Source organism: Phyllobates terribilis, unplaced genomic scaffold, assembly GCF_046119375.1.
Source record: "Phyllobates terribilis strain yellow unplaced genomic scaffold, ASM4611937v1 Scaffold_1__5_contigs__length_1240528914, whole genome shotgun sequence".
NCBI lineage: Eukaryota > Metazoa > Chordata > Amphibia > Anura > Dendrobatidae > Phyllobates > Phyllobates terribilis.
Genome location: NW_027362761.1, coordinates 439,338,987 through 439,483,165, shown reverse-complemented (window position 1 = coordinate 439,483,165; position 144,179 = coordinate 439,338,987).

The following is a 144,179-nucleotide window of genomic DNA, read 5'->3' as shown; positions in this document are numbered from 1 at the left end:
TACCGCCTTGTGTCCCCCACTGAGGCCCGTACAGGTACTGCGATGTCCTATATGGGTAACTTGTAGCTCCAGTACCGACTGGGTGCCCTTTTTGGTGACTGTGGTGTGAACGTGGCGTTAGGCCAGGTCCCTCTGGATAAACGCAGATTAAGGAATACAGGTGGCGACTCCGCTCTGTCCGTATCCCCCTGGGATCCACTTAAGCCTCCAGACTTTTCTGACAGGAACGTGAAGTGCAAAGTCAGATAATCGGGGACCGGTACCCCCTCTTGCGGCAGGGTCTCTCTGGCAGGGCCAGAATAAGGGTTGCAGGTGGCGACTCCGCTCCGTCCGCACCCCCCTGAGATCCTTTTGCCTGTGGAGCTTTTCTCCTCTGCTCCCCTCCTGGGCCTTCTTGGTTGGACTCTGACCGGGGACAGAGCCGGCTATAACTCAACTCTGACCCAATCCCCCGTCTCGAGGCCTGAGACCGGGAACCGCAGACCCCTGAGCCGGCCGCAGCCTTGTGCTGTCACACCGTCCCAAAGACCCAAGACTAAAGACACGGTTATAAAAATGGCCTCTGATTATATATGATTCTATTAAGTGCTAAAGTAAAGTGCTTCCTCCACCCTCACTCACTACATGGTTCCCCCTGACTTTTGGTTACCCCCAACTCCTCTATTCTGGGTCGAGGCAGCACTATGGTGCTTTAGACCTCCCTGCAGAACAAGATTGGTGTAGTGTTGAGTGTGTGGTTGGGGTCCTGTGTGGTGCTCCATCCTTACCTCGGAGAGGAGATACCACACCTCGTTCTGAGATGCAGTACCCCTGTGGCGACTGAACCCTCAGGGGCGCCACAAATGTAACACCAAATGTGTAAAGAGGGTCCAATGCCCCTGCAATATCCAAGTCCAGTTCAATCTATTTTAGCTAGCACATATAAAGAACATCTATGCATAGGTATAAATAGCAATTGAAAAAAAGTGCATGTGACAGGGGGCAATGTAGAAAATTAATAATGCCAGCAAATCCAAAGTTCATATAAAAGCACAGGTCTAGTAGTTCAAAGCTCAAATAGTCTATAGTAGAAAAAGACCTGTACTGAAACACAGTCTACCTGTTAGTAGACAGCACAGAACCCACTTATACAATACAAGCAGAATGGTTGCTGATAGACCTGTGCATCATCAGTGGCTTCTGGTAGACCTGTACATGATCAAATGGATGAGGGAAGAGCCTGTTCTCCTGTTATGTATATGCTCCTGCCCCAGCATCAGCACATCAAACTCCATAAAACAGACACATTACCTTTGCAGATGATTTTTTTGTGTTTACCAGTGTAATCAGACCCAAATTTAAAATAATGCTTTGTAAAAATAATATCAAGAAGTCACATCAAAACTCCAATCTTCATATCAGATCCAGTGTTATCTTGGTATAATTTATTACGTATAACAGTAAATCCTTTATCATTTTGAACACAAGTATATCAACTTTTTAAATCTAAAGAACAAATCAAAGTGACTTCTGAGATATCCAGAGTATTAATACACTGCAAAAATCATTTGTAGCTAATGATAGGTGCATTTGTATCCTTATATCAATATAAGTCTTTGTCTAATGCCAAGATGTCTCATGTTCTATGGACTTTGATTAAAATTTGGGCAAACAAGTCCTTGTGAACTTAGGGTTAAAATATTGTTTCTTCAGTCTATATTTAATGCTATCGCCATTATTTTTTACTAGATGGATGGCATTGAATTGAAGTAAAAAGAATATTGCATAATTATTTACCTATCATTAGAATGAGGGACTGGAGATTTCCATTCCCAATCACAATCCACTGCTCTTCTTGGCACAATATATGCATCTGCATCATGTGCACATAAGTATTGGAAGACGACCACCATACCAACTACCACTGCATAAACTAAACTACTATCAGTTCCCAGTGGAGACGTGGCTGTGCTAATTTCATCTTATAATTTATTTATGTTAGTGAGCAAACCTTGATTGTGAGAAAAGTAAAATGCGATTCCGCAGCTGCCAATTCAGAGATGGAGACAAGGCCAGCAATATCCAACCACTCCACTGGCAGAACAGGCTACAATATATCAACATAATTCATTTCTGGCATTCAGAAAATATTTGGGAGCAGAGTTGTAAAGATTAATGTAGGATTTAGTTTGGAGTGGATATTTATTGTAAGAAACAAACATGATGTGAGTCATGTCTTAAAATCATTTCACTTTAAAGTAATTTTTCTTAAATGGTCACTGTGCTTTCAGACCACTAGATCTCATTTGATGTATTATGAGATGAACTTTAATATAAGTTGGTGTGCATGCAGCATGTAAGCGTGTGTTCACACTGGCCCCCAAACAGACAAAACCCAAGATAAAAACATAATAAGCAAATACCCCGCAGTAAATAGATAAATATCAATAGTGCATGAAAATAATATAGGATGCTTAATTAACATAATTTTGATTTTAAAAAAAAGTAAAAGCCACCCCACACGTCAAGGTGACCCTATTCGGGACAGTCCTAACCTCTATTATTAAAAGCTTACCATTTGTCAAGTGACGTACATTTGAATAAGTCCAATATGACTAACCAGATTAATTACAGGTTTTGGTATAAATTATATTACCACATGTCAAACAATTTACCAGTTGGTGCAGTAGATTCTAAGAAAACCAACAGATGCAGCATTGATGATCTACATGTTTTGAGTCTGTGTATTTGAATAATTAATTGAAAGGGGGTGTGTTCAAAATAATAGCAGTGCGGAGTTCAATTAGTGAGGTCAATCATTCTGTGAAGAAACAGCTGTGAATCAGGTGGCCCTTATTTAAGGATGAAGTAAGTATTTGTGTACATTTCTCCTTGAAAGCCTGATAAATATGGTTCGTTCGAGACATTGTTCAGAAGAAATGCGTACTTTGATTAAAAAGTTGATTGGAGAGGGTAAAAGTTATAAAGAAGTGCAATGATAGGCTGTTCAGCTAAAATGATCTGCAATGCTTTAAAATGGAAGACTACCATTCGAATGAGAAAAAAGGAAAGTATGATCCAGCATATCAGGCTAGTTTCTTAAAATAAAACATAGCTTTTATTGTGCTCATTAAAACATTGCTACACATCAATTGTCCATGTGGTGCACTACAAGGATCAGGACCTACGCGTTTCAACGTTTAAGTCTTAATCAGTTGTGTATTTACCATTCGAATGGATCGAATGATAGTCAGAATGGCAAAGGCTCAGCTAATGATCAGCTCCAGGAGATCAAAGACAGTCTTAAGTTACCTGTGAGTACTGTGACAGTTAGAAGACGTCTGTGTGAAGCAAATTTCTTAGCAAGAAGTCCCTGCAAAAAGTACGAAAAGTGGACAGTAGAAGATTGGAAATGGGTGATTTGGAGTAATGAGACGAAAGTCAATAGACTAGGCTCTGATGAGTGCAAATAGGTCTGGAAAAAACAAGGTAAAAAGGGGCTAACGGATTGAGAAATTGAAGGAACTGTCAAGTTCAGTGGAAGAAGCCTGATGATATGGGGTTGTTTCACAGCCAAAGCCATTGGATATTTCACCATGATCAATGGTGGTCTCAGTGCTGAGCTATATATTGAAAATCTTGGCATTCATATGACTCAAATAGATTCTTTATCAAATTTTAATAGGGGAAATGAAGTACAAAAAAAAAAGTAAAAACGTTTCGGTCACAGTTGACGTTCATTAGTGTACTAAAATAAAATACAAGTGTGAGGTCACAGTAAAAATAGTCATGTATCAAAGGGAAAATAACAATGACAATATCAGTAAACAACAGGAATCAACACATGTCAATGGGTACAAAGGGATGGGGACAAACATTGCCCCTCAACATGCTAACTGTTATATGTCCACATTTGAGGACAGGGTTGTCTACCCCAACCCTTTGTACAAATCACAATCCATTTTATGGAAACGTTATATAGATGATATATTCTGCATATGGGGGGGCACGCCCAAGACCCTTAATGAATTTTTTGCTACAATCAATGCCGCCTGGGATGGACTGCGAGTCACCATTTTCTTGAGCACAGACTCAATTCATTTCCTAGACACCATGAGCCTTAAAGATAAAGATGGCCAACTTTCCTCTGATCTTTATATTAAACCTACTGACCGAAACGGACTATTGCACTACAACAGCCTACATCCTAAATCCACTATCACCTCAGTCCCCAAGTCCCAATTCCATCGTGTCAGAGGCACTGGCAGTAATCCCTCCACCTGTGACATTAGACTCAAGGAGATGCAACAAAAATTTGAGGAAACGGGCTATCCTCTTGACTTGTTACAACAATCCATGCAATCTCCAATTTGTACATGCACCCCAACATCTAACCGGATCCCGTTTGTACATAAATACCATCCGACAGCATTCATACTCCATAAAAAAATCTGACAACACTGGAACATTCTTAAAAGCGCCTATCCATCTGTACCTGAATTAAATTATCCTTCCCTCCCATGTTTCAAAAGAGACCCTAATATTAAAGATCGTCTCATCCATGCCGATTTTGGCATGGCAAAAAGCTCGCCATGCCAGGGGTTTCTGGAGACACCAAAGACTGGTACGTTCCCTTGTCATCAGTGCTACCAATGTGGCAACATTCTCCGTGGGAGCACCATATATCATCCTCACTTGGGTAAACAATATCCCATCAAAGATTATCACATGATTAATTCCACTTTTGAAGTATGCCTCATCAAGTGCCCCTGTGGCCTTATTTATATAGGTAAAATGACCCAGCCCATTAGGGATCGTATTTCTAAGCACAAGTCCACCATACGCTAAAAGAATTTGCTGCTCCCATTACCATACCATTTTGCATCGGCCAATCATTCAGTGTTTCAATTGAAATTTCAGGTGATTGAGCATGTCCCTCCACCACGACGTGGAGCGGACTGCATTCGCATGCTCAAATACAGGGAGGCCTACTGGATACACAAATTGCAATCTTTAAGTCCTAGAGGTCTTAACAGGGAATTTGACCTCCTCTTGTACACTTGAACGGTTCATAGTTGTGATTACTACGACATTGTTCTACTTAAAGCCCCCTACATGTTTTGTAATAATCTCTTTGAGACTTGTTCCTGTGCCATCACTGTCTCAGCAATGTATATGACCCAATTATGCTAGTTTTTGACTCTGACCATAAGAATTTCCAGTGAATATGTTCGATTCCATTATGATGGTTCTCCCTGAAGATAACTTGATATAAGGAATAGTATTTGCATAAGTACTGATTGATCTATTCATATGTCTAACATATACCTTGTTATTTTCTAGAATCTGCCTTAACATCCACATTTCCCCTCCTGATTCCCATCCTACACCTCCGGACCATCCCTTACAACCTTGGTTCCACCCATTCTTGTCATCCCCAGTAATGGACGCTATCTGTAGCACTGTGGAACGCATAATATCGGTGGTGGAATGCACTCGGTGCGTCACCTCCGCCCATGTGATCCACCGACATCCAATAAGACCTGTCGACGTCATCGTGGCGTCATTTCCGGTCTTGCAGGTTAGGACCTGCAGGACCGGAAATGACACCACGATGACTGGAGCACATCCACGGCGTATGCATCACACTGACACCAATCCTGGGCTCCTAATTGCCTCTAGATTCTGCCCAGTCTCTATTTAAATGCCCTTCTAGCATTTCTCTCCTGACGCCAAAAGGAACAAACGGTGGATACCGTGCTCCCACTGCCAGGACTTCCTCCTCCACTTTCAGTTTGCACTAGGGGTATTTTTCCCCTGCTTCTACCATTCCTGCTATTAGACTGGTACTTCCATTAAATCTATATACTCACCTTCTTTATGTATCCAGAGCTACCGCTCCTTTGGACACCTGTCCATTACAGGCTCACCGGTTACAATTTACTGGTACGCTTTTCATCCTTTTTTCTTTTTCCTTCCCCTTTTTCCCTGTCCCCATCCCTTTGTACCCATTGACATGTGTTGATTCCTGTCGTTTACTGATATTGTCATTGTTATATTCACTTTGATACATGACTATTTTTACTGTGACCTCACACTTGTACCACCATTTATTTCTGTTTTGTTATTTTATTTTGGTACACTGATGAAGGTTAACTGTGACCGCAACATTTACTTTTATTTTTTGTACTTCATTTCCCCTATTAAAATTTGATAAAGAATCTATTTGAGTCATATGAGTGCCAAGTTTTTCAATATAGACTATTGGCTTTGGACCTTAATTGTGCACCAACCCACTCCAGGAGTGCGGTAGTTTTTTGTATACTCAGTGCTGAGCTATGTGTGAGTATCCAACAAGACAAGTTACTTTGCACACTCCAGTACTATGGGTATGAATAGGATGACATAGTGTTCCAGCAGGACAAAGACCAGAAGCATACATCGAGATTGGCGAAAAAATGGTTCAATGACAATGAAGTAGAGGTGCTGGATTAGCCTCCACAGTCCCCAGACCTCAACCCAATTGAACCCTTATGGGTAGAGTTGAAGAAAAAGCTGTATACATACCCAAGTGAGTCGACCAGTATGCACCAACTTTGGGAATGTGTAGAAGAGACCTGGGATCAGATTTTGGTCAAGACATAATTGAATCTGATCAAGAGCATGCCCAGAAGGATTCAGGTAGTGTTGAAAGACAAAAATGGATTTATAAAATATTTAAACAATAATAAAAATTTAAATTTAGATTTTTAGGAGCAAAACAGTAACAATGCAGTGACATGACAAGAATCTGCATAACTAATCATAGGCAAAATAGTAGCAAGTCAAATTTATGTATGAGATAGCCAAGATGATTGTCTATAAAATAATGGTAGTCTCATGTTCGAAGTAGTAGTGGATAGTGAGATATAGAGCTTGAAAGTCAAAAGTTCAAAACATTGTTACCCTTTTGCTCATCACTGTATATATAGCGCTGTCCTCAGTAGTGTAGCTACCAGGAGGGCAGAGGGTGAGGTCACCCCAGACCCCTGAATCAGAGAGGCCCACCCGAATCTTACACCACTCCAAACTGTATCTGTGTGGGCAGCACACCAATACAGTTAATCTTTACATTCTGAATGGCCCCACTATCTTTGCAACCCATATACTATACAATACCATCAATTTTTGTGTTCCAACAGTCTTAGAGGGATCTATCCACTGTGGGTTAGTGTCAGACCAATAGCGGTGGTTTTGTTTGCTAACTTCACCATTCACAGAAAAGTTTGCCTCATCACTGAACATAATGTTCTGTGTAAACTGAGGGTCCTGTTCCAATTTTTGTTTTGCCCATTCTGCAAATTCAGTGCGCCGATCTGGGTCATCCTAATATCCGCCGAAGGGATGTTTGACTGATGCCACTCTCCAGTGACATGCGGCGAGTTCTACGCTGTGGGCTCTTGCTGAATGAAGCTAGGACAGCCACTGATGTTTCTTCATTAATGACAGTTTTCTTGAGTCCACATTTTGGCAAATCCAACACTGAACCTGTTTCATGAAATTTGGCAAGCAGTTTGCTAACTGTAGCATGGGAGATGGGTGGTCTCGTAGGGTGTCTTGCATTGAAATCTGCTGAAATGACCCGGGTACTGCGTTCATCAAACATCAACACAATTTCTATCCGCTCCTCATGTGTTAACCTCTGCGACATGTCAATGGCTGTAAACAAAGAGAAACTTGTAAGTAACTCATGAAAGAATAAAGTTACGTTAAAACCAAGCACACCATTGTTTTTCTTATGAAATTCTCAATAAGTCTGATGTGTCACATGACCCTTTTCCCATTGAAAAAAATAAAGTTGGATCCAAAATGGCTGACTTCAAAATGGCCACCATGGTCACCACCCATCTGGAAAAGTTTTCCCCCTCCGATATACTAATATGCCACAAACAGGAAGTTGATATCACCAACCATTCCCATTTAATTTAGGTGTATCCATATAAATGGCCCACCCTGTAGTGTCCTCTCCAATTTACTGCCCATTTATCATACAACAGTATATCCACCTCCCAATCCAACCATAGATATCATCTAATCCTTTGTATTACTTGGATATTTGGGTTATTGTTGTGGATTTATCACTGCTAAAATCAGTAGAAATTACACCTGAATTACATTGTATGGCAGTAATGACATTGTGTCACCTTGTAAAAGGTTTCAGAGGTCAAGGTAGATAATTAAAGTCCATTTCATCTATATGCTAATGAATTGGATGCGTGGCCTGGTCTGGTCCCTTTAAATAACATCTGCTGCTCCTGTTGATGACACCACGGAATGTTGTGGTTTCTGGCTCCGCCCCCTTGCATTATGACATCACACACATTATATAAGGAGCTGCAGAGACAACATTCCATCTGAAAGTTGCAGTTATTGGAGAGAGAGGTAAGTCGGCTCTATGTCACCTCTTGTTGTGTCCTTCATTCTCTTCTTTCATCTATTTCTCATTTATTTTTTATTCATTAAGGATTCTTTATTCTATATAATACAACAGGTCCAAAATGAATACTGAGCCCCTCAAATTAGGTGACGTCCATGTTTTACAGCATTTCTTCCAATAGTAAAGACAGATACATCCCGTCACATCCTATATATCCAAGTGCAGAAATGACAGTGATTTACCGATTCTCCATCACATCTTATTGGTTTCTGACTTACTTGCTCATCACATCCATAGAATAGTTATAGAATAATTATAATTGAAAGAATCCCCTCAGCCATAACTGGAACACAACAACTTCTCAATTTTTGGGCCATGTATTGTTTTACAATCATTCAAATCTGGGAGATGAACGTTATATCCTGTAAAGCGAACACATGTAACCTGAAGATGCAGTAATTATGTAATTGTCTGGTGTTATTGAGACATATAGTGATATACAATCCAGATCAAAAATTTAAATCCAACCAATATTGGGAAATACCTGTACAACACCAATGTATATACATATTAACTCCATATATAGTGAAACTATTTAAATAGTTCCCCATATTGGTAGGATTCCTATTGTTTGATCTCTAGTGTATTGAGCAATGCACTTCAATGGAAGCTGGCAGTAACAGCCACCACTTGGAAGATCACAGAATGTTGGGGTTGTTGATTCCGCCCCCATTAGATACTTCATGTGATGTCACTGAATGTTATGGTTATTAGCTCTGCCCACATTAGCTCTTATTTTTCATGTCATGGAATGTTCTCGTTGCTGGTTTTGCCCCCATCATCTACTATTTGTAATGTTTTGGTTGTTGGTCCCTGATTTGGCACCCAGATAAGCCAAGCTGAAGGATGATGATAATGGACTTTATCTTGTTACCTCATGAACATTCTTGGCGTTGCCCCTCAGGAGGTGGCCAGTTGACATTTAGTTGTGTTCAACTATATAAAGTGTGCTGCTTATCTGATGGTTAGTGCTGCGCTCACTCATTACTAGTGATGGGCGAGCACTAAAATGCTCGGGTGCTCATTGCTTGAGCCAAGCACATTCGAATACTCGGTTGCTCGACTCGAGCAATGAGCCCAATGTAAGTCTATGGGAAATTCAAGCATTTTTCAGGCGGTTCCCTCCAGCGATCTGCAGAGGGCCTAAAAATTGCCCAAATCGAAGGTAACAGTGCTTAAATGGCATGGGAACAGCATGGGGAAGACCCCTGGAAGCATTTCTGACTCCCAAGTCACTGCTGCCAACAATGTTGTCAGAGGTACTACGCCACTTTTACGGACACACAATAAAACACAAAAACGAAACCAAAATGGATTTTCCTGGGAAATATGTTAAGGAACATCCTTTCCATGGTAATGACTTGTATATAAGGCAAAATAAATAACCAAAAACAAAAATACTCCTCCACATCTTGGTCTATGTTCACAAGTAGCGTTTTTGATGCGTTTTTGCACTTTTGCATTGCTTTCAACCGTGACAAATGCATTCACCGGGAAATGTCATTTTGACATTTTACAACCTTATCTGGCCATGTGGTGTGTGAGACATGATCAGACATATCCTGTTTCATTTATGAAGGAGGGACTCTGAAAGTCACAAAGCCTATTTTTATAGGGCCATCAGGCAGCCTTTACTACTTTTAAAGGGTCAGCAGTCGGCCCTCGCTATTCTTAAAGAGCCATCAGCCGGCTATGCTTTGTCATTCCCATTACTAAAGATTGGGTCTTCTATACTGTTATTGCATATGCAGTGAGTGGCAGGTCTGCCCAAAATTTGGATACACCCCAATACCCCTTTGAAAATTTGGATGCATCCCAATACCCCTTTGAAAATTTGGACGCACCCCAAAACCCCTTTGAAGTGACTTAGAGGATGTTCCCATAATTAGGAAGTGGGTCTCCCATACTGTTTGCCTATGCAGTGAATGCAAGGGTTGCCAAAAATTTGGAGGCACTCCAATGCCCCTTGGAAGAGACGTGGAGGTCAGAGGGCCTCCTGAAAACAATGTTCCCATTATTAGGAAGTGGGTCTCCCATTGTGTTTGTCTATGCAGTGAATTCAAGGGTTGCCAAAAATGGGCACTCGGCATGATGGGAGGAAGGAGGTTCAGGGTGAAGAATATGTGATCCAGACTGACGGCTACTGAGAATTGACCGTGTGGAAGACAGGGTGGTGGTGGTGGTGGCTAAGTGACTGGAAGCATTATCTGCTATCCAACCAATAACCTTTTCACACTGCTCTGTATTCAATAGTGGTGTTCTGCGGTCCCCTATTAATTGGGACAGGAAGGTCGAGCGAGAAGATGTGGGTGTTTGTTGTGGCACAATTTCAGATTGCCCACGACCTTGGCCTCTGCATGCACCATCACATCAACTTCCCCGTCCCTTGCCACGTGCCTTGCCCATCTTAAATAAAGGACAATATCTTCCATGCTCACCACAAATGGCTGAATTTGGAGCGAACTTATATGTGATCCGTGTGACGGACAAACCACAGTTTTAAATAGCTGGCCTGTAGGTGACTATTTTGAACAGCAAACTTGTGTCAATAGCTTCACTGACACACTGAAATTTTTTTAATGGAGGCCAGAAATGGCAGTATTTTCAGTGCAAATATATGTGATCTGTGCGACGGACAAATCACAGTTTTAAATAGCTGGACCTGGCTGTATTCTGCAATGCCAACAAGCAAATAGCGCAGAAAAACGGTGTTCTCTGGTTTGCATTTTAAGCAAATAATGAGGATTAAGATCCAAAATAAAATTATTCCTGGCCACTGAGACCTGGGCCTATTTCTAGAAATATTTAACAGCAGCAGCAGACAAAACTGGAATGGAGCCTCTGTGCTATATGCACTGCAGTCTGCTATATACACTGCCTGCCTGATATCTCTGCAGATGGATTAGTCCTCAGAAGGACTGTTTGTTGAGATGGATATGTGTCTCTAATATCGTTTTGTATACCTACACTAACTAGAAACAAGAAAATCTCTCCCTAGCTCAGCAGCACCTCTCCCTACACTGTCTGATTCTGGAGTGACTGTGACAAGCACGGCGGTGCCAGTTCTGATATAGACCTGATGATGCTGTGCAGCCATCCAATCACTATAATGCCACAACCACCATGGCTGCAGCATTACAATGAGTGGCAGGCAATCCCTGCATGTTGATTGGCGCTCTAAAGAGCACCATATATGCAGGGAGGGGACCCGAGCGCCCGCCGAGCAACCTGGAAATACTCGTCGAGTGCCGAGCATCTCGAGTAGTGAGATGCTCGAGCGAGCACCGAGCAGTAGCGAGCATGCTCGCTCATCACTACTCATTACATGTAAGTGCATTACTCTGTCTGGGTCTCCTACCACATCCAAAATATATTGAACCCCATATTAGAGCCACCACTCCTGAATTTGTCTCTTCCTATCCTACCCCTGATATATGGGGAGAGATATCTACTCCTGTGGGAGGGATAGTTTATAGTGGCGTGGATGGAGCACACTTGATCACTCCAAAAAATAAACCAGGAGGAGATAGACAGGATGACTGAGGCACAATTGTCACCTCAGGCCTCCACCTATCCTGGACAGGTTGGGAGTTAAACTAGCAAATAAACTAAATAAATATGCTAATATAATGAATGGAATAGTGAAACAATAAGTTCTATTCATACTCTTAATGAGGAGGCTGCTCAGGTTAGGAAGGTAGCCCTTCACAGAATTACCCTTAACTACCTGTTAGCAATTGAAGGTGGAACTTGTGCTGTTATAGCTGAGGAATTCTGCTTCTGGATTGAAGATGCACATGATTAAAATGAGAGAAACATGGACATGGTAAAAGAGCTGCAACAAAAAGCTAGAGACATACATCCAAGGAGGGATGGAATTCCTTCTCCTGGATGGAGTCTATCAGAGTTTGGTTAAACAATATACTCTTAACTTTGCTAAAGTCAATAGTGGTAGTGATAAGATTGATTGTATTCATCTTGATTGCCTGGAAATTATTAATGTGATGTGTTTCTCATTGCAGAAAATGAATTATACTTTGGAATCACTGTCGACACAGACAGAAGAGGACCAATAATATGTCCGCCCCTGATTTTAACCATAGGAAGGATGACACTACAGCTACAGAGGTGACCGTCTGATAGCCTAGCTCGACTACCCACCTCTCCTGAAGACCCTTTCAGCCTTTTGAGACTTGGGTGGAGGACATCATCTCTGAAAATAGGGTCCCAGAGCTGCACCCCAACAGTTTGAGCAGCACTCTCACTCTCCGGAGTGTTTCTTGTGGTGGGATGCAGGTCTGGACAACAGTCGTCTGTCGTCCTTCTATTAGATAGATAGGAATGAATGTATGTGTGTGTATGCTTTAATAAAGATTGAGGAATGCTTAGATGAAATGAGAACTATAAGGCAGCCAGGAATGGATGTCAGACATCCCATCATCTATGCAGGCTAGCTGTATACTTCGTGTAGTACGGGCTGTCAAAGGGGTCATTTCACAATAGGCAGGAACATAGGTAGCGCAGGTCTGGACCGCTGTCGTCATCCTATTAGGTAGATAGGAATGAATGTATGTGTGTCTATGCTTTAATACAGATTGAGTGAATGCTTAGATGAAATGACAACTATAAGGCAGCCAGGAATGGATGTCAGACATCCCATCATCTATGCAGACTAGCTGTATACTTTGTGTAGTACGGGCTGTCAAAGGGGTCATTTCACAATAGGCAGGAACATAGTTAGCTAGGTTACATAATGTGTAATAATGAAACTATCAAAGGGTGAGGTACTGTGGAAGAAATGACAATTCCATTGTCCTCCCTTTGATCTTAATATCTCTACATTTTGTATAATAATTAGAAAATGTTCAATAAAAACAATTTGAACAAGAAATAGAATATCTTTTCGTGACTCCTTCATGAACATTGTGTATACTAAATACTAAAATACTGTAAGAGCCGCCCCCGGCTGAGCCAAGCTGAAGGGGGAGAATGGACTTTATCTGGTCACTTCATGAACATTCTTGATGTTGTCCCTCAGGAGGGGCCAGTTGGCATTGTAGATGTGTATAACCTTATAAAATGTGCTGCTTATCTGATGGTTAGTGCTGCGCTCACTCATTACATGTAAGTGCATTACTCAGTCACTAAGCGCTCGCTCACACAGTTATCGATTCTCTCATGCGAGAGAATAGGGCCGATTATGCTGATGTCACTTGGAGCAAACTCTGTCAGAGTTTGAGCCAAGTGTAATCTTAGGCCACGTTCACACATACAGTATTTGGTCAGTATTTTACATTAGTATTTATAAGCCAAAACCAGGAGTGGAACAATCAGAGGAAAAGTATCATAGACACATGTGCACCACTTCTGCATTTTTCACCCACTCCTGGTTTTGGCTTACAAATGCTGATATAAAATACTGACCAAATACTGAACATGTGAACGTTGCCTTAGTGTGATCTAACTCTGTTGCATAAGAGAATCGTATCATAGGTGCGGAAAAGACAGAGAACTTTTTAGTTCTCCATCTTCTCTATTCTCTGTGTCCACGGTAATGGGACTGCACTTGGATGACATCCGAGTGCAGTCTGATATTTTACAAGCATGCTACAATTTTTTTTCTCATGCCGTATCTACATGAGAAAAAAATTGCAGATCTGCACTGCCCCGTATTATAACATTGGGCCTACTGCTACCTGATAAAACATCGGATAGCACTCAGCTATGTTATATTGTCCTGTGAGCGGGCCCTTATTGTAATAAACTAACTTTCTTTTCCCTTGCAACAGCTGTCATAACATTGGTTTATTATCCAAACATGACCCCCGTCTATTACTGAGAGCTGTAGAAGACCATGTACACTCCAGCAGTAATCACTTACATTTCCTTTGTGTAATATGATTAGAGTTGAGCCACCCCCCCGTAGTGTTCAGGTTCGGTTCGGTTCGTAGAACACCGGTATGTTCGCCGAACTGTTCGTCGAACACCGTTAAAACCAATGGCAGGCAAACAAAAACACATAGAAACACATAGAAAACACCTTCAAAGGTGTCCAAAAGCTGACAAACTGCTCAGAAGACACAACTAACACATGGAAAAGTGACAAGTACATATAGTCATGCGAAAAGAAAAAAGGTGGAGGAGTAAAAGGAGGGGGAGATACAGATATAGGCATGTCATGCCCTTCTAAAATCAAGAAAGGCTGGAGTAAAAATCTAAAATCAGCCTACCAACACCCAGACGTCGTGACAAGAAAATTAAAAAAAGAAATATCTTTAGGTAGAATGGCGGTTCCATGCAGAACACTTTCCTTACAAGACGTAGTGGTATCCCCGTTGGGAGTCGTGCCAAAAACGGAACCCAATTCATTCGGACTAATCCACCATTTGTCATATCCAAGGGGCAGGTCAGTAAACGACAACATCAACGTGGAACCTGGTACAGTAGTATATACTGTACATCCTTTGACAAGGCAATCAGGCGGGTCAAGAAGTTGGGAAGGGCCACCCTAATGGCCAAAACAGATGTTGAGGGGGCGCCTATTGGGCTGCTTCTGGGAAGGAGCATACTATATAGATCGCTGTTTGCCCATGGGGTGCTCCAGATCCTGCTCACTATTTGAGGCGTTTAGTTGCTTCCTCGAATGGGTTGTCATGGACGTTTCTAAGGGGGCACATATTATCCATTACCTCGACAACTTCTTATGCCTGGGCCCAAAAGATTCACCACAGTGTGAATACACGCGGCAGTCCACCTGTGAGAAGGAGAGAGCTGGAGGGAGAGCGGACACCACAGAGCCGAGGAGTTACATTGATGACATCTTAATAATCTGGACTGAGTCTGAACAAGAACTTCTAAATTTCCATGACGAATTCAATACATTTCATCCCACCATAAACTTGACATTGGACTACTCAAAAACGGAAATCAACTTCCTGGATATCACCATAAAAATTCAAAATGGTTCAATCCAGACCTCGGTGTATTGGAAACCTATTGACCATCCCACACACCTCAGACGGGGACAGCTGTCACCCAAAATACATTAAAAAGTCCATCGTCTACAGTCAGGCCCTTAGATATAATTGTATCTGTTCCAGCCCAAAGGACAGGGATAACCACTTAAACCATGTTAAAAAAGACAATTTTAAATCAAGGCTACCACCCCACCTCCTTTGATGATCATATCATTAGGGCCACAAGGATCCCTAGAAGTCAATTACTTCAATACGGAGAAAAAGAGGAAAATAATTGTCTTCCTCTGGTGGTGACCTACAACCCACAGCTTGAGGTACTAAGAAAAACTGCTAAAAAACATCATATCCTAGGGTTTGGAGCGGATGGATTCTGTTTCAGGACTCACCTGATTTTCATGACCTATTCTAATAGTTTCAACAGATGCTTGCGATTGGGTTCATAATTAGTCACAACGGCATAAGGACCCCCCCTCCCACTCTCCCTTGACCCTCTGTCTTTTCTTCTCTCTTTTCTCCCTCCTTTTCTTTTTTCTTTTTATATGGGCTTTTCAGATACAATATAGAAATTGCCTCAACATATGATCCTCTTATAGGCGGATATCTTATAAACATTATATTGTTCAATACACTATCATTTGAATTGTTATTTGAAAAAAGTGACACCATTTGAACTTTGGACATATTTTATATGTCTATTTTGTTATATTTTCTTCAAAGTCGAATACAAAACAATACATTTTTTCTTGATCTGCAAACTGTAAAATGTAGCATCGGCGTCTCTGCCCCGTTCTAGGCAGAGACGCCGTCCCTCTCACCTCCCCGCTCCTGGCGCGGCGTCCTCCAGCGCTTCTCTCCCCGCTGCTTCCGGCACGCGCTCCTTCCCCGGCAGTGTGCTTAGGGCGCGCGCGCGCGCGCTCCCCCTCTCTTAAAGGGACCGCGCGCGCCGTCCTAAGGAGTCCCCGGCCAATTGCCGGAGGACCTCCCATATAAAAGGCACCTCCTCCAAAATGGAGGTGCCCGAGCAATGTTGTAGCACTGTTCACTACTCTGCTTCAGCCCTCAGGTCCCGTTGTCAGTTACCTGCCAGATACCTGCCAGATTCCTGCCAGTCTGCTGTCTTATTCCTGCCTGATATCCTACTACCTGCCTGCTAGCCTGAGGTCCGACGGTCTGCCTTCCAACTCCTGTCAGTCTGTCTAAGGACCGGCTTGCCCGCTCACCTGGGAGCGCACATCTTCTACCTGCCTGCTTGCCTGAGGTCCGACGGTCTGCCTTCCAACTCCTGTCAGTCTGTCTAAGGACCAGTTTGCCCGCTCACCTGGGAGCGCTCATCTGCTGCCTGTCTGCTAGCCTACCTGGAGGCTCTGCCGTCACGTGCTGTGACCACCCGCCTGTCCAGAGACTCCTGCCCGCTCACCTGGGAGCGCTCATCTGCTACCTGTCTGTTGGTCTTCCTGGAGGCTCCGCCGTCACATGCTGTGACCACCCGTTTGTCCAGAGACTCTCGCCTGCTCATCTGGGAGCTCACGTCTATCATCAGCCGCCACAGGTCGTACCAATCCTTTACCCAGAGACTGCCCCGGTCACTTGCCGTGACCTCCTGCCCGTTCATCCAGAGACTGCCCCGGTCACTTGCCGTGACCTCCTGCCCGTTCATCCAGAGACTGCTCCGGTCACTTGCCGTGACCTCCTGCCCGTTCATCCAGAGACTGCCCCGGTCACTTGCCGTGACCTCCTGTCCGTTCATTCAGAGACTGTCCCGGTCACCTGCTGTGACTGCCTGCCCGTCTACCCGGGTCGCCACCCGCTCCCTTACAAGGACCGCCCCCTTGTATAGTAGCTCAGAGGTTCCGCCTCCCAGACCCGTTACATAAAATGATTCATAATTAATTCTTAATTGATGTTTAATTGATATTTAATAAAACAGATTGAATATAAAAACTTCATATCCTATACAAAAGTGATTGGCATAATTATAAAAGGAGAAGAAAAGGAAAAATGTGTTTGAAAGCACTCAGGATCACCAAAAATACAAATAAATAATAATATTGAAGTTTATTAAACAAAGAAAAAAACAAAACAATTAAAAACACTTAAAGGGAATCTGTCACCCCCTGGGACCTATCAGACCACTAATATGGGCATACAGGTGATAGAAATGTGAATCTATACTTACCTGTATGGCCCATATTGGCGGTCTTGTGGCTGTGAAATTGCTTTTTATTACTTGTGGGTTATGCTGTGTTTCTGTCCGGGGGACGGGAAGAAATCCCACCTACTTTTTTAATTAAAATATTTCTCCCCTCCCCTGCACGTCACAGAGCCCTGTGACGTGCAGTACCCATGGCCGGATCCTGCGCCTGCGCTCTTGACCTGTTATTTCCCTGCCGTCTGTGTACAAGTGTAGAGCAGGGATCTAGTGCGCAGGCGCCGGGAAGTCAGAGTGACTCGCCTGCGCACAAGTTCCCTGCTCTACACTTGTAGATCCGGCCATGGGAACTGTGACGGGCAGGGGAGGTGAGAAATATCTTAATTAAACTGTGACGGGCAGGGGAGGTGAGAAATATTTTAATTAAACAAGTAGGTGGGATTTCTTCCCGTCCCCCGGACGGGAGCACAGCGTAACCAACAAGTAATAAAAAGCAATTTCACAGCCGCAAGACTGCTAATATGGGACATACAGGTAAGTATAATACCTCATCTAATTGATACATATAAATATCAAACAACCTCCTCCTATGTATCAGGTGCCAAAATATCTAAAGCTACTCTGGACAAGCAGTTTGTGACGCCCTCCCTGAGCCGTTTGGGGGGTGTACTCAGACGGCGGGCCGGTTGTATGGTGTGGTGGGATGTCGTCGTGGCCGTGGCCCGATCCGTGCCCAGGGCTGTCACAATAAAAAGATGGGCTTTTGGATGAGTGGTTGTTCGACTACGCCACCTGTGGTTTCTGGTGAAGGCCACCAGCACTGCAACAGTCCTCTGAGGCTGATGTTCTGGCAGCTTGGTTGGTACTACTCCCCACAGGTGGAGCGGTGCCTCAGGGCAGCGTAAGAAGAGAGAGGGGGTATACAGAGTAGAGCGCTGGCGGGTGCAGAGCCGCGGAGGAATGAACAGTCAGAGGCAGTAATTGAAGTCATCCAAGTCTTTACTCACAGTTGTGCTTTCTCAGCTCAGAGCTTCTCTCTGCTGTCACACGGCGAGCTGCGGCCGCCAGGGTGGGGTTCAGCACACTCCGGGTAGTTCAGGTGCACTTGACAGGACCCCCGCTCTAGTGTGTTCCTCTCTCTGGTTGTACTTGTACCGCCTTGTGTCCCCCACTGAGACCCGTACAGGTACTGCGATGTCCTATATGGGTAACTTGTAGCTCCCGGACCGACTGGGTGCCCTTTTTGGTGACTGTGGTGTGAACGTGGCGTTAGGCAGGGTCCCTCTGGATAAACGCAGATTAAGGAATACAGGTGGCAACTCTGCTCCGTCCGTATCCCCCTGGGATCCACTTAAGCCTCCAGACTTTTCTGACAGGGACGTGAAGTGCAAAGTCAGATAATCGGGGACCGGTACCCCCTCTTGCGGCAGGGTCTCTCTGGCAGGGCCAGAAAAAGGGTTGCAGGTGGCAACTCCACTCCGTCCGCACCCCCCTGAGATCCTTTTGCCTGTGGAGCTTTTCTCCTCTGCTCCCCTCCTGGGCCTTCTTGGTTGGACTCTGACCGGGGACAGAGCCGGCTATAACTCAACTCTGCCCCAATCCCCCGTCTCGAGGCCTGAGACCGGGAACCGCAGACCCCTGAGCCGGCCGCAGCCTTGTGCTGTCAGACCGTCTCAAAGACTCACGACTAAAGACACGGTTATAAAAATGGCCTCTGATTATTTATGATTCTATTAAGTGCTACAGTAAAGTGCTTCCTCCACGCTCACTCACTACATGGTTCCCCCTGACTATTGGTTCCCCCCAACTCCTCTATTCGAGGTCGGGGCAGCACTATGGTGCTTTAGACCTCCCTGCAGAATGGGAGTGGTGTAGTGCTGAGTGTGTGGTTGGGGTCCTGTGTGGTGCTCCATCCTTACCTCGGAGAGGAGATACCACACCTCGTTCTGAGGTGCTGTACCCCTGTGGAGACTGAACCCTCAGGTTCGCGGGCTGCAATAGAGTAAAAGATTGGTACATTTCAGACATTCAAAAAATTTTAAATGCCTTGTAAACAATAAACAATCTTCCCTTTATGGGAGACTCAGATACTTTAACGTTACAGGATATATGGTATAAACATATTCAACATTAAAGAGACATTATGCATGTAGAAAAATATTAATGAAAAAGTGTTAGCTCAGCAGCATGAGGGACCTGTCCAAAACCCTCAATGTAAGCCCTGGGGTGGCTGCAGGGCATAAAGATCCCGAGTTGGACCTCCAGTAGAGCCACAACCAGACAGGTTTTGCTTCTGAGGTCAGAGGTAGAGATGATTTTGCATACAACCAATAGGGGGCACCTAAATAGGTGCAAACTATGTACAATGTTAGTCTGTCTACTGCTCAATGTCCGCAGGGACAAATGTTTGTTTCAGATAAACCGGGTGTAAAAAGGAACATGAAAACAAATAAAAGTTCACACAACAGGGAGGTGCATCCTCCGGGGCTGCTCAACAGTGGTATCCCCACTGGGGAAAAAGCTCGTGCTTGCCGACGGAGCCTGACCGGTCCTCTGCGACCAGGTGTGTGGATGCATCTTCTTTAAACACCCTGTGGACATCCAGGGCGTACCACCCACGCTCCCCGTGGTGGCGGGAGTAGGACACCAGACCACCCGGGTAGAGGTTCCGGCCAGGGTGGCCCTGCTGCAGCCGCGGCTCGACGTCCCGCCGGTTGACGAAGACGTCCCGGTTAAACTGTGGGCTACGGATGAAGCCCGATCCTGCCTCCTGGTGGAAGCGCTCGATAAGGCCTTCCTCCCGGGGGCTTGGACGGGTGGCCTCCGCCTGACGGGCCTTTGTTGTAGCAGCTTTGGCGCGCACCTCCAGGCGCTCACAGCGGATCCTCCTCTCTCGCCGCTCCTTCTCGAGCTGGAGGAGCTCCTTATGGCAGAACTCCTCCCACCTCCGCGCTTCAGACAGGGTCTCCCGGAGGAAGCCCATCAGGTCCCCCCCCTGGTTGTTCTAGGCAAACTCTTCTGCCGCCGGGCAGTTGACTGGAGGTGTGGGCAGCGACAATAACAGGGGGCATTGCGGGCCCTCTATTGGTGCGGACCGGTCCGGGTTGGGGCAGGTGTGCACCCAGGAGAGTGCAGGGTTCCCCGGATTGGGAGTCGGGAGGCATAGTAGGCCTCTCGAAGTGGCGGTGGCTTGGGCCTCGACCTCCAGAGCCATGAGTTGCACCCAAACGATGGCGCCCGGGGACAGGGGTGACGGCAGGAGATCTAGGAGGGCTTCGGTGCATCCCGCGCCCGGGATAGGGGTTTCGGCCTTACCCGCTCTTGGGCTGCACAGGGCCTCCTGGGCTTCCTCCGCCTGGGCTGGGGCCTCAGTAGTCAGGCGCGACGAGCTATGGCGGCGGGCCCTGATCTTGCGCAGTACCTCTTCTCTACATTCGGCAGCGGTCAGTTGTTGGGCCTCTTCGACCCTCCGGGTCAGATCCTGTGTTTCACCGCGGAGGAACTCGGCCTCCTCCACGGTCAGGTGTATTCCCTCCATAGTGAGGGAGGTGGCAGCTGGTGGGCCAGCGACGGAGGGCATCTCCTTCGCGGCGTCCATCTCTGCTGCAGGGTGCGGTCTCTCTAGACTTGTTGTGGATACACCCTGTCTCCTCCTCCTTTTGGGGCGGCTCCGGGGCGGCTGGCTGACGGGCACTCCTTGGGACGTCCCATCCATCTTGACGGACACTACTATGCGGACAAACTCTGATGCAAGGGGCGGTCTGTATTTTTGGCGCCATTGGAGAGCCAGGCCCACGATAGGAGGTCTTAGGTGGCTGTCGTTTTTGCACATAATGGCGTCCGTTGTTCTTGGGCGGACGCCACATTGTGTGTATAAAGACAGTCTTTTGTGAAACGAGCACAGTACCCAGCGGCAATGGGGATTAACTTCTTCCGTTGCTGCGGGCACGCAATCCTGTCGACTACGCCAAGTTTGTGATGCCCTCCCTGAGCCGTTTGGGGGGTGTACTCGGACGGCGGGCCGGTGGTATGGTGTGGCGGGATGTCGTCGTGGCCGTGGCCCAGTCCGTACCCAGGGCTGTCACAATAAAAAGATGGGCTATTGGATGAGTGGTTGTTCGACTACGCCACCTGTGGTTTCTGGTGAAGGCCACCAGCACTGCAACAGTCCTCTGAGGCTGATGTTCTGGCAGCTTGGTTGGTACTACTCCCCACAGGTGGAGCGGCGCCTCAGGGCAGCGGAAGAAGAGAGAGGGGGTATACAGAGTAGAGCGCTGGCGGGTGCAGAGCCGCGGAGGAAAGAACAGTCAGAGGCAGTAATTGAAGTCATCCAAATCTTTACTCACAGTTGTGCTTTCTCAGCTCAGAGCTTCTCTCTGCTGTCACACGGCGAGCTGCGGCCGCCAGGGTGGGGTTCAGCACACTCCGGGTAGTTCAGGTGCACTTGACAGGACCCTCGCTCTAGTGTGTTCCTCTCTCTGGTGGTACTTTTACCGCCTTGTGTCCCCCACTGAGTCCCGTACGGGTACTGTGATGTCCTATATGGGTAACTTGTAGCTCCCGGACCGACTGGGTGCCCTTTTTGGTGACTGTGGTGTGAACGTGGCGTTAGGCCGGGTCCCTCTGGATAAACGCAGATTAAGGAATACAGGTGGCGAATCTGCTCCGTCCGTATCCCCCTGGGATCCACTTAAGCCTCCAGACTTTTATGACAGGGACGTGAAGTGCAAAGTCAGATAATCGGGGACCGGTACCCCCTCTTGCGGCAGGGTCTCTCTGGCAGGGCCAGAATAAGGGTTGCAGGTGGCGACTCCGCTCCGTCCGCTCCCCCCAGAGATCCTTTTGCCTGTGGAGCTTTTCTCCTCTGCTCCCCTCCTGGGCCTTCTTGGTTGGACTCTGACCGAGGACAGAGCCGGCTATAACTCAACTCTGCCCCAATCCCCCGTCTCGAGGCCTGAGACCGGGAACCGCAGACCCCTGAGCCGGCCGCAGCCTTGTGCTGTCAGACCGTGTCAAAGACTCACGACTAAAGACACGGTTATAAAAATGGCCTCTGATTATTTATGATTCTATTAAGTGCTACAGTAAAGTGCTTCCTCCACGCTCACTCACTACATGGTTCCCCCTGACTATTGGTTCCCCCCAACTCCTCTATTCGAGGTCGGGGCAGCACTATGGTGCTTTAGACCTCCCTGCAGAATGGGAGTGGTGTAGTGCTGAGTGTGTGGTTGGGGTCCTGTGTGGTGCTCCATCCTTACCTCGGAGAGGAGATACCACACCTCGTTCTGAGGTGCTGTACCTCTGTGGCGACTGAACCCTCAGGTTCGCGGGCTGCAATAGAGTAAAAGATTGGTACATTTCAGACATTCAAAAAATTTTAAATGCTTTGTAAACAATAAACAATCTTCCCTTTATGGGAGGCTCAGATACTTTAACGTTACAGGATATATGGTATAAACATATTCAACATTAAAGAGACATTATGCATGTAGAAAAATATTAATGAAAAAGTGTTAGCTCAGCAGCATGAGGGACCTGTCCAAAACCCTCAATGTAAGCCCTGGGGTGGCTGCAGGGCATAAAGATCCCGAGTTGGACCTCCAGTAGAGCCACAACCAGACAGGTTTTGCTTCTGAGGTCAGAGGTAGAGATGATTTTGCATACAACCAATAGGGGGCACCTAAATAGGTGCAAACTATGTACAATGTTAGTCTGTCTACTGCTCAATGTCCGCAGGGACAAATGTTTGTTTCAGATAAACCGGGTGTAAAAAGGAACATGAAAACAAATAAAAGTTCACACAACAGGGAGGTGCATCCTCCGGGGCTGCTCAACAGTGGTATCCCCACTGGGGAAAAAGCTCGTGCTTGCCGACGGAGCCTGACCGGTCCTCTGCGACCAGGTGTGTGGATGCATCTTCTTTAAACACCCTGTGGACATCCAGGGCATACCACCCACGCTCCCCGTGGTGGCGGGAGTAGGACACCAGACCACCCGGGTAGAGGTACCGGCCAGGGTGGCCCTGCTGCAGCCGCGGCTCGACGTCCCGCCGGTTGACGAAGACGTCCCGGTTAAACTGTGGGCTACGGATGAAGCCCGATCCTGCCTCCTGGTGGAAGCGCACGATAAGGCCTTCCTCCCGGGGGCTTGGACGGGTGGCCTCCGCCTGACGGGCCTTTGTTGTAGCAGCTTTGGCGCGCACCTCCAGGCGCTCACAGCGGATCCTCCTCTCTCGCCGCTCCTTCTCGACCTGGAGGAGCTCCTTATGGCAGAACTCCTCCCACCTCCGCGCTTCAGACAGGGTCTCCCGGAGGAAGCCCATCAGGTCCCCCCCCTGGTTGTTCTAGGGAAACTCTTCTGCCGCCGGGCAGGCGACTGGAGGTGTGGGCAGCGACAATAACAGGGGGCATTGCGGGCCCTCTATTGGTGCGGACCGGTCCGGGTTGGGGCAGGTGTGCACCCAGGAGAGTGCAGGGTTCCCCGGATTGGGAGTCGGGAGGCATAGTAGGCCTCTGGAAGTGGCGGTGGCTTGGGCCTCGACCTCCAGAGCCATGAGTTGCACCCAAACGATGGCGCCCGGGGACAGGGGTGACGGCAGGAGATCTAGGAGGGCTTCGGTGCATCCCGCGCCCGGGATAGGGGTTTCGGCCTTACCCGCTCTTGGGCTGCACAGGGCCTCCTGGGCTTCCTCCGCCTGGGCTGGGGCCTCAGTAGTCAGGCGCGACGAGCTATGGCGGCGGGCCCTGATCTTGCGCAGTACCTCTTCTCTACATTCGGCAGCGGCCAGTTGTTGGGCCTCTTCGACCCTCCGGGTCAGATCCTGTGTTTCACCGCGGAGGAACTCGGCCTCCTCCACGGTCAGGTGTATTCCCTCCATAGTGAGGGAGGTGGCAGCTGGTGGGCCAGCGACGGAGGGCATCTCCTTCGCGGCGTCCATCTCTGCTGCAGGGTGCGGTCTCTCTAGACTTGTTGTGGATACACCCTGTCTCCTCCTCCTTTTGGGGCGGCTCCGGGGCGGCTGGCTGACGGGCACTCCTTGGGACGACCCATCCATCTTGACGGACACTACTATGCGGACAAACTCTGATGCAAGGGGCGGTCTGTATTTTTGGCGCCATTGGAGAGCCAGGCCCACGATAGGAGGTCTTAGGTGGCTGTCGTTTTTGCACATAATGGCGTCCGTTGTTCTTGGGCGGACGCCACATTGTGTGTATAAAGACAGTCTTTTGTGAAATGAGCACAGTACCCAGCGGCAATGGGGATTAACTTCTTCCGTTGCTGCGGGCACGCAATCCTGCCGACTACGCCAAGTTTGTGATGCCCTCCCTGAGCCGTTTGGGGGGTGTACTCGGACGGCGGGCCGGTGGTATGGTGTGGCGGGATGTCGTCGTGGCCGTGGCCCAGTCCGTACCCAGGGCTGTCACAATAAAAAGATGGGCTATTGGATGAGTGGTTGTTCGACTACGCCACCTGTGGTTTCTGGTGAAGGCCACCAGCACTGCAACAGTCCTCTGAGGCTGATGTTCTGGCAGCTTGGTTGGTACTACTCCCCACAGGTGGAGCGGCGCCTCAGGGCAGCGGAAGAAGAGAGAGGGGGTATACAGAGTAGAGCGCTGGCGGGTGCAGAGCCGCGGAGGAAAGAACAGTCAGAGGCAGTAATTGAAGTCATCCAAATCTTTACTCACAGTTGTGCTTTCTCAGCTCAGAGCTTCTCTCTGCTGTCACACGGCGAGCTGCGGCCGCCAGGGTGGGGTTCAGCACACTCCGGGTAGTTCAGGTGCACTTGACAGGACCCTCGCTCTAGTGTGTTCCTCTCTCTGGTGGTACTTTTACCGCCTTGTGTCCCCCACTGAGTCCCGTACGGGTACTGTGATGTCCTATATGGGTAACTTGTAGCTCCCGGACCGACTGGGTGCCCTTTTTGGTGACTGTGGTGTGAACGTGGCGTTAGGCCGGGTCCCTCTGGATAAACGCAGATTAAGGAATACAGGTGGCGAATCTGCTCCGTCCGTATCCCCCTGGGATCCACTTAAGCCTCCAGACTTTTATGACAGGGACGTGAAGTGCAAAGTCAGATAATCGGGGACCGGTACCCCCTCTTGCGGCAGGGTCTCTCTGGCAGGGCCAGAATAAGGGTTGCAGGTGGCGACTCCGCTCCATCCGCTCCCCCCAGAGATCCTTTTGCCTGTGGAGCTTTTCTCCTCTGCTCCCCTCCTGGGCCTTCTTGGTTGGACTCTGACCGAGGACAGAGCCGGCTATAACTCAACTCTGCCCCAATCCCCCGTCTCGAGGCCTGAGATCAGGAACCGCAGACCCCTGAGCCGGCCGCAGCCTTGTGCTGTCAGACCGTCCCAAAGACCCACGACTAAACACACAGTTATAAAAATGGCCTCTGATTATATATGATTCTATTAAGTGCTACAGTAAAGTGCTTCCTCCACGCTCACTCACTACATGGTTCCCCCTGACTTTTGGTTCCCCCCAACTCCTCTATTCCAGGTCGGGGCAGCACTACGGTGCTTTAGACACCCCTGCAGCACGGGAGTGGTGTAGTGTTGAGTGTGTGGTTGGGGTCCTGTGTGGTGCTCCATCCTTACCTCGGAGAGGAGATACCACACCTCGTTCTGAGGTGCTGTACCCCTGTGGCGACTGAACCCTCAGGGGCGCCACATTCCCCCCTGGTGAAACACAGCACGTCCGCGGGCTGCAATAGAGTAAAAGATTGGTACATTTCAAACATTCAAAAATTTTTAAATGCTTTGTAAACAATAAACAATCTTCCCTTTATGGGAGGCTCAGATACTTTAACGTTACAGGATATATGGTATAAACATATTCAACATTAAAGAGACATTATGCATGCAGAAAAATATTATAGAAAAAGTGTTAGCTCACCAGCATGAGGGACCTGTCCAAAACCCTCAACGTAAGCCCTGGGGTGGCTGCAGGGCATGAAGATCCCGAGTTGGACCTCCAGTAGAGCCACAACCAGACAGGTTTTGCTTCTGAGGTCAGAGGTAGAGATGATTTCGCATAAAACCAATAGGGGGCACCTAAATAGGTGCAAACTATGTACAATGTAAGTCTGTCTACTGCTCAATGTCCGCAGGGACAAATGTTTGTTTCAGATAAACCGGGTGTAAAGACGAGCATGAAAACAAATAAAAGTTCACACAACAGGGAGGTGTATCCTCCGGGGCTGCTCAACAGTGGGATCCCCACTGGGGAAAAGGCTCATGCTTGCCAACGGAGCCTGACCGGTCCTCTGTGACCAGGTGCGTGGGGGCATCTTCTTTAAACACCCTGTGGACATCCAGGGCATACCACCCACGCTCCCCGTGGTGGCGGGTGAAGGACACCATATCACCCGGGTAGAGATTCCGGCCAGGGTGGCCCTGCTCCAGATGCAGCTCGACGTCCCGCCGGTTGACGAAGACGTCCCAGTTAAACTGTGGGCTACGGATGAAGCCCAATCCTGCCTCCTGGTGGAAGCGCACGATAAGGCCTTCCTCCCGGCGGCTTGGACGGATGGCCTCCGCCTGATGGGCCTTTGTTTTAGCAGCTTTGGCTTGCACCTCCAGGCGCTCACAGCGGATCCTCCTCTCTCGCCGCTCCTTCTCGAGCTGGAGGAGCTCCTTACGGCAGAACTGCTCCCACCTCCTCGCTTCAGACAGGGTCTCCCGGCGGAAGCCCATCAGGTACCCCCCCCGGTTGTCCCAGGAAACTCTTCTGCCGCCAGGCAGGCGACCGGAGGTGCGGGCAGCGGCAATAACAGGGGGCGTTGCTGGCCCTCAATTGGTGCGGACCCGTCCGGGTTGGGGCAGGTGTGTACCCAGGAGAGTGCAGGGTTCTCCGGATTGGGAGTCGGGAGGCATAGTAGGCCTCCGGGAGAGGCGGTGGCTTCGGCCTCGACCTCCAGAGCCATGAGTTGCACCCAAACGATGGCGCCCGGGGACAGGGGTGACGGCAGGAGATCTAGGAGGGCTTCGGTGCATCCCGCGCCCGGGATAGGGGTTTCGGCCTTACCCGCTCTTGGGCTGCACAGGGCCTCCTGGGCTTCCTCCGCCTGGGCTGGGGCCTCAGTAGTCAGGCGCGACGAGCTTTGGTGGCGGGCCTTGATCTTGCGCAGCACCTCTTCCCTCCATTTGGCAGCGGCCAGTTGTTGGGTCTCTTCGACCCTCCGGGTCAGATCCTGCGTTTCACCGCGGAGGAACTCGGCCTCTTTCACGGTCAGGTGTATTCCCTCCATAGTGAGGGAGGTGGCAGCTGGTGGGCCAGCGACGGAGGGCATCTCCTTCGCGGCGTCCATCTCTGCTGCAGGGTGTGGTCTCTCTGGACTTGTTGTGGCTACACTCTGTCTCCTCCTCCTTTTGGGGCGGCTCCAGGGCGGCTGGCTGACGGGCACACCTTGGGACGTCCCATCCATCTTGACGGACACTACTATGCGGACAGTCTCTGATGCAAGGGGCGGTCTGTATTTTTGGCGCCATTGGGGAGCCAGGCCCACGATAGGAGGTCTTAGGTGGCTGTCGTTTTTGCACATAATGGCGTCCGTTGTTCTTGGGCGGACGCCACATTGAGTGTATAAAGACAGTCTTTTGTGAAACGCGCACAGTACCCGGCAGCAATGGGGATTAACTTCTTCCGTTGCTGCGGGCACGCAATCCTGCCGACTACGCCATGTTTGTGATGCCCTCCCTGAGCCGTTTGGGGGGTGTACTCGGATGGCGGGCCGGTGGTATGTTGTGGCGGGATGTCGTCGTGGCCGTGGCCCGGTCCGTGCCCAGGGCTGTCACAATAAAAAGATGGGCTTTTGGATGAGTGGTTGTTCGACTACGCCACCTGTGGTTTCTGGTGAAGGCCACCAGCACTGCAACAGTCCTCTGAGGCTGATGTTCTGGCAGCCTGGTTGGTACTACTCCCCACAGGTGGAGCGGCGCCTCAGGGCAGCGTAAGAAGAGAGAGGGGGTATACAGAGTAGAGCGCTGGCGGGTGCAGAGCCGCGGAGGAATGAACAGTCAGAGGCAGTAATTGAAGTCATCCAAGTCTTTACTCACAGTTCTGCTTTCTCAGCTCAGAGCTTCTCTCTGCTGTCACACGGCGAGCTGCGGCCGCCAGGGTGGGGTTCAGCACACTCCGGGTAGTTCAGGTGCACTTGACAGGACCCACGCTCTAGTGTGTTCCTCTCTTTGGTTGTACTTGTACAGCCTTGTGTCCCCCACTGAGTCCCGTACAGGTACTGCGATGTCCTATATGGGTAACTTGTAGATCCAGGACCGACTGGGTGCCCTTTTTGGTGACTGTGGTGTGAACGTGGCGTTAGGCCGGGTCCCTCTGGATAAACGCAGATTAAGGAATACAGGTGGCGACTCCGCTCTGTCCGTATCCCCCTGGGATCCACTTAAGCCTCCAGACTTTTCTGACAGGAACATGAAGTGCAAAGTCAGATAATCGGGGACCGGTACCCCCTCTTGCGGCAGGGTCTCTCTGGCAGGGCCAGAATAAGGGTTGCAGGTGGCGACTCCGCTCCATCCGCACCCCACTCAGATCCTTTTGCCTGTGGAGCTTTTCTCCTCTGCTCCCCTCCTGGGCCTTCTTGGTTGGACTCTGACCGGCGATAGAGCCGGCTATAACTCAACTCTGACCCAATCCCCCGTCTCGAGGCCTGAGACCGGGAACCGCAGACCCCTGAGCCGGCCGCAGCCTTGTGCTGTCAGACCGTCCCAAAGACCCAAGACTAAAGACACGGTTATAAAAATGGCCTCTGATTATATATGATTCTATTAAGTGCTAAAGTAAAGTGCTTCCTCCACCCTCACTCACTACATGGTTCCCCCTGACTTTTGGTTACCCCCAACTCCTCTATTCTGGGTCGAGGCAGCACTATGGTGCTTTAGACCCCCCTGCAGAACAAGATTGGTGTAGTGTTGAGTGTGTGGTTGGGGTCCTGGGTGGTGCTCCATCCTTACCTCGGAGAGGAGATACCACACCTCGTTCTGAGATGCAGTACCCCTGTGGCGACTGAACCCTCAGGGGCGCCACAAATGTAACACCAAATGTGTAAAGAGGGTCCAATGCCCCTGCAATATCCAAGTCCAGTTCAATCTATTTTAGCTAGCACATATAAAGAACATCTATGCATAGGTATAAATAGCAATTGAAAAAAAGTGCATGTGACAGGGGGCAATGTAGAAAATTAATAATGCCAGCAAATCCAAAGTTCATATAAAAGCACAGGTCTAGTAGTTCAAAGCTCAAATAGTCTATAGTAGAAAAAGACCTGTACTGAAACACAGTCTACCTGTTAGTAGACAGTACAGAACCCACGTATACAATACAAGCAGAATGGTTGCTGATAGACCTGTGCATCATCAGTGGCTTCTGGTAGACCTGTACATGATAAAATGGATGAGGGAAGAGCCTGTTCTCCTGTTATGTATATGCTCCTGCCCCAGCATCAGCACATCAAACTCCATAAAACAGACACATTACCTTTGCAGATGATTTTTTTGTGTTTACCAGTGTAATCAGACCCAAATTTAAAATAATGCTTTGTAAAAATAATATCAAGAAGTCACATCAAAACTCCAATCTTCATATCAGATCCAGTGTTATCTTGGTATAATTTATTACGTATAACAGTAAATCCTTTATCATTTTGAACACAAGTATATCAACTTTTTAAATCTAAAGAACAAATCAAAGTGACTTCTGAGATATCCAGAGTATTAATACACTGCAAAAATCATTTGTAGCTAATGATAGGTGCATTTGTATCCTTATATCAAGATAAGTCTTTGTCTAATGCCAAGATGTCTCATGTTCTATGGACTTTGATTAAAATTTGGGCAAACAAGTCCTTGTGAACTTAGGGTTAAAATATTGATTCTTCAGTCTATATTTAATGCTATCGCCATTATTTTTTACTAGATGGATGGCATTGAATTGAAGTAAAAAGAATATTGCATAATTATTAATTCTGATAATTCTATCATTAGAACGAGGGACTGGAGATTTCCATTCCCAATCACAATCCACTGCTCTTCTTGGCACAATATATGCATCTGCATCATGTGCACATAAGTATTGGAAGATGACCACTATACCAACTACCACTGCATAAACTAAACTACTATCAGTTCCCAGTGGAGACGTGGCTGTGCTAATTTCATCTTATAATTTATTTATGTTAGTGAACAAACCTTGATTGTGAGAAAAGTAAAATGCGATTCCGCAGCTGCCAATTCAGAGATGGAGACTGGGCCAGCAATATCCAATCACTCCACTGGCAGAACAGGCTACAATATATCAACATAATTCATTTCTGGCATTCAGAAAATATTTGGGAGCAGAATTGTAAAGATTAATGTAGGATTTAGTTTGGAGTGGATATTTATTGTAAGAAACAAACATGATGTGAGTCATGTCTTAAAATCATTTCACTTTAAAGTAATTTTTCTTAAATGGTCACTGTGCTTTCAGACCACTAGATCTCATTTGATGTATTATGGGCAAAAACCCAAAGAGATGAACTTTAATATAAGTTGGTGTGCATGCAGCATGTAAGCGTGTGTTCACACTGGCCACCAAACAGACAAAACCCAAGATAAAAACATAATAAGCAAATACCCCGCAGTAAATAGATAAATATCAATAGTGCATGAAAATAATATAGGATGCTTAATTAACATAATTTTGATTTAAAAAAAAAGTAAAAGCCACCCCACACGTCAAGGTGACCCTATTCGGGACAGTCCTAACCTCTATTATTAAAAGCTTACCATTTGTCAAGTGACGTACATTTGAATAAGTCCAATATGACTAACCAGATTAATTACAGGTTTTGGTATAAATTATATTACCACATGTCAAACAATTTACCAGTTGGTGCAGTAGATTCTAAGAAAACCAACAGATGCAACATTGATGATCTGCATATTTTGAGTCTGTGTATTTGAATAATTAATTGAAAGGCGGTGTGTTCAAAATAATAGCAGTGCGGAGTTCAATTAGTGAGGTCAATCATTCTGTGAAGAAACAGCTGTGAATCAGGTCGCCCTTATTTAAGGATGAAGTAAGTATTTGTGTACATTTCTCCTTGAAAGCCTGATAAATATGGTTCGTTCGAGACAGTGTTCAGAAGAAATGCGTACTTTGATTAAAAAGTTGATTGGAGAGGGTAAAAGTTATAAAGAAGTGCAGACAATGATAGGCTGTTCAGCTAAAATGATCTGCAATGCTTTAAAATGGAAGACTACCATTCGAATGAGAAAAAAGGAAAGGATGATCCAGCATATCAGGCTAGTTTCTTAAAATAAAACATAGCTTTTATTGTGCTCATTAAAACATTGCTACACATCAATTGTCCATGTGGTGCACTACAAGGATCAGGACCCAAGCGTTTCAACGTTTAAGTCTTAATCAGTTGTGCATTTACCATTCGAATGGGTCGAATGATAGTCAGAATGGCAAAGGCTCAACTAATGATCAGCTCCAGGAGATCAAAGACAGTCTTAAGTTACCTGTGAGTACTGTGACAGTTAGAAGACGCTAGTGTTGAGCCACCCCCGTAGTGTTCGGGTTCGGTTCGGTTCGTCGAACACCGGGATGTTCGAGGAACTGTTCGTCGAACTGTTCGTCGAACACCTTAGAACACCGTCGAACACCGTTAAAACCAATGGCAGGCAAACAAAAACACATAGAAACACATAGAAAACACCTGCAAAGGTGTCCAAAAGCTGACAAACTGCTCAGAAGACACTCTCTTTAAAAAAGCCGGCCGGCAAATTCAGCAGCGGCATACACCGGTACCCGACAATTTAGACAAGAAGGAATAGAGCATCACACATAGATTAGATAGATAGAAACATGTCAGTCACACATATAAGAAGCACAGTGACAGTGTTGGTTACTGCACTTGTCATTTAGTGTAAAGGATTTATTAAAAAAAATATTAGTGTTTTCATGCACCGTCTCTTTAAAAAAGCTGGCCGGCAATTCAGCATCTGTACCCGACAATTTAGAACAGAAAGAATAGAGCTTCACACATAGATTAGATAGATAGAAACATGTCAGTCACATATATAATAAGTACAGTGATAGTGTTGCTTACTGTACTTGTCATTTAGTGTAAAGGATTTATTTAAAAAAATAATAGTGTTTTCATGCACTGTCTCTTTAAAAAAGCCGGCCGGCAATTCAGCAGCGGTACCCGACAATTTAGAACAGAAAGATAGAGCATCACACATAGATTAGATAGATAGAAACATGTCAGTCACATATATATGAAGTACAGTGATAGTGTTGGTTACTGTACTTGTCATTTAGTATTAAAATAAAGGATTTATTATTAAAAAAATTGGCGTGGGGTTCCCCTTAATTTTAGGCTCTAGCGGAGGTTAAGCAGACGGCTGGGGCAGATGTTTGAAGCCTGGGAAGGGGGTAATACCCACGGAGCTTCCCAGGCTACTAATATCAGCCCCCAGCTGAATACATAGCCTTTACTAGCTATTAAAATGGGGGACCCCCCAAAAAAAATGACGTGGGGTCCCCCCTAATTTAATAGCTAGCAAAGGCTAGGCAGACAGCTGGGGGCTGATATTAATAGCCCAGGAAGGGAGCCATGAATATTGGCCCCCTCCCAGGCTAGAAACACCAGCCGTCAGCCGCCCCAGAAATGGCGCATTCATAGGATGCGCCAATTCTGGCACTTAGCCTCGCTCTTCCACGCTGCCCTGGTGCGGTGGCAGGGGGTAATAGGGTTGGGGTTGATGTCAGCTTATAATGCCAGGTGACATCAAGCCCAGGTTAGTAATGGAGAGGCGTCTATAAGACACCCCCATTACTAACCCCATAGTCAAAGTTAAAAAAAACACAAACACCCAGAATAAAGTCCTTTAATTGAAATAAAGACACAATCCTTTATTGTTCTAAATTAAACCATACTTACCATCACGCCCATTCCAGCTGAAGCCAACGATCTCCTGCAATAAAAGAAAAATAATAAAGCAACCTCATCCTTACCTTTCCATGGTTCCCACGACAGCTTCAGCTCTGCTACATCGAGATGACAGGCTGGACCGCAGCAGAACGCTGCCATCCAGCCTGTCATCCCGCAGACACTGAGAAGCGCAGGCTTGCTTGCGCTGCTCAGCGTCTCTCTGTGACGACATCCAGATGAGCCGAGTTCATGTCCAATGAACTCGGCTCACCTCATGCACGTCACTGACAGCGTGGGAAAATTCTCACGCTGAAGCGCTGATTGCAGGAGAATTTTCCCACGCTGTCAGTGACGTGCAGGAGGTGAGCTGAGTTCATTGGACATGAGCTCATCTCATGCACCTCACTGACAGCGTGGGAGAATTCTCCTGCACTCAGCACTTCAGCGTGAGAATTTTCCCACGCTGTCAGTGACGTGCATGAGGTGAGCCGAGTTCATTGGACATGACCTCGGCTCATCTGGATGCCGTCACAGCGAGACAGTGAGGAGCGCAAGCATGCCTGCGCTTCTCAGTGTCTGCGGGATGACAGACTGGATGGCAGCGTTCTGCTGCGGTCCAGCCAGTCATCTCGATGTAGCAGAGCTGAAGCTGTCGTGGGAACCATGGAAAGGTAAGGATGAGGTTGGTTTATTATTTTTCTTTTATTGCAGGAGATCGTTGGCTTCAGCTGGAATGGGTGTGATGGTAAGTATGGTTTAATTTAGAACAATAAAGAATTGTGTCTTTATTTCAATTAAAGGACTTTATTCTGGGTGTTGTGTTTTTTTTAAATACTTTACTAGAAATTCATGGCGGTCATGTCTAATACTGGCGTGACCCCATGAATTTTGGGCTTGGGGCCAGCTGATAATACCAAGCTGGCCCTAACCCCTTTATTACCCAGTGAGCCACCGCACCAGGGCCCTGGATGAGTTGGGTACAGCGCCAGAAGATGGCGCTTCTATGAACGCGCCATTTTCCGGGGTGGCTGCGGACTGCAATTTGTAGCGGGGGGGGGCCCAGAAAGCTTGGGCCTCCTTGCGCTGCAGATTCCAGCCCCCAGCTGCCTAGTTGTACCTGGCTGGACACAAAAATAGGGCGAAGCCCCACGTACTTTTTTTTTAATTATTTCATGAAATTCATGAAATAATTAAGAAAAAAAGGCCTTCCCTATATTGTTGTGTCCGGCCAGGTACAAATAGGCAGCTGGTGGTTGGGGGCAGCCCGTTCCTGCCTGCTGTACCTGGCTGGACACAAATATAGTGCGAAGCCCCACTTCAATTTTTTTTAATTTTTTCATGAAATTCATGAAATAATTAAGAAAAAAAGGGCTTCCCTATATTGTTGTGTCCGGCCAGGTACAAATAGGCAGCTGGTGGATGGGGGCAGCCCGTTCCTGCCTGCTGTACCTGGCTGGACACAAATATAGTGCGAAGCCCCACTTCAATTTTTTTAAATTATTTCAGGAAATTCATGAAATAATTTAAAAAAAATTGACGTGGGGCTTCGCACTATATTTGTGTCCAGCCAGGTACAGCAGGCAGGAACGGGCTGCCCCCAACCACCAGCTGCCTATTTGTACCTGGCCGGACACAACAATATAGGGAAGCCCTTTTTTTCTTAATTATTTCATGAAATAATTTAAAGAAAATTGACGTGGGGCTTCGCCCTGTTTTTGTGTCCAGCCAGGTACAACTAGGCAGCTGGGGGCTGGAATCCGCAGCGCAGGGAGGCCCAAGCTTTCTGGGCCACCCCCGCTGCAAATTGCAGTCCGCAGCCACCCCGGAAAATGGCGCGTTCATAGAAGCGCCATCTTCTGGCGCTGTACCCAACTCATCCAGGGCCCTGATGCGGTGGCTCACTGGGTAATAAAGGGGTTAGGGCCAGCTTGGCATTATCAGCTGGCCCTAAGCCCGAAATTCATGGGGTCACGCCAATATTAGACATGACCACCATGAATTTCTAGTAAAGTATTTAAAAAAAACACAACACCCAGAAAAAAGTCCTTTAATTGAAATAAACACACAATTCTTTATTGTTCTAAATTAAACCATACTTACCATCACGCCCATTCCAGCTGAAGCCAACGATCTCCTGCAATAAAAGTAAAATAATAAAGCAACATCATCCTTACCTTTCCATGGCTCCCACGACAGCTTCAGCTCTGCTACATCGAGATGACAGGCTGGACCGCAGCAGAACGCTGCCATCCAGCCTGTCATCCCGCAGACACTGAGAAGCGCAGGCTTGCTTGCGCTCCACAGTGTCTCTCTGTGAGGGCATCCAGATGAGCCGAGTTAATGTCCAATGAACTCGGCTCACCTCATGCACGTCACTGACAGCGTGGGAAAATTCTCCTGCACTCAGCGCTTCAGCGTGGGAGAATTCTCACACTGAAGCGCTGAGTGCAGGAGAATTCTCCCACGCTGTCAGTGACGTGCAGGAGGTGAGCTGAGTTCATTGGACATGAGCTCACCTTATGCACGTCACTGACAGCGTGGGAAAATTCTCCTGCACTCAGCGCTTCAGCGTGGGAGAATTCTCACGCTGAAGCGCTGAGTGCAGGAGAATTCTCCCACGCTGTCAGTGACGTGCAGGAGGTGAGCTGAGTTCATTGGACATGAGCTCACCTTATGCACGTCACTGACAGCGTGGGAGAATTCTCCTGCACTCACCGCTTCAGCGTGAGAATTTTCCCACGCTGTCAGTGACGTGCATGAGGTGAGCCGAGTTCATTGGACATGAACTCGGCTCATCTGGATGTCGTCACAGAGAGACGCTGAGCAGCGCAAGCAAGCCTGCGCTTCTCATTGTCTGCGGGATGAGAGGCTGGATGGCAGCGTTCTGCTGCGGTCCAGCCTGTCATCTCGATGTAGCAGAGCTGAAGCTGTCGTGGGAACCATGGAAAGGTAAGGATGAGGTTGCTTTATTATTTTTCTTTTATTGCAGGAGATCGTTGGCTTCAGCTGGAATGGGCGTGACGGTAAGTATGGTTTAATTTAGAACAATAAAGGATTGTGTCTTTATTTCAATTAAAGGACTTTATTCTGGGTGTTTGTGTTTTTTTTAACTTTGACTATGGGGTTAGTAATGGGGGTGTCTTATAGACGCCTCTCCATTACTAACCTGGGCTTGATGTCAGCTGGCATTATAAGCTGACATCAACCCCAACCCTATTACCCCCTGCCACCGCACCAGGGCAGCGTGGAAGAGCGAGGCTAAGTGCCAGAATTGGCGCATCCTATGAATGCGCCATTTCTGGGGCGACTGACGGCTGGTGTTTCTAGTCTGGGAGGGGGCCAATATTCATGGCTCCCTTCCTGGGCTATTAATATCAGCGCCCAGCTGTCTGCCTAGCCTTTGCTAGCTATTAAATTAGGGGGGACCCCACGTCATTTTTTTGGGGGGGGTCCCCCATTTTAATAGCTAGTAAAGGCTATGTATTCAGCTGGGGGCTGATATTAGTAGCCTGGGAAGCTCCGTGGGTATTACCCCCTTCCCAGGCTTCAAACATCTGCCCCAGCCGTCTGCTTAACCTCCGCTAGAGCCTAAAATTAAGGGGAACCCCACGTCAATTTTTTTAATAATAAATCCTTTATTTTAATACTAAATGACAAGTACAGTAACCAACACTATCACTGTACTTCATATATATGTGACTGACATGTTTCTATCTATCTAATCTATGTGTGAAGCTCTATTCTGTCTGTTATAAATTGTCGGGTACAGATGCTGAATTGCCGGCCGGCTTTTTTAAAGAGACAGTGCATGAAAACACTATTATTTTTTTTGATAAATCCTTTACGCTAAATGACAAGTACAGTAAGCAACACTGTCACTGTACTTCGTATATATGTGGCTGACATGTTTCTATCTATCTAATCTATGTGTGAAGCTCTATTCTGTCTGTTATAAATTGTCGGGTACCGCTGCTGAATTGCCGGCCGGCTTTTTTAAAGAGACGGTGCATGAAAACACTATTATTTTTTTTGATAAATCCTTTACGCTAAATGACAAGTACAGTAAGCAGCACTTTCACTGTACTTCGTATATATGTGGCTGACATGTTTATATCTATCTAATCTATGTGTGAAGCTCTATTCTTTCGGTTCTAAATTGTCGGGTACCGGTGTATGCCGCTGCTGAATTGCCGGCTTTTCATGTTTCACTGTTGGCACTGTTCCCATCGATTTGGGCAATCACTGTAATGCCACAACCACCATGGCTGTGGCATTACAGTGAGTGGCAGACAATCCCTGCATGATTGGTGCTCTAAATAGCGCCAGACATGCAGGACACGCTTTTGGTGCACGAACAGTTATCGAACATAACCTCGAACAGCCGAATTTTTTGCAAATCGTTCGGGTTCGTCGAACAACTCGAACACCGCCCAAAACAGCTCGAATTTGAGATTGGCGAACAGTTCTAGTCGAACACCGCTCATCTCTAGAAGACGCCTGTGTGAAGCTAATTTCTTACCAAGAAGTCCCTGCAAAAAGTACGAAAAGTGGACAGTAGAAGATTGGAAATGGGTGATTTGGAGTAATGAGACGAAAGTCAATAGACTAGGCTCTGATGAGTGCAAATAGGTCTGGAAAAAACAAGGTAAAAAGGGGCTAACGGATTGAGAAATTGAAGGAACTGTCAAGTTCAGTGGAAGAAGCCTGATGATATGGGGTTGTTTCACAGCCAAAGCCATTGGATATTTCACCATGATCAATGGTGGTCTCAGTGCTGAAAAATATATATATACTCAAGGAGATGCAACAAAAATTTGAGGAAACGGGCTATCCTCTTGACTTGTTACAACAATCCATGCAATCTCCAATTTGTACACGCACCCCAACATCTAACCGGATCCCGTTTGTACATAAATACCATCCGGCAGCATTCATACTCCATAAAAAAATCTGACAACACTGGAACATTCTTAAAAGCGCCTATCCATCTGTACCTGAATTAAATTATCCTTCCCTCCCATGTTTCAAAAGAGACCCTAATATTAAAGATCGTCTCATCCATGCCGATTTTGGCATGGCAAAAAGCTCGCCATGCCAGGGGTTTCTGGAGACACCAAAGACTGGTACGTTCCTTTGTCATCAGTGCTACCAATGTGGCAACATTCTCCGTGGGAACACCATATATCATCCTCACTTGGGTAAACAATATCCCATCAAAGATTATCACATGATTAATTCCACTTTTGAAGTATGCCTCATCAAGTGCCCCTGTGGCCTTATTTATATAGGTAAAATGACCCAGCCCATTAGGGATCGTATTTCTAAGCACAAGTCCACCATACGCTAAAAGAATTTGCTGCTCCCATTACCATACCATTTTGCATCGGCCAATCATTCAGTGTTTCAATTGAAATTTCAGGTGATTGAGCATGTCCCTCCACCACGACGTGGAGGGGACTGCATTCGCATGCTCAAATACAGGGAGGCCTACTGGATACACAAATTGCAATCTTTAAGTCCTAGAGGTCTTAACAGGGAATTTGACCTCCTCTTGTACACTTGAACGGTTCATAGTTGTGATTACTACGACATTGTTCTACTTAAAGCCCCCTACATGTTTTGTAATAATCTCTTTGAGACTTGTTCCTGTGCCATCACTGTCTCAGCAATGTATATGACCCAATTATGCTAGTTTTTGACTCTGACCATAAGAATTTCCAGTGAATATGTTCGATTCCATTATGATGGTTCTCCCTGAAGATAACTTGATATAAGGTATAGTATTTGCATAAGTACTAATTGATCTATTCATATGTCTAACAAATACCTTGTTATTTTCTAGAATCTGCCTTAACATCCACATTTCCCCTCCTGATTCCCATCCTACACCTCCGGACCATCCCTTACAACCTTGGTTCCACCCATTCTTGTCATCCCCAGTAATGGACGCTATCTGTAGCACTGTGGAACGCATAATATCGGTGGTGGAATGCACTCGGTGCGTCACCTCCGCCCATGTGATCCACCGACATCCAATAAGACCTGTCGATGTCATCGTGGCGTCATTTCCGGTCTCGCAGGTTAGGACCTGCAGGACCGGAAATGACACCACGATGACTGGAGCACATCCACGGCGTATACATCACACTGACACCAATCCTGGGCTCCTAATTGCCTCTAGATTCTGCCCAATCTCTATTTAAATGCCCTTCTAGCATTTCTCTCCTGGCGCCAAAAGGAACAAACGGTGGATACCGTGCTCCCACTGCCAGGACTTCCTCCTCCACTTTCAGTTTGCACTAGGGGTATTTTTCCCCTGCTTCTACCATTCCTGCTATTAGACTGGTACTTCCATTAAATCTATATACTCACCTTCTTTATGTATCCAGAGCTACCGCTCCTTTGGACACCTGTCCATTACAGGCTCACCGGTTACAATTTACTGGTACGCTTTTCATCCTTTTTTCTTTTTCCTTCCCCTTTTTCCCTGTCCCCATCCCTTTGTACCCATTGACATGTGTTGATTCCTGTCGTTTACTGATATTGTCATTGTTATATTCACTTTGATACATGACTATTTTTACTGTGACCTCACACTTGTACCACCATTTATTTCTGTTTTGTTATTTTATTTTGGTACACTGATGAAGGTTAACTGTGACCGAAACATTTACTTTTATTTTTTGTACTTCATTTCCCCTATTAAAATTTGATAAAGAATCTATTTGAGTCATATGAGTGCCAAGTTTTTCAATATAGACTATTGGCTTTGGACCTTACTTGTGCACCAACCCACTCCAGGAGTGCGGTAGTTTTTTGTATACTCAGTGCTGAGCTATGTGTGAGTATCCAACAAGACAAGTTACTTTGCACACTCCAGTACTATGGGTATGAATAGGATGACATAGTGTTCCAGCAGGACAAAGACCAGAAGCATACATCGAGATTGGCGAAAAAATGGTTCAATGACAATGAAGTAGAGGTGCTGGATTAGCCTCCACAGTCCCCAGACCTCAACCCAATTGAACCCTTATGGATAGAGTTGAAGAAAAAACTGTATACATACCCAAGTGAGTCGACCAGTATGCACCAACTTTGGGAATGTGTAGAAGAGACCTGGGATCAGATTTTGGTCAAGACATAATTGAATCTGATCAAGAGCATGCCCAGAAGGATTCAGGTAGTGTTGAAAGACAAAAATGGATTTATAAAATATTTAAACAATAATAAAAATTTTAATTTAGATTTCTGGAGCAAAACAGTAACAATGCAGTGACATGACAAGAATCTGCATAACTAATCATAGGCAAAATAGTCGCAAGTCAAATTTATGTATGAGATAGCCAAGATGATTGTCTATAAAATAATGGTAGTCTCATGTTCTAAGTAGTAGTGGATAGTGAGATATAGAGCTTGAAAGTCAAAAGTTCAAAACATTGTTACCCTTTTGCTCATCACTGTATATATAGCGCTGTCCTCAGTAGTGTAGCTACCAGGAGGGCAGAGGGTGAGGTCACCCCAGACCCCTGAATCATAGAGGCCCACCCGAATCTTACACCACTCCAAACTGTATCTCTGTGGGCAGCACACCAATACAGTTCATCTTTACATTCTGAATGGCCTCACTATCTTTGCACCCCATATACTATACAATACCATCAATTTTTGTGTTCGAACAGTCTTAGAGGGATCTATCCACTGTGGGTTAGTGTCAGACCAATAGCGGTGGTTTTGTTTGTTAACTTCACCATTCACAAAAAAGTTTGCCTCATCACTGAACATAATGTTCTGTGTAAACTGAGGGTCCTGTTCCAATTTTTGTTTTGCCCATTCTGCAAATTCAGTGCGCCGATCTGGGTCATCCTAATATCCGCCGAAGGGATGTTTGACTGATGCCACTCTCAAGTGACATGCGGCGAGTTCTACGCTGTGGGCTCTTGCTGAATGAAGCTAGGACAGCCACTGATGTTTCTTCATTAATGACAGTTTTCTTGAGTCCACATTTTGGCAAATCCAACACTGAACCTGTTTCACGAAATTTGGCAAGCAGTTTGCTAACTGTAGCATGGGAGATGGGTGGTCTCGTAGGGTGTCTTGCATTGAAATCTGCTGAAATGACCTGGGTACTGCGTTCATCAAACATCAACACAATTTCTATCCGCTCCTCATGTGTTAACCTCTGCAACATGTCAATGGCTGTAAACAAAGAGAAACTTGTAAGTAACTCATGAAAGAATAAAGTTACGTTAAAACCAAGCACACCATTGTTTTTCTTATGAAATTCTCAATAAGTCTGATGTGTCACATGACCCTTTTCCCAATGAAAAAAATAAAGTTGGATCCAAAATGGCTGACTTCAAAATGGCCACCATGGTCACCACCCATCTGGAAAAGTTTTCCCCCTCCGATATACTAATATGCCACAAACAGGAAGTTGATATCACCAACCATTCCCATTTAATTTAGGTGTATCCATATAAATGGCCCACCCTGTAGTGTCCTCTCCAATTTACTGCCCATTTATCATACAACAGTATATCCACCTCCCAATCCAACCATAGATATCATCTAATCCTTTGTATTACTTGGATATTTGGGTTATTGTTGTGGATTTATCACTGCTAAAATCAGTAGAAATTACACCTGAATTACATTGTATGGCAGTAATGACATTGTGTCACCTTGTAAAAGGTTTCAGAGGTCAAGGTAGATAATTAAAGTCCATTTCATCTATATGCTAATGAATTGGCTGCGTGACCTGGTCTGGTCCCTTTAAATAACATCTGCTGCTCCTGTTGATGACACCACGGAATGTTGTGGTTTCTGGCTCCGCCCCTTTGCATTATGACATCACACACATTATATAAGGAGCTGCAGAGACAACATTCCATCTGAAAGTTGCAGTTATTGGAGAGAGAGGTAAGTCGGCTCTATGTCACCTCTTGTTGTGTCCTTCATTCTCTTCTTTCATCTATTTCTCATTTATTTTTTATTCATTAAGGATTCTTTATTCTATATAATACAACAGGTCCAAAATAAATACTGAACCCCTCAGATTAGGTGACGTACATGTTTTACAGCATTTCTTCCAATAGTAAAGACAGATACATCCCGTCACATCCTATATATCCAAGTGCAGAAATGACAGTGATTTACCGATTCTCCATCACATCTTATTGGTTTCTGACTTACTTGCTCATCACATCCATAGAATAGTTATAGAATAATTATAATTGAAAGAATCCCCTCAGCCATAACTGGAACACAACAACTTCTCAATTTTTGGGCCATGTATTGTTTTACAATCATTCAAATCTTGGAGATGAACGTTATATCCTGTAAAGCGAACACATGTAACCTGAAGATGCAGTAATTATGTAATTGTCTGGTGTTATTGAGACATATAGTGATATACAATCCAGATCAAAAACTTAAATCCAACCAATATTGGGAAATACCTGTACAACACCAATGTATATACATATTAGCTCCATATATAGTGAAACTATTTAAATAGTTCCCCATATTGGTAGGATTCCTATTGTTTGATCTCTAGTGTATTGAGCAATGCACTTCAATGGAAGCTGGCAGTAACAGCCACCACTTGGAAGATCACGGAATGTTGGGGTTGTTGATTCCGCCCCCATTAGATACTTCATGTGATGTCACTGAATGTTATGGTTGTTAGCTCTGCCCACATTAGCTCTTATTTTTCATGTCATGGAATGTTCTCGTTGCTGGTTTTGCCCCCATCATCTACTATTTGTAATGTTTTGGTTGTTGGTCCCTGATTTGGCACCCAGATAAGCCAAGCTGAAGGATGATGATAATGGACTTTATCTTGTTACCTCATGAACATTCTTGGTGTTGCCCCTCAGGAGGTGGCCAGTTGACATTTACTTGTGTTCAACTATATAAAGTGTGCTGCTTATCTGATGGTTAGTGCTGCGCTCACTCATTACTAGTGATGGGCGAGCACTAAAATGCTCGGGTGCTCATTGCTTGAGCCAAGCACATTCGAATACTCGGTTGCTCGACTCGAGCAATGAGCCCAATGTAAGTCTATGGGAAATTCAAGCATTTTTCAGGCGGGTCTTCTATACTGTTATTGCATATGCAGTGAGTGGCAGGTCTGCCCAAAATTTGGAAACACCCCAATACCCCTTTGAAAATTTGGATGCACCCCAATACCCCTTTGAAAATTTGGACGCACCCCAAAACCCCTTTGAAGAGACTTAGAGGATGTTCCCATAATTAGGAAGTGGGTCTCCCATACTGTTTGCCTATGCAGTGAATGCAAGGGTTGCCAAAAATTTGGAGGCACTCCAATGCCCCTTGGAAGAGACGTGGAGGTCGGAGGGCCTCCTGAAAACAATGTTCCCATTATTAGGAAGTGGGTCTCCCATTGTGTTTGTCTATGCAGTGAATTCAAGGGTTGCCAAAAATGGGCACTCGGCATGATGGGAGGAAGGAGGTTCAGGGTGAAGAATATGTGGTCCACACTCACGGCTACTGAGAATTGACCGTGTGGAAGACAGGGTGGTGGTGGTGGTGGCTAAGTGACTGGAAGCATTATCTGCTATCCAACCAATAACCTTTTCACACTGCTCTGTATTCAATAGTGGTGTTCTGCGGTCCCCTATTAATTGGGACAGGAAGGTCGAGCGAGAAGATGTGGGTGTTTGTTGTGGCACAATTTCAGATTGCCCACGACCTTGGCCTCTGCATGCACCATCACATCAACTTCCCCGTCCCTTGCCACGTGCCTTGCCCATCTTAAATGAAGGACAATATCTTCCACGCTCACTACAAATGGCTGAATTTGGAGCGAACTTATATGTGATCCGTGTGACGGACAAACCACAGTTTTAAATAGCTGGCCTGTAGGTGACTATTTTGAACAGCAAACTTGTGTCAATAGCTTCACTGACACACTGAAATTTTTTTAATGGAGGCCAGAAATGGCAGTATTTTCAGTGCAAATATATGTGATCTGTGCGACGGACAAATCACAGTTTTAAATAGCTGGACCTGGCTGTATTCTGCAATGCCAACAAGCAAATAGCGCAGAAAAACGGTGTTCTCTGGTTTGCATTTTAAGCAAATAATGAGGATTAAGATCCAAAATAAAATTATTCCTGGCCACTGAGACCTGGGCCTATTTCTAGAAATATTTAACAGCAGCAGCAGCAGCAGACAAAACTGGAATAGAGCCTCTTGTGCTATATGCACTGCAGTCTGCTATATACACTGCCTGCCTGATATCTCTGCAGATGGATTAGTCCTCAGAAGGACTGTTTGTTGAGATGGATATGTGACTCTAATATCGTTTTGTATACCTACACTAACTAGAAACAAGAAAATCTCTCCCTAGCTCAGCAGCACCTCTCCCTACACTGTCTGATTCTGGAGTGACTGTGACAAGCACGGCGGTGTCAGTTCTGATATAGACCTGATGACGCTGTGCAGCCATCCAATCACTATAATGCCACAACCACCATGGCTGCAGCATTACAATGAGTGGCAGGCAATCCCTGCATGTTGATTGGCGCTCTAAAGAGCACCATATATGCAGGGAGGGGACCCGAGCGCCCGCCGAGCAACCTGGAAATACTCGTCGAGTGCCGAGCATCTCGAGTAGTGAGATGCTCGAGCGAGCACCGAGCAGTAGCGAGCATGCTCGCTCATCACTACTCATTACATGTAAGTGCATTACTCTGTCTGGGTCTCCTACCACATCCAAAATATATTGAACCCCATATTAGAGCCACCACTCCTGAATTTGTCTCTTCCTATCCTACCCCTGGTATATGGGGAGAGATATCTACTCCTGTGGGAGGGATAGTTTATAGTGGCGTGGATGGAGCACACTTGATCACTCCAAAAAATAAACCAGGAGGAGATAGACAGGATGACTGAGGCACAATTGTCACCTCAGGCCTCCACCTATCCTGGACAGGTTGGGAGTTAAACTAGCAAATAAACTAAATAAATATGCTAATATAATGAATGGAATAGTGAAACAATAAGTTCTATTCATACTCTTAATGAGGAGGCTGCTCAGGTTAGGAAGGTAGCCCTTCACAGAATTACCCTTAACTACCTGTTAGCAATTGAAGGTGGAACTTGTGCTGTTATAGCTGAGGAATTCTGCTTCTGGATTGAAGATGCACATGATTAAAATGAGAGAAACATGGACATGGTAAAAGAGCTGCAACAAAAAGCTAGAGACATACATCCAAGGAGGGATGGAATTCCTTCTTCTGGATGGAGTCTATCAGAGTTTGGTTAAACAATATACTCTTAACTTTGCTAAAGCCAATAGTGGTAGTGATAGGATTGATTGTATTCATCTTGATTGCCTGGAAATTATTAATGTGATGTGTTTCTCATTGCAGGAAATGAATTATACTTTGGAATCACTGTCGACACAGACAGAAGAGGACCAATAATATGTCCGCCCCTGATTTTAACCATAGGAAGGATGACACTACAGCTACAGAGGTGACCGTCTGATAGCCTAGCTCGACTACCCACCTCTCCTGAAGACCCTTTCAGCCTTTTGAGACTTGGGTGGAGGACATCATCTCTGAAAATAGGGTCCCAGAGCTGCACCCCAACAGTTTGAGCAGCACTCTCACTCTCCGGAGTGTTTCTTGTGGTGGGATGCAGGTCTGGACAACAGTCGTCTGTCGTCCTTCTATTAGATAGATAGGAATGAATGTATGTGTGTGTATGCTTTAATAAAGATTGAGGAATGCTTAGATGAAATGACAACTATAAGGCAGCCAGGAATGGATGTCAGACATCCCATCATCTATGCAGACTAGCTGTATACTTTGTGTAGTACGGGCTGTCAAAGGGGTCATTTCACAATAGGCAGGAACATAGTTAGCTAGGTTACATAATGTGTAATAATGAAACTATCAAAGGGTGAGGTACTGTGGAAGAAATGACAATTCCATTGTCCTCCCTTTGATCTTAATATCTCTACATTTTGTATAATAATTAGAAAATGTTCAATAAAAACAATTTGAACAAGAAATAGAATATCTTTTCGTGACTCCTTCATGAACATTGTGTATACTAAATACTAAAATACTGTAAGAGCCGCCCCCGGCTGAGCCAAGCTGAAGGGGGAGAATGGACTTTATCTGGTCACTTCATGAACATTCTTGATGTTGTCCCTCAGGAGGGGCCAGTTGGCATTGTAGATGTGTATAACCTTATAAAATGTGCTGCTTATCTGATGGTTAGTGCTGCGCTCACTCATTACATGTAAGTGCATTACTCAGTCACTAAGCGCTCGCTCACACAGTCATCGATTCTCTCATGCGAGAGAATAGGGCCGATTATGCTGATGTCACTTGGAGCAAACTCTGTCAGAGTTTGAGCCAAGTGTAATCTTAGGCCACGTTCACACATACAGTATTTGGTCAGTATTTTACATTAGTATTTATAAGCCAAAACCAGGAGTGGAACAATCAGAGGAAAAGTATCATAGACACATGTGCACCACATCTGCATTTTTCACCCACTCCTGGTTTTGGCTTACAAATGCTGATATAAAATACTGACCAAATACTGAACATGTGAACGTTGCCTTAGTGTGATCTAACTCTGTTGCATAAGAGAATCGTATCATAGGTGCGGAAAAGACAGAGAACTTTTTAGTTCTCCAGCTTCTCTATTCTCTGTGTCCACGGTAATGGGACTGCACTTGGATGACATCCGAGTGCAGTCTGATATTTTACAAGCATGCTACAATTTTTTTTATCATGCCGTATCTACATGAGAAAAAAATTGCAGATCTGCACTGCCCCGTATTATAACATTGGGCCTACTGCTACCTGATAAAACATCAGATAGCACTCAGCTATGTTATATTGTCCTGTGAGTGGGCCCTTATTGTAATAAACTAACTTTCTTTTCCCTTGCAACAGCTGTCATAACATTGGTTTATTACCCAAACATGACCCTCGTCTATTACTGAGAGCTGTAGAAGACCATGTACACTCCAGCAGTAATCACTTACATTTCCTTTGTGTAATATGATTATAGTTGAGCCACCCCCCTGTAGTGTTCAGGTTCGGTTCGGTTCGTAGAACACCGGTATGTTCGCCGAACTGTTCGTCGAACACCGTTAAAACCAATGGCAGGCAAACAAAAACACATAGAAACACATAGAAAACACCTTCAAAGGTGTCCAAAAGCTGACAAACTGCTCAGAAGACACAACTAACACATGGAAAAGTGACAAGTACATATAGTCATGCGAAAAGAAAAGAGGTGGAGGAGTAAAAGGAGGGGGAGACACAGATATAGGCATGTCATGCCCTTCTAAAATCAAGAAAGGCTGGAGTAAAAATCTAAAATCAGCCTACCAACACCCAGACGTCGTGACAAGAAAATTAAAAAAAGAAATATCTTTAGGTAGAATGGCGGTTCCATTCAGAACACTTTCCTTACAAGACGTAGTGGTATCCCCGTTGGGAGTCGTGCCAAAAACGGAACCCAATACATTCGGACTAATCCACCATTTGTCATATCCAAGGGGCAGGTCAGTAAACGACAACATCAACGTGGAACCAGGAACAGTAGTATATACTGTACATCCTTTGACAAGGCAATCAGGCGGGTCAAGAAGTTGGGAAGGGCCACCCTAATGGCCAAAACAGACATTGAGGGGGCGCCTATTGGGCTGCTTCTGGGAAGGAGCATACTATATAGATCGCTGTTTGCCCATGGGGTTCTCCAGATCCTGCTCACTATTTGAGGCGTTTAGTTGCTTCCTCGAATGGGTTGTCATGGACGTTTCTAAGGGGGCACATATTATCCATTACCTCGACAACTTCTTATGCCTGGGCCCAAAAGATTCACCACAGTGTGAATACACGCGGCAGTCCACCTGTGAGAAGGAGAGAGCTGGAGGGAGAGCGGACACCACAGAGCCGAGGAGTTACATTGATGACATCTTAATAATCTGGACTGAGTCTGAACGAGAACTTCTAAATTTCCATGACGAATTCAATACATTTCATCCCACCATAAACTTGACATTGGACTACTCAAAAACGGAAATCAACTTCCTGGATATCACCATAAAAATTCAAAATGGTTCAATCCAGACCTCGGTGTATTGGAAACCTATTGACCATCCCACACACCTCAGACGGGGACAGCTGTCACCCAAAATACATTAAAAAGTCCATCGTCTACAGTCAGGCCCTTAGATATAATTGTATCTGTTCCAGCCCAAAGGACAGGGATAAACACTTAAACCATCTTAAAAAAGACAATTTTAAATCAAGGCTACCACCCCACCTCCTTTGATGATCAGATCATTAGGGCCACAAGGATCCCTAGAAGTCAATTACTTCAATACGGAGAAAAAGAGGAAAATAATTGTCTTCCTCTGGTGGTGACCTACAACCCACAGCTTGAGGTACTAAGAAAAACTGCTAAAAAACATCATATCCTAGGGTTTGGAGCGGATGGATTCTGTTTCAGGACTCACCTGATTTTCATGACCTATTCTAATAGTTTCAACAGATGCTTGCGATTGGGTTCATAATTAGTCACAACGGCATAAGGACCCCCCCTCCCACTCTCCCTTGACCCTCTGTCTTTTCTTCTCTCTTTTCTCCCTCCTTTTCTTTTTTCTTTTTATATGGGCTTTTCAGATACAATATAGAAATTGCCTCAACATATGATCCTCTTATAGGCGGATATCTTATAAACATTATATTGTTCAATACACTATCATTTGAATTGTTATTTGAAAAAAGTGACACCATTTGAACTTTGGACATTTTTTATATGTCTATTTTGTTATATTTTCTTCAAAGTCGAATACAAAACAATACATTTTTTCTTGATCTGCAAACTGTAAAATGATTCATAATTAATTGATGTTTAATTGATATTTAATAAAACAGATTGAATATAAAAACTTCATATCCTATACAAAAGTGATTGGCATAATTATAAAAGGAGAAGAAAAGAAAAAATGTGTTTGAAAGCACTCAGGATCACCAAAAATACAAATAAATAATAATATTGAAGTTTATTAAACAAAGAAAAAAACAAAACAATTAAAAACACTTAAAGGGAATCTGTCACCCCCTGGGACCTATCAGACCACTAATATGGGGATACAGGTGATAGAAATGTGAATCTATACTTACCTGTATGGCCCATATTGGCGGTCTTGTGGCTGTGAAATTGCTTTTTATTACTTGTGGGTTATGCTGTGTTTCTGTCCGGGGGACGGGAAGAAATCCCACCTACTTTTTTAATTAAAATATTTCTCCCCTCCCCTGCACGTCACAGAGCCCTGTGACGTGCAGTACCCATGGCCGGATCCTGCGCCTGCTCACTTGACCTGTTATTTCCCTGCCGTCTGTGTACAAGTGTAGAGCAGGGATCTAGTGCGCAGGCGCCGGGAAGTCAGAGTGACTCGCCTGCGCACAAGTTCCCTGCTCTACACTTGTAGATCTGGCCATGGGAACTGTGACGGGCAGGGGAGGTGAGAAATATCTTAATTAAACTGTGACGGGCAGGGGAGGTGAGAAATATTTTAATTAAACAAGTAGGTGGGATTTCTTCCCGTCCCCCGGACGGGAGCACAGCGTAACCAACAAGTAATAAAAAGCAATTTCACAGCCGCAAGACTGCTAATATGGGACATACAGGTAAGTATAATACCTCATCTAATTGATACATATAAATATCAAACAATCTCCTCCTATGTATCAGGTGCCAAAATATCTAAAGCTACTCTGGACAAGCAGTTTGTGACGCCCTCCCTGAGCCGTTTGGGGGGTGTACTCAGACGGAGGGCCGGTGGTATGGTGTGGTGGGATGTCGTCGTGGCCGTGGCCCGATCCGTGCCCAGGGCTGTCACAATAAAAAGATGGGCTTTTGGATGAGTGGTTGTTCGACTACGCCACCTGTGGTTTCTGGTGAAGGCCACCAGCACTGCAACAGTCCTCTGAGGCTGATGTTCTGGCAGCTTGGTTGGTACTACTCCCCACAGGTGGAGCGGCGCCTCAGGGCAGCGTAAGAAGAGAGAGGGGGTATACAGAGTAGAGCGCTGGCGGGTGCAGAGCCGCGGAGGAATGAACAGTCAGAGGCAGTAATTGAAGTCATCCAAGTCTTTACTCACAGTTGTGCTTTCTCAGCTCAGAGCTTCTCTCTGCTGTCACACGGCGAGCTGTGGCCGCCAGGGTGGGGTTTAGCACACTCCGGGTACTTCAGGTGCACTTGACAGGACCCCCGCTCTAGCGTGTTCCTCTCTCTGGTTGTACTTGTACTGCCTTGTGTCCCCCACTGAGTCCCGTACAGGTACTGCGATGTCCTATATGGGTAACTTGTAGCTCCCGGACAGACTGGGTGCCCTTTTTGGTGACTGTGGTGTGAACGTGGCGTTAGGCAGGGTCCCTCTGGATAAACGCAGATTAAGGAATACAGGTGGCAACTCTGCTCCGTCCGTATCCCCTGGGATCCATTTAAGCCTCCAGACTTTTCTGACAGGGACGTGAAGTGCAAAGTCAGATAATCGGGGACCGGTACCCCCTCTTGCGGCAGGGTCTCTCTGGAAGGGCCAGAATAAAGGTTGCAGGTGGCAACTCCACTCCGTCCGCACCCCCCTGAGATCCTTTTGCCTGTGGAGCTTTTCTCCTCTGCTCCCCTCCTGGGCCTTCTTGGTTGGACTCTGACCGGGGACAGAGCCGGCTATAACTCAACTCTGCCCCAATCCCCCGTCTCGAGGCCTGAGACCGGGAACCGCAGACCCCTGAGCCGGCCGCAGCCTTGTGCTGTCAGACCGTCTCAAAGACTCACGACTAAAGACACGGTTATAAAATTGGCCTCTGATTATTTATGATTCTATTAAGTGCTACAGTAAAGTGCTTCCTCCACGCTCACTAACTACATGGTTCCCCCTGACTATTGGTTCCCCCCAACTCCTCTATTCGAGGTCGGGGCAGCACTATGGTGCTTTAGACCTCCCTGCAGCACGGGAGTGGTGTAGTGTTGAGTGTGTGGTTGGGGTCCTGTGTGGTGCTCCATCCTTACCTCGGAGAGGAGATACCACACCTCGTTCTGAGGTGCTGTACCCCTGTGGCGACTGAACCCTCAGGGGCGCCACATTCCCCCCTGGTGAAACACAGCACGTCCGCGGGCTGCAATAGAGTAAAAGATTGGTACATTTCAAACATTCAAAAAATTTTAAATGCTTTGTAAACAATAAACAATCTTCCCTTTATGGGAGGCTCAGATACTTTAACGTTACAGGATATATGGTATAAACATATTCAACATTAAAGAGACATTATGCATGTAGAAAAATATTATAGAAAAAGTGTTAGCTCAGCAGCATGAGGGACCTGTCCAAAACCCTCAACGTAAGCCCTGGGGTGGCTGCAGGGCATGAAGATCCCGAGTTGGACCTCCAGTAGAGCCACAACCAGACAGGTTTTGCTTCTGAGGTCAGAGGTAGAGATGATTTCGCATAAAACCAATAGGGGGCACCTAAATAGGTGCAAACTATGTACAATGTTAGTCTGTCTGCTGCTCAATGTCCGCAGGGACAAATGTTTGTTTCAGATAAACCGGGTGTAAAGACGAGCATGAAAACAAATAAAAGTTCACACAACAGGGAGGTGTATCCGCCGGGGCTGCTCAACAGTGGGATCCCCACCGGGGAAAAGGCTCGTGCTTGCCGACGGAGCCTGACCGGTCCTCTGTGACCAGGTGCGTGGGAGCATCTTCTTTAAACACCCTGTGGACATCCAGGGCATACCACCCACGCTCCCCGTGGTGGCGGGTGAAGGACACCAGATCACCCGGGTAGAGATTCCGGCCAGGGTGGCCCTGCTCCAGCTACAGCTCGACGTCCCGCCGGTTGACGAAGACGTCCCAGTTAAACTGTGGGCTACGGATGAAGCCCCATCCTGCCTCCTGGTGGAAGCGCACGATAAGGCCTTCCTCCCGGGGGCTTGGACGGATGGCCTCCTCCTGATGGTCCTTTGTTTTAGCAGCTTTGGCGTGCACCTCCAGGCGCTCACAGCGGATCCTCCTCTCTCGCCGCTCCTTCTCGAGCTGGAGGAGCTCCTTACGGCAGAACTGCTCCCACCTCCGCGCTTCAGACAGGGTCTCCCGGAGGAAGGCCATCAGGTCCCCCCCCCCCTGGTTGTTCCAGGAAACTCTTCTGCCGCCAGGCAGGCGACCGGAGGTGCAGGCAGCGGCAATAACAGGGGGCGTTGCTGGCCCTCAATTGGTGCGGACCGGTCCGGGTTGGGGCAGGTGTGCACCCAGGAGAGTGCAGGATTCTCCGGATTGGGAGTCGGGAGGCATAGTAGGCCTCCGGGAGTGGCAGTGGCTTGGGCCTCGACCTCCAGAGCCATGAGTTGCACCCAAACGATGGCGCCCGGGGACAGGGGTGACGGCAGGAGATCTAGGAGGGCTTCGGTGCATCCCGCGCCCGGGATAGGGGTTTCGGCCTTACCCGCTCTTGGGCTGCACAGGGCCTCCTGGGCTTCCTCCGCCTGGGCTGGGGCCTCAGTAGTCAGGCGCGACGAGCTTTGGTGGCGGGCCTTGATCTTGCGCAGCACCTCTTCCCTCCATTCGGCAGCGGCCAGTTGTTGGGTCTCTTCGACCCTCCGGGTCAGATCCTGCGTTTCACCGCGGAGGAACTCGGCCTCCTCCACGGTCAGGTGTATTCTCTCCATAGTGAGGGAGGTGGCAGCTGGTGGGCCAGCGACGGAGGGCATCTCCTTCGCGGCGTCCATCTCTGCTGCAGGGTGCGGTCTCTCTGGACTTGTTGTGGCTACACCCTGTCTCCTCCTCCTTTTGGGGCGGCTCCAGGGCGGCTGGCTGACGGGCACTCCTTGGGACGTCCCATCCATCTTGACGGACACTACTATGCGGACAGTCTCTGATGCAAGGGGCGGTCTGTATTTTTGGCGCCATTGGGGAGCCAGGCCCACGATAGGAGGTCTTAGGTGGCTGTCGTTTTTGCACATAATGGCGTCCGTTGTTCTTGGGCGGACGCCACATTGAGTGTATAAAGACAGTCTTTTGTGAAACGCGCACAGTACCCGGCGGCAATGGGGATTAACTTCTTCCGTTGCTGCGGGCACGCAATCCTGCCGACTACGCCATGTTTGTGATGCCCTCCCTGAGCCGTTTGGGGGGTGTACTCGGATGGCGGGCCGGTGGTATGTTGTGGCGGGATGTTGTCGTGGCCGTGGCCCGGTCCGTGCCCAGGGCTGTCACAATAAAAAGATGGGCTTTTGGATGAGTGGTTGTTCGACTACGCCACCTGTGGTTTCTGGTGAAGGCCACCAGCACTGCAACAGTCCTCTGAGGCTGATGTTCTGGCAGCCTGGTTGGTACTACTCCCCACAGGTGGAGCGGAGCCTCAGGGCGGCGTAAGAAGAGAGAGGGGGTATACAGAGTAGAGCGCTGGCGGGTGCAGAGCCGCGGAGGAATGAACAGTCAGAGGCAGTAATTGAAGTCATCCAAGTCTTTACTCACAGTTGTGCTTTCTCAGCTCAGAGCTTCTCTCTGCTGTCACATGGCGAGCTGCGGCCGCCAGGGTGGGGTTCAGCACACTCCGGGTAGTTCAGGTGCACTTGACAGGACCCACGCTCTAGTGTGTTCCTCTCTCTGGTTGTACTTGTACCGCCTTGTGTCCACCACTGAGTCCCGTACAGGTACTGCGATGTCCTATATGGGTAACTTGTAGCTCCAGGACCGACTGGGTGCCCTTTTTGGTGACTGTGGTGTGAACGTGGCGTTAGGCCGGGTCCCTCTGGATAAACGCAGATTAAGGAATACAGGTGGCGACTCCGCTCTGTCCGTATCCCCTGGGATCCACTTAAGCCTCCAGACTTTTCTGACAGGAACGTGAAGTGCAAAGTCAGATAATCGGGGACCGGTACCCCTTCTTGCGGCAGGGTCTCTCTGGCAGGGCCAGAATAAGGGTTGCAGGTGGCGACTCCGCTCCGTCCGCACCCCCCTGAGATCCTTTTGCCTGTGGAGCTTTTCTCCTCTGCTCCCCTCCTGGGCCTTCTTGGTTGGACTCTGACCGGGGACAGAGCCGGCTATAACTCAACTCTGACCCAATCCCCCGTCTCGAGGCCTGAGACCGGGAACCGCAGACCCCTGAGCCGGCCGCAGCCTTGTGCTGTCAGACCGTCCCAAAGACCCAAGACTAAAGACACGGTTATAAAAATGGCCTCTGATTATATATGATTCTATTAAGTGCTAAAGTAAAGTGCTTCCTCCACCCTCACTCACTACATGGTTCCCCCTGACTTTTGGTTACCCCCAACTCCTCTATTCTGGGTCGAGGCAGCACTATGGTGCTTTAGACCCCCCTGCAGAACAAGATTGGTGTAGTGTTGAGTGTGTGGTTGGGGTCCTGTGTGGTGCTCCATCCTTACCTCGGAGAGGAGATACCACACCTCGTTCTGAGATGCAGTACCCCTGTGGCGACTGAACCCTCAGGGGCGCCACAAATGTAACACCAAATGTGTAAAGAGGGTCCAATGCCCCTGCAATATCCAAGTCCAGTTCAATCTATTTTAGCTAGCACATATAAAGAACATCTATGCATAGGTATAAATAGCAATTGAAAAAAAGTGCATGTGACAGGGGGCAATGTACAAAATTAATAATGCCAGCAAATCCAAAGTTCATATAAAAGCACAGGTCTAGTAGTTCAAAGCTCAAATAGTCTATAGTAGAAAAAGACCTGTACTGAAACACAGTCTACCTGTTAGTAGACAGCACAGAACCCACTTATACAATACAAGCAGAATGGTTGCTGATAGACCTGTGCATCATCAGTGGCTTCTGGTAGACCTGTACATGATCAAATGGATGAGGGAAGAGCCTGTTCTCCTGTTATGTATATGCTCCTGCCCCAGCATCAGCACATCAAACTCCATAAAACAGACACATTACCTTTGCAGATGATTTTTTTGTGTTTACCAGTGTAATCAGACCCAAATTTAAAATAATGCTTTGTAAAAATAATATCAAGAAGTCACATCAAAACTCCAATCTTCATATCAGATCCAGTGTTATCTTGATATAATTTATTACGTATAATAGTAAATCCTTTATCATTTTGAACACAAGTATATCAACTTTATAAATCTAAAGAACAAATCAAAGTGACTTCTGAGATATCCAGAGTATTAATACACTGCAAAAATCATTTGTAGCTAATGATAGGTGCATTTGTATCCTTATATCAAGATAAGTCTTTGTCTAATGCCAAGATGTCTCATGTTCTATGGACTTTGATTAAAATTTGGGCAAACAAGTCCTTGTGAACTTAGGGTTAAAATATTGATTCTTCAGTCTATATTTAATGCTATCGCCATTATTTTTTACTAGATGGATGGCATTGAATTGAAGTAAAAAGAATATTGCATAATTATTTACCTATCATTAGAACGAGCGACTGGAGATTTCCATTCCCAATCACAATCCACTGCTCTTCTTGGCACAATATATGCATCTGCATCATGTGCACATAAGTATTGGAAGACGACCACCATACCAACTACCACTGCATAAACTAAACTACTATCAGTTCCCAGTGGAGACGTGGCTGTGCTAATTTCATCTTATAATTTATTTATGTTAGTGAACAAACCTTGATTGTGAGAAAAGTAAAATGCGATTCCGCAGCTGCCAATTCAGAGATGGAGACTAGGCCAGCAATATCCAATCACTCCACTGGCAGAACAGGCTACAATATATCAACATAATTCATTTCTGGCATTCAGAAAATATTTGGGAGCAGAATTGTAAAGATTAATGTAGGATTTAGTTTGGAGTGGATATTTATTGTAAGAAACAAACATGATGTGAGTCATGTCTTAAAATCATTTCACTTTAAAGTAATTTTTCTTAAATGGTCACTGTGCTTTCAGACCACTAGATCTCATTTGATGTATTATGGGCAAAAACCCAAAGAGATGAACTTTAATATAAGTTGGTGTGCATGCAGCATGTAAGCGTGTGTTCACACTGGCCACCAAACAGACAAAACCCAAGATAAAAACATAATAAGCAAATACCCCGCAGTAAATAGATAAATATCAATAGTGCATGAAAATAATATAGGATGCTTAATTAACATAATTTTGATTTAAAAAAAAAAGTAAAAGCCACCCCACACGTCAAGGTGACCCTATTCGGGACAGTCCTAACCTCTATTATTAAAAGCTTACCATTTGTCAAGTGACGTACATTTGAATAAGTCCAATATGACTAACCAGATTAATTACAGGTTTTGGTATAAATTATATTACCACATGTCAAACAATTTACCAGTTGGTGCAGTAGATTCTAAGAAAACCAACAGATGCAGCATTGGTGATCTGCATGTTTTGAGTCTGTGTATTTGAATAATTAATTGAAAGGCGGTGTGTTCAAAATAATAGCAGTGTGGAGTTCAATTAGTGAGGTCAATCATTCTGTGAAAAAACAGCTGTGAATCAGGTGGCCCTTATTTAAGGGTGAAGCAAGTATTTGTGTACATTTCTCCTTGAAAGCCTGATAAATATGGTTCGTTCGAGACATTGTTCAGAAGAAATGCGTACTTTGATTAAAAAGTTGATTGGAGAGGGTAAAAGTTATAAAGAAGTGCAGACAATGATAGTCTGTTCAGCTAAAATGATCTGCAATGCTTTAAAATGGAAGACTACCATTCGAATGAGAAAAAAGGAAAGGATGATCCAGCATATCAGGCTAGTTTCTTAAAATAAAACATAGCTTTTATTGTGCTCATTAAAACATTGCTACACATCAATTGTCCATGTGGTGCACTACAAGGATCAGGACCTACGCGTTTCAACGTTTAAGTCTTAATCAGTTGTGTATTTACCATTCGAATGGATCGAATGATAGTCAGAATGGCAAAGGCTCAGCTAATGATCAGCTCCAGGAGATCAAAGACAGTCTTAAGTTACCTGTGAGTACTGTGACAGTTAGAAGACGTCTGTGTGAAGCAAATTTCTTAGCAAGAAGTCCCTGCAAAAAGTACGAAAAGTGGACAGTAGAAGATTGGAAATGGGTGATTTGGAGTAATGAGACGAAAGTCAATAGACTAGGCTCTGATGAGTGCAAATAGGTCTGGAAAAGTTGTGATGTATATACCACCATGTGCGAACCCAGAGGCTGCTGGGGATGTGTTGTCAGGGGTGATGGCCCGGCTTCAGACTAAACACCCAAACTCTCTAACTGTAATTTCTGGGGATTTCAATCGAGTGAAGATCTCATCTGCAATACCAAAGTTCTATCAATATGTCAAATGTCCTACACGGGACAACAACACACTGGATCTCCTCTTTGCTAATGTTAAGAATGCTTATTCATCGGCTGCATTACCCCCCCTGGGGAAATCTGACCACAACCTCATACTATTGTCTCCTGCTTACCAACCAGATGTCCGCAAACAACCAGTGACAATTAAAAAGATAAGGAAGTGGTGTCCAGCAGCAGAGGAGGCGTTACAAGACTGCTTTGATTGTACAGACTGGGAGGTGTTGTGTACCATGAAAGAGAATTGTGATGTTAATGAGATTACTGGCAGAGTTACTGATTACATCAACTTCTGTATGGACATTGTAGTACCTGTTCAAGAGATTCGGTGTATGCAAACAATAAGCCATGGATTACAAAAGAGTTGAAACATTTACTAAACATGAAAAAACTGGCTTTTAAAAGGAGGGACAAGGAGGCGTTGAAAATTATACAGCGAGACCTAAAGGGGAAAATTAAGATTGCCCGTGAGGCATTCAGAGTTAAATTAGAAAATCAATTTGCACAAAAAAGCTCCAGAGAGGTGTGGGCTGGAATGAAGCTAGTGACTGGGTTTAAGGCAAGGTCGGAGCAGGGCGGTGGTGGACTTAGAATGGCTAATGAAATGAATGAGTTCTTCAATATATTCAGCAATAAAGGTGCGGTAGCAGCAGGGAAGGGGGAGGAGGCCGGGGAACAACTAGCTAAATTAACAGGGGGTGAAATAGATCATTTCTCGGTCTCCAAAAATGACGTGAGGGACCAGTTTAGTAAGCTGGCCATTGGCAAAGCAGCAGGGCCTGACGGTCTCAGTCCACGTGTCCTCAGAGTGTGTGCAAATGAGTTGTGTACTGTCTTCCAGCATCTCTTTAACCAGAGCTTACAATCAAAGAGAGTACCAGTGCTATGGAAGACTTCCTGCCTGGTGCCGGTTCCCAAGACTACCTTCCCGGCTTCCCCGGGGGACTATAGACCGGTGGCCTTAACATCGCATGCGATGAAGTCCTTGGAGAGAATAGTACTTGCTCACTTGTGTCCGAGGGTGATGGCGCATACTGATGCTCTTCAGTTTGCGTACCGGCAGGGACTGGGGGTGGACGATGCTGTAGCGTCTCTGCTACAAACAGTACATTCCTTTTTGGACAATGATGGAACCACAGTGCGTGCTTTGTTCTTTGATTTCTCTAGTGCGTTCAACACATTACAGCCACTCTTACTGCGTGGAAAGTTGATTAAAATGGTGGTGGATGAGGGACTTGTGAATTGGATAATTGACTACCTGTCGGATAGGCCACAGTTTGTTAGGTGGGGGACGGCTACATCAGATAGTGTACTGAGCAGTGTCGGAGCCCCGCAGGGAACAGTGCTGTCGCCATTCCTCTTTACATTGTACACAGCTGACTTTCAGTATAAATCAGACCGTTGTCACCTCCAGAAGTACTTGGATGACTCTGTGATAGTTGGCGGTATTCGGAAGGACCAAGATGAAGAGGAATATAGAAGGGTGGTTGCAGACTTTGTAGTATGGTGCCAGGCTAACCATCTAGAACTAAATGTTAAGAAAACCAGGGAGTTGGTGATGAGCTATGGAAGGTGCAAGAAGGTATGCCTACCTGTTACCAATGACGGTCAGGATGTGGAGATGGTGGACAGTTTCAAATATTTGGGGGTTTACCTGGATAGCAAGCTAGACTGGAAGTGCCACATGGAGAAGGTCTACAAGAAGGGGATGAGTAGATTGTACTTCCTAAGGAAGTTAAGGTCTTTTAATGTGTGTGGCAAAATGCTTGAGGTGTTCTACCAATCCATTGTGGCTAGTGCCACCTTTGCGGCAATAATTTGCTGGGGTAACAGTGTGCGTGTTGCTGACGCCAACAAGCTCAACAAACTTATAAAGAAAAAAAAACCAGGCAATGTGAACTGAGGTCTAAGATGGTAGACATGCAAGAAATAGGAGCATGTTCACACTAGCAAAAAAGAAACAAAACCTACAAAAGACAAAAGACAAAAATATATCTCATACCCTACCATCATTATATATAAATGTAAAGCAAAGTTGCATAATAAATATAGGGTGCTTAGTGAACTATTTTTGATCAAAAAAAGTATACAAGCCGTCCCACCAGCGGCAAGGTGACCCTAAATTGGGACGGTACCTATACTGGCATCCCCTTTGTTGAGCTGACTGGTATATATGTAGCTTACCACGGGCCTGGGTGGTCTGGAGTTGGGACCCGGTCCTATTTGTCTACCCTTTTATATGCATTGCTTCAACTTTGATATACAGTAAGGTTTTTAATATAGGCAGTATAGGTACCGTCCCAATTTAGGGTCACCTTGCCGCTGGTGGGACGGCTTGTATACTTTTTTTGATCAAAAATAGTTCACTAAGTACCCTATATTTATTATGCAACTTTGCTTTACATTTATATATAATGATGGTAGGGTATGAGATATATTTTTGTCTTTTGTCTTTTGTAGGTTTTGTTTCTTTTTTGCTAGTGTGAACATGCTCCTATTTCTTGCATGTCTACCATCTTAGACCTCAGTTCACATTGCCTGGTTTTTTGTCTTGTTTGCATTCTGTGCAATTTAAGGGTGTGGCATCCCCTTTGTTGAGCTGACTGGTATATATGTAGCTTACCACGGGCCTGGGTGGTCTGGAGTTGGGACCCGGTCCTATTTGTCTACCCTTTTATATGCATTGCTTCAACTTTGATATACAGTAAGGTTTTTAATATAGGCAGTATAGGTACCGTCCCAATTTAGGGTCACCTTGCCGCTGGTGGGACGGCTTGTATACTTTTTTTGATCAAAAATAGTTCACTAAGTACCCTATATTTATTATGCAACTTTGCTTTACATTTATATATAATGATGGTAGGGTATGAGATATATTTTTGTCTTTTGTCTTTTGTAGGTTTTGTTTCTTTTTTGCTAGTGTGAACATGCTCCTATTTCTTGCATGTCTACCATCTTAGACCTCAGTTCACATTGCCTGGTTTTTTGTCTAGTTTGCATTCTGTGCAATTTAAGGGTGTGGCATCCCCTTTGTTGAGCTGACTGGTATATATGTAGCTTACCACGGGCCTGGGTGGTCTGGAGTTGGGACCCGGTCCTATTTGTCTACCCTTTTATATGCATTGCTTCAACTTTGATATACAGTAAGGTTTTTAATATAGGCAGTATAGGTACCGTCCCAATTTAGGGTCACCTTGCCGCTGGTGGGGCGGCTTGTATACTTTTTTTGATCAAAAATAGTTCACTAAGTACCCTATATTTATTATGCAACTTTGCTTTACATTTATATATAATGATGGTAGGGTATGAGATATATTTTTGTCTTTTGTCTTTTGTAGGTTTTGTTTCTTTTTTGCTAGTGTGAACATGCTCCTATTTCTTGCATGTCTACCATCTTAGACCTCAGTTCACATTGCCTGGTTTTTTGTCTTGTTTGCATTCTGTGCAATTTAAGGGTGTGGCATCCCCTTTGTTGAGCTGACTGGTATATATGTAGCTTACCACGGGCCTGGGTGGTCTGGAGTTGGGACCCGGTCCTATTTGTCTACCCTTTTATATGCATTGCTTCAACTTTGATATACAGTAAGGTTTTTAATATAGGCATTATAGGTACCGTCCCAATTTAGGGTCACCTTGCCGCTGGTGGGACGGCTTGTATACTTTTTTTGATCAAAAATAGTTCACTAAGCACCCTATATTTATTATGCAACTTTGCTTTACATTTATATATAATGATGGTAGGGTATGAGATATATTTTTGTCTTTTGTCTTTTGTAGGTTTTGTTTCTTTTTTGCTAGTGTGAACATGCTCCTATTTCTTGCATGTCTACCATCTTAGACCTCAGTTCACATTGCCTGGTTTTTTGTCTTGTTTGCATTCTGTGCAATTTAAGGGTGTGGCATCCCCTTTGTTGAGCTGACTGGTATATATGTAGCTTACCACGGGCCTGGGTGGTCTGGAGTTGGGACCCGGTCCTATTTGTCTACCCTTTTATATGCATTGCTTCAACTTTGATATACAGTAAGGTTTTTAATATAGGCAGTATAGGTACCGTCCCAATTTAGGGTCACCTTGCCGCTGGTGGGACGGCTTGTATACTTTTTTTGATCAAAAATAGTTCACTAAGTACCCTATATTTATTATGCAACTTTGCTTTACATTTATATATAATGATGGTAGGGTATGAGATATATTTTTGTCTTTAAACTTATAAAGAAGGCTAGCGCGACGGTGGGCCTACAGCTTGGGACTTTTGAAGAGGTGGTAGAGGATAGGATTAAGAAGAAGTGCAGAGCTATAATGGGCAACAACACACACCCGCTTTATGAACTGTTTGCGAAACAGAAGAGCACATTCAGCAATTGCCTAATACAACTAAGGTGTAAAAAGGAAAAATACAGGAGATCGTTTGTTCCAACAGCTATGGGGGTGTTTAACAAATGTCTGAAAAGCAATGTCTAAAGCATTCCAAATGTTATGTTATCATATGTGTCATGTTCGAGATCTGTGTTCTGCTGCTGTGATACCGCAATTTCCTCCGGGATAAATAAAGTATATCTTATCTTATCTTATCTTATCTTATCTTAAAAAACAAGGTAAAAAGGGGCTAACGGATTGAGAAATTGAAGGAACTGTCAAGTTCAGTGGAAGAAGCCTGATGATATGGGGTTGTTTCACAGCCAAAGCCATTGGATATTTCACCATGATCAATGGTGGTCTCAGTGCTGAGCTATATATTGAAAAACTTGGCATTCATATGACTCAAATAGATTCTTTATCAAATTTTAATAGGGGAAATGAAGTACAAAAAAAAAGTAAAAACGTTTCGGTCACAGTTGACGTTCATTAGTGTACTAAAATAAAATACAAGTGTGAGGTCACAGTAAAAATAGTCATGTATCAAAGGGAAAATAACAATGACAATATCAGTAAACAACAGGAATCAACACATGTCAATGGGTACAAAGGGATGGGGACAAACATTGGCCCTCAACATGCTAACTGTTATATGTCCACATTTGAGGACAGGGTTGTCTACCCCAACCCTTTGTACAAATCACAATCCATTTTATGGAAACGTTATATAGATGATATATTCTGCATATGGGGGGGCACGCCCAAGACCCTTAATGAATTTTTTGCTACAATCAATGCCGCCTGGGATGGACTGCGAGTCACCATTTTCTTGAGCACAGACTCAATTCATTTCTAGACACCATGAGCCTTAAAGATAAAGATGGCCAACTTTCCTCTGATCTTTATATTAAACCTACTGACCGAAACGGACTATTGCACTACAACAGCCTACATCCTAAATCAACTATCACCTCAGTCCCCAAGTCCCAATTCCATCGTGTCAGAGGCACTGGCAGTAATCCCTCCACCTGTGACATTAGACTCAAGGAGATGCAACAAAAATTTGAGGAAACGGGCTATCCTCTTGACTTGTTACAACAATCCATGCAATCTCCAATTTGTACACGCACCCCAACATCTAACCGGATCCCGTTTGTACATAAATACCATCCGGCAGCATTCATACCCTAAATCCACTATCACCTCAGTCCCCAAGTCCCAATTCCATCGTGTCAGAGGCACTGGCAGTAATCCCTCCACCTGTGACATTAGACTCAAGGAGATGCAACAAAAATTTGAGGAAACGGGCTATCCTCTTGACTTGTTACAACAATCCATGCAATCTCCAATTTGTACACGCACCCCAACATCTAACCGGATCCCGTTTGTACATAAATACCATCCGGCAGCATTCATACTCCATAAAAAAATCTGACAACACTGGAACATTCTTAAAAGCGCGTATCCATCTGTACCTGAATTAAATTATCCTTCCCTCCCATGTTTCAAAAGAGACCCTAATATTAAAGATCGTTTCATCCATGCCGATTTTGGCATGGCAAAAAGCTCGCCATGCCAGGGGTTTCTGGAGACACCAAAGACTGGTACGTTCCCTTGTCATCAGTGCTACCAATGTGGCAACATTCTCCGTGGGAGCACCATATATCATCCTCACTTGGGTAAACAATATCCCATCAAAGATTATCACATGATTAATTCCACTTTTGAAGTATGCCTCATCAAGTGCCCTTGTGGCCTTATTTATATAGGTAAAATGACCCAGCTCATTAGGGATCGTATTTCTAAGCACAAGTCCACCATACGCTAAAAGAATTTGCTGCTCCCATTACTATACCATTTTGCATCGGCCAATCATTCAGTGTTTCAATTGAAATTTCAGGTGATTGAGCATGTCCCTCCACCACGACGTGGAGGGGACTGTATTCGCATGCTCAAATACAGGGAGGTCTACTGGATACACAAATTGCAATCTTTAAGTCCTAGAGGTCTTAACATGGAATTTGACCTCCTCTTGTACACTTGAACGGTTCATAGTTGTGATTACTACGACATTGTTCTGCTTAAAGCCCCCTACATGTTTTGTAATAATCTCTTTGAGACTTGTTCCTGTGCCATCACTGTCTCAGCAATGTATATGACCCAATTATGCTAGTTTTTGACTCTGACCATAAGAATTTCCAGTGAATATGTTCGATTCCATTATGATGGTTCTCCCTGAAGATAACTTGATATAAGGAATAGTATTTGCATAAGTACTGATTGATCTATTCATATGTCTAACATATACCTTGTTATTTTCTAGAATCTGCCTTAACATCCACATTTCCTCTCCTGATTCCCATCCTACACCTCCGGACCATCCCTTACAACCTTGGTTCCACCCATTCTTGTCATCCCCAGTAATGGACGCTATCTGTAGCACTGTTGAACGCATAATATCGGTGGTGGAATGCACTCGGTGCGTCACCTCCGCCCATGTGATCCACCGACATCCAATAAGACCTGTCGACGTCATCGAGGCGTCATTTCCGGTCCCGCAGGTTAGGACCTGCAGGACCGGAAATGACACCACGATGACTGGAGCACATCCACGGCGTATGCATCACACTGACACCAATCCTGGGCTCCTAATTGCCTCTAGATTCTGCCCAATCTCTATTTAAATGCCCTTCTAGCATTTCTCTCCTGGCGCCAAAAGGAACAAACGGTGGATACCGTGCTCCCACTGCCAGGACTTCCTCCTCCACTTTCAGTTTGCACTAGAGGTATTTTTCCCCTGCTTCTACCATTCCTGCTATTAGACTGGTACTTCCATTAAATCTATATACTCACCTTCTTTATATATCCAGAGCTAACGCTCCTTTGGACACCTGTCCATTACAGGCTCACCGGTTACAATTAACTGGTACGTTTTTCATCCTTTTTTCTTTTTCCCTTTTTCCCTGTCCCCATCCCTTTGTACCCATTGACATGTGTTGATTCCTGTCGTTTACTGATATTGTCATTGTTATATTCCCTTTGATACATGACTATTTTTACTGTGACCTCACACTTGTACCACCATTTATTTCTGTTTTGTTATTTTATTTTGGTACACTGATGAAGGTCAACTGTGACCGAAACATTTACTTTTATTTTTTGTACTTCATTTCCCCTATTAAAATTTGATAAAGAATCTATTTGAGTCATATGAGTGCCAAGTTTTTCAATATAGACTATTGGCTTTGGACCTTACTTGTGCACCAACCCACTCCAGGAGTGCGGTAGTTTTTTGTATACTCAGTGCTGAGCTATGTGTGAGTATCCAACAAGACAAGTTACTTTGTACACTCCAGTACTATGGGTATGAATAGGATGACATAGTGTTCCAGCAGGACAAAGACCAGAAGCATACATCGAGATTGGCGAAAAAATGGTTCAATGACAATGAAGTAGAGGTGCTGGATTAGCCTCCACAGTCCCCAGACCTCAGCCCAATTGAACCCTTATGGGTAGAGTTGAGTTGAAGAAAGAACTGTATACATACCCAAGTGAGTAGACCAGTATGCACCAACTTTGGGAATGTGTAGAAGAGACCTGGGATCAGATTTTGGTCAAGACATAATTGAATCTGATCAAGAGCATGCCCAGAAGGATTCAGGTAGTGTTGAAAGACAAAAATGGATTTATAAAATATTTAAACAATAATAAAAATTTAAATTTAGATTTTTAGGAGCAAAACAGTAACAATGCAGTGACATGACAAGAATCTGCATAACTAATCATAGGCAAAATAGTCGCAAGTCAAATTTATGTATGAGATAGCCAAGATGATTGTCTATAAAATAATGGTAGTCTCATGTTCGAAGTAGTAGTGGATAGTGAGATATAGAGCTTGAAAGTCAAAAGTTCAAAACATTGTTACCCTTTTGCTCATCACTGTATATATAGCGCTGTCCTCAGTAGTGTAGCTACCAGGAGGGCAGAGGGTGAGGTCGCCCCAGACCCCTGACTCAGAGAGGCCCACCCGAATCTTACACCACTCCAAACTGTATCGGTGTGGGCAGCACACCAATACAGTTAATCTTTACATTCTGAATGGCCCCACTATCTTTGCACCCCATTAACTATACAATACCATCAATTTTTGTGTTCCAACAGTCTTAGAGGGATCTATCCACTGTGGGTTAGTGTCAGACCAATAGCGGTGGTTTTGTTTGTTAACTTCACCATTCACAAAAAAGTTTGCCTCATCACTGAACATAATGTTCTGTGTAAACTGAGGGTCCTGTTCCAATTTTTGTTTTGCCCATTCTGCAAATTCAGTGCGCCGATCTGGGTCATCCTAATATCCGCCGAAGGGATGTTTGACTGATGCCACTCTCCAGTGACATGCGGCGAGTTCTACGCTGTGGGCTCTTGCTGAATGAAGCTAGGACAGCCACTGATGTTTCTTCATTATTGACAGTTTTCTTGAGTCCACATTTTGGCAAATCCAACACTGAACCTGTTTCACGAAATTTGGCAAGAGGTTTGCTAAATGTAGCATGGGAGATGGGTGGTCTCGTAGGGTGTCTTGCATTGAAATCTGCTGAAATGACCCGGGTACTGCGTTCATCAAACATCAACACAATTTCTATCCGCTCCTCACGTGTTAACCTCTGCGACATGTGAATGGCTGTAAACAAAGAGAAACTGGTAAGTAACTCATGAAAGAATAAAGTTACGTTAAAACCAAGCACACCATTGTTTTTCTTATGAAATTCTCAATAAGTCTGATGTGTCACATGACCCTTTTCCCATTGAAAAAAATAAAGTTGGATCCAAAATGGCTGACTTCAAAATGGCCACCATGGTCACCACCCATCTGGAAAAGTTTTCCCCCTCCGATATACTAATATGCCACAAACAGGAAGTTGATATCACCAACCATTCCCATTTAATTTAGGTGTATCCATATAAATGGCCCACCCTGTAGTGTCCTCTCCAATTTACTGCCCATTTATCATACAACAGTATATCCACCTCCCAATCCAATCATAGATATCATCTAATCCTTTGTATTACTTGGATATTTGGGTTATTGTTGTGGATTTATCACTGCTAAAATCAGTAGAAATTACACCTGAATTACATTGTATGGCAGTAATGACATTGTGTCACCTTGTAAAAGGTTTCAGAGGTCAAGGTAGATAATTAAAGTCCATTTCATCTATATGCTAATGAATTGGCTGCGTGGCCTGGTCTGGTCCCTTTAAATAACATCTGCTGCTCCTGTTGATGACACCACGGAATGTTGTGGTTTCTGGCTCCGCCCCCTTGCATTATGACATCACACACATTATATAAGGAGCTGCAGAGACAACATTCCATCTGAAAGTTGCAGTTATTGGAGAGAGAGGTAAGTCGGCTCTATGTCACCTCTTGTTGTGTCCTTCATTCTCTTCTTTCATCTATTTCTCATTTATTTTTTATTCATTAAGGATTCTTTATTCTATATAATACAACAGGTCCAAAATAAATACTGAACCCCTCAGATTAGGTGACGTCCATGTTTTACAGCATTTCTTCCAATAGTAAAGACAGATACATCCCGTCATATCCTATATATCCAAGTGCAGAAATGACAGTGATTTACCGATTCTCCATCACATCTTATTGGTTTCTGACTTACTTGCTCATCACATCCATAGAATAGTTATAGAATAATTATAATTGAAAGAATCCCCTCAGCCATAACTGGAACACAACAACTTCTCAATTTTTGGGCCATGTATTGTTTTACAATCATTCAAATCTGGGAGATGAACGTTATATCCTGTAAAGCGAACACATGTAACCTGAAGATGCAGTAATTATGTAATTGTCTGGTGTTATTGAGACATATAGTGATATACAATCCAGATCAAAAATTTAAATCCAACCAATATTGGGAAATACCTGTACAACACCAATGTATATACATATTAGCTCCATATATAGTGAAACTATTTAAATAGTTCCCCATATTGGTAGGATTCCTATTGTTTGATCTCTAGTGTATTGAGCAATGCACTTCAATGGAAGCTGGCAGTAACAGCCACCACTTGGAAGATCACGGAATGTTGGGGTTGTTGATTCCGCCCCCATTAGATACTTCATGTGATGTCACTGAATGTTATGGTTATTAGCTCTGCCCACATTAGCTCTTATTTTTCATGTCATGGAATGTTCTCGTTGCTGGTTTGGCCCCCATCATCTACTATTTGTAATGTTTTGGTTGTTGGTCCCTGATTTGGCACCCAGATAAGCCAAGCTGAAGGATGATGATAATGGACTTTATCTTGTTACCTCATGAACATTCTTGGCGTTGCCCCTCAGGAGGTGGCCAGTTGACATTTAGTTGTGTTCAACTATATAAAGTGTGCAGCTTATCTGATGGTTAGTGCTGCGCTCACTCATTACTAGTGATGGGCGAGCACTAAAATGCTCGGGTGCTCATTGCTTGAGCCAAGCACATTCGAATACTCGGTTGCTCGACTCGAGCAATGAGCCCAATGTAAGTCTATGGGAAATTCAAACATTTTTCAGGCGGTTCCCTCCGGCGATCTGCAGAGGGCCTAAAAATTGCCCAAATCGAAGGGAACAGTGCTTAAATTGCATGGGAACAGCATGGGGAAGACCCCTGGAAGCATTTCTGACTCCCAAGTCACTGCTGCCAACAATGTTGTCAGAGGTATTACGCCACTTTTACGGACACACAATAAAACACAAAAACGAAACCAAAATGGATTTTCCTGGGAAATATGTTAAGGAACATCCTTTCCATGGTAATGACTTGTATATAAGGCAAAATAAATAACCAAAAACAAAAATACTCCTCCACATCTTGGTCTATGTTCACAAGTAGCGTTTTTGATGCGTTTTTGCACTTTTGCATTGCTTTCAACCGTGACAAATGCATTCACCGGGAAATGTCATTTTGACATTTTACAACCTTATCTGGCCATGTGGTGTGTGAGACATGATCAGACATATCCTGTTTCATTTATGAAGGAGGGACTCTGAAAGTCACAAAGCCTATTTTTATAGGGCCATCAGGCAGCCTTTACTACTTTTAAAGGGTCAGCAGTCGGCCCTCGCTATTCTTAAAGAGCCATCAGCCGGCTATGCTTTGTCATTCCCATTACTAAAGATTGGGTCTTCTATACTGTTATTGCATATGCAGTGAGTGGCAGGTCTGCCCAAAATTTGGATACACCCCAATACCCCTTTGAAAATTTGGATGCACCCCAATACCCCTTTGAAAATTTGGACGCACCCCAAAACCCCTTTGAAGAGACTTAGAGGATGTTCCCAAAATTAGGAAGTGGGTCTCCCATACTGTTTGCCTATGCAGTGAATGCAAGGGTTGCCAAAAATTTGGAGGCACTCCAATGCCCCTTGGAAGAGACGTGGAGGTCAGAGGGCCTCCTGAAAACAATGTTCCCATTATTAGGAAGTGGGTCTCCCATTGTGTTTGTCTATGCAGTGAATTCAAGGGTTGCCAAAAATGGGCACGCGGCATGATGGGAGGAAGGAGGTTCAGGGTGAAGAATATGTGGTCCAGACTCATGGCTACTGAGAATTGACCGTGTGGAAGACAGGGTGGTGGTGGTGGTGGCTAAGTGACTGGAAGCATTATCTGCTATCCAACCAATAACCTTTTCACACTGCTCTGTATTCAATAGTGGTGTTCTGCGGTCCCCTATTAATTGGGACAGGAAGGTCGAGCGAGAAGATGTGGGTGTTTGTTGTGGCACAATTTCAGATTGCCCACGACCTTGGCCTCTGCATGCACCATCACATCAACTTCCCCGTCCCTTGCCACGTGCCTTGCCCATCTTAAATGAAGGACAATATCTTCCACGCTCACCACAAATGGCTGAATTTGGAGCGAACTTATATGTGATCCGTGTGACGGACAAACCACAGTTTTAAATAGCTGGCCTGTAGGTGACTATTTTGAACAGCAAACTTGTGTCAATAGCTTCACTGACACACTGAAATTTTTTTAATGGAGGCCAGAAATGGCAGTATTTTCAGTGCAAATATATGTGATCTGTGCGACGGACAAATCACAGTTTTAAATAGCTGGACCTGGCTGTATTCTGCAATGCCAACAAGCAAATAGCGCAGAAAAACGGTGTTCTCTGGTTTGCATTTTAAGCAAATAATGAGGATTAAGATCCAAAATAAAATTATTCCTGGCCACTGAGACCTGGGCCTATTTCTAGAAATATTTAACAGCAGCAGCAGACAAAACTGGAATGGAGCCTCTGTGCTATATGCACTGCAGTCTGCTATATACACTGCCTGCCTGATATCTCTGCAGATGGATTAGTCCTCAGAAGGACTGTTTGTTGAGATGGATATGTGTCTCTAATATCGTTTTGTATACCTACACTGTAACGGGTCTGGGAGGCGGAACCTCTGAGCTACTATACAAGGGGGCGGTCCTTGTAAGGGAGCGGGTGGCGACCAGGCAGGCAGTCACAGCAGGTGACCGGGACAGTCTCTAGAAGAACGGGCAGGAGGTCACGGCAAGTGACCGGGGCAGTCTCTGGATGTACGGGCAGATGGTCACGGCAAGTGACCGGGGCAGTCTCTGGATGTACGGGCAGATGGTCACGGCAAGTGACCGGGGCAGTCTCTGGGTGAACGGACAGATGGTCACGGCAAGTGACCGGGGCAGTCTCTGGGTGAACGGGCAGATGGTCACGGCAAGTGACCGGGGCAGTCTCTGGGTAAAGGGTTGGTACGACCTGTGGCGGCTGATGGTAGACGTGAGCTCCCAGGTGAGTAGGCGAGAGTCTCTGGATAAACGGGTGGTCACAGCATGTGACGGCGGAGCCTCCAGGAAGACCAACAGACAGGCGGCAGATGAGCGCTCCCAGGTGAGCGGGCAGAAGTCTCTGGACAGGCGGGTGGTCACAGCACGTGACGGCAGAGCCTCCAGGTAGGCTAGCAGACAGGCAGCAGGTGAGCGCTCCCAGGTGAGCGGGCAGGAGTCACTGGACAGGCAGGTGGTCAGAGCACGTGACGGCAGAGCCTCCAGGTAGGCTAGCAGGCAGGTAGCAGGAGTGCGCTCCCAGGTGAGCGGGCAAGCTGGTCCATAGACAGACTGACAGGAGTAGTAAGGCAGACCGTCGGACCTCAGGCTAGCAGGCAGGTAGCAGGATATCAGGCAGGAATTAGACAGCAGACTGGCAGGAATCAGGCAGGTATCTGGCAGGTAACTGGCAACGGGACCTGAGGGCTGAAGCAGAGTAGTGAACAGTGCTACAACATTGCTCGGGCACCTCCATTTTGGAGGAGGTGCCTTTTATATGGGAGGTCCTCCGGCAATTGGCCGGGGACTCCTTAGGACGGCGCGCGCGGTCCCTTTAAGAGAGGGGGAGCGCGCGCGCGCGCGCCCTAAGCACACTGCCGGGGAAGGCGCGCGTGCCGGAAGCAGCGGGGAGAGCAGCGCTGGAGGACGCCGCGCCAGGAGCGGGGAGGTGAGAGGGACGGCGTCTCTGCCTAGAACGGGGCAGAGACGCCGATGCTACAGTACCCCCCCCTTTAGGCCCCCTCTTTTTTTGGCCAGAAAGAAATTTCTCAAGGAGAAGCGGGGCGTTGATGTTCTCCCTGGGTTCCCAAGTTCTCTCCTCAGGACCAAACCCCCTCCAATCTACCAGAAAAAAGGTCTTTCCTCTTACCCTCTTGGAGGCCAGAATACTCTCTACCTCAAAGACGTCATCAGTGGAAACCAGAGCAGGAGAAGCACCTGGATTATTGGAAAAAGAGTTAAAGACAACGGGTTTGAGGAGAGACACATGGAAGGAGTTAGGAATCCGTAAGGTGCCCGGGAGTTTCAGTTTGTAGGCCACCGGATTTATTTGCCTGAGGATTTCGAATGGGCCGATGAAGCGAGGACCTAACTTGTAGGAGGGTATCTTGAGCCGCACATGTTTGGAGGAGAGCCAAACCTTGTCTCCCGGACGGAATTGAGGCGGATCCAGACGTCTCTTATCAGCATATCTCTTCATCCGCTCGGAGGACAGAAGAAGTGCGGATCTAGTACTTTCCCAAATGGTAGAAAACTCGCTGACAAGAGACTGCGCGGCAGGGTTATCCACAGAGGCGGAGACGGGAAATGGAATTCGGGGGTGCTGGCCAAAGACAACAAAGAACGGGGATTTGGAAGAGGACTCGCTCTCATGGTTATTGTAAGAGAACTCGGCCCAAGGGAGGAGGTCCACCCAATCAGAATGGTGGGCATTAACAAAGTGCCGGAGATAGCTGGTAAGGGTCTGATTGATCCGCTCCACTTGACCATTGGACTGAGGGTGGTAAGCGGAGGAGAAGTCCAGGGTGACGTCCAGCAGTTTACATGTGGCTCTCCAGAAGCGCGAGGTGAACTGAACTCCTCGATCCGACACAATGTGGAGGGGTAGGCCATGAAGACGGAAGATATGGCGGATAAAGTCCTTAGCCAGCTCAGGTGCAGATGGAAGACCAGGCAGGGGAATGAAGTGGGCCATTTTAGAAAAGCGGTCAGCGACCACCCAAATGACAGTACACCCGGCAGAGACAGGAAGATCGGTAATGAAGTCCATAGCGATGTGTTGCCACGGGGCAACAGGTATGGGAAGCGGCAGGAGATGACCAGCTGGTAAGTGTCTGGGAACCTTGTTGCGGCCACAAGATGAACATGCAGAGACGAAGTCTACCACATCCTTACGCAGGGTAGACCACCAGTAATGCCGGGAAATGAGTAGGAAGGTCTTTATTTGGCCGGCATGGCCAGCAAGTTTAGAAGAATGACCCCAGTGAAGAACCTTCTCACGGTCAGGAGGCGCCACGAACGTCTTGCCGGGTGGAAGACGAGTCAAATCCAGGGGGGCCACATTCATCACCTTGGAGGGGTCGATAATGTGCATAGGCTCCTCCTCTTGGTCGGAGGACAGGAAGGATCGGGACAAGGCATCCGCTTTGACATTCTTGTCCGCCGGGCGGAAATGAAGGATGAAATCGAAGCGGGCAAAAAACAAAGACCACCGGGCCTGACGTGGATTAAGTCTCTGGGCATTTTGGAGATATGCCAGGTTTTTGTGATCCGTGTAGATGATCACCGGGTATAGAGCCCCTTCAAGCAGGTAACGCCACTCCTCCAGCGACAATTTAACGGCTAACAGTTCTCGGTCTCCAATGGAGTAATTGCGCTCAGAGGAGGAGAAGATTTTAGAGAAGAAGCCGCAGGTTACCATTCTCCCGGAAGAAGACTTTTGGGTGAGCACCGCTCCGGCTCCAGAGGAGGAAGCATCAACTTCCAGTTAGAACTGTTTGTTGCAGTCCGGACGGTGCAGCACAGGGGCAGAGGAGAAGGCTTGCTTCAGGGAAAGGAAGGCCTCCTCAGCTTCGGGTGGCCATACCTTGGGATTTGCTCCCTTACGGGTGAGCGCAGATATGGGCGCAGTCCGAGACGAGAAGTGAGGAATGAAGAGACGATAGTAATTAGCGAAGCCCAGGAATCGCTGTATCGCCTTCAAGCCCTCCGGCCGGGGCCACTTTAGGACAGCAGAGAGCTTCTCGGGATCCATTCGCAAACCCGTCTGGGAGATAACGTAGCCCAGAAATGGAAGAGAGGTCTGCTCAAAAAGGCACTTCTCGTATTTAGCATAGAGGTGGTTCTGCCTGAGCCTCAGCAGGACCTGACGAACATCCCTTCGGTGTGAGGGAAGATCCGGAGAGAAGACCAAGATATCGTCCAGGTATACCACCACGCAGGAGTAAAGAAGGTCACGGAAGATGTCGTTGACCAGTTCTTGGAAGACGGCGGGAGCATTGCAGAGACCGAAGGGCATCACTCGGTACTCATAGTGTCCGTCACGGGTATTAAATGCCGTTTTCCACTCGTCTCCCTGACGGATACGGACCAGGTTATACGCTCCACGTAGATCCAGCTTGGAAAAGATCCTGGTGCCTTTAAGGCGATCAAATAACTCGGAGATGAGCGGAAGGGGGTATTTATTTTTAACCGTGATCTGATTGAGTCCTCTATAGTCAATACAGGGGCGTAGCGAGCCATCTTTTTTTTTGACAAAGAAGAATCCGGCTCCAGCCGGGGAAGTAGACTTCCGGATGAATCTCCTGGCCAGATTCTCCTCTATGTACTCAGACATGGCCTGGGTTTCGGCCGTAGACAACGGATAAATACGCCCACGGGGTGGAGTGGCGCCAGGAACCAGGTCAATCGGGCAATCATATGGCCTATGAGGTGGCAATGTCTCTGCTTCCTTCTTACCAAAGACGTCAGCATAGGTCCAGTAAGGAGCCGGAAGACCGGGTAAGTTAGCTTGGGTAGGTGGAGGACGAACCGGACGAACCGGAACCAGGCAGGTCTTATGGCAGTCCGGCCCCCACCGGAGTACTTCACCGGAATGCCAGTTCAACACGGGTTCGTGTGTTTGAAGCCAAGGTAGACCTAGCAATAGGGAGTGGGAGTGTCCGGGCAACACATGGAAGGAGATTACCTCGGAGTGCAGCATTCCCACCTGCAGGATTATGGGTTCCGTGGCGAGCAGGATGGTCACCGGAAGGAGTCTTCCATCCACTGAGGCGACCGACAAGGGTTCAGCCAGAGACTTGGTGGGAATACGGTATTTCTCAACCAGGGACTGGGAGATGAGGTTTCCAGCGGATCCAGAATCCAGGTGGGTGAGTTCAAAGTGACGGGTCTCTCCCCAGGAGATAGATACAGACAAAGTCAGGGTTGGAGAGGATTTATTTTTGTCTAGGGCGACCTCTCCGAGCGGTCCTAGACACTGGAGTTTCCCGACCTCTCCGGGCAGGAACGAATCAAGTGCTCCTTACTGCCACAATAGAAGCAGCTCCCCTCGGCTCGGCGAGACTCCTGGCGAGATTTGACCATCTTGGTCTGGTCGACCTGCATGGGCTCGGGTGAGTGTGCCCGGGGAGTGACAGAAGAGGAGACAGGTTTCTGGAGAGTAGGAGCTAGGCGGGGAAACCTTCTCTCTCGGGTGGTCTCTTTGGTGCGTTCTTGAAACCGGATGTCAATCCGGGTAGCCAACGACACCAGGTCATCCAGGGTGGTAGGAATATCCCGACCGGCGAGCTCATCTTTAATCCGACCGGAAAGGCCCTCCCAGAAGACGGACACCAGGGCCTCATTATCCCAGGCAAGCTCAGAAGCGAGGGTGCGGAACCGTATGGCATATTGGCCCACGGTGAGACTCCCTTGACGGAGACGTAGCAAAGAGGAGGCAGATGAGGTTTTTTGTCCCGGTTCATCGAAGACTCTCCGGAAAGCAATGAGGAAAGACGACAGGTCGGACACCAGGGGATCCCCTCTCTCCCACAGGGGGTTAAGCCATGCCAGTGCCTCCCCAGTGAGATGGGACATGATGAATGCCACTTTGGCCCGGTCGGAGATAAACTGGTGAGTCAAGAGTTCAAAGTGCAGGGTGCACTGGTTTATGAAGCCCCGAGCTTGAGCGGGGTCCCCTCCGAAGCGAGGAGGTGCAGACAGCCGGGGTCCGAGACAGGATGCCATGATATTGGTGGGCAACGGTGCTGCCGGGGTGCGAGTCGTGACACTACCGGTGGTTGCTGGTGGAGCAGACAGTGTGTCCAGGCGGGAGTTGACATTCCGCAGGTGGTTCAGGATAGACTCCTGCTGGGATCTCTGACGGGAGAGTTCATGGTATAGGTCAGAGAGCGAGGGAGCTTGGGTGCCACCGGGTTCCATGGCCCGAGCAAACTGTAACGGTTCTGGGAGGCGGAACCTCTGAGCTACTATACAAGGGAGCGGTCCTTGTAAGGGAGCGGGTGGCGACCAGGCAGGCAGTCACAGCAGGTGACCGGGACAGTCTCTAGAAGAACGGGCAGGAGGTCACGGCAAGTGACCGGGGCAGTCTCTGGATGTACGGGCAGATGGTCACGGCAAGTGACCGGGGCAGTCTCTGGATGTACGGGCAGATGGTCACGGCAAGTGACTGGGGCAGTCTCTGGGTGAACGGACAGATGGTCACGGCAAGTGACCGGGGCAGTCTCTGGGTGAACGGGCAGATGGTCACGGCAAGTGACCGGGGCAGTCTCTGGGTAAAGGGTTGGTACGACCTGTGGCGGCTGATGGTAGACGTGAGCTCCCAGGTGAGCAGGCGAGAGTCTCTGGATAAACGGGTGGTCACAGCATGTGACGGCGGAGCCTCCAGGAAGACCAACAGACAGGCGGCAGATGAGCGCTCCCAGGTGAGCGGGCAGAAGTCTCTGGACAGGCGGGTGGTCACAGCACGTGACGGCAGAGCCTCCAGGTAGGCTAGCAGACAGGCAGCAGGTGAGCGCTCCCAGGTGAGCGGGCAGGAGTCACTGGACAGGCAGGTGGTCAAAGCACGTGACGGCAGAGCCTCCAGGTAGGCTAGCAGGCAGGTAGCAGGAGTGCGCTCCCAGGTGAGCGGGCAAGCTGGTCCATAGACAGACTGACAGGAGTAGTAAGGCAGACCGTCAGACCTCAGGCTAGCAGGCAGGTAGCAGGATATCAGGCAGGAATTAGACAGCAGACTGGCAGGAATCAGGCAGGTATCTGGCAGGTAACTGGCAACGGGACCTGAGGGCTGAAGCAGAGTAGTGAACAGTGCTACAACATTGCTCGGGCACCTCCATTTTGGAGGAGGTGCCTTTTATATGGGAGGTCCTCCAGCAATTGGCCGGGGACTCCTTAGGACGGCGCGCGCGGTCCCTTTAAGAGAGGGGGAGCGCGCGCGCGCGTGCCCTAAGCACACTGCCGGGGAAGGAGCGCGTGCCGGAAGCAGCGGGGAGAGCAGCGCTGGAGGAAGCCGCGCCAGGAGCGGGGAGGTGAGAGGGACGGTGTCTCTGCCTAGAACGGGGCAGAGACGCCGATGCTACAGTATCCCCCCCCTTTAGGCCCCCTCTTTTTTTGGCCAGAAAGAAATTTCTCAAGGAGAAGCGGGGCGTTGATGTTCTCCCTGGGTTCCCAAGTTCTCTCCTCAGGACCAAACCCCCTCCAATCTACCAGAAAAAAGGTCTTTCCTCTTACCCTCTTGGAGGCCAGAATACTCTCTACCTCAAAGACGTCATCAGCGGAAACCGGAGCAGGAGAAGCACCTGGATTATTGGAAAAAGAGTTAAAGACAACGGGTTTGAGGAGAGACACATGGAAGGAGTTAGGAATCCGTAAGGTGGCCGGGAGTTTCAGTTTGTAGGCCACCGGATTTATTTGCCTGAGGATTTCGAATGGGCCGATGAAGCGAGGACCTAACTTGTAGGAGGGTATCTTGAGCCGCACATGTTTGGAGGAGAGACAAACCTTGTCTCCCGGACGGAATTGAGGCGGATCCAGACGTCTCTTATCAGCATATCTCTTCATCCGCTCGGAGGACAGAAGAAGTGCGGATCTAGTACTTTCCCAAATGGTAGAAAACTCGCTGACAAGAGACTGCGCGGCAGGGTTATCCACAGAGGCGGAGACGGGAAACGGAATTCGGGGGTGCTGGCCAAAGACAACAAAGAACGGGGATTTGGAAGAGGACTCGCTCTCATGGTTATTGTAAGAGAACTCGGCCCAAGGGAGGAGGTCCACCCAATCAGAATGGTGGGCATTAACAAAGTGCCGGAGATAGCTGGTAAGGGTCTGATTGATCCGCTCCACTTGACCATTGGACTGAGGGTGGTAAGCGGAGGAGAAGTCCAGGGTGACGTCCAGCAGTTTACATGTGGCTCTCCAGAAGCGCGAGGTGAACTGAACTCCTCGATCCGACACGATGTGGAGGGGTAGGCCATGAAGACGGAAGATATGGCGGATAAAGTCCTTAGCCAGCTCAGGTGCAGATGGAAGACCAGGCAGGGGAATGAAGTGGGCCATTTTAGAAAAGCGGTCAGCGACCACCCAAATGACAGTACACCCGGCAGAGACAGGAAGATCGGTAATGAAGTCCATAGCGATGTGTTGCCACGGGGCAACAGGTATGGGAAGCGGCAGGAGATGACCAGCTGGTAAGTGTCTGGGAACCTTGTTGCGGCCACAAGATGAACATGCAGAGACGAAGTCTACCACATCCTTACGCAGGATAGACCACCAGTAATGCCGGGAAATGAGTAGGAAGGTCTTTTTTTGGCCGGCATGGCCAGCAAGTTTAGAAGAATGACCCCAGTGAAGAACCTTCTCACAGTCAGGAGGCGCCACGAACGTCTTGCCGGGTGGAAGACGAGTCAAATCCAGGGGGGCCACATTCATCACCTTGGAGGGGTCGATAATGTGCATAGGCTCCTCCTCTTGGTCGGAGGACAGGAAGGATCGGGACAAGGCATCCGCTTTGACATTCTTGTCCGCCGGGTGGAAATGAAGGATGAAATCGAAGCGGGCAAAAAACAAAGACCACCGGGCCTGACGTGGATTAAGTCTCTGGGCATTTTGGAGATATGCCAGGTTTTTGTGATCCGTGTAGATGATCACCGGGTATAGAGCCCCTTCAAGCAGGTAACGCCACTCCTCCAGCGACAATTTAACGGCTAACAGTTCTCGGTCTCCAATGGAGTAATTGCGCTCAGAGGAGGAGAAGATTTTAGAGAAGAAGCCGCAGGTTACCATTCTCCCGGAAGAAGACTTTTGGGTGAGCACCGCTCCGGCTCCAGAGGAGGAAGCATCAACTTCCAGGTAGAACTGTTTGTTGCAGTCCGGACGGTGCAGCACAGGGGCAGAGGAGAAGGCTTGCTTCAGGGAAAGGAAGGCCTCCTCAGCTTCGGGTGGCCATACCTTGGGATTTGCTCCCTTACGGGTGAGCGCAGATATGGGCGCAGTCCGAGACGAGAAGTGAGGAATGAAGAGACGATAGTAATTAGCGAAGCCCAGGAATCGCTGTATCGCCTTCAAGCCCTCCGGCCGGGGCCACTTTAGGACAGCAGAGAGCTTCTCGGGATCCATTCGCAAACCCGTCTGGGAGATAACGTAGCCCAGAAATGGAAGAGAGGTCTGCTCAAAAAGGCACTTCTCGTATTTAGCATAGAGGTGGTTCTGCCTGAGCCTCAGCAGGACCTGACGAACATCCCTCCGGTGTGAGGAAAGATCCGGAGAGAAGACCAAGATATCGTCCAGGTATACCACCACGCAGGAGTAAAGAAGGTCACGGAAGATGTCGTTGACCAGTTCTTGGAAGACGGCGGGAGCATTGCAGAGACCGAAGGGCATCACTCGGTACTCATAGTGTCCGTCACGGGTATTAAATGCCGTTTTCCACTCGTCTCCCTGACGGATACGGACCAGGTTATACGCTCCACGTAGATCCAGCTTGGAAAAGATCCTGGCGCCTTTAAGGCGATCAAATAACTCGGAGATGAGCGGAAGGGGGTATTTATTTTTAACCGTGATCTGATTGAGTCCTCTATAGTCAATACAGGGGCGTAGCGAGCCATCTTTTTTTTTGACAAAGAAGAATCCGGCTCCAGCCGGGGAAGTAGACTTCCGGATGAATCCCCTGGCCAGATTCTCCTCTATGTACTCAGACATGGCCGGGGTTTCGGCCGCAGACAACGGATAAATACGCCCACGGGGTGGAGTGGCGCCAGGAACCAGGTCAATCGGGCAATCATATGGCCTATGAGGTGGCAATGTCTCTGCTTCCTTCTTACCAAAGACGTCAGCATAGGTCCAGTAAGGAGCCGGAAGACCGGGTAAGTTAGCTGGGGTAGGTGGAGGACGAACCGGACGAACCGGAACCAGGCAGGTCTTATGGCAGTCCGGCCCCCACCGGAGTACTTCACCGGAATGCCAGTTCAACACGGGTTCGTGTGTTTGGAGCCAAGGTAGACCTAGCAATAGGGAGTGGGAGAGTCCGGGCAACACATGGAAGGAGATTACCTCGGAGTGCAGCATTCCCACCTGCAGGATTATGGGTTCCGTGGCGAGCAGGATGGTCACCGGAAGGAGTCTTCCATCCACTGAGGCGACCGACAAGGGTTCAGCCAGAGACTTGGTGGGAATACGGTATTTCTCAACCAGGGACTGGGAGATGAGGTTTCCAGCGGATCCAGAATCCAGGTGGGCGAGTTCAAAGTGACGGGTCTCTCCCCAGGAGATAGATACAGACAAAGTCAGGGTTGGAGAGGATTTATTTTTGTCTAGGGCGACCTCTCCGAGCGGTCCTAGACACTGGAGTTTCCCGACCTCTCCGGGCAGGAACGAATCAAGTGCTCCTTACTGCCACAATAGAAGCAGCTCCCCTCGGCTCGGCGAGACTCCTGGCGAGATTTGACCATCTTGGTCTGGTCGACCTGCATGGGCTCGGGTGAGTGTGCCCGGGGAGTGACAGAAGAGGAGACAGGTTTCTGGAGAGTAGGAGCTAGGCGGGGAAACCTTCTCTCTCGGGTGGTCTCTTTGGTGCGTTCTTGAAACCGGATGTCAATCCGGGTAGCCAACGACACCAGGTCATCCAGGGTGGTAGGAATATCCCGACCGGCGAGCTCATCTTTAATCCGACCGGAAAGGCCCTCCCAGAAGACGGACACCAGGGCCTCATTATCCCAGGCAAGCTCAGAAGCGAGGGTGCGGAACCGTATGGCATATTGGCCCACGGTGAGACTCCCTTGACGGAGACGTAGCAAAGAGGAGGCAGATGAGGTTTTTCGTCCCGGTTCATCGAAGACTCTCCGGAAAGCAATGAGGAAAGACGACAGGTCGGACACCAGGGGATCCCCTCTCTCCCACAGGGGGTTAAGCCATGCCAGTGCCTCCCCAGTGAGATGGGACATGATGAATGCCACTTTGGCCCGGTCGGAGATAAACTGGTGAGTCAAGAGTTCAAAGTGCAGGGTGCACTGGTTTATAAAGCCCCGAGCTTGAGCGGGGTCCCCTCCGAAGCGAGGAGGTGCAGACAGCCGGGGTCCGAGACAGGATGCCATGATATTGGTGGGCAACGGTGCTGCCGGGGTGCGAGTCGTGACACTACCGGTGGTTGCTGGTGGAGCAGACAGTGTGTCCAGGCGGGAGTTGACATTCCGCAGGTGGTTCAGGATGGACTCCTGCTGGGATCTCTGACGGGAGAGTTCATGGTATAGGTCAGAGAGCGAGGGAGCTTGGGTGCCACCGGGTTCCATGGCCCGAGCAAACTGTAACGGGTCTGGGAGGCGGAACCTCTGAGCTACTATACAAGGGGGCGGTCCTTGTAAGGGAGCGGGTGGCGACCAGGCAGGCAGTCACAGCAGGTGACCGGGACAGTCTCTAGAAGAACGGGCAGGAGGTCACGGCAAGTGACCGGGGCAGTCTCTGGATGTACGGGCAGATGGTCACGGCAAGTGACCGGGGCAGTCTCTGGATGTACGGCCAGATGGTCACGGCAAGTGACCGGGGCAGTCTCTGGGTGAACGGACAGATGGTCACGGCAAGTGACCGGGGCAGTCTCTGGGTGAACGGGCAGATGGTCACGGCAAGTGACCGGGGCAGTCTCTGGGTAAAGGGTTGGTACGACCTGTGGCGGCTGATGGTAGACGTGAGCTCCCAGGTGAGCAGGCGAGAGTCTCTGGATAAACGGGTGGTCACAGCATGTGACGGCGGAGCCTCCAGGAAGACCAACAGACAGGCGGCAGATGAGCGCTCCCAGGTGAGCGGGCAGAAGTCTCTGGACAGGCGGGTGGTCACAGCACGTGACGGCAGAGCCTCCAGGTAGGCTAGCAGACAGGCAGCAGGTGAGCGCTCCCAGGTGAGCGGGCAGGAGTCACTGGACAGGCAGGTGGTCACAGCACGTGACGGCAGAGCCTCCAGGTAGGCTAGCAGGCAGGTAGCAGGAGTGCGCTCCCAGGTGAGCGGGCAAGCTGGTCCATAGACAGACTGACAGGAGTAGTAAGGCAGACCGTCGGACCTCAGGCTAGCAGGCAGGTAGCAGGATATCAGGCAGGAATTAGACAGCAGACTGGCAGGAATCAGGCAGGTATCTGGCAGGTAACTGGCAACGGGACCTGAGGGCTGAAGCAGAGTAGTGAACAGTGCTACAACATTGCTCGGGCACCTCCATTTTGGAGGAGGTGCCTTTTACATGGGAGGTCCTCCGGCAATTGGCCGGGGACTCCTTAGGACGGCGCGCGCGGTCCCTTTAAGAGAGGGGGAGCGCGCGCGCGCGCGCGCCCTAAGCACACTGCCGGGGAAGGAGCGCGTGCCGGAAGCAGCGGGGAGAGCAGCGCTGGAGGATGCCGCGCCAGGAGCGGGGAGGTGAGAGGGACGGCGTCTCTGCCTAGAACGGGGCAGAGACGCCGATGCTACATACACTAACTAGAAACAAGAAAATCTCTCCCTAGCTCAGCAGCACCTCTCCCTACACTGTCTGATTCTGGAGTGACTGTGACAAGCACGGCAGTGCCAGTTCTGATATAGACCTGATGACGCTGTGCAGCCATCCAATCACTATAATGCCACAACCACCATGGCTGCAGCATTACAATGAGTGGCAGGCAATCCCTGCATGTTGATTGGCGCTCTAAAGAGCACCATATATGCAGGGAGGGGACCCGAGCGCCCGCCGAGCAACCTGGAAATACTCGTCGAGCGCCGAGCATCTCGAGTAGTGAGATGCTCGAGCGAGCACCGAGCAGTAGCGAGCATGCTCGCTCATCACTACTCATTACATGTAAGTGCATTACTCTGTCTGGGTCTCCTACCACATCCAAAATATATTGAACCCCATATTAGAGCCACCACTCCTGAATTTGTCTCTTCCTATCCTACCCCTGGTATATGGGGAGAGATATCTACTCCTGTGGGAGGGATAGTTTATAGTGGCGTGGATGGAGCACACTTGATCACTCCAAAAAATAAACCAGGAGGAGATAGACAGGATGACTGAGGCACAATTGTCACCTCAGGCCTCCACCTATCCTGGACAGGTTGGGAGTTAAACTAGCAAATAAACTAAATAAATATGCTAATATAATGAATGGAATAGTGAAACAATAAGTTCTATTCATACTCTTAATGAGGAGGCTGCTCAGGTTAGGAAGGTAGCCCTTCACAGAATTACCCTTAACTACCTGTTAGCAATTGAAGGTGGAACTTGTGCTGTTATAGCTGAGGAATTCTGCTTCTGGATTGAAGATGCACATGATTAAAATGAGAGAAACATGGACATGGTAAAAGAGCTGCAACAAAAAGCTAGAGACATACATCCAAGGAGGGATGGAATTCCTTCTTCTGGATGGAGTCTATCAGAGTTTGGTTAAACAATATACTCTTAACTTTGCTAAAGCCAATAGTGGTAGTGATAGGATTGATTGTATTCATCTTGATTGCCTGGAAATTATTAATGTGATGTGTTTCTCATTGCAGGAAATGAATTATACTTTGGAATCACTGTCGACACAGACAGAAGAGGACCAATAATATGTCCGCCCCTGATTTTAACCATAGGAAGGATGACACTACAGCTACAGAGGTGACCGTCTGATAGCCTAGCTCGACTACCCACCTCTCCTGAAGACCCTTTCAGCCTTTTGAGACTTGGGTGGAGGACATCATCTCTGAAAATAGGGTCCCAGAGCTGCACCCCAACAGTTTGAGCAGCACTCTCACTCTCCGGAGTGTTTCTTGTGGTGGGATGCAGGTCTGGACAACAGTCGTCTGTCGTCCTTCTATTAGATAGATAGGAATGAATGTATGTGTGTGTATGCTTTAATAAAGATTGAGGAATGCTTAGATGAAATGACAACTATAAGGCAGCCAGGAATGGATGTCAGACATCCCATCATCTATGCAGGCTAGCTGCATACTTCGTGTAGTACGGGCTGTCAAAGGGGTCATTTCACAATAGGCAGGAACATAGGTAGCGCAGGTCTGGACCGCTGTCGTCATCCTATTAGGTAGATAGGAATGAATGTATGTGTGTCTATGCTTTAATACAGATTGAGTGAATGCTTAGATGAAATGGCAACTATAAGGCAGCCAGGAATGGATGTCAGACATCCCATCATCTATGCAGACTAGCTGTATACTTTGTGTAGTACGGGCTGTCAAAGGGGTCATTTCACAATAGGCAGGAACATAGGTAGCTAGGTTACATAATGTGTAATAATGAAACTATCAAAGGGTGAGGTACTGTGGAAGAAATGACAATTCCATTGTCCTCCCTTTGATCTTAATATCTCTACATTTTGTATAATAATTAGAAAATGTTCAATAAAAACAATTTGAACAAGAAATAGAATATCTTTTCGTGACTCCTTCATGAACATTGTGTATACTAAATACTAAAATACTGTAAGAGCCGCCCCCGGCTGAGCCAAGCTGAAGGGGGAGAATGGACTTTATCTGGTCACTTCATGAACATTCTTGATGTTGTCCCTCAGGAGGGGCCAGTTGGCATTGTAGATGTGTATAACCTTATAAAATGTGCTGCTTATCTGATGGTTAGTGCTGCGCTCACTCATTACATGTAAGTGCATTACTCAGTCACTAAGCGCTCGCTCACACAGTCATCGATTCTCTCATGCGAGAGAATAGGGCCGATTATGCTGATGTCACTTGGAGCAAACTCTGTCAGAGTTTGAGCCAAGTGTAATCTTAGGCCACGTTCACACATACAGTATTTGGTCAGTATTTTACATTAGTATTTATAAGCCAAAACCAGGAGTGCAACAATCAGAGGAAAAGTATCATAGACACATGTGCACCACTTCTGCATTTTTCACCCACTCCTGGTTTTGGCTTACAAATGCTGATATAAAATACTGACCAAATACTGAACATGTGAACGTTGCCTTAGTGTGATCTAACTCTGTTGCATAAGAGAATCGTATCATAGGTGCGGAAAAGACAGAGAACTTTTTAGTTCTCCATCTTCTCTATTCTCTGTGTCCACGGTAATGGGACTGCACTTGGATGACATCCGAGTGCAGTCTGATATTTTACAAGCATGCTACAATTTTTTTTCTCATGCCGTATCTACATGAGAAAAAAATTGCAGATCTGCACTGCCCCGTATTATAACATTGGGCCTACTGCTACCTGATAAAACATCGGATAGCACTCAGCTATGTTATATTGTCCTGTGAGCGGGCCCTTATTGTAAGAAACTAACTTTCTTTTCCCTTGCAACAGCTGTCATAACATTGGTTTATTATCTAAACATGACCCCCGTCTATTACTGAGAGCTGTAGAAGACCATGTACACTCCAGCAGTAATCCCTTACATTTCCTTTGTGTAATATGATTAGAGTTGAGCCACCCCCCCGTAGTGTTCAGGTTCGGTTCGGTTCGTCGAACACCGTTAAAACCAATGGCAGGCAAACAAAAACACATAGAAACACATAGAAAACACCTTCAAAGGTGTCCAAAAGCTGACAAACTGCTCAGAAGACACAACTAACACATGGAAAAGTGACAAGTACATATAGTCATGCGAAAAGAAAAGAGGTGGAGGAGTAAAAGGAGGGGGAGACACAGATATAGGCATGTCATGCCCTTCTAAAATCAAGAAAGGCTGGAGTAAAAATCTAAAATCAGCCTACCAACACCCAGACGTCGTGACAAGAAAATTAAAAAAAGAAATATCTTTAGGTAGAATGGCGGTTCCATTCAGAACACTTTCCTTACAAGACGTAGTGGTATCCCCGTTGGGAGTCGTGCCAAAAACGGAACCCAATACATTCGGACTAATCCACCATTTGTCATATCCAAGGGGCAGGTCAGTAAACGACAACATCAACGTGGAACCAGGTACAGTAGTATATACTGTACATCCTTTGACAAGGCAATCAGGCGGGTCAAGAAGTTGGGAAGGGCCACCCTAATGGCCAAAACAGACGTTGAGGGGGCGCCTATTGGGCTGCTTCTGGGAAGGAGCATACTATATAGATCGCTGTTTGCCCATGGGGTGCTCCAGATCCTGCTCACTATTTGAGGCGTTTAGTTGCTTCCTCGAATGGGTTGTCATGGACGTTTCTAAGGGGGCACATATTATCCATTACCTCGACAACTTCTTATGCCTGGGCCCAAAAGATTCACCACAGTGTGAATACACGCGGCAGTCCACCTGTGAGAAGGAGAGAGCTGGAGGGAGAGCGGACACCACAGAGCCGAGGAGTTACATTGATGACATCTTAATAATCTGGACTGAGTCTGAACGAGAACTTCTAAATTTCCATGACGAATTCAATACATTTCATCCCACCATAAACTTGACATTGGACTACTCAAAAACGGAAATCAACTTCCTGGATATCACCATAAAAATTCAAAATGGTTCAATCCAGACCTCGGTGTATTGGAAACCTATTGACCATCCCACACACCTCAGACGGGGACAGCTGTCACCCAAAATACATTAAAAAGTCCATCGTCTACAGTCAGGCCCTTAGATATAATTGTATCTGTTCCAACCCAAAGGACAGGGATGAACACTTAAACCATCTTAAAAAAGACAATTTTAAATCAAGGCTACCACCCCACCTCCTTTGATGATCAGATCATTAGGGCCACAAGGATCCCTAGAAGTCAATTACTTCAATACGGAGAAAAAGAGGAAAATAATTGTCTTCCTCTGGTGGTGACCCACAACCCACAGCTTGAGGTACTAAGAAAAACTGCTAAAAAACATCATATCCTAGGGTTTGGAGCGGATGGATTCTCTTTCAGGACTCACCTGATTTTCATGACCTATTCTAATAGTTTCAACAGATGCTTGCGATTGGGTTCATAATTAGTCACAACGGCATAAGGACCCCCCCTCCCACTCTCCCTTGACCCTCTGTCTTTTCTTCTCTCTTTTCTCCCTCCTTTTCTTTTTTCTTTTTATATGGGCTTTTCAGATACAATATAGAAATTGCCTCAACATATGATCCTCTTATAGGCGGATATCTTATAAACATTATATTGTTCAATACACTATCATTTGAATTGTTATTTGAAAAAAGTGACACCATTTGAACTTTGGACATTTTTTATATGTCTATTTTGTTATATTTTCTTCAAAGTCGAATACAAAACAATAAATTTTTTCTTGATCTGCAAACTGTAAAATGATTCATAATTAATTCTTAATTGATGTTTAATTGATATTTAATAAAACAGATTGAATATAAAAACTTCATATCCTATACAAAAGTGATTGGCTAAGTATAAAAGGAGAAGAAAAGGAAAAATGTGTTTGAAAGCACTCAGGATCACCAAAAATACAAATAAATAATAATATTGAAGTTTATTAAACAAAGAAAAAAACAAAACAATTAAAAACACTTAAAGGGAATCTGTCACCCCCTGGGACCTATCAGACCACTAATATGGGCATACAGGTGATAGAAATGTGAATCTATACATACCTGTATGGCCCATATTGGCGGTCTTGTGGCTGTGAAATTGCTTTTTATTACTTGTGGGTTATGCTGTGTTTCTGTCCGGGGGACGGGAAGAAATCCCACCTACTTTTTTAATTAAAATATTTCTCCCCTCCCCTGCACGTCACAGAGCCCTGTGACGTGCAGTACCCATGGCCGGATCCTGCGCCTGCGCACTTGACCTGTTATTTCCCTGCCGTCTGTGTACAAGTGTAGAGCAGGGATCTAGTGCGCAGGCGCCGGGATGTCAGAGTGACTCGCCTGCGCACAAGTTCCCTGCTCTACACTTGTAGATCCGGCCATGGGAACTGTGGCGGGCAGGGGAGGTGAGAAATATCTTAATTAAACTGTGACGGGCAGGGGAGGTGAGAAATATTTTAATTAAACAAGTAGGTGGGATTTCTTCCCGCCCCCCGGACGGGAGCACAGCGTAACCAACAAGTAATAAAAAGCAATTTCACAGCCGCAAGACGATAATATGGGACATACAGGTAAGTATAATACCTCATCTAATTGATACATATAAATATCAAACAACCTCCTCCTATGTATCAGGTGCCAAAATATCTAAAGCTACTCTGGACAAGCAGTTTGTGACGCCCTCCCTGAGCCGTTTACGGGGTGTACTCAGACGGCGGGCCGGTGGTATGGTGTGGTGGGATGTCGTCGTGGCCGTGGCCCGATCCGTGCCCATGGCTGTCACAATAAAAAGATGGGCTTTTGGATGAATGGTTGTTCGACTACGCCACCTGTGGTTTCTGGTGAAGGCCACCAGCACTGCAACAGTCCTTTGAGGCTGATGTTCTGGCAGCTTGGTTGGTACTACTCCCCACAGGTGGAGCGGCGCCTCAGGGCAGCGGAAGAAGAGAGAGGGGGTATACAGAGTAGAGCGCTGGCGGGTGCAGAGCCGCGGAGGAATGAACAGTCAGAGGCAGTAATTGAAGTCATCCAAGTCTTTACTCACAGTTGTGCTTTCTCAGCTCAGAGCTTCTCTCTGCTGTCACACGGCGAGCTGCGGCCGCCAGGGTGGGGTTCAGCACACTCCGGGTAGTTCAGGTGCACTTGACAGGACCCACGCTCTAGTGTGTTCCTCTCTCTGGTTGTACTTTTACCGCCTTGTGTCCCCCACTGAGTCCCGTACAGGTACTGCGATGTCCTATATGGGTAACTTGTAGTTCCCGGACCGACTGGGTGCCCTTTTTGGTGACTGTGGTGTGAACGTGGCGTTAGGCAGGGTCCCTCTGGATAAACGCAGATTAAGGAATACAGGTGGCAACTCTGCTGCATCCGTATCCCCCTGGGATCCAATTAAGCCTCCAGACTTTTCTGACAGGGACGTGAAGTGCAAAGTCAGATAATCGGGGACCGGTACCCCTTCTTGCGGCAGGGTCTCTCTGGCAGGGCCAGAATAAGGGTTGCAGGTGGCAACTCCACTCCGTCCACACCCCCCTGAGATCCTTTTGCCTGTGGAGCTTTTCTCCTCTGCTCCCCTCCTGGGCCTTCTTGGTTGGACTCTGACCGGGGACAGAGCCGGCTATAACTCAACTCTGCCCCAATCCCCCATCTCGAGGCCTGAGACCGGGAACCGCAGACCCCTGAGCTGGCCGCAGCCTTGTGCTGTCAGACCGTCTCAAAGACTCACGACTAAAGACACAGTTATAAAAATGGCCTCTGATTATTTATGATTCTATTAAGTGCTACAGTAAAGTGCTTCCTCCACGCTCACTCACTACATGGTTCCCCGACTATTGGTTCCCCCCAACTCCTCTATTCGAGGTCGGGGCAGCACTATGGTGCTTTAGACCTCCCTGCAGAACGGGAGTGGTGTAGTGCTGAGTGTGTGGTTGGGGTCCTGTGTGGTGCTCCATCCTTACCTCGGAGAGGAGATACCACACCTCGTTCTGAGGTGCTGTACCCCTGTGGCGACTGAACCCTCAGGTTCGCGGGCTGCAATAGAGTAAAAGATTGGTACATTTCAGACATTCAAAAAATTTTAAATGCTTTGTAAACAATAAACAATCTTCCCTTTATGGGAGGCTCAGATAATTTAACGTTACAGGATATATGGTATAAACATATTCAACATTAAAGAGACATTATGCATGTAGAAAAATATTATAGAAAAAGTGTTAGCTCAGCAGCATGAGGGACCTGTCCAAAACCCTCAACGTAAGCTCTGGGGTGGCTGCAGGGCATAAAGATCCCGAGTTGGACCTCCAGTAGAGCCACAACCAGACAGGTTTTGCTTCTGAGGTCAGAGGTAGAGATGATTTTGCATACAACCAATAGGGGGCACCTAAATAGGTGCAAACTATGTACAATGTTAGACTGTCTACTGCTCAATGTCCGCTGGGACAAATGTTTGTTTCAGATAAACCGGGTGTAAAAAGGAACATGAAAACAAATAAAAGTTCACACAACAGGGAGGTGCATCCTCCGGGGCTGCTCAACAGTGGTATCCCCACTGGGGAAAAGGCTCGTGCTTGCCGACGGAGCCTGACCGGTCCTCTGCGACCAGGTGTGTGGATGCATCTTCTTTAAACACCCTGTGGACATCCAGGGCATACCACCCACGCTCCCCGTGGTGGCGGGAGTAGGACACCAAATCACCCGGGTAGAGGTTCCGGCCAGGGTGGCCCTGCTGCAGCCGCGACTCGACGTCCCGCCGGTTGACGAAGACGTCCCGGTTAAACTGTGGGCTACGGATGAAGCCCCATCCTGCCTCCTGGTGGAAGCGCACGATAAGGCCTTCCTCCCGGGGGCTTGGACAGATGGCCTCCGCCTGACGGGCCTTTGTTGTAGCAGCTTTGGCGCGCACCTCCAGGCGCTCACAGCGGATCCTCCTCTCTCGCCGCTCCTTCTCGAGCTGGAGGAGCTCCTTATGGCAGAACTCCTCCCACCTCCGCGCTTCAGACAGGGTCTCCCGGAGGAAGCCCATCAGGTCCCCCCCCTGGTTGTTCCAGGCAAACTCTTCTGCCGCCGGGCAGGCGACTGGAGGTGTGGGCAGCGGCAATAACAGGGGGCGTTGCGGGCCCTCTATTGGTGTGGACCGGTCCGGGTTGGGGCAGGTGTGCACCCAGGAGAGTGCAGGGTTCTCCGGATTGGGAGTCGGGAGGCATAGTAGGCCTCTGGGAGTGGGGGTGGCTTGGGCCTCGACCTCCAGAGCCATGAGTTGCACCCAAACGATGGCGCCCAGGGACAGGGGTGACGGCAGGAGATCTAGGAGGACTTCGGTGCATCCCGCGCCCGGGATAGGGGTTTCGGCCTTACCCGCTCTTGGGCTGCACAGGGCCTCCTGGGCTTCCTCCGCCTGGGCTGGGGCCTCAGTAGTCAGGCACGACGAGCTCTGGCGGCGGGCCATGATCTTGCGCAGCACCTCTTCTCTATATTCGGCAGCGGCCAGTTGTTGGGCCTCTTCGACCCTCTGGGTCAGATCCTGCGTTTCACCGCGGAGGAACTCGGCCTCCTCCACGGTCAGGTGTATTCCCTCCATAGTGAGGGAGGTGGCAGCTGGTGGGCCAGCGACGGAGGGCATCTTCTTCGCGGCGTCCATCTCTGCTGCAGGGTGCGGTCTCTCTAGACTTGTTGTGGCTACACCCTGTCTCCTCCTCCTTTTGGGGCGGCTCCGGGGCGGCTGGCTGATGGGCACTCCTTGGGACGTCCCATCCATCTTGACGGACACTACTATGCGGACAGTCTCTGATGCAAGGGGCGGTCTGTATTTTTGGCACCATTGGAGAGCCAGGCCCACGATAGGAGGTCTTAGGTGGCTGTCGTTTTTGCACATAATGGCGTCCGTTGTTCTTGGGCGGACGCCACATTGTGTGTATAAAGACAGTCTTTTGTGAAACGAGCACAGTACCCAGCGGCAATGGGGATTAACTTCTTCCGTTGCTGCGGGCACGCAATCCTGCCGACTACGCCAAGTTTGTGATGCCCTCCCTGAGCCGTTTGGGGGGTGTATTCGGACGGCGGGCCGGTGGTATGGTGTGGCGGGATGTCGTCGTGGCCGTGGCCCAGTCCGTACCCAGGGCTGTCACAATAAAAAGATGGGCTATTGGATGAGTGGTTGTTCGACTACGCCACCTGTGGTTTCTGGTGAAGGCCACCAGCACTGCAACAGTCCTCTGAGGCTGATGTTCTGGCAGCTTGGTTGATACTACTCCCCACAGGTGGAGCGGCGCCTCAGGGCAGCGGAAGAAGAGAGAGGGGGTATACAGAGTAGAGCGCTGGCGGGTGCAGAGCCGCGGAGGAAAGAACAGTCAGAGGCAGTAATTGAAGTCATCCAAGTCTTTACTCACAGTTGTGCTTTCTCAGCTCAGAGCTTCTCTCTGCTGTCACACGGCGAGCTGCGGCCGCCAGGGTGGGGTTCAGCACACTCCGGGTAGTTCAGGTGCACTTGACAGGACCCACGCTCTAGTGTGTTCCTCTCTCTGGTTGTACTTGTACCGCCTTGTGTCCCCCACTGAGTCCCGTACAGGTACTGCAATGTCCTATATGGGTAACTTGTAGCTCCAGGACCGACTGGGTGCCCTTTTTGGTGACTGTGGTGGGAACGTGGCGTTAGGCCGGGTCCCTCTGGATAAACGCAGATTAAGGAATACAGGTGGCGACTCCGCTCTGTCCGTATCCCCCTGGGATCCACTTAAGCCTCCAGACTTTTCTGACAGGAACGTGAAGTGCAAAGTCAGATAATCGGGGACCGGTACCCCCTCTTGCGGCAGGGTCTCTCTGGCAGGGCCAGAATAAGGGTTGCAGGTGGCGACTCCGCTCCGTCCGCACCCCCCTGAGATCCTTTTGCCTGTGGAGCTTTTCTCCTCTGCTCCCCTCCTGTGCCTTCTTGGTTGGACTCTGACCGGGGACAGAGCCGGCTATAACTCAACTCTGACCCAATCCCCCGTCTCGAGGCCTGAGACCGGGAACCGCAGACCCCTGAGCCGGCCGCAGCCTTGTGCTGTCAGACCGTCCCAAAGACCCAAGACTAAAGACACGGTTATAAAAATGGCCTCTGATTATATATGATTCTATTAAGTGCTAATGTAAAGTGCTTCCTCCACCCTCACTCACTACATGGTTCCCCCTGACTTTTGGTTACCCCCAACTCCTCTATTCTGGGTCGAGGCAGCACTATGGTGCTTTAGACCCCCCTGCAGAACAAGATTGGTGTAGTGTTGAGTGTGTGGTTGGGGTCCTGTGTGGTGCTCCATCCTTACCTCGGAGAGGAGATACCACACCTCGTTCTGAGATGCAGTACCCCTGTGGCGACTGAACCCTCAGGGGCGCCACAAATGTAACACCAAACGTGTAAAGAGGGTCCAATGCCCCTGCAATATCCAAGTCCAGTTCAATCTATTTTAGCTAGCACATATAAAGTACATCTATGCATAGGTATAAATAGCAATTGAAAAAAAGTGCATGTGACAGGGGGCAATGTAGAAAATTAATAATGCCAGCAAATCCAAAGTTCATATAAAAGCACAGGTCTAGTAGTTCAAAGCTCAAATAGTCTATAGTAGAAAAAGACCTGTACTGAAACACAGTCTACCTGTTAGTAGACAGCACAGAACCCACTTATACAATACAAGCAGAATGGTTGCTGATAGACCTGTGCATCATCAGTGGCTTCTGGTAGACCTGTACATGATCAAATGGATGAGGGAAGAGCCTGTTCTCCTGTTATGTATATGCTCCTGCCCCAGCATCAGCACATCAAACTCCATAAAACAGACACATTACCTTTGCAGATGATTTTTTTGTGTTTACCAGTGTAATCAGACCCAAATTTAAAATAATGCTTTGTAAAAATAATATCAAGAAGTCACATCAAAACTCCAATCTTCATATCAGATCCAGTGTTATCTTGGTATAATTTATTACGTATAACAGTAAATCCTTTATCATTTTGAACACAAGTATATCAACTTTTTAAATCTAAAGAACAAATCAAAGTGACTTCTGAGATATCCAGAGTATTAATACACTGCAAAAATCATTTGTAGCTAATGATAGGTGCATTTGTATCCTTATATCAAGATAAGTCTTTGTCTAATGCCAAGATGTCTCATGTTCTATGGACTTTGATTAAAATTTGGGCAAACAAGTCCTTGTGAACTTAGGGTTAAAATATTGATTCTTCAGTCTATATTTAATGCTATCGCCATTATTTTTTACTAGATGGATGGCATTGAATTGAAGTAAAAAGAATATTGCATAATTATTAATTATGATAATTCTATCATTAGAACGAGGGACTGGAGATTTCCATTCCCAATCACAATCCACTGCTCTTCTTGGCACAATATATGCATCTGCATCATGTGCACATAAGTATTGGAAGACGACCACCATACCAACTACCACTGCATAAACTAAACTACTATCAGTTCCCAGTGGAGACGTGGCTGTGCTAATTTCATCTTATAATTTATTTATGTTAGTGAACAAACCTTGATTGTGAGAAAAGTAAAATGCGATTCCGCAGCTGCCAATTCAGAGATGGAGACTGGGCCAGCAATATCCAATCACTCCACTGGCAGAACAGGCTACAATATATCAACATAATTCATTTCTGGCATTCAGAAAATATTTGGGAGCAGAATTGTAAAGATTAATGTAGGATTTAGTTTGGAGTGGATATTTATTGTAAGAAACAAACATGATGTGAGTCATGTCTTAAAATCATTTCACTTTAAAGTAATTTTTCTTAAATGGTCACTGTGCTTTCAGACCACTAGATCTCATTTGATGTATTATGGGCAAAAACCCAAAGAGATGAACTTTAATATAAGTTGGTGTGCATGCAGCATGTAAGCGTGTGTTCACACTGGCCACCAAACAGACAAAACCCAAGATAAAAACATAATAAGCAAATACCCCGCAGTAAATAGATAAATATCAATAGTGCATGAAAATAATATAGGATGCTTAATTAACATAATTTTGATTTAAAAAAAAAGTAAAAGCCACCCCACACGTCAAGGTGACCCTATTCGGGACAGTCCTAACCTCTATTATTAAAAGCTTACCATTTGTCAAGTGACGTACATTTGAATAAGTCCAATATGACTAACCAGATTAATTACAGGTTTTGGTATAAATTATATTACCACATGTCAAACAATTTACCAGTTGGTGCAGTAGATTCTAAGAAAACCAACAGATGCAGCATTGATGATCTGCATGTTTTGAGTCTGTGTATTTGAATAATTAATTGAAAGGCGGTGTGTTCAAAATAATAGCAGTGTGGGGTTCAATTAGTGAGGTCAATCATTCTGTGAAGAAACAGCTGTGAATCAGGTGGCCCTTATTTAAGGGTGAAGCAAGTATTTGTGTACATTTGTCCTTGAAAGCCTGATAAATATGGTTCGTTCGAGACATTGTTCAGAAGAAATGCGTACTTTGATTAAAAAGTTGATTGGAGAGGGTAAAAGTTATAAAGAAGTGCAGACAATTATAGGCTGTTCAGCTAAAATGATCTGCAATGCTTTAAAATGGAAGACTACCATTCGAATGAGAAAAAAGGAAAGGATGATCCAGCATATCAGGCTAGTTTCTTAAAATAAAACATAGCTTTTATTGTGCTCATTAAAACATTGCTACACATCAATTGTCCATGTGGTGCACTACAAGGATCAGGACCCAAGCGTTTCAACGTTTAAGTCTTAATCAGTTGTGCATTTACCATTCGAATGGGTCGAATGATAGTCAGAATGGCAAAGGCTCAGCTAATGATCAGCTCCAGGAGATCAAAGACAGTCTTAAGTTACCTGTGAGTACTGTGACAGTTAGAAGACGCCTGTGTGAAGCTAATTTCTTAGCAAGAAGTCCCTGCAAAAAGTACGAAAAGTGGACAGTAGAAGATTGGAAATGGGTGATTTGGAGTAATGAGACGAAAGTCAATAGACTAGGCTCTGATGAGTGCAAATAGGTCTGGAAAAAACAAGGTAAAAAGGGGCTAACAAATTGAGAAATTGAAGGAACTGTCAAGTTCAGTGGAAGAAGCCTGATGATATGGGGTTGTTTCACAGCCAAAGTCATTGGATATTTCACCATGATCAATGGTGGTCTCAGTGCTGAGCTATATATTGAAAAACTTGGCATTCATATGACTCAAATAGATTCTTTATCAAATTTTAATAGGGGAAATGAAGTACAAAAAAAAAAGTAAAAACGTTTCGGTCACAGTTGACGTTCATTAGTGTACTAAAATAAAATACAAGTGTGAGGTCACAGTAAAAATAGTCATGTATCAAAGGGAAAATAACAATGACAATATCAGTAAACAACAGGAATCAACACATGTCAATGGGTACAAAGGGATGGGGACAAACATTGCCCCTCCACATGCTAACTGTTATATGTCCACATTTGAGGACAGGGTTGTCTACCCCAACCCTTTGTACAAATCACAATCCATTTTATGGAAACGTTATATAGATGATATATTCTGCATATGGCGGGGCACGCCCAAGACCCTTAATGAATTTTTTGCTACAATCAATGCCGCCTGGGATGGACTGCGAGTCACCATTTTCTTGAGCACAGACTCAATTCATTTCCTAGACACCATGAGCCTTAAAGATAAAGATGGTCAACTTTCCTCTGATCTTTATATTAAACCTACTGACCGAAACGGACTATTGCACTACAACAGCCTACATCCTAAATCCACTATCACCTCAGTCCCCAAGTCCCAATTCCATCGTGTCAGAGGCACTGGCAGTAATCCCTCCACCTGTGACATTAGACTCAAGGAGATGCAACAAAAATTTGAGGAAACGGACTATCCTCTTGACTTGTTACAACAATCCATGCAATCTCCAATTTGCACATGCACCCCAACATCTAACCGGATCCCGTTTGTACATAAATACCATCCGGCAGCATTCATACTCCATAAAAAAATCTGACAACACTGGAACATTCTTAAAAGCGCCTATCCATCTGTACCTGAATTAAATTATCCTTCCCTCCCATGTTTCAAAAGAGACCCTAATATTAAAGATCGTCTCATCCATGCCGATTTTGGCATGGCAAAAAGCTCGCCATGCCAGGGGTTTCTGGAGACACCAAAGACTGGTACGTTCCCTTGTCATCAGTGCTACCAATGTGGCAACATTCTCCGTGGGAGCACCATATATCATCCTCACTTGGGTAAACAATATCCCATCAAAGATTATCACATGATTAATTCCACTTTTGAAGTATGCCTCATCAAGTGCCCCTGTGGCCTTATTTATATAGGTAAAATGACCCAGCCCATTAGGGATCGTATTTCTAAGCACAAGTCCACCATACACTAAAAGAATTTGCTGCTCCCATTACCATACCATTTTGCATCGGCCAATCATTCAGTGTTTCAATTGAAATTTCAAGTGATTGAGCATGTCCCTCCACCACGACGTGGAGCGGACTGCATTCGCATGCTCAAATACAGGGAGGCCTACTGGATACACAAATTGCAATCTTTAAGTCCTAGAGGTCTTAACAGGGAATTTGACCTCCTCTTGTACACTTGAACGGTTCATAGTTGTGATTACTACGACATTGTTCTACTTAAAGCCCCCTACATGTTTTGTAATAATCTCTTTGAGACTTGTTCCTGTGCCATCACTGTCTCAGCAATGTATATGACCCAATTATGCTAGTTTTTGACTCTGACCATAAGAATTTCCAGTGAATATGTTCGATTCCATTATGATGGTTCTCCCTGAAGATAACTTGATATAAGGAATAGTATTTGCATAAGTACTGATTGATCTATTCATATGTCTAACATATACCTTGTTATTTTCTAGAATCTGCCTTAACATCCACATTTCCCCTCCTGATTCCCATCCTACACCTCCGGACCATCCCTTACAACCTTGGTTCCACCCATTCTTGTCATCCCCAGTAATGGACGCTATCTGTAGCACTGTGGAACGCATAATATCGGTGGTGGAATGCACTCGGTGCGTCACCTCCGCCCATGTGATCCACCGACATCCAATAAGACCTGTCGACGTCATCGTGGCGTCATTTCCGGTCCTAGGACCTGCAGGACCGGAAATGACACCACGATGACTGGAGCACATCCACGGCGTATGCATCACACTGACACCAATCCTGGGCTCCTAATTGCCTCTAGATTCTGCCCAGTCTCTATTTAAATGCCCTTCTAGCATTTCTCTCCTGACGCCAAAAGGAACAAACGGTGGATACCGTGCTCCCACTGCCAGGACTTCCTCCTCCACTTTCAGTTTGCACTAGGGGTATTTTTCCCCTGCTTCTACCATTCCTGCTATTAGACTGGTACTTCCATTAAATCTATATACTCACCTTCTTTATGTATCCAGAGCTACCGCTCCTTTGGACACCTGTCCATTACAGGCTCACCGGTTACAATTTACTGGTACGCTTTTCATCCTTTTTTCTTTTTCCTTCCCCTTTTTCCCTGTCCCCATCCCTTTGTACCCATTGACATGTGTTGATTCCTGTCGTTTACTGATATTGTCATTGTTATATTCACTTTGATACATGACTATTTTTACTGTGACCTCACACTTGTACCACCATTTATTTCTGTTTTGTTATTTTATTTTGGTACACTGATGAAGGTTAACTGTGACCGAAACATTTACTTTTATTTTTTGTACTTCATTTCCCCTATTAAAATTTGATAAAGAATCTATTTGAGTCATATGAGTGCCAAGTTTTTCAATATAGACTATTGGCTTTGGACCTTAATTGTGCACCAACCCACTCCAGGAGTGCGGTAGTTTTTTGTATACTCAGTGCTGAGCTATGTGTGAGTATCCAACAAGACAAGTTACTTTGCACACTCCAGTACTATGGGTATGAATAGGATGACATAGTGTTCCAGCAGGACAAAGACCAGAAGCATACATCGAGATTGGCGAAAAAATGGTTCAATGACAATGAAGTAGAGGTGCTGGATTAGCCTCCACAGTCCCCAGACCTCAACCCAATTGAACCCTTATGGGTAGAGTTGAAGAAAAAGCTGTATACATACCCAAGTGAGTTGACCAGTATGCACCAACTTTGGGAATGTGTAGAAGAGACCTGGGATCAGATTTTGGTCAAGACATAATTGAATCTGATCAAGAGCATGCCCAGAAGGATTCAGGTAGTGTTGAAAGACAAAAATAGATTTATAAAATATTTAAACAATAATAAAAATTTAAATTTAGATTTTTAGGAGCAAAACAGTAACAATGCAGTGACATGACAAGAATCTGCATAACTAATCATAGGCAAAATAGTAGCAAGTCAAATTTATGTATGAGATAGCCAAGATGATTGTCTATAAAATAATGGTAGTCTCATGTTCGAAGTAGTAGTGGATAGTGAGATATAGAGCTTGAAAATCAAAAGTTCAAAACATTGTTACCCTTTTGCTCATCACTGTATATATAGCGCTGTCCTCAGTAGTGTAGCTACCAGGAGGGCAGAGGGTGAGGTCACCCCAGACCCCTGAATCAGAGAGGCCCACCCGAATCTTACACCACTCCAAACTGTATCTGTGTGGGCAGCACACCAATACAGTTAATCTTTACATTCTGAATGGCCCCACTATCTTTGCACCCCATATACTATACAATACCATCAATTTTTGTGTTCCAACAGTCTTAGAGGGATCTATCCACTGTGGGTTAGTGTCAGACCAATAGCGGTGGTTTTGTTTGCTAACTTCACCATTCACAGAAAAGTTTGCCTCATCACTGAACATAATGTTCTGTGTAAACTGAGGGTCCTGTTCCAATTTTTGTTTTGCCCATTCTGCAAATTCAGTGCGCCGATCTGGGTCATCCTAATATCCGCCGAAGGGATGTTTGACTGATGCCACTCTCAAGTGACATGCGGCGAGTTCTACGCTGTGGGCTCTTGCTGAATGAAGCTAGGACAGCCACTGATGTTTCTTCATTAATGACAGTTTTCTTGAGTCCACATTTTGGCAAATCCAACACTGAACCTGTTTCACGAAATTTGGCAAGCAGTTTGCTAACTGTAGCATGGGAGATGGGTGGTCTCGTAGGGTGTCTTGCATTGAAATCTGCTGAAATGACCCGGGTACTGCGTTCATCAAACATCAACACAATTTCTATCCGCTCCTCATGTGTTAACCTCTGCGACATGTCAATGGCTGTAAACAAAGAGAAACTTGTAAGTAACTCATGAAAGAATAAAGTTACGTTAAAACCAAGCACACCATTGTTTTTCTTATGAAATTCTCAATAAGTCTGATGTGTCACATGACCCTTTTCCCATTGAAAAAAATAAAGTTGGATCCAAAATGGCTGACTTCAAAATGACCACCATGGTCACCACCCATCTGGAAAAGTTTTCCCCCTCCGATATACTAATATGCCACAAACAGGAAGTTGATATCACCAACCATTCCCATTTAATTTAGGTGTATCCATATAAATGGCCCACCATGTAGTGTCCTCTCCAATTTACTGCCCATTTATCATACAACAGTATATCCACCTCCCAATCCAACCATAGATATCATCTAATCCTTTGTATTACTTGGATATTTGGGTTATTGTTGTGGATTTATCACTGCTAAAATCAGTAGAAATTACACTTGAATTACATTGTATGGCAGTAATGACATTGTGTCACCTTGTAAAAGGTTTCAGAGGTCAAGGTAGATAATTAAAGTCCATTTCATCTATATGCTAATGAATTGGCTGCATGGCCTGGTCTGGTCCCTTTAAATAACATCTGCTGCTCCTGTTGATGACACCACGGAATGTTGTGGTTTCTGGCTCCGCCCCCTTGCATTATGACATCACACACATTATATAAGGAGCTGCAGAGACAACATTCCATCTGAAAGTTGCAGTTATTGGAGAGAGAGGTAAGTCGGCTCTATGTCACCTCTTGTTGTGTCCTTCATTCTCTTCTTTCATCTATTTCTCATTTATTTTTTATTCATTAAGGATTCTTTATTCTATATAATACAACAGGTCCAAAATGAATACTGAACCCCTCAGATTAGGTGACGTCCATGTTTTACAGCATTTCTTCCAATAGTAAAGACAGATACATCCCGTCACATCCTATATATCCAAGTGCAGAAATGACAGTGATTTACCGATTCTCCATCACATCTTATTGGTTTCTGACTTACTTGCTCATCACATCCATAGAATAGTTATAGAATAATTATAATTGAAAGAATCCCCTCAGCCATAACTGGAACACAACAACTTCTCAATTTTTGGGCCATGTATTGTTTTACAATCATTCAAATCTGGGAGATGAACGTTATATCCTGTAAAGCGAACACATGTAACCTGAAGATGCAGTAATTATGTAATTGTCTGGTGTTATTGAGACATATAGTGATATACAATCCAGATCAAAAATTTAAATCCAACCAATATTGGGAAATACCTGTACAACACCAATGTATATACATATTAACTCCATATATAGTGAAACTATTTAAATAGTTCCCCATATTGGTAGGATTCCTATTGTTTGATCTCTAGTGTATTGAGCAATGCACTTCAATGGAAGCTGGCAGTAACAGCCACCACTTGGAAGATCACAGAATGTTGGGGTTGTTGATTCCGCCCCCATTAGATACTTCATGTGATGTCACTGAATGTTATGGTTATTAGCTCTGCCCACATTAGCTCTTATTTTTCATGTCATGGAATGTTCTCGTTGCTGGTTTTGCCCCCATCATCTACTATTTGTAATGTTTTGGTTGTTGGTCCCTGATTTGGCACCCAGATAAGCCAAGCTGAAGGATGATGATAATGGACTTTATCTTGTTACCTCATGAACATTCTTGGCGTTGCCCCTCAGGAGGTGGCCAGTTGACATTTAGTTGTGTTCAACTATATAAAGTGTGCTGCTTATCTGATGGTTAGTGCTGCGCTCACTCATTACTAGTGATGGGCGAGCACTAAAATGCTCGGGTGCTCATTGCTTGAGCCAAGCACATTCGAATACTCGGTTGCTCGACTCGAGCAATGAGCCCAATGTAAGTCTATGGGAAATTCAAGCATTTTTCAGGCGGTTCCCTCCAGCGATCTGCAGAGGGCCTAAAAATTGCCCAAATCGAAGGGAACAGTGCTTAAATGGCATGGGAACAGCATGGGGAAGACCCCTGGAAGCATTTCTGACTCCCAAGTCACTGCTGCCAACAATGTTGTCAGAGGTACTACGCCACTTTTACGGACACACAATAAAACACAAAAACGAAACCAAAATGGATTTTCCTGGGAAATATGTTAAGGAACATCCTTTCCATGGTAATGACTTGTATATAAGGCAAAATAAATAACCAAAAACAAAAATACTCCTCCACATCTTGGTCTATGTTCACAAGTAGCGTTTTTGATGCGTTTTTGCACTTTTGCATTGCTTTCAACCGTGACAAATGCATTCACCGGGAAATGTCATTTTGACATTTTACAACCTTATCTGGCCATGTGGTGTGTGAGACATGATCAGACATATCCTGTTTCATTTATGAAGGAGGGACTCTGAAAGTCACAAAGCCTATTTTTATAGGGCCATCAGGCAGCCTTTACTACTTTTAAAGGGTCAGCAGTCGGCCCTCGCTATTCTTAAAGAGCCATCAGCCGGCTATGCTTTGTCATTCCCATTACTAAAGATTGGGTCTTCTATACTGTTATTGCATATGCAGTGAGTGGCAGGTCTGCCCAAAATTTGGATACACCCCAATACCCCTTTGAAAATTTGGATGCACCCCAATACCCCTTTGAAAATTTGGACGCACCCCAAAACCCCTTTGAAGTGACTTAGAGGATGTTCCCATAATTAGGAAGTGGGTCTCCCATACTGTTTGCCTATGCAGTGAATGCAAGGGTTGCCAAAAATTTGGAGGCACTCCAATGCCCCTTGGAAGAGACGTGGAGGTCAGAGGGCCTCCTGAAAACAATGTTCCCATTATTAGGAAGTGGGTCTCCCATTGTGTTTGTCTATGCAGTGAATTCAAGGGTTGCCAAAAATGGGCACTCGGCATGATGGGAGGAAGGAGGTTCAGGGTGAAGAATATGTGATCCAGACTGACGGCTACTGAGAATTGACCGTGTGGAAGACAGGGTGGTGGTGGTGGTGGCTAAGTGACTGGAAGCATTATCTGCTATCCAACCAATAACCTTTTCACACTGCTCTGTATTCAATAGTGGTGTTCTGCGGTCCCCTATTAATTGGGACAGGAAGGTCGAGCGAGAAGATGTGGGTGTTTGTTGTGGCACAATTTCAGATTGCCCACGACCTTGGCCTCTGCATGCACCATCATATCAACTTCCCCGTCCCTTGCCACGTGCCTTGCCCATATTAAATAAAGGACAATATCTTCCACGCTCACCACAAATGGCTGAATTTGGAGCGAACTTATATGTGATCCGTGTGACGGACAAACCACAGTTTTAAATAGCTGGCCTGTAGGTGACTATTTTGAACAGCAAACTTGTGTCAATAGCTTCACTGACACACTGAAATTTTTTTAATGGAGGCCAGAAATGGCAGTATTTTCAGTGCAAATATATGTGATCTGTGCGACGGACAAATCACAGTTTTAAATAGCTGGACCTGGCTGTATTCTGCAATGCCAACAAGCAAATAGCGCAGAAAAACGGTGTTCTCTGGTTTGCATTTTAAGCAAATAATGAGGATTAAGATCCAAAATAAAATTATTCCTGGCCACTGAGACCTGGGCCTATTTCTAGAAATATTTAACAGCAGCAGCAGACAAAACTGGAATGGAGCCTCTGTGCTATATGCACTGCAGTCTGCTATATACACTGCCTGCCTGATATCTCTGCAGATGGATTAGTCCTCAGAAGGACTGTTTGTTGAGATGGATATGTGTCTCTAATATCGTTTTGTATACCTACACTAACTAGAAACAAGAAAATCTCTCCCTAGCTCAGCAGCACCTCTCCCTACACTGTCTGATTCTGGAGTGACTGTGACAAGCACGGCGGTGCCAGTTCTGATATAGACCTGATGACGCTGTGCAGCCATCCAATCACTATAATGCCACAACCACCATGGCTGCAGCATTACAATGAGTGGCAGGCAATCCCTGCATGTTGATTGGCGCTCTAAAGAGCACCATATATGCAGGGAGGGGACCCGAGCGCCCGCCGAGCAACCTGGAAATACTCGTCGAGTGCCGAGCATCTCGAGTAGTGAGATGCTCGAGCGAGCACCGAGCAGTAGCGAGCATGCTCGCTCATCACTACTCATTACATGTAAGTGCATTACTCTGTCTGGGTCTCCTACCACATCCAAAATATATTGAACCCCATATTAGAGCCACCACTCCTGAATTTGTCTCTTCCTATCCTACCCCTGATATATGGGGAGAGATATCTACTCCTGTGGGAGGGATAGTTTATAGTGGCGTGGATGGAGCACACTTGATCACTCCAAAAAATAAACCAGGAGGAGATAGACAGGATGACTGAGGCACAATTGTCACCTCAGGCCTCCACCTATCCTGGACAGGTTGGGAGTTAAACTAGCAAATAAACTAAATAAATATGCTAATATAATGAATGGAATAGTGAAACAATAAGTTCTATTCATACTCTTAATGAGGAGGCTGCTCAGGTTAGGAAGGTAGCCCTTCACAGAATTACCCTTAACTACCTGTTAGCAATTGAAGGTGGAACTTGTGCTGTTATAGCTGAGGAATTCTGCTTCTGGATTGAAGATGCACATGATTAAAATGAGAGAAACATGGACATGGTAAAAGAGCTGCAACAAAAAGCTAGAGACATACATCCAAGGAGGGATGGAATTCCTTCTCCTGGATGGAGTCTATCAGAGTTTGGTTAAACAATATACTCTTAACTTTGCTAAAGCCAATAGTGGTAGTGATAAGATTGATTGTATTCATCTTGATTGCCTGGAAATTATTAATGTGATGTGTTTCTCATTGCAGGAAATGAATTATACTTTGGAATCACTGTCGACACAGACAGAAGAGGACCAATAATATGTCTGCCCCTGATTTTAACCATAGGAAGGATGACACTACAGCTACAGAGGTGACCGTCTGATAGCCTAGCTCGACTACCCACCTCTCCTGAAGACCCTTTCAGCCTTTTGAGACTTGGGTGGAGGACATCATCTCTGAAAATAGGGTCCCAGAGCTGCACCCCAACAGTTTGAGCAGCACTCTCACTCTCCGGAGTGTTTCTTGTGGTGGGATGCAGGTCTGGACAACAGTCGTCTGTCGTCCTTCTATTAGATAGATAGGAATGAATGTATGTGTGTGTATGCTTTAATAAAGATTGAGGAATGCTTAGATGAAATGACAACTATAAGGCAGCCAGGAATGGATGTCAGACATCCCATCATCTATGCAGACTAGCTGTATACTTCGTGTAGTACGGGCTGTCAAAGGGGTCATTTCACAATAGGCAGGAACATAGGTAGCGCAGGTCTGGACCGCTGTCGTCATCCTATTAGGTAGATAGGAATGAATGTATGTGTGTCTATGCTTTAATACAGATTGAGTGAATGCTTAGATGAAATGGCAACTATAAGGCAGCCAGGAATGGATGTCAGACATCCCATCATCTATGCAGACTAGCTGTATACTTTGTGTAGTACGGGCTGTCAAAGGGGTCATTTCACAATAGGCAGGAACATAGTTAGCTAGGTTACATAATGTGTAATAATGAAACTATCAAAGGGTGAGGTACTGTGGAAGAAATGACAATTCCATTGTCCTCCCTTTGATCTTAATATCTCTACATTTTGTATAATAATTAGAAAATGTTCAATAAAAACAATTTGAACAAGAAATAGAATATCTTTTCGTGACTCCTTCATGAACATTGTGTATACTAAATACTAAAATACTGTAAGAGCCGCCCCCGGCTGAGCCAAGCTGAAGGGGGAGAATGGACTTTATCTGGTCACTTCATGAACATTCTTGATGTTGTCCCTCAGGAGGGGCCAGTTGGCATTGTAGATGTGTATAACCTTATAAAATGTGCTGCTTATCTGATGGTTAGTGCTGCGCTCACTCATTACATGTAAGTGCATTACTCAGTCACTAAGCGCTCGCTCACACAGTCATCGATTCTCTCATGCGAGAGAATAGGGCCGATTATGCTGATGTCACTTGGAGCAAACTCTGTCAGAGTTTGAGCCAAGTGTAATCTTAGGCCACGTTCACACATACAGTATTTGGTCAGTATTTTACATTAGTATTTATAAGCCAAAACCAGGAGTGGAACAATCAGAGGAAAAGTATCATAGACACATGTGCACCACTTCTGCATTTTTCACCCACTCCTGGTTTTGGCTTACAAATGCTGATATAAAATACTGACCAAATACTGAACATGTGAACGTTGCCTTAGTGTGATCTAACTCTGTTGCATAAGAGAATCGTATCATAGGTGCGGAAAAGACAGAGAACTTTTTAGTTCTCCATCTTCTCTATTCTCTGTGTCCACGGTAATGGGACTGCACTTGGATGACATCCGAGTGCAGTCTGATATTTTACAAGCATGCTACAATTTTTTTTCTCATGCCGTATCTACATGAGAAAAAAATTGCAGATCTGCACTGCCCCGTATTATAACATTGGGCCTACTGCTACCTGATAAAACATCGGATAGCACTCAGCTATGTTATATTGTCCTGTGAGCGGGCCCTTATTGTAATAAACTAACTTTCTTTTCCCTTGCAACAGCTGTCATAACATTGGTTTATTATCCAAACATGACCCCCGTCTATTACTGAGAGCTGTAGAAGACCATGTACACTCCAGCAGTAATCCCTTACATTTCCTTTGTGTAATATGATTAGAGTTGAGCCACCCCCCCCCCCGTAGTGTTCAGGTTCGGTTCGGTTCGTCGAACACCGTTAAAACCAATGGCAGGCAAACAAAAACACATAGAAACACATAGAAAACACCTTCAAAGGTGTCCAAAAGCTGACAAACTGCTCAGAAGACACAACTAACACATGGAAAAGTGACAAGTACATATAGTCATGCGAAAAGAAAAGAGGTGGAGGAGTAAAAGGAGGGGGAGACACAGATATAGGCATGTCATGCCCTTCTAAAATCAAGAAAGGCTGGAGTAAAAATCTAAAATCAGCCTACCAACACCCAGACGTCGTGACAAGAAAATTAAAAAAAGAAATATCTTTAGGTAGAATGGCGGTTCCATTCAGAACACTTTCCTTACAAGACGTAGTGGTATCCCCGTTGGGAGTCGTGCCAAAAACGGAACCCAATACATTCGGACTAATCCACCATTTGTCATATCCAAGGGGCAGGTCAGTAAACGACAACATCAACGTGGAACCAGGTACAGTAGTATATACTGTACATCCTTTGACAAGGCAATCAGGCGGGTCAAGAAGTTGGGAAGGGCCACCCTAATGTCCAAAACAGACGTTGAGGGGGCGCCTATTGGGCTGCTTCTGGGAAGGAGCATACTATATAGATCGCTGTTTGCCCATGGGGTGCTCCAGATCCTGCTCACTATTTGAGGCGTTTAGTTGCTTCCTCGCATGGGTTGTCATGGACGTTTCTAAGGGGGCACATATTATCCATTACCTCGACAACTTCTTATGCCTGGGCCCAAAAGATTCACCACAGTGTGAATACACGCGGCAGTCCACCTGTGAGAAGGAGAGAGCTGGAGGGAGAGCGGACACCACAGAGCCGAGGAGTTACATTGATGACATCTTAATAATCTGGACTGAGTCTGAACGAGAACTTCTAAATTTCCATGACGAATTCAATACATTTCATCCCACCATAAACTTGACATTGGACTACTCAAAAACGGAAATCAACTTCCTGGATATCACCATAAAAATTCAAAATGGTTCAATCCAGACCTCGGTGTATTGGAAACCTATTGACCATCCCACACACCTCAGACGGGGACAGCTGTCACCCAAAATACATTAAAAAGTCCATCGTCTACAGTCAGGCCCTTAGATATAATTGTATCTGTTCCAGCCCAAAGGACAGGGATGAACACTTAAACCATCTTAAAAAAGACAATTTTAAATCAAGGCTACCACCCCACCTCCTTTGATGATCAGATCATTAGGGCCACAAGGATCCCTAGAAGTCAATTACTTCAATACGGAGAAAAAGAGGAAAATAATTGTCTTCCTCTGGTGGTGACCTACAACCCACAGCTTGAGGTACTAAGAAAAACTGCTAAAAAACATCATATCCTAGGGTTTGGAGCGGATGGATTCTGTTTCAGGACTCACCTGATTTTCATGACCTATTCTAATAGTTTCAACAGATGCTTGCGATTGGGTTCATAATTAGTCACAACGGCATAAGGACCCCCCCTCCCACTCTCCCTTGACCCTCTGTCTTTTCTTCTCTCTTTTCTCCCTCCTTTTCTTTTTTCTTTTTATATGGGCTTTTCAGATACAATATAGAAATTGCCTCAACATATGATCCTCTTATAGGCGGATATCTTATAAACATTATATTGTTCAATACACTATCATTTGAATTGTTATTTGAAAAAAGTGACACCATTTGAACTTTGGACATATTTTATATGTCTATTTTGTTATATTTTCTTCAAAGTCGAATACAAAACAATACATTTTTTCTTGATCTGCAAACTGTAAAATGTAGCATCAGCGTCTCTGCCCCGTTCTAGGCAGAGACGCCGTCCCTCTCACCTCCCCGCTCCTGGCGCGGCGTCCTCCAGCGCTTCTCTCCCCGCTGCTTCCGGCACGCGCTCCTTCCCCGGCAGTGTGCTTAGGGCGCGCGCGCGCGCGCTCCCCCTCTCTTAAAGGGACCGCGCGCGCCGTCCTAAGGAGTTCCCGGCCAATTGCTGGAGGACCTCCCATATAAAAGGCACCTCCTCCAAAATGGAGGTGCCCGAGCAATGTTGTAGCACTGTTCACTACTCTGCTTCAGCCCTCAGGTCCCGTTGCCAGTTACCTGCCAGATACCTGCCAGATTCCTGCCAGTCTGCTGTCTTATTCCTGCCTGATATCCTACTACCTGCCTGCTAGCCTGAGGTCCGACGGTCTGCCTTCCAACTACTGTCAGTCTGTCTAAGGACCGGCTTGCCCGCTCACCTGGGAGCGCACATCTTCTACCTGCCTGCTTGCCTGAGGTCCGACGGTCTGCCTTCCAACTCCTGTCAGTCTGTCTAAGGACCAGCTTGCCCGCTCACCTGGGAGCGCTCATCTGCTGCCTGTCTGCTAGCCTACCTGGAGGCTCTGCCGTCACGTGCTGTGACCACCCGCCTGTCCAGAGACTCCTGCCCGCTCACCTGGGAGCGCTCATCTGCCGCCTGTCTGTTGGTCTTCCTGGAGGCTCCGCCGTCACATGCTGTGACCACCCGTTTGTCCAGAGACTCTCGCCTGCTCACCTGGGAGCTCACGTCTATCATCAGCCGCCACAGGTCGTACCAATCCTTTACCCAGAGACTGCCCCGGTCACTTGCCGTGACCTCCTGCCAGTTCATCCAGAGACTGCCCCGGTCACTTGCCGTGACCTCCTGCCCGTTCATCCAGAGACTGCTCCGGTCACTTGCCGTGACCTCCTGCCCGTTCATCCAGAGACTGCCCCGGTCACTTGCCGTGACCTCCTGTCCGTTCATTCAGAGACTGTCCCGGTCACCTGCTGTGACTGCCTGCCCGTCTACCCGGGTCGCCACCCGCTCCCTTACAAGGACCGCCCCCTTGTATAGTAGCTCAGAGGTTCCGCCTCCCAGACCCGTTACATAAAATGATTCCTAATTAATTCTTAATTGATGTTTAATTGATATTTAATAAAACAGATTGAATATAAAAACCTCATATCCTATACAAAAGTGATTGGCATAATTATAAAAGGAGAAGAAAAGGAAAAATGTGTTTGAAAGCACTCAGGATCACCAAAAATACAAATAAATAATAATATTGAAGTTTATTAAACAAAGAAAAAAACAAAACAATTAAAAACACTTAAAGGGAATCTGTCATCCCCTGGGACCTATCAGACCACTAATATGGGCATACAGGTGATAGAAATGTGAATCTATACTTACCTGTATGGCCCATATTGGCGGTCTTGTGGCTGTGAAATTGCTTTTTATTACTTGTGGGTTATGCTGTGTTTCTGTCCGGGGGACGGGAAGAAATCCCACCTACTTTTTTAATTAAAATATTTCTCCCCTCCCCTGCACGTCACAGAGCCCTGTGACGTGCAGTACCCATGGCCGGATCCTGCGCCTGCGCACTTGACCTGTTATTTCCCTGCCGTCTGTGTACAAGTGTAGAGCAGGGATCTAGTGCGCAGGCGCCGGGAAGTCAGAGTGACTCGCCTGCGCACAAGTTCCCTGCTCTACACTTGTAGATCCGGCCATGGGAACTGTGACGGGCAGGGGAGGTGAGAAATATCTTAATTAAACTGTGACGGGCAGGGGAGGTGAGAAATATTTTAATTAAACAAGTAGGTGGGATTTCTTCCCGTCCCCCGGACGGGAGCACAGCGTAACCAACAAGTAATAAAAAGCAATTTCACAGCCGCAAGACTGCTAATATGGGACATACAGGTAAGTATAATACCTCATCTAATTGATACATATAAATATCAAACAACCTCCTCCTATGTATCAGGTGCCAAAATATCTAAAGCTACTCTGGACAAGCAGTTTGTGACGCCCTCCCTGAGCCGTTTGGGGGGTGTACTCAGACGGCGGGCCGGTGGTATGGTGTGGTGGGATGTCGTCGTGGCCGTGGCCCGATCCGTGCCCAGGGCTGTCACAATAAAAAGATGGACTTTTGGATGAGTGGTTGTTCGACTACGCCACCTGTCGTTTCTGGTGAAGGCCACCAGCACTGCAACAGTCCTCTGAGGCTGATGTTCTGGCAGCTTGGTTGGTACTACTCCCCACAGGTGGAGCGGCGCCTCAGGGCGGCGTAAGAAGAGAGAGGGGGTATACAGAGTAGAGCGCTGGCGGGTGCAGAGCCGCAGAGGAATGAACAGTCAGAGGCAGTAATTGAAGTCATCCAAGTCTTTACTCACAGTTGTGCTTTCTCAGCTCAGAGCTTCTCTCTGCTGTCACACGGCGAGCTGCGGCCGCCAGGGTGGGGTTCAGCACACTCCGGGTAGTTCAGGTGCACTTGACAGGACCCCCGCTCTAGTGTGTTCCTCTCTCTGGTTGTACTTGTACCGCCTTGTGTCCCCCACTGAGACCCGTACAGGTACTGCGATGTCCTATATGGGTAACTTGTAGCTCCCGGACCGACTGGGTGCCCTTTTTGGTGACTGTGGTGTGAACGTGGCGTTAGGCAGGGTCCCTCTGGATAAACGCAGATTAAGGAATACAGGTGGCAACTCTGCTCCGTCCGTATCCCCCTGGGATCCACTTAAGCCTCCAGACTTTTCTGACAGGGACGTGAAGTGCAAAGTCAGATAATCGGGGACCGGTACCCCCTCTTGCGGCAGGGTCTCTCTGGCAGGGCCAGAATAAGGGTTGCAGGTGGCAACTCCACTCCGTCCGCACCCCCCTGAGATCCTTTTGCCTGTGGAGCTTTTCTCCTCTGCTCCCCTCCTGGGCCTTCTTGGTTGGAATCTGACCGGGGACAGAGCCGGCTATAACTCAACTCTGCCCCAATCCCCCGTCTCGAGGCCTGAGACCGGGAACCGCAGACCTCTGAGCCGGCCGCAGCCTTGTGCTGTCAGACCGTCTCAAAGACTCACGACTAAAGACACGGTTATAAAAATGGCCTCTGATTATTTATGATTCTATTAAGTGCTACAGTAAAGTGCTTCCTCCACGCTCACTCACTACATGGTTCCCCCTGACTATTGGTTCCCCCCAACTCCTCTATTCGAGGTCGGGGCAGCACTATGGTGCTTTAGACCTCCCTGCAGAATGGGAGTGGTGTAGTGCTGAGTGTGTGGTTGGGGTCCTGTGTGGTGCTCCATCCTTACCTCGGAGAGGAGATACCACACCTCGTTCTGAGGTGCTGTACCCCTGTGGCGACTGAACCCTCAGGTTCGCGGGCTGCAATAGAGTAAAAGATTGGTACATTTCAGACATTCAAAAAATTTTAAATGCTTTGTAAACAATAAACAATCTTCCCTTTATGGGAGGCTCAGATACTTTAACGTTACAGGATATATGGTATAAACATATTCAACATTAAAGAGACATTATGCATGTAGAAAAATATTAATGAAAAAGTGTTAGCTCAGCAGCATGAGGGACCTGTCCAAAACCCTCAATGTAAGCCCTGGGGTGGCTGCAGGGCATAAAGATCCCGAGTTGGACCTCCAGTAGAGCCACAACCAGACAGGTTTTTCTTCTGAGGTCAGAGGTAGAGATGATTTTGCATACAACCAATAGGGGGCACCTAAATAGGTGCAAACTATGTACAATGTTAGTCTGTCTACTGCTCAATGTCCGCAGGGACAAATGTTTGTTTCAGATAAACCGGGTGTAAAAAGGAACATGAAAACAAATAAAAGTTCACACAACAGGGAGGTGCATCCTCCGGGGCTGCTCAACAGTGGTATCCCCACTGGGGAAAAAGCTCGTGCTTGCCGACGGAGCCTGACCGGTCCTCTGCGACCAGGTGTGTGGATGCATCTTCTTTAAACACCCTGTGGACATCCAGGGCATACCACCCACGCTCCCCGTGGTGGCGGGAGTAGGACACCAGACCACCCGAGTAGAGGTTCCGGCCAGGGTGGCCCTGCTGCAGCCGCGGCTCGACGTCCCGTCGGTTGACGAAGACGTCCCGGTTAAACTGTGGGCTACGGATGAAGCCCGATCCTGCCTCCTGGTGGAAGCGCACGATAAGGCCTTCCTCCCGGGGGCTTGGACGGGTGGCCTCCGCCTGACGGGCCTTTGTTGTAGCAGCTTTGGCGCGCACCTCCAGGCGCTCACAGCGGATCCTCCTCTCTCGCCGCTCCTTCTCGAGCTGGAGGAGCTCCTTATGGCAGAACTCCTCCCACCTCCGCGCTTCAGACAGGGTCTCCCGGAGGAAGCCCATCAGGTCCCCCCCCTGGTTGTTCTAGGCAAACTCTTCTGCCGCCGGGCAGGCGACTGGAGGTGTGGGCAGCGACAATAACAGGGGGCGTTGCGGGCCCTCTATTGGTGCGGACCGGTCCGGGTTGGGGCAGGTGTGCACCCAGGAGAGTGCAGGGTTCTCCGGATTGGGAGTCGGGAGGCATAGTAGGCCTCTGGAAGTGGCGGTGGCTTGGGCCTCGACCTCCAGAGCCATGAGTTGCACCCAAACGATGGCGCCAGGGGACAGGGGTGACGGCAGGAGATCTAGGAGGGCTTCGGTGCATCCCGCGCCCGGGATAGGGGTTTCGGCCTTACCCGCTCTTGGGCTGCACAGGGCCTCCTGGGCTTCCTCCGCCTGGGCTGGGGCCTCAGTAGTCAGGCGCGACGAGCTATGGCGGCGGGCCCTGATCTTGCGCAGTACCTCTTCTCTACATTCGGCAGCGGCCAGTTGTTGGGCCTCTTCGACCCTCCGGGTCAGATCCTGTGTTTCACCGCGGAGGAACTCGGCCTCCTCCACGGTCAGGTGTATTCTCTCCATAGTGAGGGAGGTGGCAGCTGGTGGGCCAGCGACGGAGGGCATCTCCTTCGCGGCGTCCATCTCTGCTGCAGGGTGCGGTCTCTCTAGACTTGTTGTGGATACACCCTGTCTCCTCCTCCTTTTGGGGCGGCTCCGGGGCGGCTGGCTGACGGGCACTCCTTGGGACGTCCCATCCATCTTGACGGACACTACTATGCGGACAAACTCTGATGCAAGGGGCGGTCTGTATTTTTGGCGCCATTGGAGAGCCAGGCCAACGATAGGAGGTCTTAGGTGGCTGTCGTTTTTGCACATAATGGCGTCCGTTGTTCTTGGGCGGACGCCACATTGTGTGTATAAAGACAGTCTTTTGTGAAACGAGCACAGTACCCAGCGGCAATGGGGATTAACTTCTTCCGTTGCTGCGGGCACGCAATCCTGCCGACTATGCCAAGTTTGTGATGCCCTCCCTGAGCCGTTTGGGGGGTGTACTCGGACGGCGGGCCGGTGGTATGGTGTGGCGGGATGTCGTTGTGGCCGTGGCCCAGTCCGTACCCAGGGCTGTCACAATAAAAAGATGGGCTATTGGATGAGTGGTTGTTCGACTACGCCACCTGTGGTTTCTGGTGAAGGCCACCAGCACTGCAACAGTCCTCTGAGGCTGATGTTCTGGCAGCTTGGTTGGTACTACTCCCCACAGGTGGAGCGGCGCCTCAGGGCAGCGGAAGAAGAGAGAGGGGGTATACAGAGTAGAGCGCTGGCGGGTGCAGAGCCGCGGAGGAAAGAACAGTCAGAGGCAGTAATTGAAGTCATCCAAATCTTTACTCACAGTTGTGCTTTCTCAGCTCAGAGCTTCTCTCTGCTGTCACACGGCGAGCTGCGGCCGCCAGGGTGGGGTTCAGCACACTCCGGGTAGTTCAGGTGCACTTGACAGGACCCTCGCTCTAGTGTGTTCCTCTCTCTGGTGGTACTTTTACCGCCTTGTGTCCCCCACTGAGTCCCGTACGGGTACTGTGATGTCCTATATGGGTAACTTGTAGCTCCCGGACCGACTGGGTGCCCTTTTTGGTGACTGTGGTGTGAACGTGGCGTTAGGCCGGGTCCCTCTGGATAAACGCAGATTAAGGAATACAGGTGGCGACTCTGCTCCGTCTGTATCCCCCTGGGATCCACTTAAGCCTCCAGACTTTTATGACAGGGACGTGAAGTGCAAAGTCAGATAATCGGGGACCGGTACCCCCTCTTGCGGCAGGGTCTCTCTGGCAGGGCCAGAATAAGGGTTGCAGGTGGCGACTCCGCTCCGTCCGCTCCCCCCAGAGATCCTTTTGCCTGTGGAGCTTTTCTCCTCTGCTCCCCTCCTGGGCCTTCTTGGTTGGACTCTGACCGAGGACAGAGCCGGCTATAACTCAACTCTGCCCCAATCCCCCGTCTCGAGGCCTGAGATCAGGAACCGCAGACCCCTGAGCCGGCCGCAGCCTTGTGCTGTCAGACCGTCCCAAAGACCCACGACTAAAGACACAGTTATAAAAATGGCCTCTGATTATATATGATTCTATTAAGTGCTACAGTAAAGTGCTTCCTCCACGCTCACTCACTACATGGTTCCCCCTGACTTTTGGTTCCCCCCAACTCCTCTATTCCAGGTCGGGGCAGCACTATGGTGCTTTAGACACCCCTGCAGCACGGGAGTGGTGTAGTGTTGAGTGTGTGGTTGGGGTCCTGTGTGGTGCTCCATCCTTACCTCGGAGAGGAGATACCACACCTCGTTCTGAGGTGCTGTACCCCTGTGGCGATTGAACCCTCAGGGGCGCCACATTCCCCCCTGGTGATTCACAGCACGTCCGCGGGCTGCAATAGAGTAAAAGATTGGTACATTTCAAACATTCAAAAATGTTTAAATGCTTTGTAAACAATAAACAATCTTCCCTTTATGGGAGGCTCAGATACTTTAACGTTACAGGATATATGGTATAAACATATTCAACATTAAAGAGACATTATGCATGTAGAAAAATATTATAGAAAAAGTGTTAGCTCACCAGCATGAGGGACCTGTCCAAAACCCTCAACGTAAGCCCTGGGGTGGCTGCAGGGCATGAAGATCCCGAGTTGGACCTCCAGTAGAGCCACAACCAGACAGGTTTTGCTTCTGAGGTCAGAGGTAGAGATGATTTCGCATAAAACCAATAGGGGGCACCTAAATAGGTGCAAACTATGTACAATGTAAGTCTGTCTACTGCTCAATGTCCGCAGGGACAAATGTTTGTTTCAGATAAACCGGGTGTAAAGACGAGCATGAAAACAAATAAAAGTTCACACAACAGGGAGGTGTATCCTCCGGGGCTGCTCAACAGTGGGATCCCCACTGGGGAAAAGGCTCGTGCTTGCCGACGGAGCCTGACCGGTCCTCTGTGACCAGGTGCGTGGGGGCATCTTCTTTAAACACCCTGTGGACATCCAGGGCATACCACCCACGCTCCCCGTGGTGGCGGGTGAAGGACACCAGATCACCCGGGTAGAGATTCCGGCCAGGGTGGCCCTGCTTCAGATGCAGCTCGACGTCCCGCCGGTTGACGAAGACGTCCCAGTTAAACTGTGGGCTACGGATGAAGCCCAATCCTGCCTCCTGGTGGAAGCGCACGATAAGGCCTTCCTCCCGGCGGCTTGGACGGATGGCCTCCGCCTGATGGGCCTTTGTTTTAGCAGCTTTGGCGTGCACCTCCAGGCGCTCACAGCGGATCCTCCTCTCTCGCCGCTCCTTCTCGAGTTGGAGGAGCTCCTTACGGCAGAACTGCTCCCACCTCCGCGCTTCAGACAGGGTCTCCCGGAGGAAGCCCATCAGGTACCCCCCCCGGTTGTCCCAGGAAACTCTTCTGCCGCCAGGCAGGCGACCGGAGGTGCGGGCAGCGGCAATAACAGGGGGCGTTGCTGGCCCTCAATTGGTGCGGACCGGTCCGGGTTGGGGCAGGTGTGCACCCAGGAGAGTGCAGGGTTCTCCGGATTGGGAGTCGGGAGGCATAGTAGGCCTCCGGGAGAGGCGGTGGCTTCGGCCTCGACCTCCAGAGCCATGAGTTGCACCCAAACGATGGCGCCCGGGAACAGGGGTGACGGCAGGAGATCTAGGAGGGCTTCGGTGCATCCCGCGCCCGGGATAGCGGTTTCGGCCTTACCCGCTCTTGGGCTGCACAGGGCCTCCTGGGCTTCCTCCGCCTGGGCTGGGGCCTCAGTAGTCAGGCGCGACGAGTTTTGGTGGCGGGCCTTGATCTTGCGCAGCACCTCTTCCATCCATTCAGCAGCGGCCAGTTGTTCGGTCTCTTCGACCCTCCGGGTCAGATCCTGCGTTTCACCGCGGAGGAACTCGGCCTCCTCCACGGTCAGGTGTATTCCCTCCATAGTGAGGGAGGTGGCAGCTAGTGGGCCAGCGACGGAGGGCATCTCCTTCGCGGCGTCCATCTCTGCTGCAGGGTGCGGTCTCTCTGGACTTGTTGTGGCTACACTCTGTCTCCTCCTCCTTTTGGGCGGCTCCAGGGCGGCTGGCTGACGGGCACACCTTGGCACGTCCCATCCATCTTGACGAACACTACTATGCGGACAGACTCTGATGCAAGGGGCGGTCTGTATTTTTGGCGCCATTGGGGAGCCAGGCCCACGATAGGAGGTCTTAGGTGGCTGTTGTTTTTGCACATAATGGCGTCCGTTGTTCTTGGGCGGACGCCACATTGAGTGTATAAAGACAGTCTTTTGTGAAACGTGCACAGTACCCGGCGGCAATGGGGATTAACTTCTTCCGTTGCTGCGGGCACGCAATCCTGCCGACTACGCCATGTTTGTGATGCCCTCCCTGAGCCGTTTGGGGGGTGTACTCGGATGGCGGGCCGGTGGTATGTTGTGGCGGGATGTCGTCGTGGCCGTGGCCCGGTCCGTGCCCAGGGCTGTCACAATAAAAAGATGGGCTTTTGGATGAGTGGTTGTTCGACTACGCCACCTGTGGTTTCTGGTGAAGGCCACCAGCACTGCAACAGTCCTCTGAGGCTGATGTTCTGGCAGCCTGGTTGGTACTACTCCCCACAGGTGGAGCGGCGCCTCAGGGCAGCGTAAGAAGAGAGAGGGGGTATACAGAGTAGAGCGCTGGCGGGTGCAGAGCCGCGGAGGAATGAACAGTCAGAGGCAGTAATTGAAGTCATCCAAGTCTTTACTCACAGTTCTGCTTTCTCAGCTCAGAGCTTCTCTCTGCTGTCACACGGCGAGCTGCGGCCGCCAGGGTGGGGTTCAGCACACTCCGGGTAGTTCAGGTGCACTTGACAGGACCCACGCTCTAGTGTGTTCCTCTCTTTGGTTGTACTTGTACAGCCTTGTGTCCCCCACTGAGTCCCGTACAGGTACTGCGATGTCCTATATGGGTAACTTGTAGCTCCAGGACCGACTGGGTGCCCTTTTTGGTGACTGTGGTGTGAACGTGGCGTTAGGCCGGGTCCCTCTGGATAAACGCAGATTAAGGAATACAGGTGGCGACTCCGCTCTGTCCGTATCCCCCTGGGATCCACTTAAGCCTCCAGACTTTTCTGACAGGGACGTGAAGTGCAAAGTCAGATAATCGGGGACCGGTACCCCCTCTTGCGGCAGGGTCTCTCTGGCAGGGCCAGAATAAGGGTTGCAGGTGGCGACTCCGCTCCGTCCGCACCCCCCTCAGATCCTTTTGCCTGTGGAGCATTTCTCCTCTGCTCCCCTCCTGGGCCTTCTTGGTTGGACTCTGACCGGGGACAGAGCCGGCTATAACTCAACTCTGACCCAATCCCCCGTCTCGAGGCCTGAGACCGGGAACCGCAGACCCCTGAGCCGGCCGCAGCCTTGTGCTGTCAGACCGTCCCAAAGACCCAAGACTAAAGACACGGTTATAAAAATGGCCTCTGATTATATATGATTCTATTAAGTGCTAAAGTAAAGTGCTTCCTCCACCCTCACTCACTACATGGTTCCCCCTGACTTTTGGTTACCCCCAACTCCTCTATTCTGGGTCGAGGCAGCACTATGGTGCTTTAGACCCCCCTGCAGAACAAGATTGGTGTAGTGTTGAGTGTGTGGTTGGGGTCCTGGGTGGTGCTCCATCCTTACCTCGGAGAGGAAATACCACACCTTGTTCTGAGATGCAGTACCCCTGTGGCGACTGAACCCTCAGGGGCGCCACAAATGTAACACCAAATGTGTAAAGAGGGTCCAATGCCCCTGCAATATCCAAGTCCAGTTCAATCTATTTTAGCTAGCACATATAAAGAACATCTATGCATAGGTATAAATAGCAATTGAAAAAAAGTGCATGTGACAGGGGGCAATGTACAAAATTAATAATGCCAGCAAATCCAAAGTTCATATAAAAGCACAGGTCTAGTAGTTCAAAGCTCAAATAGTCTATAGTAGAAAAAGACCTGTACTGAAACACAGTCTACCTGTTAGTAGACAGCACAGAACCCACTTATACAATACAAGCAGAATAGTTGCTGATAGACCTGTGCATCATCAGTGGCTTCTGGTAGACCTGTACATGATCAAATGGATGAGGGAAGAGCCTGTTCTCCTGTTATGTATATGCTCCTGCCCCAGCATCAGCACATCAAACTCCATAAAACAGACACATTACCTTTGCAGATGATTTTTTTGTGTTTACCAGTGTAATCAGACCCAAATTTAAAATAATGCTTTGTAAAAATAATATCAAGAAGTCACATCAAAACTCCAATCTTCATATCAGATCCAGTGTTATCTTGGTATAATTTATTACGTATAACAGTAAATCCTTTATCATTTTGAACACAAGTATATCAACTTTTTAAATCTAAAGAACAAATCAAAGTGACTTCTGAGATATCCAGAGTATTAATACACTGCAAAAATCATTTGTAGCTAATGATAGGTGCATTTGTATCCTTATATCAAGATAAGTCTTTGTCTAATGCCAAGATGTCTCATGTTCTATGGACTTTGATTAAAATTTGGGCAAACAAGTCCTTGTGAACTTAGGGTTAAAATATTGATTCTTCAGTCTATATTTAATGCTATCGCCATTATTTTTTACTAGATGGATGGCATTGAATTGAAGTAAAAAGAATATTGCATAATTATTAATTCTGATAATTCTATCATTAGAACGAGGGACTGGAGATTTCCATTCCCAATCACAATCCACTGCTCTTCTTGGCACAATATATGCATCTGCATCATGTGCACATAAGTATTGGAAGACGACCACCATACCAACTACCACTGCATAAACTAAACTACTATCAGTTCCCAGTGGAGACGTGGCTGTGCTAATTTCATCTTATAATTTATTTATGTTAGTGAACAAACCTTGATTGTGAGAAAAGTAAAATGCGATTCCGCAGCTGCCAATTCAGAGATGGAGACTGGGCCAGCAATATCCAATCACTCCACTGGCAGAACAGGCTACAATATATCAACATAATTCATTTCTGGCATTCAGAAAATATTTGGGAGCAGAATTGTAAAGATTAATGTAGGATTTAGTTTGGAGTGGATATTTATTGTAAGAAACAAACATGATGTGAGTCATGTCTTAAAATCATTTCACTTTAAAGTAATTTTTCTTAAATGGTCACTGTGCTTTCAGACCACTAGATCTCATTTGATGTATTATGGGCAAAAACCCAAAGAGATGAACTTTAATATAAGTTGGTGTGCATGCAGCATGTAAGCGTGTGTTCACACTGGCCACCAAACAGACAAAACCCAAGATAAAAACATAATAAGCAAATACCCCGCAGTAAATAGATAAATATCAATAGTGCATGAAAATAATATAGGATGCTTAATTAACATAATTTTGATTTAAAAAAAAAGTAAAAGCCACCCCACACGTCAAGGTGACCCTATTCGGGACAGTCCTAACCTCTATTATTAAAAGCTTACCATTTGTCAAGTGACGTACATTTGAATAAGTCCAATATGACTAACCAGATTAATTACAGGTTTTGGTATAAATTATATTACCACATGTCAAACAATTTACCAGTTGGTGCAGTAGATTCTAAGAAAACCAACAGATGCAACATTGATGATCTGCATATTTTGAGTCTGTGTATTTGAATAATTAATTGAAAGGCGGTGTGTTCAAAATAATAGCAGTGCGGAGTTCAATTAGTGAGGTCAATCATTCTGTGAAGAAACAGCTGTGAATCAGGTGGCCCTTATTTAAGGGTGAAGCAAGTATTTGTGTACATTTCTCCTTGAAAGCCTGATAAATATGGTTCGTTCGAGACAGTGTTCAGAAGAAATGCGTACTTTGATTAAAAAGTTGATTGGAGAGGGTAAAAGTTATAAAGAAGTGCAGACAATGATAGGCTGTTCAGCTAAAATGATCTGCAATGCTTTAAAATGGAAGACTACCATTCGAATGAGAAAAAAGGAAAGGATGATCCAGCATATCAGGCTAGTTTCTTAAAATAAAACATAGCTTTTATTGTGCTCATTAAAACATTGCTACACATCAATTGTCCATGTGGTGCACTACAAGGATCAGGACCCAAGCGTTTCAACGTTTAAGTCTTAATCAGTTGTGCATTTACCATTCGAATGGGTCGAATGATAGTCAGAATGGCAAAGGCTCAGCTAATGATCAGCTCCAGGAGATCAAAGACAGTCTTAAGTTACCTGTGAGTACTGTGACAGTTAGAAGACGCCTGTGTGAAGCTAATTTCTTAGCAAGAAGTCCCTGCAAAAAGTACGAAAAGTGGACAGTAGAAGATTGGAAATGGGTGATTTGGAGTAATGAGACGAAAGTCAATAGACTAGGCTCTGATGAGTGCAAATAGGTCTGGAAAAAACAAGGTAAAAAGGGGCTAACGGATTGAGAAATTGAAGGAACTGTCAAGTTCAGTGGAAGAAGCCTGATGATATGGGGTTGTTTCACAGCCAAAGCCATTGGATATTTCACCATGATCAATGGTGGTCTCAGTGCTGAAAAATATATATATACTCAAGGAGATGCAACAAAAATTTGAGGAAACGGGCTATCCTCTTGACTTGTTACAACAATCCATGCAATCTCCAATTTGTACACGCACCCCAACATCTAACCGGATCCCGTTTGTACATAAATACCATCCGGCAGCATTCATACTCCATAAAAAAATCTGACAACACTGGAACATTCTTAAAAGCGCCTATCCATCTGTACCTGAATTAAATTATCCTTCCCTCCCATGTTTCAAAAGAGACCCTAATATTAAAGATCGTCTCATCCATGCCGATTTTGGCATGGCAAAAAGCTTGCCATACCAGGGGTTTCTGGAGACACCAAAGACTGGTACGTTCCTTTGTCATCAGTGCTACCAATGTGGCAACATTCTCCGTGGGAACACCATATATCATCCTCACTTGGGTAAACAATATCCCATCAAAGATTATCACATGATTAATTCCACTTTTGAAGTATGCCTCATCAAGTGCCCCTGTGGCCTTATTTATATAGGTAAAATGACCCAGCCCATTAGGGATCGTATTTCTAAGCACAAGTCCACCATACGCTAAAAGAATTTGCTGCTCCCATTACCATACCATTTTGCATCGGCCAATCATTCAGTGTTTCAATTGAAATTTCAGGTGATTGAGCATGTCCCTCCACCACGACGTGGAGGGGACTGCATTCGCATGCTCAAATACAGGGAGGCCTACTGGATACACAAATTGCAATCTTTAAGTCCTAGAGGTCTTAACAGGGAATTTGACCTCCTCTTGTACACTTGAACGGTTCATAGTTGTGATTACTACGACATTGTTCTACTTAAAGCCCCCTACATGTTTTGTAATAATCTCTTTGAGACTTGTTCCTGTGCCATCACTGTCTCAGCAATGTATATGACCCAATTATGCTAGTTTTTGACTCTGACCATAAGAATTTCCAGTGAATATGTTCGATTCCATTATGATGGTTCTCCCTGAAGATAACTTGATATAAGGTATAGTATTTGCATAAGTACTAATTGATCTATTCATATGTCTAACAAATACCTTGTTATTTTCTAGAATCTGCCTTAACATCCACATTTCCCCTCCCGATTCCCATCCTACACCTCCGGACCATCCCTTACAACCTTGGTTCCACCCATTCTTGTCATCCCCAGTAATGGACGCTATCTGTAGCACTGTGGAACGCATAATATCGGTGGTGGAATGCACTCGGTGCGTCACCTCCGCCCATGTGATCCACCGACATCCAATAAGACCTGTCGATGTCATCGTGGCGTCATTTCCGGTCTCGCAGGTTAGGACCTGCAGGACCGGAAATGACACCACGATGACTGGAGCACATCCACGGCGTATGCATCACACTGACACCAATCCTGGGCTCCTAATTGCCTCTAGATTCTGCCCAGTCTCTATTTAAATGCCCTTCTAGCATTTCTCTCCTGACGCCAAAAGGAACAAACGGTGGATACCGTGCTCCCACTGCCAGGACTTCCTCCTCCACTTTCAGTTTGCACTAGGGGTATTTTTCCCCTGCTTCTACCATTCCTGCTATTAGACTGGTACTTCCATTAAATCTATATACTCACCTTCTTTATGTATCCAGAGCTACCGCTCCTTTGGACACCTGTCCATTACAGGCTCACCGGTTACAATTTACTGGTACGCTTTTCATCCTTTTTTCTTTTTCCTTCCCCTTTTTCCCTGTCCCCATCCCTTTGTACCCATTGACATGTGTTGATTCCTGTCGTTTACTGATATTGTCATTGTTATATTCACTTTGATACATGACTATTTTTACTGTGACCTCACACTTGTACCACCATTTATTTCTGTTTTGTTATTTTATTTTGGTACACTGATGAAGGTTAACTGTGACCGCAACATTTACTTTTATTTTTTGTACTTCATTTCCCCTATTAAAATTTGATAAAGAATCTATTTGAGTCATATGAGTGCCAAGTTTTTCAATATAGACTATTGGCTTTGGACCTTAATTGTGCACCAACCCACTCCAGGAGTGCGGTAGTTTTTTGTATACTCAGTGCTGAGCTATGTGTGAGTATCCAACAAGACAAGTTACTTTGCACACTCCAGTACTATGGGTATGAATAGGATGACATAGTGTTCCAGCAGGACAAAGACCAGAAGCATACATCGAGATTGGCGAAAAAATGGTTCAATGACAATGAAGTAGAGGTGCTGGATTAGCCTCCACAGTCCCCAGACCTCAACCCAATTGAACCCTTATGGGTAGAGTTGAAGAAAAAGCTGTATACATACCCAAGTGAGTTGACCAGTATGCACCAACTTTGGGAATGTGTAGAAGAGACCTGGGATCAGATTTTGGTCAAGACATAATTGAATCTGATCAAGAGCATGCCCAGAAGGATTCAGGTAGTGTTGAAAGACAAAAATGGATTTATAAAATATTTAAACAATAATAAAAATTTAAATTTAGATTTTTAGGAGCAAAACAGTAACAATGCAGTGACATGACAAGAATCTGCATAACTAATCATAGGCAAAATAGTAGCAAGTCAAATTTATGTATGAGATAGCCAAGATGATTGTCTATAAAATAATGGTAGTCTCATGTTCGAAGTAGTAGTGGATAGTGAGATATAGAGCTTGAAAATCAAAAGTTCAAAACATTGTTACCCTTTTGCTCATCACTGTATATATAGCGCTGTCCTCAGTAGTGTAGCTACCAGGAGGGCAGAGGGTGACGTCACCCCAGACCCCTGAATCAGAGAGGCCCACCCGAATCTTACACCACTCCAAACTGTATCTCTGTGGGCAGCACACCAATACAGTTAATCTTTACATTCTGAATGGCCCCAATATCTTTGCACCCCATATACTATACAATACCATCAATTTTTGTGTTCCAACAGTCTTAGAGGGATCTATCCACTGTGGGTTAGTGTCAGACTAATAGCGGTGGTTTTGTTTGCTAACTTCACCATTCACAGAAAAGTTTGCCTCATCACTGAACATAATGTTCTGTGTAAACTGAGGGTCCTGTTCCAATTTTTGTTTTGCCCATTCTGCAAATTCAGTGCGCCGATCTGGGTCATCCTAATATCCGCCGAAGGGATGTTTGACTGATGCCACTCTCAAGTGACATGCGGCGAGTTCTACGCTGTGGGCTCTTGCTGAATGAAGCTAGGACAGCCACTGATGTTTCTTCATTAATTACAGTTTTCTTGAGTCCACATTTTGGCAAATCCAACACTGAACCTGTTTCACGAAATTTGGCAAGCAGTTTGCTAACTGTAGCATGGGAGATGGGTGGTCTCGTAGGGTGTCTTGCATTGAAATCTGCTGAAATGACCCGGGTACTGCGTTCATCAAACATCAACACAATTTCTATCCGCTCCTCATGTGTTAACCTCTGCGACATGTCAATGGCTGTAAACAAAGAGAAACTTGTAAGTAACTCATGAAAGAATAAAGTTACGTTAAAACCAAGCACACCATTGTTTTTCTTATGAAATTCTCAATAAGTCTGATGTGTCACATGACCCTTTTCCCATTGAAAAAAATAAAGTTGGATCCAAAATGGCTGACTTCAAAATGGCCACCATGGTCACCACCCATCTGGAAAAGTTTTCCCCCTCCGATATACTAATATGCCACAAACAGGAAGTTGATATCACCAACCATTCCCATTTAATTTAGGTGTATCCATATAAATGGCCCACCCTGTAGTGTCCTCTCCAATTTACTGCCCATTTATCATACAACAGTATATCCACCTCCCAATCCAACCATAGATATCATCTAATCCTTTGTATTACTTGGATATTTGGGTTATTGTTGTGGATTTATCACTGCTAAAATCAGTAGAAATTACACCTGAATTACATTGTATGGCAGTAATGACATTGTGTCACCTTGTAAAAGGTTTCAGAGGTCAAGGTAGATAATTAAAGTCCATTTCATCTATATGCTAATGAATTGGCTGCGTGGCCTGGTCTGGTCCCTTTAAATAACATCTGCTGCTCCTGTTGATGACACCACGGAATGTTGTGGTTTCTGGCTCCGCCCCCTTGCATTATGACATCACACACATTATATAAGGAGCTGCAGAGACAACATTCCATCTGAAAGTTGCAGTTATTGGAGAGAGAGGTAAGTCGGCTCTATGTCACCTCTTGTTGTGTCCTTCATTCTCTTCTTTCATCTATTTCTCATTTATTTTTTATTCATTAAGGATTCTTTATTCTATATAATACAACAGGTCCAAAATGAATACTGAACCCCTCAGATTAGGTGACGTCCATGTTTTACAGCATTTCTTCCAATAGTAAAGACAGATACATCCCGTCACATCCTATATATCCAAGTGCAGAAATGACAGTGATTTACCGATTCTCCATCACATCTTATTGGTTTCTGACTTACTTGCTCATCGCATCCATAGAATAGTTATAGAATAATTATAATTGAAAGAATCCCCTCAGCCATAACTGGAACACAACAACTTCTCAATTTTTGGGCCATGTATTGTTTTACAATCATTCAAATCTGGGAGATGAACGTTATATCCTGTAAAGCGAACACATGTAACCTGAAGATGCAGTAATTATGTAATTGTCTGGTGTTATTGAGACATATAGTGATATACAATCCAGATCAAAAATTTAAATCCAACCAATATTGGGAAATACCTGTACAACACCAATGTATATACATATTAACTCCATATATAGTGAAACTATTTAAATAGTTCCCCATATTGGTAGGATTCCTATTGTTTGATCTCTAGTGTATTGAGCAATGCACTTCAATGGAAGCTGGCAGTAACAGCCACCACTTGGAAGATCACGGAATGTTGGGGTTGTTGATTCCGCCCCCATTAGATACTTCATGTGATGTCACTGAATGTTATGGTTATTAGCTCTGCCCACATTAGCTCTTATTTTTCATGTCATGGAATGTTCTCGTTGCTGGTTTTGCCCCCATCATCTACTATTTGTAATGTTTTGGTTGTTGGTCCCTGATTTGGCACCCAGATAAGCCAAGCTGAAGGATGATGATAATGGACTTTATCTTGTTACCTCATGAACATTCTTGGCGTTGCCCCTCAGGAGGTGGCCAGTTGACATTTACTTGTGTTCAACTATATAAAGTGTGCTGCTTATCTGATGGTTAGTGCTGCGCTCACTCATTACTAGTGATGGGCGAGCACTAAAATGCTCGGGTGCTCATTGCTTGAGCCAAGCACATTCGAATACTCGGTTGCTCGACTCGAGCAATGAGCCCAATGTAAGTCTATGGGAAATTCAAGCATTTTTCAGGCGGTTCCCTCCAGCGATCTGCAGAGGGCCTAAGAATTGCCCAAATCGAAGGGAACAGTGCTTAAATGGCATGGGAACAGCATGGGGAAGACCCCTGGAAGCATTTCTGACTCCCAAGTCACTGCTGCCAACAATGTTGTCAGAGGTACTACGCCACTTTTACGGACACACAATAAAACACAAAAACGAAACCAAAATGGATTTTCCTGGGAAATATGTTAAGGAACATCCTTTCCATGGTAATGACTTGTATATAAGGCAAAATAAATAACCAAAAACAAAAATACTCCACATCTTGGTCTATGTTCACAAGTAGCGTTTTTGATGCGTTTTTGCACTTTTGCATTGCTTTCAACCGTGACAAATGCATTCACCGGGAAATGTCATTTTGACATTTTACAACCTTATCTGGCCATGTGGTGTGTGAGACATGATCAGACATATCCTGTTTCATTTATGAAGGAGGGACTCTGAAAGTCACAAAGCCTATTTTTATAGGGCCATCAGGCAGCCTTTACTACTTTTAAAGGGTCAGCAGTCGGCCCTCGCTATTCTTAAAGAGCCATCAGCCGGCTATGCTTTGTCATTCCCATTACTAAAGATTGGGTCTTCTATACTGTTATTGCATATGCAGTGAGTGGCAGGTCTGCCCCAATACCCCTTTGAAAATTTGGATGCACCCCAATACCCCTTTGAAAATTTGGACGCACCCCAAAACCCCTTTGAAGTGACTTAGAGGATGTTCCCATAATTAGGAAGTGGGTCTCCCATACTGTTTGCCTATGCAGTGAATGCAAGGGTTGCCAAAAATTTGGAGGCACTCCAATGCCCCTTGGAAGAGACGTGGAGGTCAGAGGGCCTCCTGAAAACAATGTTCCCATTATTAGGAAGTGGGTCTCCCATTGTGTTTGTCTATGCAGTGAATTCAAGGGTTGCCAAAAATGGGCACTCGGCATGATGGGAGGAAGGAGGTTCAGGGTGAAGAATATGTGATCCAGACTGACGGCTACTGAGAATTGACCGTGTGGAAGACAGGGTGGTGGTGGTGGTGGCTAAGTGACTGGAAGCATTATCTGCTATCCAACCAATAACCTTTTCACACTGCTCTGTATTCAATAGTGGTGTTCTGCGGTCCCCTATTAATTGGGACAGGAAGGTCGAGCGAGAAGATGTGGGTGTTTGTTGTGGCACAATTTCAGATTGCCCACGACCTTGGCCTCTGCATGCACCATCATATCAACTTCCCAGTCCCTTGCCACGTGCCTTGCCCATATTAAATAAAGGACAATATCTTCCACGCTCACCACAAATGGCTGAATTTGGAGCGAACTTATATGTGATCCGTGTGACGGACAAACCACAGTTTTAAATAGCTGGCCTGTAGGTGACTATTTTGAACAGCAAACTTGTGTCAATAGCTTCACTGACACACTGAAACTTTTTTAATGGAGGCCAGAAATGGCAGTATTTTCAGTGCAAATATATGTGATCTGTGCGACGGACAAATCACAGTTTTAAATAGCTGGACCTGGCTGTATTCTGCAATGCCAACAAGCAAATAGCGCAGAAAAACGGTGTTCTCTGGTTTGCATTTTAAGCAAATAATGAGGATTAAGATCCAAAATAAAATTATTCCTGGCCACTGAGACCTGGGCCTATTTCTAGAAATATTTAACAGCAGCAGCAGACAAAACTGGAATGGAGCCTCTGTGCTATATGCACTGCAGTCTGCTATATACACTGCCTGCCTGATATCTCTGCAGATGGATTAGTCCTCAGAAGGACTGTTTGTTGAGATGGATATGTGTCTCTAATATCGTTTTGTATACCTACACTAACTAGAAACAAGAAAATCTCTCCCTAGCTCAGCAGCACCTCTCCCTACACTGTCTGATTCTGGAGTGACTGTGACAAGCACGGCGGTGCCAGTTCTGATATAGACCTGATGACGCTGTGCAGCCATCCAATCACTATAATGCCACAACCACCATGGCTGCAGCATTACAATGAGTGGCAGGCAATCCCTGCATGTTGATTGGCGCTCTAAAGAGCACCATATATGCAGGGAGGGGACCCGAGCGCCCGCCGAGCAACCTGGAAATACTCGTCGAGTGCCGAGCATCTCGAGTAGTGAGATGCTCGAGCGAGCACCGAGCAGTAGCGAGCATGCTCGCTCATCACTACTCATTACATGTAAGTGCATTACTCTGTCTGGGTCTCCTACCACATCCAAAATATATTGAACCCCATATTAGAGCCACCACTCCTGAATTTGTCTCTTCCTATCCTACCCCTGATATATGGGGAGAGATATCTACTCCTGTGGGAGGGATAGTTTATAGTGGCGTGGATGGAGCACACTTGATCACTCCAAAAAATAAACCAGGAGGAGATAGACAGGATGACTGAGGCACAATTGTCACCTCAGGCCTCCACCTATCCTGGACAGGTTGGGAGTTAAACTAGCAAATAAACTAAATAAATATGCTAATATAATGAATGGAATAGTGAAACAATAAGTTCTATTCATACTCTTAATGAGGAGGCTGCTCAGGTTAGGAAGGTAGCCCTTCACAGAATTACCCTTAACTACCTGTTAGCAATTGAAGGTGGAACTTGTGCTGTTATAGCTGAGGAATTCTGCTTCTGGATTGAAGATGCACATGATTAAAATGAGAGAAACATGGACATGGTAAAAGAGCTGCAACAAAAAGCTAGAGACATACATCCAAGGAGGGATGGAATTCCTTCTCCTGGATGGAGTCTATCAGAGTTTGGTTAAACAATATACTCTTAACTTTGCTAAAGCCAATAGTGGTAGTGATAAGATTGATTGTATTCATCTTGATTGCCTGGAAATTATTAATGTGATGTGTTTCTCATTGCAGGAAATGAATTATACTTTGGAATCACTGTCGACACAGACAGAAGAGGACCAATAATATGTCTGCCCCTGATTTTAACCATAGGAAGGATGACACTACAGCTACAGAGGTGACCGTCTGATAGCCTAGCTCGACTACCCACCTCTCCTGAAGACCCTTTCAGCCTTTTGAGACTTGGGTGGAGGACATCATCTCTGAAAATAGGGTCCCAGAGCTGCACCCCAACAGTTTGAGCAGCACTCTCACTCTCCGGAGTGTTTCTTGTGGTGGGATGCAGGTCTGGACAACAGTCGTCTGTCGTCCTTCTATTAGATAGATAGGAATGAATGTATGTGTGTGTATGCTTTAATAAAGATTGAGGAATGCTTAGATGAAATGACAACTATAAGGCAGCCAGGAATGGATGTCAGACATCCCATCATCTATGCAGGCTAGCTGCATACTTCGTGTAGTACGGGCTGTCAAAGGGGTCATTTCACAATAGGCAGGAACATAGGTAGCGCAGGTCTGGACCGCTGTCGTCATCCTATTAGGTAGATAGGAATGAATGTATGTGTGTCTATGCTTTAATACAGATTGACTAAATGCTTAGATGAAATGACAACTATAAGGCAGCCAGGAATGGATGTCAGACATCCCATCATCTATGCAGACTAGCTGTATACTTTGTGTAGTACGGGCTGTCAAAGGGGTTATTTCACAATAGGCAGGAACATAGTTAGCTAGGCTACATAATGTGTAATAATGAAACTATCAAAGGGTGAGGTACTGTGGAAGAAATGACAATTCCATTGTCCTCCCTTTGATCTTAATATCTCTACATTTTGTATAATAATTAGAAAATGTTCAATAAAAACAATTTGAACAAGAAATAGAATATCTTTTCGTGACTCCTTCATGAACATTGTGTATACTAAATACTAAAATACTGTAAGAGCCGCCCCCGGCTGAGCCAAGCTGAAGGGGGAGAATGGACTTTATCTGGTCACTTCATGAACATTCTTGATGTTGTCCCTCAGGAGGGGCCAGTTGGCATTGTAGATGTGTATAACCTTATAAAATGTGCTGCTTATCTGATGGTTAGTGCTGCGCTCACTCATTACATGTAAGTGCATTACTCAGTCACTAAGCGCTCGCTCACACAGTCATCGATTCTCTCATGCGAGAGAATAGGGCCGATTATGCTGATGTCACTTGGAGCAAACTCTGTCAGAGTTTGAGCCAAGTGTAATCTTAGGCCACGTTCACACATACAGTATTTGGTCAGTATTTTACATTAGTATTTATAAGCCAAAACCAGGAGTGGAACAATCAGAGGAAAAGTATCATAGACACATGTGCACCACTTCTGCATTTTTCACCCACTCCTGGTTTTGGCTTACAAATGCTGATATAAAATACTGACCAAATACTGAACATGTGAACGTTGCCTTAGTGTGATCTAACTCTGTTGCATAAGAGAATCGTATCATAGGTGCGGAAAAGACAGAGAACTTTTTAGTTCTCCATCTTCTCTATTCTCTGTGTCCACGGTAATGGGACTGCACTTGGATGACATCCGAGTGCAGTCTGATATTTTACAAGCATGCTACAATTTTTTTTCTCATGCCGTATCTACATGAGAAAAAAATTGCAGATCTGCACTGCCCCGTATTATAACATTGGGCCTACTGCTACCTGATAAAACATCGGATAGCACTCAGCTATGTTATATTGTCCTGTGAGCGGGCCCTTATTGTAATAAACTAACTTTCTTTTCCCTTGCAACAGCTGTCATAACATTGGTTTATTATCCAAACATGACCCCCGTCTATTACTGAGAGCTGTAGAAGACCATGTACACTCCAGCAGTAATCACTTACATTTCCTTTGTGTAATATGATTAGAGTTGAGCCACCCCCCCATAGTGTTCAGGTTCGGTTCGGTTCGTAGAACACCGGTATGTTCGCCGAACTGTTCGTCGAACACCGTTAAAACCAATGGCAGGCAAACAAAAACACATAGAAACACATAGAAAACACCTTCAAAGGTGTCCAAAAGCTGACAAACTGCTCAGAAGACACAACTAACACATGGAAAAGTGACAAGTACATATAGTCATGTGAAAAGAAAAGAGGTGGAGGAGTTAAAGGAGGGGGAGACACAGATATAGGCATGTCATGCCCTTCTAAAATCAAGAAAGGCTGGAGTAAAAATCTAAAATCAGCCTACCAACACCCAGACGTCGTGACAAGAAAATTAAAAAAAGAAATATCTTTAGGTAGAATGGCGGTTCCATTCAGAACACTTTCCTTACAAGACGTAGTGGTATCCCCGTTGGGAGTCGTGCCAAAAACGGAACCCAATACATTCGGACTAATCCACCATTTGTCATATCCAAGGGGCAGGTCAGTAAACGACAACATCAACGTGGAACCAGGTACAGTAGTATATACTGTACATCCTTTGACAAGGCAATCAGGCGGGTCAAGAAGTTGGGAAGGGCCACCCTAATGTCCAAAACAGACGTTGAGGGGGCGCCTATTGGGCTGCTTCTGGGAAGGAGCATACTATATAGATCGCTGTTTGCCCATGGGGTGCTCCAGATCCTGCTCACTATTTGAGGCGTTTAGTTGCTTCCTCGAATGGGTTGTCATGGACGTTTCTAAGGGGGCACATATTATCCATTACCTCGACAACTTCTTATGCCTGGGCCCAAAAGATTCACCACAGTGTGAATACACGCGGCAGTCCACCTGTGAGAAGGAGAGAGCTGGAGGGAGAGCGGACACCACAGAGCCGAGGAGTTACATTGATGACATCTTAATAATCTGGACTGAGTCTGAACGAGAACTTCTAAATTTCCATGACGAATTCAATACATTTCATCCCACCATAAACTTGACATTGGACTACTCAAAAACGGAAATCAACTTCCTGGATATCACCATAAAAATTCAAAATGGTTCAATCCAGACCTCGGTGTATTAGAAACCTATTGACCATCCCACACACCTCAGACGGGGACAGCTGTCACCCAAAATACATTAAAAAGTCCATCGTCTACAGTCAGGCCCTTAGATATAATTGTATCTGTTCCAGCCCAAAGGACAGGGATGAACACTTAAACCATGTTAAAAAAGACAATTTTAAATCAAGGCTACCACCCCACCTCCTTTGATGATCAGATCATTAGGGCCACAAGGATCCCTAGAAGTCAATTACTTCAATACGGAGAAAAAGAGGAAAATAATTGTCTTCCTCTGGTGGTGACCTACAACCCACAGCTTGAGGTACTAAGAAAAACTGCTAAAAAACATCATATCCTAGGGTTTGGAGCGGATGGATTCTCTTTCAGGACTCACCTGATTTTCATGACCTATTCTAATAGTTTCAACAGATGCTTGCGATTGGGTTCATAATTAGTCACAACGGCATAAGGACCCCCCCTCCCACTCTCCCTTGACCCTCTGTCTTTTCTTCTCTCTTTTCTCCCTCCTTTTCTTTTTTCTTTTTATATGGGCTTTTCAGATACAATATAGAAATTGCCTCAACATATGATCCTCTTATAGGCGGATATCTTATAAACATTATATTGTTCAATACACTATCATTTGAATTATTATTTGAAAAAAGTGACACCATTTGAACTTTGGACATATTTTATATGTCTATTTTGTTATATTTTCTTCAAAGTCGAATACAAAACAATACATTTTTTCTTGATCTGCAAACTGTAAAATGTAGCATCGGCGTCTCTGCCCCGTTCTAGGCAGAGATGCCGTCCCTCTCACCTCCCCGCTCCTGGCGCGGCGTCCTCCAGCGCTTCTCTCCCCGCTGCTTCCGGCACGCGCTCCTTCCCCGGCAGTGTGCTTAGGGCGCGCGCGCGCGCGCTCCCCCTCTCTTAAAGGGACCGCGCGCGCCGTCCTAAGGAGTCCCCGGCCAATTGCCGGAGGACCTCCCATATAAAAGGCACCTCCTCCAAAATGGAGGTGCCCGAGCAATGTTGTAGCACTGTTCACTACTCTGCTTCAGCCCTCAGGTCCCGTTGCCAGTTACCTGCCAGATACCTGCCAGATTCCTGCCAGTCTGCTGTCTTATTCCTGCCTGATATCCTACTACTTGCCTGCTAGCCTGAGGTCCGACGGTCTGCCTTCCAACTCCTGTCAGTCTGTCTAAGGACCGGCTTGCCCGCTCACCTGGGAGCGCACATCTTCTACCTGCCTGCTTGCCTGAGGTCCGACGGTCTGCCTTCCAACTCCTGTCAGTCTGTCTAAGGACCAGCTTGCCCGCTCACCTGGGAGCGCTCATCTGCTGCCTGTCTGCTAGCCTACCTGGAGGCTCTGCCGTCACGTGCTGTGACCACCCACCTGTCCAGAGACTCCTGCCCGCTCACCTGGGAGCGCTCATCTGCTACCTGTCTGTTGGTCTTCCTGGAGGCTCCGCCGTCACATGCTGTGACCACCCGTTTGTCCAGAGACTCTCGCCTGCTCACCTGGGAGCTCACGTCTATCATCAGCCGCCACAGGTCGTACCAATCCTTTACCCAGAGACTGCCCCGGTCACTTGCCGTGACCTCCTGCCCGTTCATCCAGAGACTGCCCCGGTCACTTGCCGTGACCTCCTGCCCGTTCATCCAGAGACTGCTCCGGTCACTTGCCGTGACCTCCTGCCCGTTCATCCAGAGACTGCCCCGGTCACTTGCCGTGACCTCCTGTCCGTTCATTCAGAGACTGTCCCGGTCACCTGCTGTGACTGACTGCCCGTCTACCCGGGTCGCCACCCGCTCCCTTACAAGGACCGCCCCCTTGTATAGTAGCTCAGAGGTTCCGCCTCCCAGACCCGTTACATAAAATGATTCATAATTAATTCTTAATTGATGTTTAATTGATATTTAATAAAACAGATTGAATATAAAAACCTCATATCCTATACAAAAGTGATTGGCATAATTATAAAAGGAGAAGAAAAGGAAAAATGTGTTTGAAAGCACTCAGGATCACCAAAAATACAAATAAATAATAATATTGAAGTTTATTAAACAAAGAAAAAAACAAAACAATTAAAAACACTTAAAGGGAATCTGTCATCCCCTGGGACCTATCAGACCACTAATATGGGCATACAGGTGATAGAAATGTGAATCTATACTTACCTGTATGGCCCATATTGGCGGTCTTGTGGCTGTGAAATTGCTTTTTATTACTTGTGGGTTATGCTGTGTTTCTGTCCGGGGGACGGGAAGAAATCCCACCTACTTTTTTAATTAAAATATTTCTCCCCTCCCCTGCACGTCACAGAGCCCTGTGACGTGCAGTACCCATGGCCGGATCCTGCACCTGCGCACTTGACCTGTTATTTCCCTGCCGTCTGTGTACAAGTGTAGAGCAGGGATCTAGTGCGCAGGCGCCGGGAAGTCAGAGTGACTCGCCTGCGCACAAGTTCCCTGCTCTACACTTGTAGATCCGGCCATGGGAACTGTGACGGGCAGGGGAGGTGAGAAATATCTTAATTAAACTGTGACGGGCAGGGGAGGTGAGAAATATTTTAATTAAACAAGTAGGTGGGATTTCTTCCCGTCCCCCGGACGGGAGCACAGCGTAACCAACAAGTAATAAAAAGCAATTTCACAGCCGCAAGACTGCTAATATGGGACATACAGGTAAGTATAATACCTCATCTAATTGATACATATAAATATCAAACAACCTCCTCCTATGTATCAGGTGCCAAAATATCTAAAGCTACTCTGGACAAGCAGTTTGTGACGCCCTCCCTGAGCCGTTTGGGGGGTGTACTCAGACGGCGGGCCGGTGGTATGGTGTGGTGGGATGTCGTCGTGGCCGTGGCCCGATCCGTGCCCAGGGCTGTCACAATAAAAAGATGGGCTTTTGGATGAGTGGTTGTTCGACTACGCCACCTGTGGTTTCTGGTGAAGGCCACCAGCACTGCAACAGTCCTCTGAGGCTGATGTTCTGGCAGCTTGGTTGGTACTACTCCCCACAGGTGGAGCGGCGCCTCAGGGCAGCGTAAGAAGAGAGAGGGGGTATACAGAGTAGAGCGCTGGCGGGTGCAGAGCCGCGGAGGAATGAGCAGTCAGAGGCAGTAATTGAAGTCATCCAAGTCTTTACTCACAGTTGTGCTTTCTCAGCTCAGAGCTTCTCTCTGCTGTCACACGGCGAGCTGCGGCCGCCAGGGTGGGGTTCAGCACACTCCGGGTAGTTCAGGTGCACTTGACAGGACCCCCGCTCTAGTGTGTTCCTCTCTCTGGTTGTACTTGTACCGCCTTGTGTCCCCCACTGAGACCCGTACAGGTACTGCGATGTCCTATATGGGTAACTTGTAGCTCCCGGACCGACTGGGTGCCCTTTTTGGTGACTGTGGTGTGAACGTGGCGTTAGGCAGGGTCCCTCTGGATAAACGCAGATTAAGGAATACAGGTGGCAACTCTGCTCCGTCCGTATCCCCCTGGGATCCACTTAAGCCTCCAGACTTTTCTGACAGGGACGTGAAGTGCAAAGTCAGATAATCGGGGACCGGTACCCCCTCTTGCGGCAGGGTCTCTCTGGCAGGGCCAGAATAAGGGTTGCAGGTGGCAACTCCACTCCGTCCGCACCCCCCTGAGATCCTTTTGCCTGTGGAGCTTTTCTCCTCTGCTCCCCTCCTGGGCCTTCTTGGTTGGAATCTGACCGGGGACAGAGCCGGCTATAACTCAACTCTGCCCCAATCCCCCGTCTCGAGGCCTGAGACCGGGAACCGCAGACCTCTGAGCCGGCCGCAGCCTTGTGCTGTCAGACCGTCTCAAAGACTCACGACTAAAGACACGGTTATAAAAATGGCCTCTGATTATTTATGATTCTATTAAGTGCTACAGTAAAGTGCTTCCTCCACGCTCACTCACTACATGGTTCCCCCTGACTATTGGTTCCCCCCAACTCCTCTATTCGAGGTCGGGGCAGCACTATGGTGCTTTAGACCTCCCTGCAGAATGGGAGTGGTGTAGTGCTGAGTGTGTGGTTGGGGTCCTGTGTGGTGCTCCATCCTTACCTCGGAGAGGAGATACCACACCTCGTTCTGAGGTGCTGTACCCCTGTGGCGACTGAACCCTCAGGTTCGCGGGCTGCAATAGAGTAAAAGATTGGTACATTTCAGACATTCAAAAAATTTTAAATGCTTTGTAAACAATAAACAATCTTCCCTTTATGGGAGGCTCAGATACTTTAACGTTACAGGATATATGGTATAAACATATTCAACATTAAAGAGACATTATGCATGTAGAAAAATATTAATGAAAAAGTGTTAGCTCAGCAGCATGAGGGACCTGTCCAAAACCCTCAATGTAAGCCCTGGGGTGGCTGCAGGGCATAAAGATCCCGAGTTGGACCTCCAGTAGAGCCACAACCAGACAGGTTTTGCTTCTGAGGTCAGAGGTAGAGATGATTTTGCATACAACCAATAGGGGGCACCTAAATAGGTGCAAACTATGTACAATGTTAGTCTGTCTACTGCTCAATGTCCGCAGGGACAAATGTTTGTTTCAGATAAACCGGGTGTAAAAAGGAACATGAAAACAAATAAAAGTTCACACAACAGGGAGGTGCATCCTCCGGGGCTGCTCAACAGTGGTATCCCCACTGGGGAAAAAGCTCGTGCTTGCCGACGGAGCCTGACCGGTCCTCTGCGACCAGGTGTGTGGATGCATCTTCTTTAAACACCCTGTGGACATCCAGGGCATACCACCCACGCTCCCCGTGGTGGCGGGAGTAGGACACCAGACCACCCGGGTAGAGGTTCCGGCCAGGGTGGCCCTGCTGCAGCCGCGGCTCGACGTCCCGCCGGTTGACGAAGACGTCCCGGTTAAACTGTGGGCTACGGATGAAGCCCGATCCTGCCTCCTGGTGGAAGCGCACGATAAGGCCTTCCTCCCGGGGGCTTGGACGGGTGGCCTCCGCCTGACGGGCCTTTGTTGTAGCAGCTTTGGCGCGCACCTCCAGGCGCTCACAGCGGATCCTCCTCTCTCGCCGCTCCTTCTCGAGCTGGAGGAGCTCCTTATGGCAGAACTCCTCCCACCTCCGCGCTTCAGACAGGGTCTCCCGGAGGAAGCCCATCAGGTCCCCCCCCTGGTTGTTCTAGGCAAACTCTTCTGCCGCCGGGCAGGCGACTGGAGGTGTGCGCAGCGACAATAACAGGGGGCGTTGCGGCCCCTCTATTGGTGCGGACCGGTCCGGGTTGGGGCAGGTGTGCACCCAGGAGAGTGCAGGGTTCTCCGGATTGGGAGTCGGGAGGCATAGTAGGCCTCTGGAAGTGGCGGTGGCTTGGGCCTCGACCTCCAGAGCCATGAGTTGCACCCAAACGATGGCGCCCGGGGACAGGGGTGACGGCAGGAGATCTAGGAGGGCTTCGGTGCATCCCGCGCCCGGGATAGGGGTTTCGGCCTTACCCGCTCTTGGGCTGCACAGGGCCTCCTGGGCTTCCTCCGCCTGGGCTGGGGCCTCAGTAGTCAGGCGCGACGAGCTATGGCGGCGGGCCCTGATCTTGCGCAGTACCTCTTCTCTACATTCGGCAGCGGCCAGTTGTTGGGCCTCTTCGACCCTCCGGGTCAGATCCTGTGTTTCACCGCGGAGGAACTCGGCCTCCTCCACGGTCAGGTGTATTCCCTCCATAGTGAGGGAGGTGGCAGCTGGTGGGCCAGCGACGGAGGGCATCTCCTTCGCGGCGTCCATCTCTGCTGCAGGGTGCGGTCTCTCTAGACTTGTTGTGGATACACCCTGTCTCCTCCTCCTTTTGGGGCGGCTCCGGGGCGGCTGGCTGATGGGCACTCCTTGGGACGTCCCATCCATCTTGACGGACACTACTATGCGGACAAACTCTAATGCAAGGGGCGGTCTGTATTTTTGGCGCCATTGGAGAGCCAGGCCAACGATAGGAGGTCTTAGGTGGCTGTCGTTTTTGCACATAATGGCGTCCGTTGTTCTTGGGCGGACGCCACATTGTGTGTATAAAGACAGTCTTTTGTGAAACGAGCACAGTACCCAGCGGCAATGGGGATTAACTTCTTCCGTTGCTGCGGGCACGCAATCCTGCCGACTACGCCAAGTTTGTGATGCCCTCCCTGAGCCGTTTGGGGGGTGTACTCGGACGGCGGGCCGGTGGTATGGTGTGGCGGGATGTCGTCGTGGCCGTGGCCCAGTCCGTACCCAGGGCTGTCACAATAAAAAGATGGGCTATTGGATGAGTGGTTGTTCGACTACGCCACCTGTGGTTTCTGGTGAAGGCCACCAGCACTGCAACAGTCCTCTGAGGCTGATGTTCTGGCAGCTTGGTTGGTACTACTCCCCACAGGTGGAGCGGCGCCTCAGGGCAGCGGAAGAAGAGAGAGGGGGTATACAGAGTAGAGCGCTGGCGTGTGCAGAGCCGCGGAGGAAAGAACAGTCAGAGGCAGTAATTGAAGTCATCCAAATCTTTACTCACAGTTGTGCTTTCTCAGCTCAGAGCTTCTCTCTGCTGTTACACGGCGAGCTGCGGCCGCCAGGGTGGGGTTCAGCACACTCCGGGTAGTTCAGGTGCACTTGACAGGACCCTCGCTCTAGTGTGTTCCTCTCTCTGGTGGTACTTTTACCGCCTTGTGTCCCCCACTGAGTCCCGTACGGGTACTGTGATGTCCTATATGGGTAACTTGTAGCTCCCGGACCGACTGGGTGCCCTTTTTGGTGACTGTGGTGTGAACGTGGCGTTAGGCCGGGTCCCTCTGGATAAACGCAGATTAAGGAATACAGGTGGCGACTCTGCTCCGTCCGTATCCCCCTGGGATCCACTTAAGCCTCCAGACTTTTATGACAGGGACGTGAAGTGCAAAGTCAGATAATCGGGGACCGGTACCCCCTCTTGCGGCAGGGTCTCTCTGGCAGGGCCAGAATAAGGGTTGCAGGTGGCGACTGTTAGATCCTTGCTGTTAGGTTTTTTTTCCTTTGCTGGTCACATGACCTTGTTGGCCTATTTAGTCCTGCTCCGCCCTTCTGGCTTTGCTGGACTTCATTGTATATCTACTTTCTAGCTAGCCTGTGCTCTGTATCTAACTCTGTTAGTTTGCTTGGTCTACGGACCTCTATGTTCTATCTATTTTGTTTGTTCGTCTGTCTGCTACTATTTCTGTTAGGAGGTGTCCTATATTCCTCCCAGTCCTTAGTACTTGTAGGGATTCCCTCCCCACATCTATAGGTCTTCGTACAGACTAGATTAGGACTTTAGCAGGTCTGATCGCAGGATCAGGTTCCCTGTTACATCGTAGGGATTCAGCTGAGTCTCATAGTAGGGACAGATCTCCTCTCTTTCCTTAGCTTTGGTAGCAGAACATAACAGTAAGTCCAGCCAGCAAATTCTCTAAGGAAAGATTTTTCTGTTCCATCATGGTGTCGGTTCAGGATTTGGCTCATCGCCTGCAGGGACTCTCTCTGGAGGTGGCCGAGCTCCGTCAGCACGTGAGTAACTGTCCTGGAGCACATTTCTTGGAGCCTAAGGTATGTTTGCCGGATTTGTTTTTTGGTGAACACCGAGAATTTTTTTCATTTAAAAATGCTTGCTTATTGTATTTTCGTTTGAGACCTAAGTCCTCTGGGGATGAATCCCAGCGCGTAGGGTTCATAATGTCACTTTTGCGCAAAGAGCCTCAGGAGTGGGCCTTTTCTTTGCAACCTAGTGATTCATGCTTCAGATCAGTGGATAGTTTTTTTTCTGCTTTGGGACTATTAAATGATGATCCTGACCGTGTCGCATCAGCTGAGACTGAGTTGAGACGTCTAAAACCAGGATGTTGAGCAGTTCTTGCGTTGTTTTGTGGCAGACAATCAAGAGGGGTGGTCTGAGTTTCTGCCACTTGCCGAATTTGCTCTGAACAATCATACATCTTCTTCTGCTGGTTGTTCGCCTTTTTTTTGTTGTTCTGGGAGACATCCGTCGTTTGGGTCGTTCTCCAAGTTGGGATCTGCCGTGCCTGAGGAGGAGAATTTTTCCGGTGATTTGGAAAGAGTTTGGACGGATGTGAGTGGTAATCTTCAGGAGGCCAACAGAAAATCTAAAGACTACTTTGATAGGAAACGACAGGAGGTTTTGTTCGCTGTTGGTGACATGGTTTGGTTGTCCTCTAGGAATCTGCGGTTGAGGATTCCTTCTAAGAAATTGGGTCCCAAGTTTGTAGGGCCCTTTAAGGTGCTTCAGGTTGTCAACCAATCTGCTGTTAGGTTGGAGGTTCCTACCTCCTGGAGAATTAATCCGGTCTTTCATGTCTCTCTGTTAAAAAAAGCTGTTGTGTCGGATGGTGACGCCTCTGCCTCTGTTCCTCCGGTGGTGGAGGACGGGGAATATGAAATTTCTCGCATCCTTGACTCTAGACGGTATAGAGGTAGTTTGCAGTATCTTGTGGCCTGGAAAGGTTTCGGACCCGAGGATAACTCTTGGGTGAGGTCAGATGATGTTTCCGCGTCCAGACTTATCAGAGCGTTTCACAGGAGATTTCCTGATAAGCCTGGTCCTAGGGGATCCGGAGGATCCTCTTAGAAGGGGGGGTACTGTTAGAACCTTGCTGTTAGGTTTTTTTTCCTTTGCTGGTCACATGACCTTGTTGGCCTATTTAGTCCTGCTCCGCCCTTCTGGCTTTGCTGGACTTCATTGTATATCTACTTTCTAGCTAGCCTGTGCTCTGTATCTAACTCTGTTAGTTTGCTTGGTCTACGGACCTCTATGTTCTATCTATTTTGTTTGTTCGTCTGTCTGCTACTATTTCTGTTAGGAGGTGTCCCATATTCCTCCCAGTCCTTAGTACTTGTAGGGATTCCCTCCCCACATCTATAGGTCTTCGTACAGACTAGATTAGGACTTTAGCAGGTCTGATCGCAGGATCAGGTTTCCTGTTACATCGTAGGGATTCAGCTGAGTCTCATAGTAGGGACAGATCTCCTCTCTTTCCTTAGCTTTGGTAGCAGAACATAACAGCGACTCCGCTCCGTCCGCTCCCCCCAGAGATCCTTTTGCCTGTGGAGCTTTTCTCCTCTGCTCCCCTCCTGGGCCTTCTTGGTTGGACTCTGACCGAGGACAGAGCCGGCTATAACTCAACTCTGCCCCAATCCCCCGTCTCGAGGCCTGAGATCAGGAACCGCAGACCCCTGAGCCGGCCGCAGCCTTGTGCTGTCAGACCGTCCCAAAGACCCACGACTAAAGACACAGTTATAAAAATGGCCTCTGATTATATATGATTCTATTAAGTGCTATAGTAAAGTGCTTCCTCCACGCTCACTCACTACATGGTTCCCCCTGACTTTTGCTTCCCCCCAACTCCTCTATTCCAGGTCGGGGCAGCACTATGGTGCTTTAGACACCCCTGCAGCACGGGAGTGGTGTAGTGTTGAGTGTGTGGTTGGGGTCCTGTGTGGTGCTCCATCCTTACCTCGGAGAGGAGATACCACACCTCGTTCTGAGGTGCTGTACCCCTGTGGCGACTGAACCCTCAGGGGCGCCACATTCCCCCCTGGTGATTCACAGCACGTCCGCGGGCTGCAATAGAGTAAAAGATTGGTACATTTCAAACATTCAAAAATGTTTAAATGCTTTGTAAACAATAAACAATCTTCCCTTTATGGGAGGCTCAGATACTTTAACGTTACAGGATATATGGTATAAACATATTCAACATTAAAGAGACATTATGCATGTAGAAAAATATTATAGAAAAAGTGTTAGCTCACCAGCATGAGGGACCTGTCCAAAACCCTCAACGTAAGCCCTGGGGTGGCTGCAGGGCATGAAGATCCCGAGTTGGACCTCCAGTAGAGCCACAACCAGACAGGTTTTGCTTCTGAGGTCAGAGGTAGAGATGATTTCGCATAAAACCAATAGGGGGCACCTAAATAGGTGCAAACTATGTACAATGTAAGTCTGTCTACTGCTCAATGTCCGCAGGGACAAATGTTTGTTTCAGATAAACCGGGTGTAAAGACGAGCATGAAAACAAATAAAAGTTCACACAACAGGGAGGTGTATCCTCCGGGGCTGCTCAACAGTGGGATCCCCACTGGGAAAAAGGCTCGTGCTTGCCGACGGAGCCTGACCTGTCCTCTGTGACCAGGTGCGTGGGGGCATCTTCTTTAAACACCCTGTGGACATCCAGGGCATACCACCCACGCTCCCCGTGGTGGCGGGTGAAGGACACCAGATCACCCGGGTAGAGATTCCGGCCAGGGTGGCCCTGCTCCAGATGCAGCTCGACGTCCCGCCGGTTGACGAAGACGTCCCAGTTAAACTGTGGGCTACGGATGAAGCCCAATCCTGCCTCCTGGTGGAAGCGCACGATAAGGCCTTCCTCCCGGCGGCTTGGACGGATGGCCTCCGCCTGATGGGCCTTTGTTTTAGCAGCTTTGGCGTGCACCTCCAGGCGCTCACAGCGGATCCTCCTCTCTCGCCGCTCCTTCTCGAGCTGGAGGAGCTCCTTACGGCAGAACTGCTCCCACCTCCGCGCTTCAGACAGGGTCTCCCGGAGGAAGCCCATCAGGTACCCCCCCCGGTTGTCCCAGGAAACTCTTCTGCCGCCAGGCAGGCGACCGGAGGTGCGGGCAGCGGCAATAACAGGGGGCGTTGCTGGCCCTCAATTGGTGCGGACCGGTCCGGGTTGGGGCAGGTGTGCACCCAGGAGAGTGCAGGGTTCTCCGGATTGGGAGTCGGGAGGCATAGTAGGCCTCCGGGAGAGGCGGTGGCTTCGGCCTCGACCTCCAGAGCCATGAGTTGCACCCAAACGATGGCGCCCGGGAACAGGGGTGACGGCAGGAGATCTAGGAGGGCTTCGGTGCATCCCGCGCCCGGGATAGCGGTTTCGGCCTTACCCGCTCTTGGGCTGCACAGGGCCTCCTGGGCTTCCTCCGCCTGGGCTGGGGCCTCTGTAGTCAGGCGTGACGAGCTTTGGTGGCGGGCCTTGATCTTGCGCAGCACCTCTTCCCTCCATTCGGCAGCGGCCAGTTGTTGGGTCTCTTCGACCCTCCGGGTCAGATCCTGCGTTTCACCGCGGAGGAACTCGGCCTCCTCCAAGGTCAGGTGTATTCCCTTCATAGTGAGGGAGGTGGCAGCTAGTGGGCCAGCGACGGAGGGCATCTCCTTCGCGGCGTCCATCTCTGCTGCAGGGTGCGGTCTCTCTGGACTTGTTGTGGCTACACTCTGTCTCCTCCTCCTTTTGGGGCGGCTCCAGGGCGGCTGGCTGACGGGCACACCTTGGGACGTCCCATCCATCTTGACGGACACTACTATGCGGACAGTCTCTGATGCAAGGGGCGGTCTGTATTTTTGGCGCCATTGGGGAGCCAGGCCCACGATAGGAGGTCTTAGGTGGCTGTCGTTTTTGCACATAATGGCGTCCGTTGTTCTTGGGCGGACGCCACATTGAGTGTATAAAGACAGTCTTTTGTGAAATGCGCACAGTACCCGGCGGCAATGGGGATTAACTTCTTCCGTTGCTGCGGGCACGCAATCCTGCCGACTACGCCATGTTTGTGATGCCCTCCCTGAGCCGTTTGGGGGGTGTACTCGGATGGCGGGCCGGTGGTATGTTGTGGCGGGATGTTGTCGTGGCCGTGGCCCGGTCCGTGCCCAGGGCTGTCACAATAAAAAGATGGGCTTTTGGATGAGTGGTTGTTCGACTACGCCACCTGTGGTTTCTGGTGAAGGCCACCAGCACTGCAACAGTCCTCTGAGGCTGATGTTCTGGCAGCCTGGTTGGTACTACTCCCCACAGGTGGAGCGGCGCCTCAGGGCAGCGTAAGAAGAGAGAGGGGGTATACAGAGTAGAGCGCTGGCGGGTGCAGAGCCACGGAGGAATGAACAGTCAGAGGCAGTAATTGAAGTCATCCAAGTCTTTACTCACAGTTCTGCTTTC